The 143,358-nt window shown below is 38.1% G+C and overlaps 2 protein-coding genes across 3 annotated transcripts; both read right to left on the bottom strand.

The window, feature by feature from the left end:
• Window positions 1-48,572: 48,572 nt before the first annotated feature.
• On the bottom strand, window positions 48,573-100,913 carry LOC149815411 (CDP-diacylglycerol--inositol 3-phosphatidyltransferase 1-like). Of its 2 annotated transcripts, XM_089988818.1 has the most exons (11): window positions 100,685-100,913; window positions 99,005-99,149; window positions 97,311-97,395; window positions 97,168-97,217; window positions 96,571-96,610; window positions 96,396-96,440; window positions 96,233-96,301; window positions 50,782-50,896; window positions 50,623-50,679; window positions 50,381-50,479; window positions 48,573-48,856 (listed from the first exon to the last, which is right to left on the bottom strand). In XM_089988818.1, exons 1-11 carry the CDS (start codon window positions 100,895-100,897, stop codon window positions 48,797-48,799), a joined length of 978 nt encoding a protein of 325 aa, XP_089844944.1. In that variant the 5' UTR covers window positions 100,898-100,913; the 3' UTR covers window positions 48,573-48,796. The 2 variants fall into 2 exon arrangements, with proteins under 2 accessions (XP_089844944.1, XP_089844945.1); XM_089988819.1 differs by lacking the exons at window positions 97,168-97,217; window positions 97,311-97,395 and having other exon boundaries at window positions 100,685-100,907.
• Window positions 88,485-89,909, bottom strand: LOC149815412 (uncharacterized). Its single transcript, XM_089988985.1, has 3 exons — window positions 89,493-89,909; window positions 89,065-89,390; window positions 88,485-88,988 (listed from the first exon to the last, which is right to left on the bottom strand). Exons 1-3 carry the CDS (start codon window positions 89,840-89,842, stop codon window positions 88,876-88,878), a joined length of 789 nt encoding a protein of 262 aa, XP_089845111.1. The 5' UTR covers window positions 89,843-89,909; the 3' UTR covers window positions 88,485-88,875.
• Window positions 100,914-143,358: the final 42,445 nt, after the last annotated feature.

Here is a 143,358-nt window from a genome sequence, read left to right as displayed (position 1 = left end):
TGAAGTACATTGAAGCAATATGCAATGGTGCAGAACCTTGTTTCGACATTGTATGTCATTTCTTGGCCTCTGTTATTGTGGATTAAATGTATGTCTATTGGTTCCACATTACAGTTTTTTTTTGCAGCTTGATATACCTGGATTTCGCAAAGAACTCTGCGAAAAACTGACAGTCTTTCTAATTACGGAAGAGAAAATAACGCAGCTGCCATGAGGATCTAAAAGGCAACGATCAGCGGTACAAACCATGCTAGAGTAATTTCATGTTCATCTATTTCAAGTAGATTTTAGATACGGTACCACCAACTTGTGTGTAATCAATCCTATTTCGACCGAATATTACAAGTCGTTGTTGACCGCATGAATCGCAATCCTATTTCGTGGTTTGCATTTAAAGTGTCTCAGCAAAAGAGCAATTTCTGAGCATCAAACATATCTTACCTCTTTTAACCTTTATCATGAGCGCATATCTTACAGCAAACATGATTTATGCATGCTCTCAAAAAACATGTATATGTTTGCCCTAAAATAATAATACTCAACAACGATAAGGAACGTTTGTTATTCAAAAATTGCAATATTCTTCATCGTCATTGAATGCAAATCGCAAGAAAAATATGTGATTTATACGGTCAGCATGCACAAGTAATGAAATCTTTTAATTGATAAAAGATTTGCGCTCAACTCGCATGATTGACAATCGCAAAATTAGATTGCGATGTATGCAATCAACAAAGGCTTGTAATGTTCAAAATGATAATAATTAACATCGATAAGAAATGCTTGATGTTTACACATCGCTTTATTGCTCACACTTTCTGAATGAAAATCGCAAAAAAAATCGCGATGAATGCGGTCAACAAGAGCCATTAATGTCGCTTTTGTAATTAGAAATAGTACACAGCGATAAGACACGTTTGCTGTTCAAAAATCGTGGTCTACCGTCATTTTGACTACTACTACCATGAAATCTTGTGTAATAATTTGAAAAAAAATTGACCGTGAAACGACGTTTCCTTTAATTATGAGTTTGCGGACATCTGAAATAAGTCTAGACGAATACCTCAATTGCGATGAAGCCGGTTATACACTCGATTCACGAACAAATCGTTTATGCAGGAATTGTCGGTTTGTCGGTTCCTTATTCAGGAAGCAAAGTGGAACACATCTTTAACCTGTGTGATGTGTCATTCATATATAAATGAAATGTCCTATCACCCTTCGTCAGGTTTCAAATAATTACGATAGTTTTCAAAAACAGTGAGCATATCTCAAATAAAATACACTCCGCATTAATGAAATTAAACAATGTCATTTCATATAACTGAATACAAAACTAATCAATGTGATTGGACATAGTAGTTCAATTCACGGTAGCACGTATCGTGTGGGTTTGATTATAGAAATCTTTTTTGGTCTTAAATAAATCCATAACTTCGTCCACCCTCGTCCCAACAAATCGCCTTAGGTCTAGATTAGTGATTTACACCTCGACAATGGGTCGGCCCGCGTAACTCTCCCAACTAAACCCATCCCAGATAACGACACATTGTTTAGACTGGTTTGCCATTTGTGATTTTAATTCAATGAGATTGAGCAATAGAACGATTTCTAAGCATCAAGCATCTCTTCTAGCTATGCACTATTTTCATTCACGATGGGCGCACATAACATTGCCTTGTCTGCAACATAAATTGGGCATATATATTACAATTTTAATTCTCGTAAGTTCAGCAATACAGCAATTTCTGAGGAACAAACATTTCTTATCGATAATTATTTAGTCATTTGTTAAGGGCGAACATTACATGCCTTTGTTGACCACATAAAGCGGAAATCTATTTCCGTGATTTTCATTCACGGAGTTTGAGTTATACAAAGATTTCAGAAGAGCAAAAAACTCTTATCGTTGTGCAGTATTTTTAATTACTGAAGAGCAGCATTACTAGCCTTGGTTCACCGCATACAACACAAAACTATTTTTCGTTCTGATTTTATTTTCATAGATGAAGCAGTACAACGATTTACAAGTGTGTTTAGTAAAGTTCAAATTTTATTTCAACCGAGATAGATTTATAAAATTTGTAGTCTTACAAAATTTGCCTACGGAAATTGGAGTAGACAGTCTCCAAAATCTGTTAGAAATCTATTTACATCCTTTTAAACTTTTCTGGATCGTGTCGTTCATTTCCTTTGTAAATAGTCTTGTTGGCTGATTATTTATGTTTGCCGACTTTTTAAACTCAATCAAATTTCGGCATAGTTCGTTGCGTAATTCTGGTATATCTTCCTGCAACAAAATATGTAATGTGAAACTAATATATAAAAGGATTCCCCAATAACAGCGGATACAAAGTTCATACAGTGTCGAAACAAGGTTATTCTCCATTGTATATTGCTTCAATATGCTTCATTACGAATATGCCATAATCGACCCCATTACTTTGTAAAGGAGCATTGTTAGCACAAAGCAACATCCACTCGGTAATGTCGACACCCAAAACGTCGTTTAGGAATCCCGCCTATGGTAAATGGAGAATATAGTAAAATCCGGTGCACTGCAAAAAAATATGATACACCTATAGACAGAAGCTTACCAAATGCATAGCGTCACGTTCTACACCACTGTGATAGTCCAATGAGTTATAGCACCATAGTTGTTTTTCTCGTAAATTCATCTCGTATAAGACCCAATGTTCAGGATTTTGCCAGAGTGTAGGAAGTAAAATCTGTGAATCGATACAATATTTTATAAATCAATAGACATATCGTGATGGGAATGTTAGGACTAAACCTTGGAGAAGAGGTTTGTTCACTTACCTTTTCAAATTTCTAAAAGTCTACGCAGTGATCATCGGTATTCCAACATGGTAGTGCATCTAGGAATCCATTGTTGTATGGCTTTCGCCGAACATACATCTGTTGAACGAAATAATAAGGTTTAACCACCAAGAAATGTGAGTAAGTCATAAAAGCAAATAAAATAATAGCATAACAGATATACCATGAAATAAGGGGTGATGATGTGTATGGTATTGCTTATTGTGTTGCTTTCAATATAATTGACGAAATCACACATTGTCTGGTTGCAAAAATTTACAAACTTGTTAACATACAAACCGATGACCTAGAAAATGATAGTGGTTACATATGTACAAAATTACTGATAGTGTTTCCTTTTGCAAATTCATCTTGCATCTGATTGATGTTTTGTTCGAACTTTTTAGAGCGTTGTCGCCCACCCTTTTTTGTAGATGTTGTATTGAGTGCAACATGAGCATAGTATTCAGAATTAGACATTGTAATTGTTTTCTACAGTAAACAACACAAATCGAATATACGACATAAAAAGGCAAATATTGCTTAAACCGGTCACGAGGTTCAAAAAATATACGCCTTAAGCGCTAGTGCTGGTCCTATAGACGTGGTTGTCTTCTTCGTCGCCGCGCATTGTCTATTTGTCACCTTCTTCTTCGGCACCATGCTTGGTCGTATTGCTCCCTTCGTCTACTATGAAGATATCGATGACCTCTTTGCATCGCAGATACGAAATCGATGTGTCAGACAAATATAAAGGAAACGTCCTTTCACATACAGCCCTTTTTCAAAAATCACGCGCAAATTAATTGATTACATTTTAAATAAATAAAAAAATGTCATGTCGACTGCATATTATAACAATAGTTGGATGGGAGATTGACCTGACCCGACCGAACCCATTGTCCAGGTATGTATAATCTTTGATGATTATTGTATTCATTATCATCTGTGGATACATCGATATATTCATTACACATATGTTCCTTATCGCTTTTTTAACAAATACAGTGATTTGTGAACGTCAATTTTTCTTAACGATGACGTCAGTTTTGAAGGGTGAATATTACAAGTCGTTGTTGGCTGTCAACCTATTGCGCGATTTGAATTTGCTGATGATCATCAATAGCGATTTCTGAGCATCAAACTTTCCTTATCGTTGTTGACTGTTATCATTTACGACGTCAGAACTTGTTCAACCATTGTTCACCGCATACATCACAAATCTTTTTTGCGATTTTCTATCAGGACGGAGAGAAATACAGCGATTGCTGAACAAAAATGATCTATTATATCGATGTTGACCTTAATCATTTCCTAACATCGATTACGGAACCTTGTTGACCGCATAAATCGCATATGTGTTCTGCGATTTTCATTCAAAAATGATGAGTTATATTGCGATTTGTGAACAATATTACTCCTTGTCAGGCGATATTTTCTTTCAAGGAGGGAGAGAAATACAACGATCGTTAAACATTAGTCATTGGTAGATTGATCGGCCTTCTTTCGTTCCCAGTTACTAGCAAAGGCCAATGAGTAAACTGAAAGTGTTGCTTCTGCTGCTGCTGATGATGACGATAATGTTGATGATGTTTGTTTCGAAGAACATCATTATATGGTCGTCGGTTGATGTTGATGATGATCATGTTAATATATTGTATCTAAGCCAAACCGTCGGTCCTTATGTATTGTAACTTAATACTCTTGGTAACTGAGTGTGTTTCAAAGGGCCAATATTACAAGCCTTTCTTCACCGCATGAATCGCAAAACTATTATGTGATTTGCAGTTACGGTAGATCAGTACATGACCGATTTTGGAGTGAAAAACAAGCAATTGTTTACCGTATAAATCATCGATTAGTTTTGCGATTTTCATTCAATGACGACGAGTAATATAGCGATTTCTAAACCACAAATGTTACTTATCGCTGTTGAATATTATCATTTAAGACGGGAGACCGTGTACAACGTATGTTGACAATATACGTCACATTCAAGGAGGTTGAGCTATAACAATCATTTTTAGCCCCATTAATCCCGTATGAGTTTTGCGATTTTTATTCATTGGCGACGAGAAAAACTACGATTTCTAAACAACAAACGTTTCATTTCCTACATGGACAGTATATTGATGACCGCATAAATCGCATATTTGTTTTGCGATTTTCATTCAATAATGATGAGTTAGATTGCGATTTGTGAACAACAAACAATTCTTTTTGTTGTTTACTATTATCATTTAAGACTGACAAACTTGTTCAGTCGTTGTTGACCGCATACATCGACAATCTCATGTGTCATTTTCTTTCAAGGAGGGAACACAATACAGCGATCGCTGAATATCAAAAAATTCTTATAGTTGACGCCTTTAATCGCTTACGTACAACGACCATTAAAAGCCTTTGTTGTCCAGATGAATCGCAAACCTCATTTTGCGATTTTCAATCAAGGAGATTAGTCAATGCCATGATTTCTGAACAGCAAACATCTATTTTCGATTAAAGTTTATTTATTTACGAGATCAATAGACGAAACATGTTTGTTACATATAATAAAAAAGAATTAAATAATAAAAGAATGTCACGTTACGACAATTACTTATAGAATTACAACAAATAATTATCGTGATAAAAAAGAATAACTAGGATTTATTCCGTGGCACTTGACGAATCAGCTGAAATATGATAGAGAACTCGTCTCTTTCTTTTTCTTGGTGGACTGTCTATCCTCGATGGCCTCTTTGTTGCGTCCATCTGATTAAAAAAACTGGTCATCATCTCTACCAGTGAGTTCAATTGTCTCCCCATATTGCTTACATCCGTCCTTAATTTCTTATTCTCCCTCTCCATCAATTCGAACCTTGCGGTGGAGACAATGTTCTCTTTTGTATGATGTGCTTGCTCTTCATCGTGATTTGTTACTGAGGGAATCGTTGTTGTAGCCGGAGGGGGACGACGGACGGGGTGTAGATGCTGGGATGCAACATAAAAGGGGGCAGTTGGGAGGCATGGGTTCCCAATTTTCTCAATCTCTAGATTTCATCGCATAGTTTCCCAATACCTTTGGAAATATAAAAGATCAAATTGTCGTCCTTTATAATCATACGCTACGGCACAGACACTACCTCTGTTCCAAATTAATAATTCGTCCCTGTAGCGTTCGTGCCAATTCAAGTTCCTGCCCCCACCACTATTCATCTTCCTTCTCACTTCTAAAGGCTTATTTGGGATAGACTGCCCCAAGCCAGATTGTAGGAGAACTCGACTACCATGCTACATCTCGGCTTCATAATTGCAAAACAGTCACATATCACGGTCAGACAATCTGGCAGCCTCGACAACAACGTCTTGGTCATCGTCCTCCTCATCTCCATACGGTCTCCACAAAACCTGTACATTGGCAATTCTTTTTAATAACGAGTGAAAAATATATTACAATTTACTTCAGAATGCTATGGCGACAACAACAATATGTACTAAGGAAGACAAAATCTTGCAGCGATGATTACTTAAGAATGTTAAACATTTCAACGATTTATAATACTGAATGATAAATGCTGAACTGAATGTAAACAGTTTTAGAACGTTTACCTCATTTAGTTGCAGCCCATCTAAAATAGACTTAGCATTATGAATTATGACGTTCATTCTAGCCCAACGATCGATCTTTGGAAAACTATAAATTGCAGGGACACAATATTAACGCAATGGGATAATATGTTCCCACGCCCAAGCCTAACAAAAACAATATATTAGTAACATTACAACCTTCAATGAGCTTAGTCTACAAGTACTAAGTATGTAATAAACAAATACCTGAACAAATGGCCAAAATCTCCCAACTGTTTTTGTACCCTTACTCGCACGGTATAATTGATTGTATAAGTGTGCGAGCATAGCGGCACCCCATGCATAGTTGTCGACTGCGTCTAAGTCTTCTAGGTACTGCAACCACATGTAACTTATTCTCGAACCAGAACAATCGGAAAATAAAGTAAGACCAAAAAAATAAAGAAGGAAGCTGCGTAACTCTTGGTCAGCTATTTCAGATACATAAGTAGCGGAGCGGCCTTCCCATTTATTACGAAAAGATGAGACTTTCATTGATGTGGAATTGATTCCACCAGAAATACATTGACTTCATTCGTCCATCGACATTCCTAGAAGGGCCGTGCATTTTTTCCCTGCGTTATAGTTTGAATCCCGTAATAGGACAGCACTGCCAAAGCAATTAAGGTCAGTTATCCGCGCCACATCTTCTAGGGTCATGGTGATCTCAAAAGAATCAAACTGAAATGTGTTCATCTTATCATTCCACTTATTTACCAGGTGGGTCATGGTCTTCCAACAAGTTTTAAAATATTTCTAGTCTAAAAGGCCACCGAAGTGCATATTTCGTAATCGGTCCTTTTGATATGCACTCAGTTGACTATACCATGACAGAACTACAGGCCACTGACACCGACCTCCGAGCTTTTCACCTGGTGCTTTACTTCTCTTCTGACTTCCCTGTAACATACAATAACATATTATTCGTACCAATTATAAATTAGTACCATTTGTACGTATAAATAATATTCTACTAATCGCTATAAATAATATTGGTTGCACACCCACTATCACAGTAATCGCTATACATATTAATATCTAACACATTAATCGTTATACAAAAATCGCTAAACATAGTATTAAATCTTCACAGACAGGACAAATTTATTTACCTTGTCGCACTTTTCTCTTGTTCAACTAATCCCTCCAACCTAGGCCTTTCTGGTTAGTCCATTGCCTCCCACTGCTTTTCCACTTCTACCGTCCCTAGCTCCATCACCGGTATCATCTGATTTTCAATTTGTTCCTTTTCTTCCTCCTCCTCCTCCTTCTCCTTCATTTTTCTTTCCATCTTTTCCTCGTCCTCCTTCTCCTTCTGCCACCTTTCTTTCTCTTCCTCATGTTGTTTCCTTCTTTCCTCCACTTCCTCGTCCCGCTTCTTCCTTTCTCTTTTATTTTCTTTCTCCTTCTTCTCCTTCTTTTCTCTTTCCTTCTTTTCCTCATCCTCCTTCTCTTTCCTTTGGCTTTCTTTCTCTTCCTCAAACTCCTTCTCCTTCCTTTGCATTTCCTTTTCTTTCTCAAACTCCTTCTCCCTCCTTTGCCTTTCTTTTTCTTCCTCATCCTGAAGCTTATTATGTTTCTTTTCTTCCTTCTTCTTATTCAATTGCCTTCGCCTCTCCTCTGCCTCCTTCAGTAGCTTTACCCTCTTTCGCATAGCTATATGCTTCTTCAACAACTTTCGTGCTTCTGTCTTAGCATCTTCCTGCATATTCTTCAATTGCCTTTCCCTCTCCTCCTCATTCTTTTTTTGCCTTTTCCTCTCCTTTGCCTTTTCTTTTCATTCTCCTCCTTATTTCTTTGCTTTGCTTTCTCTTGGTTATCCTTCTTCTGCATCTTTAGTTCTTCAGCATTCTTTCTTTGGTCCGCAGTCTCAATATCTGATGGATAATCCTCCGCATAATACAATTCCAATGCTTTTTCCCTGTCTTTCTCATTCTCAATCTTAAGTATATTTTGGTACCTTTCAAAAAACTGAGATAGATGGGACTGGCGGATCACTCTCTAATACACAACCCATAAAACGATGGGGTATTTCTTCTCTGATGAGCCGCAGACATTGCTAACCTGCAAAACACATTAATAATACAAATTACCCCATTTGTTAAACGATCATCATGATTACAAATCGTCACAATATTTGGCTTTATAAGTACACATCATTGTAAGATTTAGCAAACTTATATACAAATCGAGGTATCTTAATAAATACACATCGCTATTGCTTTGAATGTATAAATCATCGCAGATTTAAACTTACAAATCATTGTATAAATCGCAACCTTCAGATTGCATAATGAAAGCTTACACGAAACTCCCTGAAACTATAGGAGTTTGGGTAGTCCAACTGTAGAGTAAGAAACACTCAGAACGTATACGTAACAAATGGTGGCAACGATGTTGCGACTGTGCATAAGACGGAAACGGATGCTCTGACGGTAGCAGAAGAAAGGAAAGGATGCTCCGGCGGCAATAGAAGAAGGCAACGAATGATTCGGCGACAACAAATGAAGGCAACGGATGATCTGGCGACAACAAATGAAGGCAAAGTATGCTCTGGTAGACTTTTCTGCTTAGGGCAAAATTGGATTGTTTTGAACTATTTAAATCCTACAACATAAAGCTTGCTACATACGCAAACTTTTCTGAAAATTTTGGCGCGATCACGATGGAGGGAAGTTTTGTCATTTTCACAAACCGCCGATTAAGTTTTCTAAATGGAGGGCATTTATGTTCGTTCCAGGAAGAGGAAGAGAATGGTGGTAAAGGGTACTTAAGTCTTTGCGATGGCACCAAATTACGATGCTATGTGATGCAGACACACATGGGGATACTAGCTGGGCTGGATCCTATACGTGGCGCTCATTGGGACCCCCCAAACATGAGATGTAGCTAACTGCTCTGTTCGGGGGTAACATATAACCTGCTCTGTACAATTATGCATGCCTGATGGTAACAACACGCCTTAATTGTTATATATATATATATATATATATATATATATATATATATATATATATATATATATATATATATATATATGGGTTTGTTTTGTCATCACATCTAAACCACCGTCACAATTATCATAATATTTTTAAAAACAATAACCCTAAAAGAACGGCTCACCGGGGCCCTGCCTTCATGGTTAGGGCGACTATGGTTTGTTACCTGACATGGGATAGTCATGGTTTGAAACAGGCATGTCCCTTGCCACAAGGTCGAAGCTGGGCATATTTTCCAGTGGGCAGCGAGGATTCTCAAGGGATTTTGCCAACGGGAGGTCTGCCAATGTGCGGTCATTGGTGGTGGGTTTTCCCTTGGCCTAGCCAGAAAAAAAAATCCAAAAAAATTTATGATGAAAAATATCGCCTATTGTAGACTATCACAATTTTATCATGATAATTTACTCTTTAAAATTCTGTATTTTTTTATAATTCCTTGTGTCTTTTATTTTTCCTACATTTTTAGTTTCTATACATGTTGATCAAAGGCGGAGCCAAGTTGTGGGGAGGAGGGCACGTGCACACCCTGACCCACAAAAGTCCCCAAGGGGGTATGGGACAGGGTGGGCCCTCATTCCTAATGGCCCGACCCAAAGGGGGGCACTGGCCACAACCCTTTTGGCTCCCCCACTCCCTCTCTCGCCCTTCAGCCCTCCCTACGACCTCACAAGCATAGGGGTCCCCACTCTCTCTGGCCCTCCGGCCCTCCCCGCAACCCCCACAACCACCACAGGTCCATTGCCCACGCCCCCTTCCCCCCACCCTCACTCTCTCTGACCCTCGATCCCTGTGACCCCACAGCCACACTCTCTCTCTATTTCCCTCCCTTGATCCCACCTCCCTCTCTCTACCTGGAGGCACTGAGGCAGCTTTCGTCTATTTGGTGCAATGTGCACAGTGCCCTACGTTCAATATGGCGGACGACATGATTTCTTCTTTTCTTTTTTGAATGACATTTTTTAAGATTAGGATTTTGGGTGATTTTTTTTAATTAGTATATAATTAGTGTTTTATTATGGTCTTTTCCAATTAGCATATGAAATTATGATTGTTGTTTGTTAGGATTAAAAATTAGCTTTTTAATTTACTTTTTCTTAAATAGTTGCATTTCAATAACTAGGGTTTAGGGTTTTTTGTATTTGTTTTCAATTAACATTTAAGTTCTTAATGAAATAGATATTAATTAGTTATTTCTATGTTGTTTTTAATCAATATTATACATGATCCACATGCTTGTTTTTAGCTAAAAATTTGAAGGTTTTGTTGTTTTTTTGTTTTAATTAGCTTATGTATGAAAACTATGAATGATGTTTGCAAGGATTGAGGTTTTCATTTATTCTTTTTACAATAACATGAATATTTAATTAAGTTTTAGATTTTTTTTAATAGCATTTAGATTTTTATTTTGTTTATAAATAAGATAAATATTTCAAGGAATTTAATTTTTCAAAAAAAAAAAATTTAATGCAGCACAAGATTTTTTTTTCCTCTTTGAGATGATCCTGATACTGAGATTTAATTATGACATCGATCAAAACTGGGATTTAAGTTTTGCCTGAACAAGACCGGTGATCCTATATAAGCCCATTTTTGGAGCGCTAAGCTTGGCTTTGTTATACTGGTTCATTCAATGAAATAGACTTTTGGCTAAACCTTATTTGGACAGACCAAAAGGACATGTTTAGACCAGCTATTGTTGATGTCATCTCAATTTAGGTCAAGCAATGTCTGGACCAAGGAGGGGTTGTCCATATGGCCTATGACTCATTGACAGCGAGATATCCTTTTATACCCCAAGTTCAAATCCTTTCGTGGGCACCTACTTTTGGAATTAAGGTGAAGCAAGGCGGCTCTCTAAGGGTAGAGGTGTGTGTGCCATGTTTTTTTTAAAAGCAAGCTGAGGTTAGGCGGACCCGGACCAGTTATTATTCAAAGTACCATTCGGTTTTGAACCTGCAAAGTTCCACTACAAGGAGATGTGCACTGACAGCTCCTACCAACATAGTGGAGCCCTCGTTAGTGGTGTGCCATGTTTTTATACCATTGGAGAAGTGACCATAGATATGGTAGGCATAGTCCAGTTTGACCAAGTCTCTTATTCTAAGGGCGGTTTCTCCATTCTTCATGAAAAAAGGACTGGGAGATTCAGCATCTACAATTGCCCGAGACTATAAGCATTTGAAAACCATGGCACTAGAATACGGCCAGCAAACTATATTATTTAAAAAATTAAGTGTCATTAGTCACACTTCATTGTTTGTGATTCTCACTGCCATCATTAGTTATTATAACTAATCCATTGTTGACAAGACTAGGCATTATTGTATAATTTAATTATGAAAATGTCATGTAAACATGGGGTTATAACCAGTTAACATCCACTTAAACTTTTATTTAGTTTGTTTGCTGACTTCTTCTTTACTATACTTTATATTCTAAGTACCTATAAGCCCTTGCTTTGTTATCATGTAAATCATTAACTAGATGAATTCCAGTTCTTGTTTTAAGTCACACTCCATAAACAGGCAAGCAGTAACAAAATAAATAATCCAAAGAAATCACATACGCAACCATCAATTTCATAGTCAATCACTACAAGAATTATGTGGATTAGCGACGAACGTTATCTGATGCTAATCCATCGCAAATTCATCACTGAACTGTTTAGCGATGGATAGCGTCTGTCGCAATTTCTTGGTCGTTAATTAGCAACAGAACTGATATGTCGCTACTTTTGTCGCTAATTCACGATGAATTAACGAATGTCATGATTTGTCGTTAATCCATCGCTAAATAAGCACTGATTTGGTTTTGTGACAGATACATATTCATCGTTAATCAGTCACTAAAATTTAACGATGAACATGTATCTGTCTCTAAAATTTGTCGCCCATTTAGCGATGGATTACATTCCGTTGCAAAACATCGACTGATTCAGTTTTTTAGACAGATAAATATTCGTCTCTAATCAGTCGCCAAATTAGCGATGGGTATTATTCATCGCCAAATACCGTCGCCAATTTGTGACTAAATTTTTTTAAAAATTCATCGTTGAATATTAGGAATGGATAATATCCGTCACTAATTCATCGTAAAATTTTAAAAATAAATAAATAAAACAATTTTATTTGAAATATAAATATCAAAAAAAATTGTTATACAATTTATATAACCTGTATATAAAAAACAAAGTACACATAAAAAATACATATACAAAGTAGGTAAAACAAATTTAACACAAGTTATAAGTGAAACAAATTTAACAACCCAGTATAATCCTTGCCAAGTTCTAATTAGTTACAAGTGAACTTATACAAAGAGTTTTGTTTGAAACAACAAGTACGTGAAACAAATTCAACAGATGAAGCTAATCCTCACCAAGATTTGGAGCATCATCCTCTTCATTGTCTCGATCTGCCCCTTCATCCATGACTCCATTAGCTCCTCTACGCTGATCATCTTCAATATTCTACAAGAGAACCGAAATGTTAGTATTGATAAACAAAATATAATGAAATAACTTATATGCAATGCACCTAATCTAAGGCAATTAAAGTAACATGGTTGAATGACACAAAGACTAGCAATAAAGTGAAGGACATTAACAGAATTCAGAGGTTGTCAAAAAAAAAATTATAGTGATTCAATCATGCATATATATGTTCTAAGGTTGTCAAAAGAAAATTTATAGTGATTCAATCATGCATATACGTGTTATAAGGCTGTAAAAATTTTCATAGTGATTCAATCATGCATATATGTGTTCTAAGGTTGTCAAAAAAAATTATAGCGATTCAATCATGCATATATGTGTTCTAAGGCTGCCAAAAAAAATTATATTGATTCAATCATTTATATATTTGTTCTAAGGCTAACAAAAAAATTTCATAGTGATTCAATCATGTAAATATATTTTCTACGGTTGTCAAAAAAATGTCATAGTGATTCAAGCATGCATATGTGTTTTTTAAGGTTTTCAAATAAATTTCATAGTGATTCAATCATGCATATATGTGTTATAAGGTTGTCAATAAAAGTTCATAGTAACTCGATCATGCATATATGTGTCGTAAGGTTGTCAAAAAAATTACATAGTGATTCAATCATGTATATATGTGTTCTAAGGTTGTCAAAAAAAAATAATAGTGATTCAATCATGCATATATGTGTTCTAAGGGTGTCATAAAATTTTTATAGTAATTCAATCAAGTATATATGTGTTCAAAAGGTGTCAAAAAAATTATAGTGATTCAATCATGCATGTGTTATAAGGTTATCAAAAAAATTTTATAGTGATTCAATCAAGTATATATATGTTCTAAGGTTGTCACATAAAATCCATAATGATTCAATCATGCATATATGTGTTATAAGGCTATCATAAAAATTGTATAGTGATTCAATCATGCATATATTGTTCTAAAGGTGTCAAAAAAATTTATAATGATTCAATCATGCATATATGTGTTCTAAGGTTGTCAAAAAAATTTATAGTGATTCAATCATACATATATGTGTTCTAATGTTGTCAAAAAACTTTCATAGTGATTCAATCATGCATATGTGTTATAAGGCAGTCAAATAAAATTCATAGTGATTCAATCATGCATATATATGGTCTATGGTTGTCAAAAAGATTTTACAGTGATTCAATCATGCATATATGTGTTTTAAGGTTATCAAAAAAAATTTATAGTGATTCAATCATGCATATATATGTTTTAATGCTGTCAAAAATTTTTTGTAGTGATTCAACCATGCATATATGTGATGAAATCATGTTTATATTTGTTCTAAGGTTGTCAAAAAAAATTCATAGTGATGAAATCATGTTTATATTTGTTCTAAGTTTGTCAAAAAACTTTCATAGTGATTCAATCATGCATATATGTGTTCTAAAGGTGTCAAAAAAATTTATAGTGATTCAATCATGCATATATGTGTTCTAAGGTTATCAAATAAGATTTAGAGTAATTCAATCATACATATATGTGGTCTAAGGTTGTCAAAAAAAAATTATAGTGATTCAATCATGCATATATGTGTTCTAAGGTTGTCAAAAAACTTTTATAGTGATTCAATCATGCATATATGTGTTATAAGGAAGTGAAATAAAATCTATAGTGATTTAATCGTGCATATATGTGTCCTAAGGCTGTTATAAAAATTGTATACGTACCTGACAGGCATCGGAGCTCATGTTGAAGGCAGACAAAGTTTTCTTGTCCTAAAAAACGTTGCACAACTCATTATGGATAAGGTTGAGAATGGCTTCATGTAAAAAGTCATGCATTGTGTCTTGAAGAATCTGGCAGACATCATCCCAAGAAATAGCAGGGTCAATCGAACGCTGGGAGTTTATGTTGGTGGGAGAACTCTGAGAGCCCTAGCTGCAGAAGGCAATGACTGGTGTGGTGTTCATATTACTCTCAAACCCGAACACATGAACTTTTTTGGGTTCACCGGTTGCAGTCACTCATGTTGCAGGATCAAAAACAGATGCTGGGTGGAGTCATCGACATATCGCTCTACCATCTGCTGCTCGTATGATTCCTACAAAGTAATGATTACAGTATGAATTAATAATTAAGAATTACAATATTTATGATAATGTAATTCATGGTAACTTGTATATTATAATGTATATTAATACAATAAATACATATCATTGTCGTTCTTGCCTTCTCTGATATGAACTCTCTCGTGCTCTTACGTTTATGTGTTTCAATAAACACATCTTTGTAAGGCATAGGGCCTCTTTTTTTGGCTTCTTGCAAGGTTAAATAATAAAAAAATCAATTACAAAGTATGCATAATTACTTATAAATCTGACTATATATATATATACATATATATATATATATATATATATTAATGAGTTACCATTTTCTTCTGATGGCTCCCAAAAGTCCTAGAATCACCTGTGTGTAGATGGGCATCGGGCATCGTCGCTCAGTTTTGTGTAGCCTTTGTTGAGCGGTTTTGAAATTCATGGCTCGCCTACTTGTCGCACATTGCATCTCAATAATCTGACCTGATAGTAGAAGGGTCATGACCCTTTCACTGCAGTGGATCATCTATCCCATTAGCTGCTTTTATTCTTGCAGTCTTCATATTGTGAAGTATGTCGGCAAATTGACTGGCAGCCACCTTCTGCCACACTAGCCTCGCATTTTGCTCCTCCTTCGCAGTCGTGAAGTGATTCGAAGCCTACAAATAATTTCATAAAGTTAGTACACATGATTATAACAAAAAAATAAATATGAAACGCATTAGCTATGATAAATGATTATATATCATGAATGAGAACCATAATTTGTCCAACACCTCCTTCGGGTACTCTTTTCATTGAGCGAGCGGTCTTGGAAGATGTTGAACTAGTGACTTTCTAATTCCTCGAATCACTTTTTATGGTTCGAACCTCGCATTGCATATGAATTGGTATACATTAACAATCGACTATCGATATACACTATTTATAAGATAAGTATTGGACAAGTGACAATGAAATACTTACGGTCGACTATCGATATATACTATTTGAATGAGTCATTGTGTGTCAGACTGAGAAGACTCTACATTTTGGCGTTGTCTCATGATGTGTATGAGTAGCTGGTGTAAGTAGGTCTTGTACAGGTGAAACGTCATCTATAGAACAATGAGTTAAAAATTCACATAATGCGCATTTAAACTAATCAAGTATACAATTATTTAAATGATATACCTATCGAAGCATTATGTGAAGACGAAGGCTGAGACTGACTATCACTCAACTGGGATCCTATAAAGATGATTAACAAGTAACAATTTTTATATCAACATATAAGCAAAAACATAATAAATACCTATATTTAAATATAACACAAAGACATCTATCTAATGTTGTCTCACGACCTCTACTTGGTCCTCGACCACTGAGTGCTCGACTACTGTGACCTCCATGAACCATATTCTAACAAATTAAAATGTTATTTGGATCAGTTACATAACTCTTGATCTTAGCATGGACATGACATATGTATGAAATGTAAAGATTTAAAAGTCCTACAGGAATCAGTTTTATAACTAAGCATGAACTGTGCATGTATATGCTAAGTATGCATGAAATGTAACATGATATGCAAGATATAATGTTAAAATAGATGGTGCATATGAGAAAGTGATATGGTATATATTACAAGATGTATTTCACTAGCTCAAGTATGCTTCCTCATTACTTGTTTGACTTTCATATTTTTCTTCTTTCTCCTCCTCCTCTTCGTCCTCTTCTTCTTCATTGGGCGGTCATCCACTTAGTATATAATTTGGATTACATTCTTTCATACATGTGTCATCGGACAATAGAGATGCGACATGCAGACCATGTGTGACATCGTGACCATAAGAGAAGTCATACATATCATCTGATTGATAGTAATCACCCTCTTCAACAATCTTGTCTTTCTGTAACTGATCATACTCGGGGTATAGTTTAGACTTTACCTTGCAAACCGCCCACCATTCATTTCTATCTGACTTTCTTGTATTCAGATATGAAGTAGAGTAAACTTGTTAAGCTTGTGATGCTAATATGAATGGTTCATATGTTCCAAACATTGATTTATGATTCACTTCCATAATGTCTGAGGCTTTGTCGACTCTTGTTACTGTGGGATCAAACCAATGACACTTAAATAAAGTTACCATGTTATTTATGCATAAGTCAACTCCATTATTTCTTCAAAAATACCGTAGTAGTCAAGTTCATCTTCACTGTAACTGCTACCCTTGACACACACGCCACTATTCATCGTTGACTTGTTTACACCGTAGTCTTTTGTATAGAATCGATAATCATTTATGATGTACCCGTTGTAACATTGCATAACTTTGGTTGAACCATTTTGTAAATTAATATTCCTTGGTCGTTAACATCATCATGACGAACCTACAAGCATAAAGAATGACTATAAACATGACCAATTAAGTAACATATTGTTGTTTACATGGAAAGAATGTATGTCACCGTCCTTACTAACTATTTCAACCATGCATCAAACTTATTTTCATATTCTTTTTGTACTTCTGAATCAGTGAGATGTAGAAGTTCTCTTTGCAACTCTAGATCAAATTATTTGCACTTAACAAATAATTATATTATCGAACCATGTACGTAAAGAACTTAGTGTAACATATTATTTATACTTACTCGATGTAGGGGTCGATCTCTAAGAAATTAAAAAGGATATAGATGTGTGTTGCGTCTTGCTCTCGATCTTCCAAGAGTCTTGACCGACAACTGTCAAAGGCATTTCCAAGTGGTTTAAATATTGATAGTTTGTCAGCCATAATAACTTATTCTCCATCATCATTATGATGGTGAGAAAGTGTAACATGTTGGAATGTGAGATTCAAAGTACATAGATGAGAAAATTGAAATCTCTTCTAAAGTGTACTCACAAATTGAACCATCCACTCTTGCTGTATTTTGAACCTTTTTTTTAGGTCAAACATGCATCTGTCAACAATATATATCTCATAATACAATAAATTCCCAATAACATTAGAGAAAAAAATATAAAAAAAATATACCTTTCAAATGAGTACATTCAACGATATTGCACAGGACCAGAAACCCTAAGTTCATATGGAAAGTGTATGATCATATGTTCCATAACGTCGAAAAATGCTGAAAAAAATATCTTCTCTAGATGACAAATAGTAGTGATGACAGAATCTTCAAAATTCTTTACCTTAGTACTACAACTTATGATGCACACAATGTTCTAAAAAATTGACTCAACTCAGATAATACCCCCCATACAGGTTTGTCTAACATATCATAGAATGCTAGAAGAATCAACCATTGCATGATGACATGACAATCATGGCTCTTCAACCCATATAATTGTCCTTCGTCTATCTTCACAGCCCGAGTAATGTTAGAGACGTATCCATCTGAAAATCTCAACCACTGACATATCTACTTTACTTAATCTGGTCCAAGCACGTACCTTGCCTTTGGTTTCAGTATTTTGTCATTGTACTCTTGGAGTTTCAATTCTAGTCTTTTATATATTACTTTTAAATCCATACGGGCCTTCGAATTATCCTTCGTTTTCTCTTTATCATTCATTACCGTATTGAACACATTATCAAACACATTTTTTTTCATATGCATCACATCCAAATTATGTCGTATCAATAAGGTCTGCCAATATGGTAGTTTCAAAAATATAAATTTTTTTGTCCAATTATGATCCTTCATAAATCCAAGGAAGAGTGTTGCACTATGGATATCTGTTAGTCTATATGAAAAGTATCGCAATTGTCTTAAAATCTCTATGCCAGACAACCGTGTAAATGGACCTTCTATTTCAGTTGTATATGCTCAAAACTCATTTCTTTGACATCAAAACGGATGGTCACTAGATAAAAATTGACGATGACAATCAAACCAACATGGCTTCCTTCCATGCATCAATCTAAAAGATTTTGTATCCTCCATGCAGTACGGACATGCCAACCTCCCATGTGTGCTCCAACCAGATAACATATCATATGCAGGGAAGTTACTAATTGTCCATAGAACAACATCCTTCATATTGAAGTTTTATTTTTTGTGGGCATCGTACGTGAGAACACTGTCATTCTACAGTATTTTCAGTTCATCAATCAATGGCCTTAAATATACATCAAAATTTTGGCCCTGAGACGTCGGACCAGGGATCAATAAAGACAAAAATAGATTTTGATGCTTCATACACAAGCTTGGAGAAAGGTTGTATGAAGTGACAAATACCAGCCAACACGAGTATGGGGTTGATCTACCCCCAAATGGATTAAATCCATCTATACATAAACTGAGCCTAACATTTCTCACTTCCATTGCATGTCTGATGAGTATGATCAAAGTGCTTTCAAGCTTTCGCATTAACAGGATGTGTGATCTTGTCTTCATCATATTGAACTTTATTTGCATGTCATCTCGTGTGTTTAGCTATCCTCGAAGACATATACAATCATTGCATTCTAGGGGTGAGAGGAAAGTAGCGGAGTGACTTGTATGACATTTCTTTTAACCTCGTGCTAGCATTGCCCCTTGTCTTTGGCTTGAACCGAGGATGCCCACATGACGGACATGATTTGTTATTTTCTTGATCTTTAAAATACAACATGCAGTGATTTGGACAAGCATCTATCTTTTGATGCCCCATACCTAGAGCGTTGACCATAACCTTCGTACGATAAAAAATTTGTGTCAATTTCTCATCTTTGGGCAACATACTCTTCACAATAGAGCACAGACGGTCAAAACATGATTGGTTCAAATTATACTCTGACTTCAAATTCAGTAGTTGAAGAACTGCAGACATGATAGTGTGACTCTCGCAACCATTCCACAGCGGTTCATCAGCATCTCTAAGTAAGTCATAAAATATACTAGTTGCATCATTTGTTGCTTCTTCCTCTACCCCAGTTGGTACATCACTAAAACCCATAGCAGAACCCAGTTTTGGTCCTGCGGCATCAAATATCAAATCCACATATGGATTATCGTGCACCACATCCACCCATGCATCAAAATTGTTCCAAAATTCTTCATCATGAAGCATTCAATTCTGATAACCACTAACAAAACCCTTTTTATATAGGTGATGTTTAACACCATGAGGTTCTATAAATCGATTGTTCTTACATATCGTGCAGGAGTACCTGATTCAACCGGTGGGATCCAGTGTACTAACACTTGCTATTGCAAATTCAATAAAACTGTCAACACCATCCATATATTCAAGCGACACCTCATTATCAACTATCGTATAGTATATACATTTACGGTTTGCAGTCATTTTGTCCTATAATATTATGGATATTATCTTAACTAGTTAAAAGAGAATCATAATAATGCCATAATGAAGAAAATATCTAATTTATCATGCATTGATGATGGATGTAATGATTTGATATATATCACACACACACACGTATATATATATATATATATATATATATATATATATATATATATATATATATATATATATATATATATATATATATATATATGATGTCATTCACCTCCAAGAAAACTACTGTCAAACAAAAGTAGTTTTCCACACATTCAGATGAAATTACAAAGTAGGTTTCATTTTTCCAAGTTAATGGGAATGAAATAATTGATTTCTCCTTGTTGGTTTGCTATAATTTGCATATTGTAGGTCATAAAGTCTTCATTTTGCTTGTGTTGAGTTGGTTAACACTTTGTTGTGGTTTACAAATCTGTTAAAAATTCTTGTTTGGTGATTGTTGGTGAGCAAACTTTTTGTTTCAGTTAATGTGTAAATTTTCTTTCCCTCTCTACCACCAACATACTTAATATAAAATGCAATTTCATGAACTATTATGCGTGCATTAATAATTCAATATTTTTGTGTGTAACACCATCATATCATATTTACACACATCACAAGGATATTTATAAAGATGAAATCACATTCACAAACACGATATATTCATTTTAAGCATGTTTTCATGATATAATTTCACATAGAATGCATAATCAAATTGAAAATAACTTCATGCAAGCATGGATAGTTATGTCAAACATTGCAATACATTTAATCATTCATATCACAATAATGTCAAACATGTACCTGCAACAAACACACTCCAATATCCTGCTAACTATAACCATGACTAGCATGGAATCCAAACTACAAAAATAAGAGCACTTTTATTCTCATACATTCAAATCATGCTCAGCATGATCTTCAAACTCTAGCAAAACCGTCCTAGATATCCACAACTAAGTGAGTGTGTGAGCAGAAAAGTGTTGCATCCAAGAAAGTAAATAACATGTGATGTGCTTGCATTACTCACTCACCACGGGTATTTACCCGATTTGCATGCTTTTGCATTTGCATATTTCTTATTTCTTTTTGCATGGCATTTTAAGCTGCATGCGATGCTTAGCATTAAGCATCGTGCAATTAGCTCAGTTATACACCTATAAAGTACAAATATATAAAACAATATAATATATTTTTACGTTGTGCCCGTGGTGCGAATTCAGTGTACGTACAAACTAACTTTGAGAATCTATCATACAACCCAGTGATCCAACATAATTTGAATTCAAAGTAGGATTTCATTTTTGGATTCCATTTGGAATTCAAATCTGAACTTCATCCAATTACAATTCAATCTCGAAGTGAATTAAAATTTGAATTTAAATTCAAAATTTACATTCGGATATTATGCCAAATCCGATATTCGGATTCAATTTTGAACTAAAACTTAAATATTAAAATTTAGGTTTGATGTTAACTAAAATTTAAACTTTAAAATCAAATTGGAATTTTAAATTCAAGTTCAAAGTTAAAATGTAAATGCACGGTCAACTTACTTTTATTAAAGTATTAAATATCATAAATAAAGTATTTAAATGCTATATAGATTTAAATATAATTAAGAAATAAAAAAATGCAATTGCATTAAAATTTTAAATTTCTCAATTTCATCCAAAAATTACATTCTTTTAATATTAAAAATATATATAATTTATTCTTTTCATAAGTAATTAAAATTTTAGATGCTCTATTGATTTGTTTTTTTTGGTCTATTAAAATTTTTTTTGGTCTATTAAAATTTCAGATGCTCTATTGATCTCTATTAAAAAAAAATTGGTCTATTAAAATTTCAGAAGCTCTATTAAAAATTTGCAAGAAATGCAGCTCACACAGGGACTTTGTTTTCCCTAGATGTGCACTAATGCAAGCTAGAAGAACAAGGAGATACCCTTCGGCGTTATGCGGTCATGCAGAGGTGGTGGGGATGTGGATGTTCGATGTCGGCGGTGGTGGCACAGGGTGCAGCTAATTGCTAACAGGCAAAATCCGGGGCTCAGCTAGGTCCACGGGCAACAGCAGCTCGAAGATGGCTTCCGACAAAAGATTTACCAACGATGATAGATACCCGAACAAGGTAGTAACACGGGTGGCGACGGGAGACCCAGGCGGCGGCGACAAGTCACGACACCACTTTCGGTCAACGCTCGGACGAAAAGGGGAAAGCGGTGACAGACCAGAGAGGAGAGAAGAAGAAAGAAGGGGAAGAAGAAAAAAGAAGGTGAGGAAGGGATGGGGTCCGTCGGTGATGACCTGATTCTATCCGATCATTGATCGAGAAAAGGAATTTGGTGACTGCGTGTGAGGGGGGGGGAAGGAAATAGGGGAGGAGGCGGTGGTGGTCACGGCGGCGGTGCGGCTCCGACCAATTTGGAGGTAATGAGAGTGAGAGATAGGGAGGGAGAATTTCGTACCCTAGATGGGCCATTTTATATCGAAAAGTAGTGACAGCTTAGCGACCAAAAAATTCTATTTTAAAATCCATCACTAATGAGCAACGAAGTAGCGACAAAAAAATTTTGTCACTCATCCATCGTGAAGTTGCGATGGAATGTTTTCATCGCTAATCTCTCATTAATTAGCGACAGAATTTAAGACAGAATTTTCCCATCGCTAATTTTGCAACTAATTTCAATTTTAGGGACAACTAAATTTCTCTAGCTAATCTGTCGTAAATTTGTGATGAATTAATTTTGTCACAAATTGTCATCGCTAATTAACATTTTTCTTGTAGTGAATGGTTTGCAACAAATCTATTGAACTCTCATGTTGGAACAGAGTGCATGCTATGATCAGTCTCATAGAAGCCAAGAACATAAAAGATGAGATAGACCAATATCACACCCAACCCAAGAAGGATAACACCCATATGTTTCATGAAATCATGACTTGAACTTCTTCTGTGACCACTCTCCTCCTCCCACACATTCTCTTCCTTTCTTACCACATCATCTTCCTCTAGGCCCGCATTCTCTTTGTACCAGTCACCTTGATCACTCTCTCCAACCTGTCTCAAAGGATGATCTTCTCCAACATCTTTTCGATAATCCTCGTCATTGACTCCATTGATGCAGGAATGAGTGCATGAACAGGAGGGTGAAGTATCATAGCAATCATCATCTTGGGGGTTTCGCGACTTAACCCAGTCATTGAAATTGGATTCCAGAGTAGAGAGCCTAGTGTCCATGTGGTTCAGCTTCTTCACTGACTGTGATTCATACTTCTCTGCGAAGAGGAGGGCTCTTAGAAAGTTGATGCACCTTCGAAGGGAGTGCGATAACTCGCGGAGATCGCCAAGTTGTTTGGGGTGTTCATGAGGAGGTAGGGCCATGATGTTGCCTACATCTGATTCCAACCCTTGCAGGCGATGCTCGGCTGGGATCCGAGATTTTGTTGCCATTGTTGCTTTTGTTCTTCTTGTGTTTCCTAACTTCTTTTCTCAACCGCAATGTGTGGGTTATTCTCTCACTGTGCCTGTGTTGAAATCTATATTATATTATATATTCCCCGATAACTGATTCTGACACCCCATAAACTTAGGAAACTCTCTCTCTCTCTCTCTCTCTCTCTCTCTCTCTCTCTCTCTCTCTCTCTCTCTCTCTCTCTCTCTCTCTCTCGTGCGCACGCACGCGCGCCTTGGGTAAAGATCGGCCAACTGCAGGATCCTTTGTCTTTGTTCATGGCTTTCAAGATCGGCTCTATTTGGGTGCTGACTATCCCCTCGCCATCTGCACCTATGTCGTTCACAGGGAAGCATTTCTGACTCAACCATCTCGGTCGCATTAGTCCCGGTGGACCGCTCGCCCTCAATGCCCGACTCAGGTTCTACACCTCATTATCGGTTCCCCATCAATCTAGTGTTGTCGCCGTCTTAGAGGGTTCCTCTTTTGGTGATGATTGCAACTCTAGGATGTCGGTTGCATGCTCTGTGGTTGCTGTGGGTAGTATGATTTCTTCTAACCGGCTCAAGTACTATATCTCAACTTTTTCCTTTTCTGCTTCCTGAGGTACTTTTAAGGCAAAAGCTAAGGCAGACGGTCCCTTCGCGTTAGCTATACCTAGACTCTGGCATTCTATCCTTTGGTGGTTGTGTTGGCTCCTCGATATCCGAGACCAGCGGCAACCATTGGCTAGGCTGGTTCCCTTGACCGACGTCACTGGGTCCTCATGCTTGCATAAGGTTTTCTAAGGTTCTCTGTCAGCCCTTTGCTCACCTATCGTGGCCTTGGTGTCCGGGGCCACTCTGGTCCAAGGTGGTTGCTCATCTCGAGTGTATTCACAAAAGTCGACATTTATCATTTCATCTGCCTATGGGTCTGCATGCGGCAATCATACACCTCAGTTTAGGAGCTCGCAACCCTCCTTAAATGTCGTCTCCTCTTCTCTTGGATCTTTTTCTGAAGTTCTCATTCATCCTGGGGGGTCGCTCCTTTGCGCTTCGGAGTCCAGGATTGGCATGCATGGCGGTTCATATAGCACGTATCTCGGTCCTTCCTCCCCCCATACCTCTCCACCACGAGAAGACGAGCTGGCTCTAGGGTGGGCTGGTGGGAGTTCTAAGCCATCTTTGCCTCATTTTCGCCCATGCAGTCTATCGTGGGATTCGTAGAGGCTCGAGAAGCGGGCATCGCTGCATCTAATCCCTATGGTGGACCCCATACTCGAGGTTGATTGGCCTAGGGGGTGTAAACACCCCAAATTTTCACTCACCTCCCCGACATCTCCACCAAACATCATCATTCAACCTTTGAAATCGCCGGAGGGCAAAATGGTCATTTTCTAAGCCTGGACCTTGCAAAAGTCCAAATTTCATCTGGAACTCTCAAAATTTCTCTATCTTTAGCTCAGATGTTCAAATTTTTTTTTCTGACAGAAAACAGGAATCTCCAAGTCTTGGTTCAAGATTCTATTGCATAAGACATGACATTGCATATCATTGCATGAGCATTTCATATCACTGCACTGCACAGCATGTCATTTCGAGGTCCAGAACTCTCGATTTCAAAAATTTTCAATCCAGATTAGAATTTCAACTCTTTTCAAAATTGATTTCAAAACCCTGGGTCTTCAAAATTATCAGTTCTTCCCATTTTACCCCCAGGGCTCTGAATTTTAAAATATTTCCTCAGGAAAATGATCTGGATAGTTTTAATATGGATTTCAGCCACCTTATCTCAGATTTTGCCCTTTTGACAATTTCAAATATCTTCCTTTTACAAAATTGCCCTACAGGGGCCAACTCTTTCCAAAAATTCCTGTTTTACCAATTAGCCCAGATTTTATGAAAATTCCAAAAAGAGGTTGTTGTCTTGTTCTTATTTCAATAAAGAAGCAATGTGGGACCCACACTGAGGTGGTGTCACATAGACTTTTCTTTTGAAAAACCTAAACTTTGAAAAACCCAAAAAAATAGGAACCTTGTCCCCTAGATTGGTGCCACTTGTCCTTTCTCTCTCCTCCCATTTACCTGCTATGTGTCAACATAGGGTTCACCTAGAGTTGGTGCCACATGTCACCTTCTCTCTTTTGCCACCCTTTGACACGTGTCAGTGTGGGACCACCTTAAGATGCCGCCACATGTCATTAGTCATCCTCTTTATTTTATGCCACGTGTCAATGTCTACCATCTTCACCCTGTGCCAAGTGTCATTCCAAGGTCACCATGAGATGCCACGTGTCATGTGTTGTCCTGTTCAGAAAAAGTAGAACTTGTCTCCCCTGAGGTGGCACCATTTGAATTATGTCTCCTGCAGGTGACATATGTCACTCTCTCCTTTCCTCAGGAAAAGCAAGCGACACGTGTCAATCTCTGCTCCTTTCAGAAAAAGCAGAGGACACATGTCTCCCTCCTATTTTTCTCAGAAAAGTAGATGACACATGTCATCTCCAACTTCCTTTAGAAAAAGTAGAAGACACATGTCACTCCCTGCTTTTCTCAGAAAATGCAAGTGACACATGTCACCCTCTGCTCTTCTCAGAAAAAGCAAGGGACATGTGTCTCTCTCTGCTTTCTTTAGAAAAAGTAGAGGACACATGTCATTTTCTGCCTCCTTCAGAGAAAGCTAGAATTCAAATGTTCAAACTCCAGTCTGAGGTGGCGCAAATCCTGAACTTCACCTTTTCTATTTTGTGTGAGATGGTGCCACGTGTCCCTTTTCCTCCCTCTTGCCACATGTCATTGTAGGAGCCACCCTGAGGTGGTGCCACATGGCAGTCTCTCCTTTCCTCTAGAAAAAGCAGAAATTTAAATTTCAAACTCTCTCTGAGGTGGCACCATCTGAATCCTCTGCCTTTCCTTCTGACACATGTCAATGAAGATGCTCTGAGATGGCGCCACATGTCAGTCTCTCCTTTCATCAGAAAAAGTAGAATTCAAACCCCTCTGAGGTGGCGTCTTCTGCTTCCTCTGCTCCTACCTTCTGACACATGGCAATGTGGATGCTCTGAGATGGCGCCACATGGAAGTCTCTCCTCCTTCCAGAATAAAGCAGAATTTGAATTTTCAAACTCCAAGACAACACCCTCTGAGATGGCGCCACATGAAAGGCTCAGATTAAGCTTCTTTGAATTTCAAAATTTTCCAAAAATCTCTATAAATACAAGGCCCCATGCCCAGCCTAGGGGAGCTTCTTTTGGATTTAGCATTTTCACTCTGAGAGCCCTGTTTGAGAATTGAACTTCAGAATTCCATTTTCATTCTTTCTTGGTTTCCTCTGGATTCACGCCCCTCTGGAGCCCATTATCAAGGTAGCCACTCATTTTGGGAGTTCCAAAACCGCTGGAGAACACAAGGTAAGCCTCCATTCCTATTGATTTCACTATGATAATTCTTTTGGTTTGATTCGTGTTGTCGTTTGAAGAAAGAGCTCATCTGAGGGATGGATTGAGCTATTCTCATAAAATGACATATATAAAAATACATAATTATACTTCCTTGATGATTTTTAACATGCATGTAGTTAGCTAGATTTAATTTGCATTTTATTTCATTCATTTAGTACATTTCATGAATTAATTAGGATTAATTTAGCATTTATTTCAATTCTGCTTATTTTCAGTAGGTCTCTGTTTTTGTCAGTCAGTCCACACGTCATTTCATGCATTTATTTTTTATTAAAAATCTCACAAAAAATCATGAAATGCGCCCTTAGGTGTCCCTAAAACTTTGCCAAAAATTCGGAGGCATTTGAATTTGTTTACTGTGGTAAACATTCAAAATGGCAAGTCGGGTTTTGTTACCCGGGATGCGTTTTGAAAATCATTTGCCGACTTGTAAAATCGAGATATCCCTCATGGGAGATCCGATTTTCGATCCGAAAAATGTTCTGAACTCGAACAAATGTCTAGTTTTTAATATGATTTTGTCCGATTTTTATGATTTTTTTTAATATCTGACAAAAATCCGAGAGTTTGGGACACGTGTCAGAGCCTAATTTGGGCCTCTGAGATCTTGGATCGACTTAGGGCTATGGTTTATCTTTGTGTGTTGCTACAAATCCAAAACTATAAAAAGTGAAAATTGTGTCTGAGATGTTCTCTGTTTGCATCTAAAAGCCTGTGATTTTTAAAACAGTGTTGATACCTGCTTCGGATTTTTTTTGTCAGTCCTCTGTTTTGCTACATTTGTCTGTTCTGTTAGTTTAGGCAAGAATACTTATATTTTTCTCTGTGTTTCTGTTGATCAAATACCGAAGTCATAAACATTAAAGTTGTTCATGTAAGTGTCGTGCATACCTCTGATTAATTTAATAAATTTACATGGCTGTTTTATATTTGTTTGGCATTTTACATCAGATTAGGGTGATTTTTACCTCTATCAAAACTAAATCCCTGTTATTGAACTCACCATAGCTCAAATCCCGAGGATGTAAAAACAAAAAATGTTCCATTTCGGGTCTTTTAGCAGTCTGCAAAATATCAGAAGTTTTCATGGTGTAAATCTTGCATTATCATGTTAAGCATTGCATTTGGTTCGGATCCATAGGCAAAATCCACCATTTTAGGACTTTCTTTGAATTGTAGCATTTAAATCATATCATTTCGTGATTTTTAGCATTCTAGGCTGTTTATCAGAGTAAGTAGATGCTTCATACCGAATTTGGTGCAATTTGGAATCCATTTGAGGTTCGGATTAGCCACAATACCAAAACAGGGTCCCGCAGGACCCGGATCCAAGTGAAAAACAAGCGAAATTCGTTATTTTGATTAAATTGCAAAATGCCAAATTCTGATTTTACAGTCCTAATGTGTTTAGCAGCATGTCATACTGTATTTCATCATCATTGAATTCAATTTGAATTTCGAAATCCCAATTTTACTAAGTTTTCCTTCAAAAAACCCTGATTTTAAAGGTGTAACTTTAATTTTAGGGGTATTTTGGTCATTTTGACCCCAATTCCGAATTTCAAACTGTTTTCCACTGAATTCCCTGCATTTACATCATTTCAAATATCAAGGAAGCATGATCATAGGGTTTATATCCAATTAAATCCAATAATTTCATAATATTATTGGAAAATTTTGGAAAAACCCACATATTTGAGCTAACCTTATTTCAAGTTTGGCAGGGACATTCAAAAGAAGGAGCTGAAGTCTGCAAAATTTTTTTATTTCCTTTATTTAGTGATGTAATAATGTAAATTTTGGAATAAGAGAGTTAATTTCCTGCTTAGACTAGGATGCATATCATATAGTTTGAATTTATGCAATATCCTGCTTATATGATTCATGCATTTTATTTCAAAAGCACTATGGATGTTCACGAATGGCACGTGCACCAACTCTTAGGGAGTTGATGAACTCGGTGGAATCCATATTTACGGCCCTAGTCGGAATATGGACGAGACCCAGATCCATCATCTTTCTACTAGTCACATTGAGCCTACACTCTTAGGCTATCTTAAAAATGCACATCATATTTCCAATGTTTTCAAAATCTTGTGCATTAAATCAATTAAACTCGGAACATATTCATGGCCACAGTCAGAATATGTGAAGGATTTACTTTGACTTAATACACATTTTTCCAACAAATTTCCCTAGAAAACCTTTCAAAGTGCATTCTTTCATTCATATCATTTGCATCATGAAATCATTGGTTTTCTTATGATTTTCTTAAGAAAATTTCATTCTCAAGAAATCGATTTCTCAAGAAACTCTAAGAATCTTTCAAAATCGGTTTTCCCAAGTCAATTTCCCCATAGTTTTCCCTGGAAAATGTTATTTTCTTAAGAGCTTCAAAAGAGTTTTCCAATCTTTTTCCAAGATCAAAATCGATTTCCAAGTATTTCAAGGGTAAAATTCCCAGGATTTCAATTTCCCAAGTTTTGAATTTCCTTCTCCAATGAGCTTTCCTATGAATTTCCATCATTTTCCTAAGAAAACTCTCAAAGTCCAAGTTTTCCTAAGAAGTATTTCCCTTTTCAAAGGTTCACCTTTTCCTCAAGAATCACTTCCATTTTCCCAGGATTTTCAACTATTCCTGATTTCCTCACATCTTTATAAGCTTTCTCATGTTTTCAAAAACCCTTTTTATCTGAGTTTCCTAAGAAATTGACCCTTTTCCTGAGAGATTCTTTCCAACTCCAAATATCTTCCAAGCATACATCATGTTTTCCCAAGCTGCATCTTCCAAAATCTCATAGCACATGCCTGAATTCTCTGTGCATTTAGGATAAAACATAACTTTGATGATTTAACTAAGTCAAGCACGATTTTGGTCCTTGGTTCGATTACCCCTGTTAAAGGCGGCAGGAACGGTCGAACCTCGTACCGACAGGTCGAGCCCCATCCCATGGATTTTCCCGCAATTTTCAAAAACGGAGGCGAGTATTTCAAAAGCAATTTTCAAATCCGGTCAAGTTTGAATCGCGAAAGCGTTTCTCCCTCTTTCTCTTCCGCAAGGAAGGGAAGACGGGAGAAAAATTTCGCGACGATAACAGGTTTTGATGCCCCTCTTTGCTACTAAGCCGGCTTGTGGCCGAGCTTAGTGGCAAAGAAAAACACACCAAATTTGGGCTATAAAAAAATGCCCCCAGTTAGAAGGATCTGACTGGGTGTGAGGAAATTAGCCCGAGGAAGATGGTAGATATGAAGCGAAGAATAAAGATGAAAGATTTGCTCTGTGAGAGCGAAGTTCAGGTTTATGCCCTTGACTTGGATGGGACAAAAATACCTCGCATGGAACGAAGCTCAGGTTTGACCCTTAACCTGATTGGGGAATGGAATATCTCATCGAAATGAGACTCAGGTTTGTACCCTTAACCTGATCGGGCGGAAAATGAAGTACCTCTTTGAATGAGGCTCAGTTTTGTACCCTTATCCTGATCGGGCGGAAAATGGAAAACCTCTTTGATTGAGGCTCAGGTTTATACCCTTATCCTGATCGGGCGGAAAATGGAATACCTCTTTGATTGAGGCTCAGGTTTGTACCCTTATCCTGATCGGGCGGAAAATGAAATACCTCTTTGATTGAGGCTCAGGTTTGTACCCTTATCCTGATCGGGCGGAAAATGAAATACCTCTTTGAATGAGGCTCAGGTTTGTACCCTTATCCTGATTGGGCGGAAAATGAAATACCTCTTTGATTGAGGCTCAGGTTTATACCCTTATCCTGATTGGGTGTAAAATGGAATACCTCATCAAAGGAGGCTCAGGTTTGTACCCTTATCCTGATCGGGCGGAAAATGAATGGAATCCTCGAAGGAAGAGACCATGATGGAACCTTTGGATTTTGCACAGTAAATCCGACAGGGTTTTTTGCAAAAGGAAGGAAAATGGGGTCCCTAAAGCTTGAAAAGTGATTGATCTTGGGCGTCTCATTGTTGAGACTAAAATCAGCTTTTGAAATTGCCTTTTGCAGGAAATGATTGGTGGTTCGACCTCGAACCGAAATGGGACTGTCTATGGTGGGACAGTGGGGACACAGGGAAGTGTGCAAATCTGAGAGTTCATGTTCTCAAAGAAGGGAAGGAATCAAGTCCTTCAGAGGGATTTAAAATTGGTGTCAGGATGTGTAAAAGACGGACATCAAGCTCTTACTTCACGTCAGAATAGCTAGAAAATATTGTCAAAATATTGAGAATTCTGTTGTTGATTCAAAGTTTTTGAAAATGTTGCACATTGTTGCAAAATATTCCCTCTTTTCTACCCAAAGCATTACCTCCAAACAAGGTTCACTTCGTAGAATCGAGATTGGAAACCCAAATTACTTGCAATTGACCTTCTTCAAGGAAGTTATCAATTTCCTTGATATGAGCGGGAAAGAGAATTTGATATTATGAAAGCAATTGATGAAAGAGTATTGATAATAGAATTCCACAAGATTAAAGAGGATTCTTGATAAATCTGGCAGCTTGATATCCTGAGAGCTTCTCTCTTGATAATCTTTTTGCACTCTTTTGGCTCTCTGGGTTTTTGCTACACTCTCCTTCATTTTGGAGATATTTTGACTTTTTTTTCTCTCTTTCTTTTTCCTCTCTTGCTCTCTTTTGGAAGGGTACGTCACAAACTCCTTCATCTTGGAGATGTTTCGATCCTTCTTGGACGATGGGTTTGGAGATCTTTGGATGATAGCTGAAATTAAATATCTTTTAGGGATTGTCGAGAGGTTCATCACATCTGCCTTCATCTCGACAGTGCTTTGGACTTTCCCTGGAAGGACCCGTCACAAACTCCGTCATCTTGGAGATGTTTCGAATCTTCTTTGGCCCCAGGGGTCTACTCGCCTAATTCGCCTTCATCTTGACGACAGGTGAGAGATCCCTTTTGCGGATATTTAATTGCAGCTTAGGTGATTCTGAGGAGACAGGGTTTGGGTAAATGCTTTCTTTTCTAGCACTAAGGATATTTCCACTGCCTCGTCTTTACAAGAATAGCCTTTAAAGATGCGCCATTGACTGCGATCAATATCGATCACCTACGACTTTTCAATAACATTGAATCTTCTTTTTTTTTTTGCCATATCGAGGATTTATCCTTCATCCTTTTGGTTAGCCAATAGAAAGAATTTAAAGTTTGAATCTCTTTTCGCAGAAGCTTCACTCTTTTGGAAGTAATGCTGAAGGTAAACTGAAATAAAGATTTGTGCAATAAAGATTCTGAAATCAACAATTGATTGACAAATTGACAAAATTTTCTTGAAATCCTTGATGAAAGAGAGCACATGAGGTCCAGCTTAACGCATCCGTGACGAAAATTCTCCTCTCTTTTCCTCAAAGGAGGTGACTATCAGTTCACTGGGAACAATATCAGTTCAATTAAGAGCGACCATCGGTTTGCTGGAAACAATATCAGTTCAATTAAGAACGCCCATCGGTTTGCTGGGAACAATATCAATTCAATTAAGAACAACCATCGGTGGGAATAATATCAGTTCAATTAAGAACGACTATCAGTTCGCTTGGAATACTATCAATTCAATGAAGAACGACTATCAGTTTGCTTGGAATACTATCAGTTCAATGAAGAACGACTATCAGTTCACTTGAAACACTATCAGTTCGATGAAGAACGACTATCAGTTCACTTGGAACACTATCAGTTCGATGAAGAACGACTATCAGTTCACTTGGAACACTATCAGTTCGATGAAGAACGACTATCAGTTCGCTTGGAATACTATCAATTCAATGAAGAACGACTATCAGTTCACTGGGAACAATATCAGTTCAATGAAGAACGACTATCAGTTCACTTGGAACACTATCAGCTCAATGAAGAACGACTATCAGTTCACTTGAACACTATCAGTTCAATGAAGAACGACTATCAGTTCACTTGGAACACTATCAGTTCAATGAAGAACGACTATCAGTTCACTTGGAACAATATCAGTTCAGTGAAGAACGACTATCAGTTCGTTAGGAATAATATCAGTTCAATGAAGAACGACTATCAGTTCACTTGGAACACTATCAGTTCAATGAAGAACGACTATCAGTTCACTGGGAACAATATCAGTTCAATGAAGAACGACTATCAGTTCACATAGGAACACTATCAGTTCAATGAAGAACAAGGACCATTATAGAGAGTTGGATTGCTTCTATGAATGGTTTCAGGTTTATCCCTTTATCCTGAACGGGGAATGAAAATTGGATGACCTGACGATCGAAATTGAGAGTTTTGGTGATTTTAAAATTGGGAATTGGGTGACCCGGAGGTCGAAATTGAAGAATTGGATGACCCGAGGGTTGAAATTGAAGAATTGTGGAAAATGATTCAGGTTTATCCCTTAACCTGAAGGGGAAATGGAATTGGGTGCATAGTCAATGCAAATGCAATGCACATGCACATGAAATGCAAATGAAGTGCAAATGAGTGCATATATATGCAAAATGAGAGAATGGTTTATCCTGCCTGCATACAGGATGTTTTGAGGTAAAGATAAATTTTCCAAAAAAATGCCCCAGTGTAACTAGGGAGAAAATTTTGAATAAAAGACGGATAATTGATGAATAAGGCGACAAGCTTCTTGACTGATAGATGTCCTCAAGATATTCTTCACAAGAGAGACATTATGAAAAGGAAGAGGAAGTAAATAAGACGACACCAAGCTATTGAAAAAAATTTGATGACTTTATTGATGCTTTAAAATCAAGGAAAGAGAATGGGATTACATTATTCTTTTGAAAAAGCAAGATGGGAAATGGGAAATTGTTGGCATTGTCATCTTCTTGAATGATTGTAGAAAAAATCTTTGTCAGGATGACTAGTCTTCCTTTTCATCTTCAACGAGGAGCTTCTTGTCAATGCAGTCTTGAACAATGTTCTTAAGGACGAAGCAGTTTTCTGTATCATGCCCTACTGCTCGATGAAACTTGCAAAACTGTTCTTTGAATCTGCCCATAATTGCTGGAGGATCAGCAGCTTTAGGCAACCAGACAAGGTCTTTCTCAAGCATATACTCGAGGATACTCTCGAGTGTCTGATCCAGAGGGGTGAATTCTCGATCAGTTCTCCAGTCCTTGCGCTTTGATTTTTCCTGATCTTTCTTTTGATGTTGAGGGCTGGATTGGAGAGGTTTATCACTGTTGATGTCCTTTCCTCTTTGCTTTTTGATTCTCTCCAAACTGTGATCATTCTTGTTGCCTTTGCTATTATTGAAAGATTTAGCCGCAAAAGTGTGAGCCTTCTTCTTTTGTTCACCTTGAGGGTTGTTCTTGGAAAATGTGAAGCCTTCATAGACTCCATTCTCCACACTCAACTCGAGCCATTCTGCTTGTTCAATGAGTTCAACGAAAGATTTGGATGGTGAGGTAGAAATTAATCCTCTCAGAGGTTGCGAAAAATTATTGAGGATCAATGATAAAGCATGTCTTTCTGATATAGGATCCCTCATTTTGTTGCAGGTCTCTCTCCATCTGCGAATGAAGTCTCTTGCCTTTTCATTTTCATTCTGCTTTAGATTGCAGAGATGGCTCAATGTTGGGAGCGCTTCAGTATTGAACAAGAATCGTTCAACGAACAAATTCACGACTTTGTCGAACTCTTTCAGTTCTATAGGATTGACATGTTCCGCGTACCATTTGGCCGCGACTCCTTCCAGGCTGCGGGGAAAGCATAAGAACAATGCTCTGTTGTCTCTCTTGAACCTAGAGCATTCAGCGAAGAACATGGCGAGATGGGCTTTTGGGTCGCCAGAACCATCGAACTTGATGAATTTTCGGGGAAGATTCTCCAGATCATCATCCCCTTCTAAACCGTCGTAGAAGTCCTCGCTGGTGAAGACTTTCTTGCCCTTGTCGCGGGCTTGCAGATCGTTGACCACTCTGGCCATTTCCCTGAATTGTGCTTGCAGGGGCTCTTCTGCAACCTGACTTTTTGATTTGTGACTCCTCCTTTGGCCACGATTCTGAAATGCTGGAGGCACCTCATATTCTTCATCGGTATCATCTTCGTCTGAAATATCTTGAACATTCTCCTCAGAGGACTTGGTTGACCTCTTGGCCACACAATCTCTAATTCTCTGACTGAATGGATTTTTGTCTGAGCTGGTGCCAGCCTGCTCACTCATCATCATCTTCTGAAACATTGCGTACATCTGAGGGTCGATACCATCATCTTCTGGCTGCTCTTGGTCTTTGTCTGACCTTGGCGAATTCATCTCTCCTTCTGATGTTGATGAGTAACTGATACGCTGAATTGGTGCGGTCTTCTTCCCTGACCTTGTCTGAACCATCAAATGTTGCGAAGGCTCTCTGCAGGATAAGGTCTTGATTAGACTCTGAGGAAATTTTTGGATTGGGAAGAAAATTATATGGTGGACAATTGGAAGAATATCGCATTACTAGGGATGGAGTCGTCGTTGGAGTCACGACAATTATGTTGTCATTCTTTGTAAGAGAAATGAACAACGGAAAATGTGCCTTGTTACCTAGGCGAGGTCGTCAACCACGAGGAAAACACCATTTTTGAAGGAAAGAGATATCTTTTGGAAAAACAATCCACAAACGGATTTAGAGTAAGGAGAAGGCAAGTGAGTAAACAGTTTTCACCACAATAATCAAGGTATGCATGAGGAAAATAAGATGAAGAATTTTGCAAATAGATAAAAGGATTGAAATCCAATGAGAGAAAACATATGATTTTGGAAAATCGCAGGCAGGATAAAAATGCAGCTGGAAATTCGAGATCCAGTAGAACGGAAGAAGGAAAAATCACCTGGAGTTTTGAAAGAAATTGAATATTTGGGAAAAACCATCCAGGGTTTTAAAAAATAAAGGAAAAGATGAGAATATGGATATTTGGAAAGATATTTTTGGAAAAAATATGAGAGAAATAAAAGTAGCATACAAACTCACATCCTGCATAAACATTTATGCACATTCAGCACTCCCTAAGAAGCTGACTCTAGATGCATTGTTTTGAAAACAACTGTAGGACCTTAATCCTAACTCTAAGTTCAGATCATCTTTGTCCAATCCAGTTATGCCGATATACCCGAATCGAGATCCGAGGTACGTGGCATAGAATTTCCACTCCGGTTCTAAGGTAAGGTTTTCCAACATCCTTGAGCGCCTACCGATATACTTCGGACTGTGGCCCGCGGTACGTAGTAGGGGGGTGTTAACCCAAATAGGTGGCCCAGTTGTGAGGCTCTGTCCCGAACTACGGTTCTGGAAGAGAGCCCAGCAACGTGAAGACTGGGTAATGATAGGTAATGGGGGTTTGAAAAAATGATCACATGCAAGAAATAGAGGGCTCTAAGTCCTAGAGAGATAGACTTTTGAAAATCTTTTGAAGAAGCATACATTGTTTGCATTCAGATCCTAAATTGAGGAGAGTTATATTTAAACCTAAGTCTATGTGAGCATGAAAATTTCTCCTCAATATGGTCCTACCAAACCATGCCTAGTCTACATGCAGTCAATGTCAGCTAGGTCAGAATCTAGGCTCCTAGGCTCACATGATATTGAAAGTAAAAGAGCTGACATTTTATTAACATAATTTTGATAATTAAACTAAGTCAAGCATAATTTAGGTCAGACAAGGACAGGTCCCATCACGGTCGCCAAACCTGTTATCGTCGCGAAATTTTTCCCCCCTCTTTCTCTTCTGCAAGGAAGGGAAGACGGGGGGAAAATTTTGCGACGATAACAGGGGGGCTTTAGTGGTCATCCAGGTGCCACAGTTTTCTCTCTGTCCCTCTGTAAAGGTTGCATCATCATTTCTGTCTGCACTGATCAATGGTGGTTCTGAACTTGGGCCTTTTCCATAGCCAACAGTTCAGGTATTGGATGCTTCAGTTTCTGCGTGGGTCTATTAGCAACATCTTATTGGAGTCTCGGTTCGGCCCCGATTCATCTTTATGGTCGTTGATGGCTTCTCTGCCTTGGTATCGTCTCTTAAAGATCGATGCAACGTCTCTCCGCTATGCCTGATTTCCAACAGTCTCATTCATCCCCCTCCATTCATTGTGGCTTGCTGGAATCTGTCTTTCTCTATTGTTACCTCATTCACCAGGGAGTACGACTTTGATGGCCAAGGGGGCTCTCCCATCTCGCCCTCTTCTTCGATCATCGCTCTGCCTTCTCCGCGCAGTCTTCTCTCATCCTCAATGGGTTTGTTTGTGGCCGAAGCAGCTCGACAGCTCGATCTATCGCTACCTCACTCGCAGATCCAAAGCATCTATACTCTTATGCATGAGTCCTTCGCTGCTATCGCAAATGATTTGTCGATTGTGGTCGATGTTGATTCGCATATATAAACGTCAACGTGCCTTCTCCTTCGATCGGGGGCTATTCACCTCCTTGGCGGGGTGGTCTCTTTATCAGGGGACGCAGTCGGCCCTCGCATTCTTCCTCCTGCCAATTTGGGGTATCTCCTAGGCGGTCAGTGCAGAACCATACTCCTCAAGGTTTTTCGGATTTCTAGTTATGAAGATTCTATGCTGGAATATTCGGAGCTTGAATTGCCCCTCTAAGCGTCTATTCCTTGCGAGCTAGATCTGTCAAGAATAGCCTGATCTCATCGCTCTATGTGAGACAAAGATGTCAGACGTCTCGTACTCAGTCATTTTTGAAATCTGGCATGGTGCGAATTTTTTTTTCAAGCTCGCGCTCCATTATGCGGGAGGTCTCCTCATTCTCGTGAAGCCTTCTATAGGCTTACACCAACTGGACGAAGGTGCATTTTCCATCTCCATTACCCTTCCCCTTTCGATCAAGCATGTGTCGGTCGTGGTCACCATGGTGTACGGTCTCCACCGACAGATCCGTCGAGAGGAGTTTTGGTCGGACCTGAATAGGGTCACTGAATCTTTCGGGGAGCAGCATCTTATCATGGAAGATTTCAATTGCCTAATGTCGTCAAAGGACTCAAGCATTCTGGTTTCCTACTCGACTTTCATGATTGGCTTCATAAACTTTATTCAGATGCATTGATTGTACCTTGTCTCCCATATCGATGAAGCTTTCTCTTGGACCAATTGGCGATCTTGCCCATGCTACTGTCTGCTCGATCGAGTGCTCGTATCCTTGGATCTGTTGGCCTCTTTTAATGATATCTCATGTTGTCTCCTTCTCCCATCCATCTCAGATCATAGTCAGGTTGTTATCCGATAGGGGCATGACTTCTCCGGCTACAGAACCTTCAGATTTGAGCAATGGTGGCTTAAAGAGGCGGGTTTCGAGTTGATCGTCCTCAAGTCTTGGAGTAGAGCTTGCTATGCGACCCAGGCAGCATCTCGGTGCCTGGTTAAACTATTTTGCTTATCTTGCGACATCAAATCTTGGCTTATTTCCAATAACATAAGCAAATTCCAAAATCTGGGAGAATGGGAGTGTGAATTGTCTTCTATCTATCAGTCTCTCTTGGCTGTGACCTCCCTTTCTACACCCAATATTGAAAGCTTCAATGCTAGTTCAGTTGAGCTAACTCTGCTATTGCAATCTTAGCAACTGAAAGATGAGATTCGCTAGAAGCAGCGGTCTCAGGTGATATGGCTTAAGGCAGGTGATTGGAACACCAGGTTCTTTCATTCCTTTGTCTCTCATAGGCATAGGAGACAAGCCATTTAATCTATGTTCATCGAAGGTGTTTCCTACTCGGACGACTAGGTCCTCTCAGCTGTTACCAATTATTTCACTAACCTGTATTCCTGCAGCCACTCGGCAGGTGGTTCCATGGGTCCTACATTAGTCTTGTCCATGGATCGGGCTCTCTCCAAGTCGATGCAGGTGTCTTTCACTGAAGACGAAATCTTCTCGGTTGTGCGGGAGTCGGCTGGTTGAAAAGCTTCTGAATTTGATGGGTATCCTGTGAATTTCTTTCGCATATTCTAGCACTGCGTTAAGAGTGGCATTCTTAGTGTCTTTGATGAGTTCCATTGCAACGGTCGATTGTCAATTCACTCTCACCTGGCCATTGTTTCTCTTATTCCTAAGGACGCAGTCGTATCGGACATCTCGCAGTTCTGTCCCATATCCGTGTTAGGGGGATTATACTGCATTATCGTCAAGGTCATGGCAAATAGGATGTGTTCAGTCGCTTCTCAGCTTTTTTCGGATGCACAGTTTGCCTTCATCCCTCATAGACGAATCCAACATTCTTTCATTCTGGCTACAGAAGTATTGCATTCTCTCAAGATCAGCGGGCGACCTTTCTTTACTCTTAAGCTTGACTTTCATAAAGCCTATAACTCGGTTCATTGGTCTTTCCTTTTCCACATGCTGGCGAATTTTGGCTTTGGTAGGCGCTTCTCTAGTTGGGTGCGTGAACTGGTTACCAATGCCCAGTCCCAAATTCAGATCAATGGGGTTTGTGGCCAGCAGTTCAAACTTGGTCGTGGTCTTCGGCAAGGATGCCACATGTCTCCTTTACTCTTTAACATTGTTTTTAAAGGCCTTGTGGTTTTGTTTAAGAGGGTAGTGGAGTGTGGTCTAATTGATTCCCTTGGTATCCGGGAGTTTTTGAGTCATATCCTTACCTACGTCGATGACATGCTTATTTTCGGCAGGGCCTCCATCCAACAAATGTTAAGATTCAAGCATATCCTTCTTTTTTTCCTATCGATGTCAGGTTTATCTATGAACAATGATAAGTGTTGTATGTCAATGGTCAATGCCCCTACGTCTATGCTGGCCATAGGGTCAGCGGATCTTCGGATGCGCTGTCTCAGAAAACTCCTTTTCTTACCTGGGTCTGCCGCTCCAGATCATGCGTATCCCAACAGCAGTCTGAAACGCAACTCTTCAAAGGGTTCAGAACAAAATATCAGTCTGGCAAGCTTCCTACCTTTCCATCGTTGGTAAACTTACTCTTATCAAGCACGTTTTAAATGCTATGCCAGAATTCTTTATGTTTATATTTCTGATGCCTATAGGGGTCAGTAAGAAGCTTTCTCGGGTGTTGGCAAACTTTCTGTGGTCTGGGCGAAGTACCAACACCAAGCGCCACCTGGTGGGGTGGGAAACCCTAAGGCTTCCTTTGTATAGGCGGGTCTGGGGGTCTCGGATCCCAGGTTGAGAAGTATGATGTTCATCGTGAAGCAAAGCTGGCTTGTGCAGCAACCAGGGTCCTCGTGTGCAAGTGTTCTTCTCGCTAAATACAGGGTTGTTGAATCATTGTTTTGTGGACACCGCATGATTCGGCAAACCGTGTAGCAGTTGCATCGTTCATGGATCAAAGCTTGGTCTGTTGTTCTTTCAAATGATGGCCAACAATCCCAGTTCTTTGGTTGCGCATTTGCGCCTAACGGCTCTTTTCGCACAAAAGCCTGGTACCTCTCTCTCCTTCCTTCGGGGGTGGGCTGGTTCCCTACGCGCCTTATCTGAGGCAAGGGACCGACTCCTCGCTCACTCTTCCTGGCATGGCTTATCTTACATGAACGGGTGTAGACAGACAGCTTCCTCAAATCCATTGGCTTCCATCTTTCGAGTAAATGTGTGTTTTGTGAGGCGGTCGAAGAATCTGCGTTTAACCTTTTTGGGGAGTGCCCTGTTTTTTAAAACATCTTTAAGGTTACCTGGAATAAGTCGGTTGTTAGTGTGCGACAGGAGTCGTTCGCTATCAACTTGTTGTGTGGCCCTCGGCCAGTTCACAGTTACAATAAATTGTGGATTATTTGGCAAACGTGGTTACTCTCGTCCTGGTGGGTTGTTTGGATGACACGCAACAATGCCATTTTTCGGCAGCTTCCGGCAATTTTCAATAAATTAGTGAACTGTATTTTGACAGACGTGTATGCCATTCTGCGACTTAGCCTCCCAGATCTTTAGCGCAATCTGCTACCCTAGCCCCCACCTGATCCAGGTTGAATCTCATCGGTTTACTGTGTCTTTTGTTTTAATTTTTTTTATTTTTTGGGCTTCTAGGCATGTCTGGGGCCTTTTTGTGTTTTTGACGGGTTTAATGTTGGTTGAACTTTTTTCGTAATGTTGATGGTTATAGTTTGGCTCTCTCTCTCTCTCTCTCTCTCTCTCTCTCTCTCTTTAGGATGTTTCGAGGATGACATTCCCTTAAAAACAGAAGGAAAGGAAGGTCGGTATACATTTGAATTGGTTTTATCATTTGATGATGGTTATGCAAGAACCAGGGGAAAAGGAAAGAGATCATTTTCCCTTTCTAAGGAATTTTTTATCGAAATTTTGAGATTCTGAGTTTTCCTTTTGACGATTGACTCAGGACCGAGCCGCTAAGAGTGATCTCTAATTTTTACTATAGCTTCACGGGATGCCCCTATTTTTTTATTCCTCTCTCTCTCTCTATCTCAATTGAGCGAGCCATAATCCTTCGTTTGTCTGCATTTATAGGTAATTTTTGTGAATATATATATATATATATATATATATATATATATATATATATATATATATATATATATATATATATAACCTAAAGAATATATAAAATATAATCTTTATTAGGGATGGCAATGAACCAAGAAAAAACGGCCCCGCCTCACCTCGTTTGGACCAGGGATGAAGGACATGAAACGGGTATGAAAGCGGAGATGGAGGTTAAAATCAAAACCCGTGTGAGGATGAAAGCGGGGTGGACTTACACTTTTTCTCCCCCCAAAAATAGCAGTGGACCGAGGGAAAACGGGGCAGCTCTGCCTCACACCTTTTGAACCAGGGATGAAGGTTAAAATTAAAATCCATGTGGGGATGGAGGTCAGGATTTTGAGACGAGGTGAAGATGGAGACCTTGTCCCTCTCCCTGCCACCGTCCACGCCATCCCTACTCTTTACCTGGCAAATTAATGGAAAATGTATCATTTTTTATAGTATAGCCAAATTTTCTTCATTCGTTCTTGATCCTAGTTCCATGTTCAAGATAGTTTTTTCCTTGCTGATTTCTATCATTTTCTATTTATTTTTTCCTTTTGCCTGGTGGACAGCTCCCGTTATATTTTACTTTATAAATTTTATTGATAAATTTGAAATTTTTTATTTTTGTCAATTCCAGCCACCAGAAATTAAAAAAAGACAACTTGCGCCATTATTTTAATTTTTATGCTTTACATGAAATTAAAAATCAATCATGATTTGTGAGGTTGGGATGCATTTTAATTGGTTGCTTGCTTATTGTATCCTCCCTTTCTTTTTTAATTCCTGTGAAACTAAATTTAAGTTTAGCTTTGTGGAAGCATTTTCTTATCTATTTATATATTTTATTGGTTTTATGTTTTTTTTCAAGTACAAATCAAAATTAGGTTCAATAAATTACAGGCAGACTCCTTTACATGTTAAAATTAGAGGTGTCAATAGGTCCGGTTTACCAGGACCAAACCCTATATAGGGTCCGGGTATGGTGACAAATAAGAAGACCCGAGTTCAGACCCCAAAGGTCTGATTAATACATAGACCCTGGTATAGTTTGTGAATTTTTATACCAAACTCGGGCCCGACCCAAGTTCCGATTAAGACCCATAATTTTTTAATGTAAAAATGATAAAAAATATTATTTTACCAAGTATGGTTAGGGTCTGGTTCATGTTGTGCTTATCATGTCCAAGAATGATCTCTCTTATAGTAGAATGGATTAGACCTGAGTCTAGACCCGATACCATACACGAAAATCTGGTCCAAGTCACCTGGTCCGAACCAAACCCAACCCAACTCGTTAACACCCCTAGTTAAAATGTACTCAAAGAAATATCCTCACGTGAAATTGTTTTCTTACCGTATCTTACAATATTTAAAACAGAAGCTGGGGATTATTCAAAAAGCCCTTGTTCTTTCATAACGCTTTATAAAATGACTACACTACAATATACGTGAAATACAAAACTTTATAAACCCTACCAGTATACAATTATACCATTAGGTTTTGAACCTGCAACCTTCCAACACAAGGTGACATGCACTAGCTGCTCCTACCAGACCAGCGGAGTCCCCGTTGCTGGAATATTGTCTTTTTCCAAATGAAAACTGCGCCTTTTCTCTTGAAACAAAAGTGGCTTAAAAGTACCAACCGGCTTGTCTGGTAGGGGGCAGCTAGTGCACGTAACCTTGCATTGGGATGTTGCAAGTTCAAATCCCAATGTAACTGTTGTATAACTGGTAGGGGTCTGCCTAATCCCAACTTACCTTTCAAAAAAAAAAAAGTGAGCTTAAAAGCTTTTCCGGTTCGTGTTCAAGATTGACTCCAAATGCAATTAAGCCACAACCCTGTTTCTTTCATAGGCGTGTTTATAAGTAATTTTGCTGATATTTTTCAATTTGTATCGTGTCTAGTGTATATTTTTCCTATGTTAAGTTCTTTTTGGTTACTTGGTAAATAAGAAAGTATTTCCTACATTCTCAGTTGGAAAGTTACATGACCATTCTCGGTTTTTCTCTCTCTTCATTGGGAAAAGGCGTTGAGAAAGGCATAATGGAAATTTGGATCCAGACAACGACAAAAGTATCATTGGTAAATGAGAGTATCAAATATATGGAAATTTGAACTGGGTTGTACTCTAGCCAGGCTCATTGAGTCTGACCTTGGTCCAACTTTGACATTCCTAAATCCTATACCAAGTTCGATTAGACCCTGACTTATCCAGCTTCAAGTTTCAATTAAAACTTTTGTTGTTTTTCTTGAATGGAGAATGCTGGGGGGAGGTCCCTGACTCCCCTCGATCCCTTTGCATTAAAAGATGGAAAATATTATATCAATCTTCCAAAAGAAAGCACATCAATGCATATCCTAAAAAAAATAAAAGACCCTCAATAAGAATGCCTCTCAATAACAAAGAACACAAGCACAAAATTTCATTCTTATCTATAATCTTGGATCTACAATTAATAAATCCAAGTCCCAAGATTGGTCTTGACAAGTGATTGCATATTATAGGCCGTTGATTTTTCAAGCCTCATAAAAGGTTGCCTACATGTCATAATGAGATGATCAAAGAGGCGATTGTCACTAAGCTAATGTGGGTCACATCTTTAATGTTAGTTTCATAAAGAACATGCAAAAAAAAAGAAAGTTATATATATATATATATATATATATATATATATATATATATATATATATATATATATATATATATACAAAAGTTTGGAAGTCTTTTAAGAAAGAAGTGGCTTCTAATCATTGGTTTTGTACCTTCATTAGTAGCCAATATTAACCCTATATATATATATATATATATATATATATATAGGGGTAGTGTTTGCTACCGGCACGTGGTAAAGAACCCCTAGTGTAAATATATAATATTTTTTATTTTTTCAGTTTTTTTGTACATCCAACCCTTCAAAAGTGATATTCATATTAAGTTTAGATACGGACCTTTTAGATCATGTTTTTCTAATGTATATGTCAGATTTTATATGTGAATTGAAAAGCCAAAGGCCTACAATGTAGCAAATTTTCAAACATCAAAAAAGCACATTTTTACATCGATAAACTATGAAAGGGTTGATCCTTACTGCTTTTACTATGTTGAATACATCCATGGGGTCAGATTTGGTCAAAACAACCTTCTATGAGTTTCAAGTAGGGGGTTACTTACCTACGAGGGTACAGCAAATGTTGTTATATATATAGTTTTATATATATGGGGTACCTTCGTGGGTAACAAACCCCTCGTTAGAAGTCATAGTCACAGGTTGTGTTAACCAAATTTAACCTCACGGATGTGCTCAGCATGCTCAAAATAGTAAGGATCCACTCTTGGATCCAATTTTTCCAACCTAAAATAAGATTTTATAAGGGTTAAAATTTTGGTAAATTGTTGGCTATTGATTTTTCAATCCCTACAAAATCTTACATAAATGTTGGAATAACATTATTGTAGTATATTGATTTATACTAAGCAAAACTATTGGAGGGTCAGATGTGCAAAGACATTAAAAAGTTAAAAATATTACAGTGAAGTCCCTTACCCATAAGGGTAGCAAATGTTAACACACATATATATATATATATAAGTGTGTGATGGAAACATGTTTAAGTGAAGTATGCTAAATGAAACCATGGTTTTTTTGGCGTTCTGGTTCTTTTCTTCTCAATTCCAACCACATAGATGTATTTCGCTTAGTCTACTTACTAGGAATCGACACCCTGATTCATGATTTTTAGATGAAAAAAATATTTAGAGCCTTGAATATTTATAAAGATTTTGGGTCATCGGTTTTTTAACCTTATAAAACCTACTCATGTATCATAATCTAACACTCCAAGAGCTGATCCATATAAAATAAAACGGGTAGATCACATTTGTATGGTCAAAATTTAAAAATAAAATGAGAAAAGCACAAAAACTCACCCCGTGCTCTCTCTCTCTCTCTCTCTCTCTCTCTCTCTCTCTCTCTCTCTCTCTCTCTATATATATATATATATATATATATATATATATATATATATATATATATATATATATATATATATATATATATATATATAAACACAACAAAATATTAGAACTAGAGTGTGAACTGAGATTTTTGTGGTTTTTTTTTATTTGACCATACCAATGTGATCTACGTGCTTTGTTTTATGAGGATGGGCTCTTGGATCATCCAATTGTGATGCATAAGCATAACTTTTTTAACACTTAAAAATCAATGGCTCATTAGTTTTATAAATTAAATACTTTTAAGGCTTTGAAATAATATTAAATACTGGCAATGATGTAGATGATACTCACTTTTGGCACCATTCCTTGTTTTGGCCGAGACTAAAGAAATATGCCAAACAGGTCAATTCACTACTCAAAATATGTCAAAAATGGCCACTTGATTTTTTTTATGGTTTTAGCCTTTTGTTGCCTACAAAAGTAGATGCTTTGGTCGAACCACTTCTCTAAGTTGGCGCCTGAAAAAATCAGGTGCCATGTAAGTTGTCACCTAAAAAAAATCAGGCACCATATAAGTTGTCACCTAAAAAATCAGACTCCTAAATTTTCAAGCGACAAAGGGCAAAAGTATCATGTACACAGTAAAATGGTCATTTTTGTTATATTTTCTAGCTTGTGGTTAGTAATGGTATTTCTAATAAAAGCGAGGGCAATCTATATAATTGCCCGTATTAAATATTTTTATCTATTGATTCATAGGTTTGTCTTTCGATTTTATTACAAATGTCGATCTATGAAACACTTATACCCCAAGCATGCTTATTTTCTGATCAAGAGTATTGTAGTAGCTAACTTATGTTGTTAAGCTTGTATGAAGTTTCCTACATTTGTAATATAAATAGCAAAGTATGCATAAATTACTGCACAAATTATTCATTATTTCAATGCTTGTGATAGCTAAAGTAAGCTTATTAAGGTGTTACTTTTTTAATATTTTATACTTTTGTTGAATGTATTTGTGTGTTATTATTATCTTAGCTAAGTGATCTAAGGATATTCTAATAGAGAAATATAGTTATTGATAATGATCTTTATTCATAAAACGTTTTCTTCTTACCACTTATCAAATTATCAATATTCCATATGATTTCATGTATCGCTTCTTAAACCATTATCAATACCGCCTTCTATTGGCTTCCTGAAATCTTCTACAATCATGAAATTACCACTTCTTGTTTCTGATCCCTACACGAGAGAGGATCTGGTGCAATATGATTGCACAAAATTTGTGCATTAAGCACCCGATCGCCATCCATTAGGTTTTGGGCCTCACACGGTCACACCTGGCAGACCCTGTCCCCAAGATGGAGGGTGATCAGGTGTTTAATGCACAAATATTTGTACAATCATATTGCACCTGATCTTTTCACCCCCTACCCTACTCATTTTTTATTTCTCTTTGGTTAATAATGGGATTAACCAAGCGCATACAACCAAACTTCCAAACTTTATATATATATATATATATATATATATATATATATATATATATATATATATATATATATATATATATATATATATATATATATATATATATATATATATATATATATATATATATATAAAGGTTAGATTCATAGGTGCTGTATCAATGAGTTGAAACTCATAGGTGCAAGTTGTTTTGACTCGACCTTGCAATAGTCAATTTGTTAGATTGTGTTAGATCAACACTTGGATTTTTTTTCTGATAAAAAATTACCTTTTTAAGTCATAAAAATTTAGTGCATTTACGACCGTAGATCATATATGTAAGGTTAGATTCACTCAAAAAACTATGAGTAATAAGATATTAGGCATTTCAACTCATTGATACCATGTAATCCACACCAAACTTGAAACCACCAAAAATAAAGACCAAACTTGAGCTGAGTTGAAGTTTTGAAAGAATGCTAAAGGTCAAAATGAAACAGGTGGTAACTCTCACATCTTTACTCGTTTGTTTATCCATCTCTCTTTTCTCCCACCATAAACGGAAGTGCGACAAATAAAGAAAGAAGGAAAAGAAAAAAAAGATTTGGAAAAAACAACCTGCTATCGAAGGTGAAAAAATTGAAATGGTTGGGAGATGCATTCATTGACCTTTTTAAACTAAATCCAAAAATCGATAAGTTTGCTTGTCCACATCACTTGAATGGCTAAAATTTCAAAAGAACAGAAAAACATATAGAAAAAACTTGATTTTTTACTGCATGTATCCTGATGAAGTCATCTTTGAACTATTTTTTTCTTAGATTTGGATTGAGTAGTGATATATAGTGATATATAGTGATATATGGCCTATATTGTTACAACGCAACGCTTGTACCTCAGCCATCTAATATGTATACATGAACCGAACCGAGTTGAACATTTCCTACTCATGTTTGGCTCATTGCTTTAAACCAAGCATATTTTATAAAACCAAACCAAATCAAAAGTGGCTTGGTTCATTTGCCATTTACATAGCCTACAAAAGCATGAGCAGTTCGAAAAACCATATTTTCAAAATCATCTGCAGCAACATCAGCATGAAAACCATACAATGATAATAAGTTTAAGACTAAACTCATGTCAGGTGACAACCATTTGGGGAGGAATTTTGAGCCTCTCAAGTGGGAATCAAATCAGACCATGGGTCAGACTCTGACATTATCAAATAGTCATCCTAGTAAGCAGACAAACTTAAGCCAAGCAGCATGGACTCAATCAGGCTCCTAAATCAACCCCTGCCCTTCTAATCACAGATGATGAATTCGGAATGACATTGCCCAATGCAATCCTTGGCTGGTAAAGCCACATAGTCATCACCCAACATTGCTTAACCGCAGCACTGTCACACCCATCAAATTTTTCTCCTTCCCCCATGTTAAGATGAGATCAAGCAAACAACAATATCAAGATGGAGAGTGCTAATCATGGGCGAATCTACACGGTCAATTCCAATAAATGTCCCTGATGGAGAACATAATTATATCTATCTAAAAACAAAGGCAGCGATTTTCAGCATTAAATCACGTTCAAACTCAACTATCAAAAATATGATACAAAAGAAAGCACAGGTAACAAAAGCATAGCAGATATTCCACAATAACAAAACCACTGTTACTTTTTACTTTTTTCTTGGTAATTTTACAGAGAATGCCTGAGTGTTTTCCATATTGAATCAGATGAGACAACGCTCCCCGTCAAGAAGCCAAACTTCAGGGTCTTTCTCGTCTGTTCAAATCGTAGACAACACAAACATCTGATGCAGTCTTCATCTGAAAGTGTCAGAAAAGTTGTTACCTTCCTAGGATTCACAAACCTCAGGAATTCAAGCATAGTTTGAGAATGGCTCAACAGAAGGATGCATAGGACAGATCAGTTAGTTGAGCCACTTGTAACATCAAACCAACCAGGTGACACTAACTTAATATATAGCTGGTACCAGGCTTTTTGACCTACTTATACAAACAACCTATAACAGCCCAATCAGAGGAGCAGACTAGGATCATAACATGGAGTTTGGGCAAAACCGTTTAGGTACTAAAATTGCTGGTATACACACACATACATGGTCACCAAGTCACAATATTTTGATAATACTCTGTTTTTGAAGGTTTGGACAAAAACAAAGAAAAGTGGAAAATATCACACTTCTAATGGTAATGTTGAAAATATTGTAACGATAATATGATGCCTTCTAAGAAATTCAGTTTTTACTTTTAAATTTTTTTTCCTTTATCAATCATAACTATTACTTATTGAAAAAATGTCTGAGATCTTCCAGAGACAAACCACTCATTTGTAAATTCTCCAGAGAAAATCCCTTACCAGGAGATTGCAAGACCAGTATCAGTGACTATGATATGTGTGTGTTATGGTCAACACCATGCTTAGGTGCCATTGGACGAAAGCAGATTCACTGATCGGGGCCGAACACTTATAAGGTGTCTGGCCCAAGGTTGCCAAACTAGGAAGCAGAAGCGGGAAACGATATGGGAAGCGAAAGCGAGAAGCGAGGCATTTTAAAATTTATACGAAGCGGGAAGCGAAGTTTCAATTTAAAAGTGAAATATGAATAAAAATGAAACAATATGGAATCAAACAAGAAACAAATAAAAACTAAAATAAAATTGATCATTCTTATATTTCATGATTTTTCTATAAAAGAGTTAAATTTTTGTTAAAATCTAACAATGATGGTTACCAATTTAAAGAAAGTACATGGAAAGTGAGTGAAAGCGTGAGAGAAAATACATGAAAAAGATGAAGAAAAAAAATGTGAGAAAAGTACATAGTATGCATAGACCATATGTATGAGAAGCATAGAAAAAGCGTGGGGGAATCGAGCTGCTCATGAAGTTTCGGAAGCGAGGAGTATCGCGCTTCCGAAGCGAGTATTGCGCTTCCGAAGCGAGTATTGCGCTTCCGAAGCGAGTATCGCGCTTCCGAAGCGAGTATCGCGCTTCCGAAGCGAGTTTCCGGGAAGCGAGCTTCACACCTACCTAAGAAGCTTCCGGTAACTCGGGTCTGGCCCCAACCACTGTCTGCCACGTAGTGGCTGCCGCTCCCTACGCCTCCCCAGTATTCGGCCCAATCAGACAACCATGCCTCCATTGGACTGAGTGGAGTTGGCCTAGACCATTAGGCTGATCCAACTTTACCAAAAGCATACTACAGTATAACCCAACCTAGTTTCAGGACCCCATCATGCCAGCATGGTCCACAGTCGGTTTTTCAAGAGTATAGAATCTACAGATGAATACAATAGCACTCCACATCAACAAACAGACTGAAATTACCTGTATTACATTTACTATTTGCTTGATAGCCCATCCAGGCAAAGCTACAAGAATCGGAAAAGAAAATAATGATTTCTGCTTCACAGCATTCACAAGAACCTGATAGAAACAAGGAAAAACTGTGTAAGTAATCGACATACTTGAGGACATATGGTTCACGTGAAATAAGAAAAGAACTTTGTAAGTAATTGATATGCTTGAGGACATATGGTTCATGTGAAGATACCAGCTTGAACACTTACATCAATCACATTTTCTGATTGGCTACCAGACAGAAGGAAGAGGATGATATAAAGAATCTGCAATTTTGTAAAATGTTGTTTCTATTTAGTGGTTAGACAGTTGAAACATTCAGGACAAGTAAATGAATGAGACAGATGACAACCAAAAGAGTCCCTTGCCTCACATCCCACACAACAATACCCCATGAATAACCGCTTTCCATAGTAGGTTCTAAGCAGCCAACTGGTGCTGTCCTTTACATCTTTGTGGCTACTCTTGCTTGAGAGGAAAGTACTGCCAGCATGGAATGAAAATAGAAGCACATGAGGAAACAGAGTAAAATGAAGGGTCACCCACTGTACATCTCTTCAAGATTAAACTTCACCAAACAGGAAACTTCACACAAGACTGCAGGAAAGCTACTGGTGCCAGGTTATTATGGATATTAAAAAGTGCAGAAGGCCAAGTCAAGGTTCAGGCTGTCATGATTGTGAAAGTATCTTCAACAAGATACTATAATCAAGACCCAATATTCTTGATGAAAGACAAGTGCACACATGCACAATAAGAACACTAAGAACACTTGTGCACAAAGGCACAAACCAATCAATCTCACGAATGCACTAAAAGAAAGAATATAATTTTTATTGAACACTTGGGCTTTGACCCAAAGCCCTAAGAAATTACAAGGGGAGAACCCCTATTTATAAGTTACCAAAAGGAGCCTTGGAGGGGCTCCACTCATAGACGTTGGAGGGGGCCAACGTCTATTTGAGTGGGCCCCCCAAGTTACCTTTTTGTACAATATAAAAAACAAAAAATAAAAATAAAAACAAAGAAAAGAAAAATACAATCACATTCTCGAAAGAGAATGTGCGTAAAATGGAGGAAATGACTAAACTACTCCTATGACTAAAATATATATTTTATATATATATAAATGGATAGATATATATACATATATATCTTATATTATATGTATTATCCTTTATATATATAAAATATATAAGGTTACAAGATTTCGGTAATATAATTTAACACCCCCTTCAAACTTAGGGCAAGATGACCGAGAGTTTGCCAAGAAGAAAGTTGAAATGCGGAGCACACAATGCTTTGGTGAAGAAGTTTGTCAACTGATATTCTGAAGTTACATATGGAAGATCAATTACCCCTTTCAGATATGCTTCATGAACATAGTGACAGTCCATCTCAATGTGTTTAGTACGCTCATTGAATGTGATTTTTTGACAATATAAATTGCACTCTTGTTATCACTGCAAAGTTTGGTCGGCTCTTCTACATTAATCCCCATATCTTTTAATAGCTGATGAATCTATATAATTTTCATAGTAATCGTTGTCATGGCTCGATATTCAGCTTCGGTAGAGGATAACGACACTTTTTTTTGTTCTTACATCTCCATGAGATCAGCGAGTCTCCTAAAAACACACAAAAACCAGTGGTGGTGTGATGGTTATTTGGGTCACTTCCCCGGTCAGAGTCAGTATAGGCAATTAATTTTAATTCAGAATAATAGGATAAGAATACTCACTTATTTAATGTACCCTTTATGTATCTGATGATCCGTAATATGACACTCATATGAACAGATGTTGGTGCATGCTGAAACTGGCTTGCAGTATGAACTGCATGAGAAATATTTGGTCTAGTAATACTCAGATACATCAGTGATCCCACAAGTTGCCTGTAGGGAGTGGGATCAGAAAGAGGAATGCCATCATCAATTTTCATTATGACTCCTACTATAACAAGAGTTTTATAAACTTTATCATCAGGAATACTTGACCTGTCAAGAATCTCAGAGGCAAGCTTGGTTTGAGATAAAAAATACCCTTTATGAGAGTATGCTACTTCAATACCCAAAAAATAGGTTAGAAATCCCAAATCAGACATTTTGAATCTATCTTTTAAGATTGATTTTATACTTTTAACTCATTTAGTATCACTTCCGATTATTAACATATCATCCACATAAAAAAGCAGAATAACTATCCCTGCATTGATTTTTCTAATAAACAAAGCACTGTCAGTGAAACAGGATGAGAAACAATTTTCTAACATTATAACATTAAATCTATCATACCAAGCCTTGAGGGCTTGCTTTAAACCATACAGTGTTTTTCGAAGACGAAGCACTTTTCCTTTGGGAGTCTCTATTCCAGACGGGGCATCTATATATACTTCTTCATTCAGATCACCATTTAAAAAGACATTTTTGACATCCATTTGATAGATGTTCCATCTGACAATGACCATTTGGATCACAGGGGCAAATGTTTCTTCATAGTTAAACCTGTATTCTTGACTATATCCCTTCGTAACTAGTCGAGCTTATATCTCTCAAGAGATCCGTCGCTCTTAGTTTTTACCTTAAATATCCATCTACACCCTATTATTTTCTTACCCTTGGGAAGATCTTGAAATTCTCAAGTTTTCGCCCTATTGAGAGCTATAAGCTCACATTCCATCGCTTTTAACCATTCATCATTTTTTTTTGCTTCTTCAAAGTTTCTGAGCTCTACATAAGAGTGAATGGTGCTAAGACAAGCTCTATGTTTAGGTATAAAGGAATCATATGAGATGAACCTAGAAAGCACCTTTCTATTTCTCTCAATTCTTCGTAGGTTTTCTTCATTTATTGAAGTGGGGTCACTAGGTTCACTATATTTTTCAATTGCACTTCTAAAACTGTTCATGTGTCTATGAGTATATGTTATAAGATCTCTCGATGCCCCTTCATCACTATGTTGGGAAATAGGTAGATGGGAGAAAATATTTTTTTCATCTTCTTTATCATTAGCATCATTATGAGTGAGTTCATCATCACTATCATCATTTTGTGCTAACAACTCAAATAAAAAAGAGTAATCCATGTTTTCTTTATAAGGTTCACTCCTCTCAAAACCGTTAACATTTTCCAGAAAACTCACATTTCTAAAAACATATAACTTATCATTCTTGATATCATAACACTGAAACCCTTTTTCGGTTTTAGAATATCCAAGAAAGACGCATTCAATAGCTTTCGGGGAAAGTTTGTCGTTCTTGTCAGTAAGAACAAAACATTTGCAACCGAAAATTCTCAACCGACTATAGCCGGGTTTTTGGTATACAACATTTCAAAATGCGAGATATTGTTCGAATTTTTAGAAGGTAGACGATTTATCAGATAGACAGATGCTAAGGAAGCTTCGGCCCAAAAACCTTTTGGGATGTTTTGAGAAATAAGTAGAGTTCGAGTTGTCTCTATTATGTGTTTATGCTTTCTTTCGGCTAATTCATTTTGTTGAGAAGTTTTTGGACAGGATCTTTGTGTTAAAATATGATGTATATTTATATATATATATCTATATATATATAGATTACGACACATATACATATATATAATATATATATATGTCTACGTGTCTATCTATATATATATAAAAATATATATATTTATTTTGTAAAACCCGACAGGGGTATTTCTGTCATTTCACCTGTACACGCATATCATTGATATGCTTTTTCTTTTCTTTCTTTTTCCTTTACTCTTTTTCCTTTTTTATTTTTTACTTTTTCTTTTTAATCATTTGAGAGGGGTCCACATAGAGTCGTTGGACCCCTCCAACGGTCATAAATATGACCGTTGGAGGGGCTCCAACGACTCTATGGGAGCCCCTCCTTGGGTCCCTTGCTGTGTATAAATAAGGGGCACAGCCCCATGTATTTCCTAAGCTTCTTGTGAAGCATTCTATGAAGTGAAGAATATTTTTTACCTCTTTTTTGTGCTTGACCACTTTTGTGGTTTATTTTGTCCCTTTGTGGTCTCTTGTGTATGTGCGTGCTTCCGTGCTTTCGCTTGAAGACTTTGCCCATTTTCATTTGGCACTTCATTTCATGGTATCAGAGCCTTGGTTAAGAAGGCTTCATCGGATTCTACCTTGACAAGTAATACCTCTCCTCTCTCTTGTCTTATTAGTTTGTTTTTCTAAAGGGCCAACAAAGATGCAAAAATCGATCTCTCATTCAAATTGGATGGGACCAATTACCGCATGTGGGCCGCCGCTATGGAGAATAATCTCAAAGGTAAAAAGCTTTGGGGTTACGTATGTGGAACCATTCCGAAACCACAATTGAAGTTAACTAAATTTGAAGGAAATGAGGAAAAAGCTTTGAATGAAGAAGAAAAGGAAAAGGCTATTCTTGATTATTCTTCTAAAATGGAAGATTGGGAAAGTGAACATGCTAAAATTTTAGCATGGTTCATGAATAATGTTGAGTTGAAGATTTGTGCAAACCTTGCAAAATTCAAAAAGGCTAATGAAGCATGGTTTTTTATGAAAGGCATGTACACCCAAAGGGACCTTGCTAGGCATTTTTTTCTACAAGAAAAGGTAAGAGCTACCAAGCAAGGTGATATGAGCATTAGGGACTACTATAGTACCCTATCCCCTTTGTGGGATGAAATTGTCCTTCTCGAACCACAATGGGAAGGAAGTGCTATTGCTATGAGACAAGAGCAAATGGAAAAAGAGAGTTTTTTTCAATTTATTCATGGGCTTCGTCCCGAATTTGAACAACTTAGAGGATCTCTACTTCATAGGGCCTCTACCCCTCTAAGTGATATTTTGGTCGATTTATGTCAAGAAGAAACCCGGTTGGCCTTGAAAAGAGATGTTGATGAAGTGCATGCCGTATCTAGACCCGGCAACAATGTAAGAACATATAAACCACCACATTTTTGGAAGAATAATGGTGGTGGAGGAAGAAAAATTATTTGTCATAATTGTAATGAACCGGGCCATATTCGTCCCGATTGCCCTAGATTCAAGAAGAAGGTGGCTTCCGTGGGGGAAACTCCTCCAATCATCAATGAAGATTCAAAGAAGGATGGTGACATAAAGGAGTCCATTGCTCATCTAACCGAAACTCTTCAACAATTTATAAAGATGAGCGCCTCTAAATCATCATCCTCACCTTCCACTTCCGGTGCCGCCATCTCCTCTTTTCCAGGTATGACCTCTTGGATTCTTGACTCGGGTGCCTCTTTCCATATGACTCCAAATGCATCACTTTTATCAAAACCAAGTCTCAATAAATTTAAATCATATGTATCCACCGCCGATGGAACATCTTTAAATGTTGAAGGTATTGGAAACCTTGAGAAAACTTATGACCAAAACAAAGAATTTTTTGTTCCCAAAATCCGAATTATTCCAAAACTTAATCTGAATCTTTTTTTCGTCTCTCAAATTACCGATTTTGAATGTAATGTCTCGTTTTCACCAACCCATTGCTATGTGCAGGATCTCCGGTCCGGGAAGCGGATTGGGCAAGGCCATAGAAGAGGGGACCTTTACTATATGGATTTTTTGTCTTTGCCATCCAAATCATTTTGTAATCACGTTCAATCCAAATATATTGAGACTTGGCATAAGAGACTTGGACACCCTAGTATTTCCAAGTTGTACCTTTTCCATTTTTGGAAAAATTTTGTAATACAAATACATTTACATGCAATGATTGTATTCTTGGGAAAATTCACTCTCTTCCATATTCTCATAGCAATTTTGTGTCAAAAAGGCCTTTTGAACTTGTGCATTCTGATGTATGGGGACCGGCACCCGTTATGTCCAAGGAGGGGCTTCTCTTACTATGTTTCTTTTATTGATGATTTTACTAGATACTCATGGGTTTACATTATCGAGAATAAATCCGATGTCTTCATTAATTTTAAAGAGTTTCACGCTCTTGTTCAAAATCAATTCCAACACAATATAGCCATTTTTAGGTCCGACTCAGGAGGAGAATACATGTCTAAAGATTTTCAAAATTATTTTAAAACAAATGGAATTTTGCACCAACGATCTTGTCCTAAAACTCCGCAACAAAATGGTCTTGCGGAAAGGAAACATAGAGATTTAATCGAAACCACAAGAACTCTTCTTGTGTCTAAAAATGTTCCTAAAAGCTTTTGGGCCGAAGCTCTTCTTACCGCAACATATCTTGTGAATCGTATGCCCTCTTCTTCTTTAAAAAATGTTTCTCCCTTTGAAAAACTTTTTAAAATTACTCCTGATTTTAATAGACTAAGAATCTTTGGATGCAAATGTTTTGTACTTAGTCTAGGACAAGATAAGCTTTCACCTAAAGCTATTGAATGTGTGTTCATTGGCTATGGTGAGAATCAAAAAGGCTATAGATGCTATGATATTCGAAACAATAAATTATGTGTCGAGAAATGTAAACTTTATTGAAGATCAAAATGGTTTCGATATCCACACATCTAAGGAAGACATCGATTATTCTTTTCTATTCGACTTAGCTCCTAGGATTGAGTCTCCTGAGGCAATCACTTGTGATACAAGTTGTGATGGAATTCTACATTATAATGATATACCACAACATGAGAATACTTCCCAAAATGAAAACCTTAATGATATAAATGTATATACCCGGCGGATAGGAAATGAACATAAACCTGCTATTGACAGATACTCTCAAGACTTCTCTTTAGAAGAATCTATTGATAACAATCCACCTAGGAGATCTTCTCGTACTAGTAGGCCACCACAAAAATTTGTGTCTTATGAATCTTTTTCGCCGAATTATAGGGCATGTCTCATGTTAATACATTTGTATCATGAACCTACCTCATTCAAGGAAGCTAAAGATCACCCACATTGGATTGAAGCTATGAAAATCGAATTAGAGGCTCTTAACAAGGCCCAAACCTGGAGCATTATTCCTCAACCTTTAGGAAAAAAAGCAATTGGGTGTAGATGGGTATATAAGGTCAAAACCAAATGTGATGGGTCTCTTGAAAGATACAAAGCTCGTTTGGTTGCAAAAGGCTACGCCCAAGAATATTGGATTGATTATGAAAAAACCTTTGCTCCTGTAGCCAGAATGACTAGTGTACGAATCCTAATTGCTTTAGCATCCATCAAACAATGCCCAATATATCAACTTGATGTTAAAAATGCGTTTTTAAATGGAACTCTGTGTGAAGAAGTTCTTATGGACCCTCCGCCGAGTCTTGAAATTGGGAAAGGTAATATTCTAAAATTAAACAAAGCTCTCTATGGTTTAAAACAAACACCAAAAGCTTGGTATGATCTTTTTAGCAAAGTAGTTCTTGATAATGGTTTCTCCTCATGTTACACAGATACTGCTTTGTTTGTTAAATCTTCTAATGAATACATAACAATTTTGTTATTATATGTTGATGACATGATTATCACAGGTAATGATAAGAAAGGTATTGATCTTATTAAAAATATTCTTAAGAAAAATTTTGATATGTCTGATCTGGGTTTTCTAAGGTATTTCTTAGGAATTGAAGTTGCATACTCCCCCAAGGGGTATGTCCTGTCTCAAATGAAGCTTGCCTCTGACATTATTGCTAAGTCTGGGTTGACAGATGACAAAAGGGTGGAGACTCCAGAAGTGATCAATGCCAAGATGAGAGTCAATGATGGCACTCCTTTAGCAGACCCCACGCCTTATCGTCAATTAATTGGATCCTTAACATATTTATCTATCACCAGGCCTGACATTTCACATGCAGTTCATAGTGCAAGCCAATTTCAGACTGCTCCTACCACTACTCACATGGCAGCAGTAATGAGGATTATCAGATACTTAAAAAATTCCATAACTAAGGGAGTATTCTTCTCCTCTTCTTCACTTCTTACTTTACTTGCGTATACTGACTCTGATTGGGGGGGGGTAACCCCGATGATCGTATTTCTACCACAAGTTATTGTGTGTTTCTTGGGGAGTCGCTTATCTCCTGGAGGTGTAAGAAGCAGCGTAAAGTTTCTCTCTCGTCTACCGAAGCAGAATATCGTGCGATGGCCACTACCACAACTGAGATTATATGGTTAAGAAGCTTACTTAAAGATATGGGTGTCTCATTCTCTATTCCTTCAAAGCTGTGTTGTGACAACAAGAGCTCCATCTATATTGCTAGTAATCACACTTTTCATGAACGAACGAAGCATATTGAGATGGACTGTCATTATGTTCGAGATGAGTTCCTACGCGGCATCATTCAACTCCCATATGTTCCTACCGAATATCAGTTAGCGGACTTCTTCACCAAAGCCTTGCCTTCGCCTCGCTTCTACTTCCTCCTTAGCAAACTCTCATTGATTTCACCATGTGTTTGAGGGGGGTGTTAAAATATGATGTATATATATATAGATTACGACACATATACATATATATGATATATATGTCTACGTGTCTATCTATATATATAAATATATATATATATATATATTTATTTTGTAAAACCCGACAGGGGTATTTCTGTCATTTCACCTGTACACGCATATCATTGATATGCTTTTTCTTTTCTTTCTTTTTCCTTTACTCTTTTTCCTTTTTTATTTTTTACTTTTTCTTTTTAATCATTTGAGAGGGGTCCACATAGAGTCGTTGGACCCCTCCAACGGTCATAAATATGACCGTTGGAGGGGCTCCAACGACTCTATGGGAGCCCCTCCTTGGGTCCCTTACTGTGTATAAATAAGGGGCACAGCCCCATGTATTTCCTAATATTCTTGTGAAGCATTCTATGAAGTGAAGAATATTTTTTACCTCTTTTTTGTGTTTGACCACTTTTGTGGTTTATTTTGCCCCTTTGTGGCCTCTTGTGTATGTGCGTGCTTTCGCTTGAAGACTTTGCGCATTTTCATTTGGCACTTCATTTCACTTTGGTGGAGAATACCATGACTTTCAAGATAATTTTTTAATTTACTTGAAAGATATTCTCCACCAGAGTCGGTCCTAAAAATTTTTATATTTCCATTAAACTGATTTTTAACCATCATATGATAGGTTTTAAAAGTCAAAAAAACTTCATGTTTGTGCTTAAGAAAAAATATTCAACAATATCTCGTGTAGTCGTCAACAAAAAAAACATACAACAACAACAAACTACGCCTTCATCCCAAAACAATTGGGGTCAGCGATATGAACCAAAAAAAGAAATTCATTTTGGGTCTTCCACATGAATCCTTTTCCTCCAATCATTTCTATCCAATGCCATGTCCTCGGTGAGGTTCAAAGCATTCATATCCTTTTCTATCATCTCCATCCAAGTCTTCCTAGGCCTACCCCGACCTCTTTTAACTAATATATTTTCCCATTTCTCAAACCTTCTAACTGGAGCATCATTAGGCCTTCGCCGAATATGTCCAAACCACCGTAAACGATTCTCTCGCATCTTATTTTCAATGGGTGCAACACCTACCTTCTTACGTATCTCCTCGTTCCGAATCTTATCTTTTATTGTATTTCCACACATCCATCTAAGCATCCGCATCTCAGCTACACTCATTTTTTGAATATGATGTCTCTTGGCAGCCCAACATTCCGTACCATATAGTAAAGCGGGCCTAATAGTCATCCTATAAAACTTTCCCTTCAACCGCAATGGCATTCTACGATCGCACAGCACTCCAGTTGCACTTTTCCATTTCATCCACCCAACCTTTATCCTATGATTTACATCTCCATCAATTTCTCCATACTTTTGAATGATGGATCCCAAATATTTGAAATAATCATTCACCAGTATTTCTTGCTCACCAAGCTTCACTACACTCCCATCACTACTTCGTTGCTTACTAAACCGACATTCCATATATTCAGTCTTACTCTTACTCAACTTAAAACCTCTAGCTTCCAATGTATGTCTCCATAATTCTAACTTAGCATTAACCCCAGCTCTAGACTCATCAATCAAAAGAATATCATCAGCAAACAACATACACCACGGTACATTTTCTTGAATTGATCTCGTAAGCTCATCCATCACTATCGCAAATAGAAAAGGGCTTAAAGCAGATCCTTGATGTAACCCAACCGTTATCGGAAAATTGGTTGTCACCCCTCCACAAGTGCATTCTACGATCGCACAGCACTCCAGTTGCACTTTTCCATTTCATCCACCCAACCTTTATCCTATGATTTACATCTCCATCAATTTCTCCATACTTTTGAATGATGGATCCCAAATATTTGAAATAATCATTCACCGGTATTTCTTGCTCACCAAGCTTCACTACACTCCCATCACTACTTCGTTGCTTACTAAACCGACATTCCATATATTCAGTCTTACTCTTACTCAACTTAAAACCTCTAGCTTCCAATGTATGTCTCCATAATTCTAACTTAGCATTAACCCCAGCTCTAGACTCATCAATCAAAAGGCAAACAACATACACCACGGTACATTTTCTTGAATTGATCTCGTAAGCTCATCCATCACTATCGCAAATAGAAAAGGGCTTAAAGCAGATCCTTGATGTAACCCAACCGTTATCGGAAAATTGGTTGTCACCCCTCCACAAGTGCATTCTACGATCGCACAGCACTCCAGTTGCACTTTTCCATTTCATCCACCCAACCTTTATCCTATGATTTACATCTCCATCAATTTCTCCATACTTTTGAATGATGGATCCCAAATATTTGAAATAATCATTCACCGGTATTTCTTGTTCACCAAGCTTCACTACACTCCCATCACTACTTCGTTGCTTACTAAACCGACATTTCATATATTCAGTCTTACTCTTACTCAACTTAAAACCTCTAGCTTCCAATGTCTGTCTCCATAATTCTAACTTAGCATTAACCTCAGCTCTAGACTCATCAATCAAAACAATATCATCAGCAAACAACATACACCACGGTACATTTTCTTGAATTGATCTCGTAAGCTCATCCATCACTATCGCAAATAGAAAAGGGCTTAAAGCAAATCCTTGATGTAACCCAACCGTTATCGGAAAATTGGTTGTCACCCCTCCACAAGTGCGGACATTGGTTACTACTCTATACATATCTTTAATTATACTAATGTACTTGAGAGAAACACCTTTCTTCATCATTGTCCACCAGAGAACGTCCCTAGGTACTCTATCGTATGCCTTCTCTAAATCAATAAAAACCATATGCAAATCTTTGTTCCTCTCTCTATATCTTTCAATAAGTTGTCTAAGAAGATGTATAGCTTCCATAGTCAACAAAAAAAACATAATATGCAAAAAACCCTTTTGATAAAACCGGTGTCGGTCGCCATACATCTGAATGTACAATTTCAAAAGGTCTTGTTGTAAACATAGATCGTTAACCAAAAGGTAATTTTTTCATTTTCCCAAAAGTACAATCGTTACAAGTGAAATCACTTTTACATAGATTTTTAACAAAAGGTAAATGAGAAATTTTTACAACATTTTGATGTCCAAGTCTCTTGTGTCATACATTAATATCCTTTTGTTGGACAACATTACAAAATGGGTTCTTTGGAATTTGAAGAGAATCGACATAATAAAGATCGTCTTTCCTAGAGCCTTCGCCAATCAACCTCCCGGATTGACGATCCTATATCCAACATTTGTTAGATGAAAATTTTATATCACACCCATGATCCGAAAGTTGAAAAACCGGAAGCAAATTTAAGTTTAATTTGAGTATAAATCTAACTTTTGGAATAAAGAACCCTTGTTTTTCAAAATTTTCAATTCCTTTTACTTCAAGAGATATTCCATCCGCAGTTGAAACAAAGGATAGAGAAAGATTGCTTGAATAGTTTAAAAAAGAACTAATACTTGGGGCCATGTGAAATGAAGCACCTGAATCTAAAAGTCACGCGGTCTTAGCGGAAGGAGAAGAGGTTGACATAGCGGCTCCAAAAATAGCCCCCTTGAGAAGAGGTTGAAGCGCATTCATAATTTGTTGTAGTGAGAGAGCTCCATTAGAAGATGACGAGCACTCTTCCTTTTGAGGTTGGGATGTGGTAGCTAGGGGCGGCAAAATCTGACACGACCCGCCAACCCGCTTCTTAGCCGGGTTCGGGTTTGGCTTAAACGGGTTCGTGTCGTAAACGGGTCGACCCGCCTATCCCGTTTATTATACAGGTCAGGTTCGTGTTAGGGGTATGCCAACCCGCCAACCCAGCTGACCCGTTTAATAAACGAGTTAGGTGGGCGAGTCAACCCGTTTACCCGACCCGCCAACCTGTTTACCCGACCTGTTTATTAAACGGGTTAACCGTGTCGTGTCGGGTTACCCGTTTAATAAATGGGTCGGGTTCGTGTTTGCCACAGCCGACCCGTTTGATAAACAGGTCAGGTTCGTGTTGAGGTATGTTGACCCGCCAACCCGACACGATTGCCACCCCTAGTAGTAGCCATAGCTAGCAACTTCTTCCACTTTGGGCAAATAGGCTTGATGTGCCCGGTTCCTTGCAAAAGTGGCATACAAGCTTGCTATAATCCCTCTTTCCACCTTGACTACTTGAACTTTGGTTTTGATTCTTGAAGTGGGGAAGCTTGTAGGTCCTTAAGTTGCTCCCCGGTCTTGAGACGGCATTAACACCTTTATTTTCTTCATTATTAGAGGATGTTGCTAGAACACTCGGGTTATTCTTGCTTATACTCATACGAGTCTCTTCCCCACTTAGTTTAGTAATTACATCTTCAAGAGAGGGGGAAGTGAAGGCGGATAGAAGAAAAGACCAAATTTGTTCGAATTCGGGCTTAAGCCCATTCAAGAAATTTAAAAAAATGATCTTTCTCTAATTGTTTATGCCTAAGCTCAATAGTTTTTCCGCTCCATTTGAGTTCAAGCATGGGAAGTTCATTCCAAATGGAAGACAACTTCGCGAAATACTCTCTAATAGTCATTTCATTTTGTTGAAGGGTCAAGGCCCTTTTTTCAAGGTAATATTTGTGGGACAAATCCCTTGAAGTGTAAAACTTTTCAAGGTATTCTCACGCTTGAGAAGCTTTCTTGAACTTTATAATGTTGACATTAATTCTTGTCTCAACGGATGAGAAAATCCATGAGAGGATCTTAAAGTTCATCATCTCTCATTCTTCATGCTTCTTACTATAATCTTCAAGTGCCTTGGCTTTTTCTTCTCCTTCAAGGATCTTTATTTCTCATCTCTCCATCAAAGTGATTTTAGGCTCCGGTTCTGAAATCGAGCCTTGGACATAACCCCAAAGCCCTTTTCCTTTAATATGAGTCTCCATGTTTCCAACCCAAACGTGATAATTGGAGTCATTAAGTTTGAAACTGAAAGAGAAATGAGTCTTTTTCACCCATTAGAGAGCAAAAACAAGGAAAAAAGTAAGGTACCATAATAGAGTTTTAGATTTTTGTTGATAGAAGAGGCTTCTAAAATATTGGATGAATAAGTGATGCATTGGGGGTGTCGGCTTCCTCGTTCCTTGACGATGAGTGTTCTTGCTGATGGCAGTGAAGGCACGACCTCCTTGACACAACCTTCAGCCTCACGTATCCCTGATGGTGGCTATGCAAAGGCACGACCCACACGGTCGCGTGCTGAATAGAAAAGAATAATAATGCCTACCACTATGGTGAGGCTTGATTTTTATTTCAATGTCAAGAACAATGTGCTGAATGTAAACGGAGAAAAGACAAACAATGAACAGTAATAGAAAAAGGAAAAACAATTGGAAAAAAAAAGGAACAATGATGAGCAAAAAGAAAGGCGGCGGCTATTCTTCAAAAGTCTGTCCTCCTGCACGCAACCCTAGATGAGGCTTTTAAAAGCCCCGTCCGGATCCGGGTCACGGGTCATGCGGTATGGGTCTGGGTCCATCCTACCCTGCATCATTCTCCCCTGGTGGGAAAGAAGTCGGCTTTGACGACTTGTTGTCTCCACAGTAAGCATATAGATCAGACACATTAAATGTAGGAGAAAGGTGCCAAGTTTCAGGCAGCCCAAGGAGGGAAGATCGGTCAGATAGGCCCGCTAGCCGGGGCAACCCGGTCTCCTTGGTGAGAAGGAGAACTATCCTATGACCCTTAAAGACAAATGTGTATGTATTCCTACGGCCATCATGGATGGTCTTACGGTCAAACTGTCAGGGACGTCCCAATAGGATGTGACACGCACTCATAGGTGCCACATCACACCACACTTCGTCACGGTAATGCTCTCTCATGGAGAACCGAACTAGACAACGCAGCATGATGGGCACCTCGTTGCCTTTCTTGAACCATGCCATTTTATAAGGTTGGGACAATTTTTTTGTTTTTAGGTTCAAGGTGGATACTACACTCACGGACACCATATTCTCGCACGCCCCGGTATCAATGATAACATCACACGCACGCCGCTCACAGTTGCACCGGGTTCTAAAAATATTATTTCGCAACCATTTTGTTGAGGCCGACTCTCGGGGTGTGGTCAACACATGACGGATGGTTAACAAATTTTCGATGCTGCCATCGAACTCTACGACTTTCACCTCGTCATTCCCTTCAACAAGCGACTCACCCTCGCTCTCACTATCGGAGACAGACTCAAGAATGCCCTCTGCTAGATTAGTGTTCTTATTCATGGTAGGACACTTGGACGTAATATGTCCAAACTCTTGACACCTAAAACAACGAACGGTGGACTCACCAGGCTTACCTTTGGATCGGGTGTGGTATGCGGGTCCAGACTGATCGGGTTTGTTAAGGTCGACTCCAGTGGTGGGCTTTGAGTCTTCTTTCCGAGGGGAGCTCGCTTCCCTAGTTGGGAAACTCGACTTGGGTTGATTAGACTGATCACTACAGGATGTCCTATGTTCCTGCCTCCTTTTCAGTTTCTCCTCCACATTCATGGCATAACTACTTGTCTGATCTAATGACGCGACTATATAATATAACTGAAGTCGTCAGCAATAGCAGGACGGAGACCATAAATATACCTCGTGACCTGTTGGTGAGCGGTCTCCTCGATCTGCACTCGTAGGGAAAGACGATGAAACTCAGCAGTGTACTCTGCCACGGTACTGGTGCCTTGACGCAGGGTCAGGTACTCCTTGTAGGCCCTCTCTGTAATGAAGTGCCAAATGAAAAGGGGCAAAGTCTTCAAGCGAAAGCACGGAAGCACGCACATACACAAGAGGCCACAAAGGGGCAAAATAAACCACAAAAGTGGTCAAGCACAAAAAGAGGTAAAAAATATTCTTCACTTCATAGAATGCTTCACAAGAAGCTTGAGAAATACATGGGGTTGTGCCCCTTATTTATACACAGCAAGGGACCCAAGGAGGGGCTCCCATAGAGTCGTTGTAGCCCCTCCAACGGTCATATTTATGACCGTTGGAGGGGTCCAACGACTCTATGTGGACCCCTCTCAAATGTTAAAAAAAAGAAAAAGTAAAAAATAAAAAAGGAAAAAGAATAAAGGAAAAAGGAAAAAAAGAAAGAAAAGAAAAAGCATATCAAGGATATGCGTGTACAGGTGAAATGACAGAAATACCCCTGAGGGGTTTTACAAAATAAATATATATATTTATATATATAGATAGACACGTAGACATATATATATCATATATATGTATATGTGTCGTAATCTATATATATAGATATATATATATATATATAAATATACATCCTATTTTAACACCCCCCCTCAAACACATGGTGAAATCACCGAGAGTTTGCTCAGGAGGAAGTAGAAGCAAGGCGAAGGCAAGGCTTTGGTGAAGAAATCCGCCAACTGATATTCGGTAGGAACATATGGGAGTTGAATGGTGCCGCGTAGGAACTCATCTCGAACATAATGACAGTCCATCTCAATATGCTTCGTTCGTTCATGAAAAGTGTGATTACTAGCAATATAGATGGAGCTCTTGTTGTCACAACACAGCTTTGAAGGAGTAGAGAATGAGACACCCATATCTTTAAGTAAGCTTCTTAACCATATAATCTCAGTTGTGGTAGTGGCCATCGCACGATATTCTGCTTCGGTAGACGAGAGAGAAACTTTACGCTGCTTCTTACACCTCCAGGAGATAAGCGACTCCCCAAGAAACACACAATAACCTGTGGTAGAAATACGATCATCGGGGTTACCCCCCCCCCCCCAATCAGAGTCAGTATACCCAAGTAAAGTAAGAGGTGAAGAAGAGGAGAAGAATACTCCCTTAGTTATGGAATTTTTTAAGCATCTGATAATCCTCGTTACTGCTGGCATGTGAGTAGTGGTAGGAGCAGTCTGAAATTGGCTTGCACTATGAACTGCATGTGAAATGTCAGGCCTGGTGATAGATAAATATGTTAAGGATCCAATTAATTGACGATAAGGCGTGGAGTCTGCTAAAGGAGTGCCATCATTGGCTCTCATCTTGGCATTGATCACTTCTGGAGTCTCCACCCTTTTGTCATCTGTCAACCCAGACTTAGCAATAATGTCAGAGGCAAGCTTCATTTGAGACAGGACATACCACTTGGGGGAGTATGCAACTTCAATTCCTAAGAAATACCTTAGAAAACCCAGATCAGACATATCAAAATTTTTCTTAAGAATATTTTTAATAAGATCAATACCTTTCTTATCATTACCTGTGATAATCATGTCATCAACATATAATAACAAAATTGTTATGTATTCATTAGAAGATTTAACAAACAAAGCAGTATCTGTGTAACATGAGGAGAAACCATTATCAAGAACTACTTTGCTAAAAAGATCATACCAAGCTTTTGGTGCTTGTTTTAAACCATAGAGAGCTTTGTTTAATTTTAGAATATTACCTTTCCCAATTTCAAGACCCGGCGGAGGGTCCATAAGGACTCCTTCACACAGAGTTCCATTTAAAAACGCATTTTTAACATCAAGTTGATATATTGGCCATTGTTTGATGGATGCTAAAGCAATTAGGGTTCGTACACTAGTCATTCTAGCTACAGGAGCAAAGGTTTTTTCATAATCAATCCCATATTCTTGAGCGTGGCCTTTTGCAACCAAACGAGCTTTGTATCGTTCAAGAGACCCATCACATTTGGTTTTGACCTTATATACCCATCTACACCCAATTGTTTTTTTTCCTAAAGGTTGAGGAATAATGCTCCAGGTTTGGGCCTTGGTAAGAGCCTCTAATTCGATTTTCATAGCTTCAATCCAATGTGGGTGATCTTTAGCTTCCTTGAACGAGGTAGGTTCATGATACGAATGTATTAACATGAGACAGGCCTTATAATTCGGCGAAAAAGATTCATAAGACACAAATTTTTGTGGTGGCCTACTAGTACGAGAAGATCTCCTAGGTGGATTGTTATCAATAGATTCTTCTAAAGAGAAGTCTTGAGAGTATCTGTCAATGGCAGGTTGATGTTCATTTCCTATCCGCCGGGTATATACATTTACATCATTAAGGTTTTCATTTTGGGAAGTATTTTCATGTTGTGGTATATCATTATAATGTAAAATTCCATCACAACTAGTATCACAAGTGATTGCCTCAGGAGACTCAATCCTAGGAGCTAAGTCGAATAGAAAAGAATAATCGATGTCTTCCTTAGATGTGTGGATATCGAAACCATTTTTATCTTCAATAAAGTTCACATTTCTCGACACATATAATTTATTATTTCGAATATCATAGCATCTATAGCCTTTTTTATTCTCACCATAGCCAATGAACACACATTCAATAGCTTTAGGTGACCGCTTATCTTGTCCTAGACTAAGTACAAAACATTTGCATCCAAAGATTCTTAGTCTATTAAAATCAGGAGTGATTTTAAAAAGTTTTTCAAAGGGCGAAACATTTTTTAAAGAAGATGAGGGCATACGATTTACAATATATGTTGCAGTAAGAAGAGCTTCGGCCCAAAAGTTTTTAGGAACATTTTTAGACACAAGAAGAATTCTTGTGGTTTCGATTAAATCTCTATGTTTCCTTTCCGCAAGACCATTTTGTTGCGGAGTTTTAGGACAAGATCGTTGGTGCAAAATTCCATTTGTTTTAAAATAATTTTGAAAATCTTTAGACATGTATTCTCCTCCTGAGTCGGACCTAAAAATGGCTATATTGTGTTGGAATTGATTTTGAACAAGAGCATGAAACTCTTTAAAATTAATGAAGACATCGGATTTATTTTTGATAATGTAAACTCATGTGTATCTAGTAAATCATCAATAAAAGAAGCATAGTAAGAGAAGCCCCCCTTGGACATAACGGGTGCCGGTCCCCATACATCGGAATGCACAAGTTCAAAAGGCCTTTTTGACACAAAATTGCTATGAGAATATGGAAGAGAGTGAATTTTCCCAAGAATACAATCATTGCATGTAAATGTATTTGTATTACAAAATTTTTCCAAAAACGGAAAAAGGTGTATACTTGGAAATACTAGGGTGTCCAAGTCTCTTATGCCAAGTCTCAATATATTTGGATTGAACGTGATTACAAAATGATTTTGATGGCAAAGACAAAAAATCCATATAGTAAAGGTCCCCTCTTCTATGGCCTTGCCCAATCCGCTTCCCGGACCGGAGATCCTGCACATAGCAATGGGTTGGTGAAAACGAGACATTACATTCAAAATCGGTAATTTGAGAGACGGAAAAAAGATTCAAATTAAGTTTTGGAATAATTCGGATTTTGGGAACAAAAAATTCTTTGTTTTGGTCATAAGTTTTCTCAAGGTTTCCAATACCTTCAACATTTAAAGATGTTCCATCGGCGGTGGATACATATGATTTAAATTTATTGAGACTTGGTTTTGATAAAAGTGATGCATTTGGAGTCATATGGAAAGAGGCACCCGAGTCAAGAATCCAAGAGGTCATACCTGGAAAAGAGGAGATGGCGGCACCGGAAGTGGAAGGTGAGGAGGATGATGTAGAGGCGCTCATCTTTATAAATTGTTGAAGAGTTTCGGTTAGATGAGCAATGGACTCCTTTATGTCACCATCCTTCTTTGAATCTTCATTGATGTTTGGAGGAGTTTCTCCCACGGAAGTCACCTTCTTCTTGAATCTAGGGCAATCGGGACGAATATGGCCCGGTTCATTACAATTATGACAAATGATTTTTCTTCCTCCACCACCATTATTCTTCCAAAAATGTGGTGGTTTATATGTTCTTACATTGTTGCCGGGTCTAGACACGGCATGCACTTCATCAACATCTCTTTTCAAGGCCAACCGGGTTTCTTCTTGACATAAATCAGCCAAAATATCACTTAGAGGGGTAGAGGCCCTATAAAGTAGAGATCCTCTAAGTTGTTCAAATTCGGGATGAAGCCCATGAATAAATTGAAAAAAACTCTCTTTTTCCATTTGCTCTTGTCTCATAGCAATAGCACTTCCTTTCCATTGTGGTTCGAGAAGGACAAGTTCATCCCACAAAGAGGATAGGGCACTATAGTAGTCCCTAATGCTCATATCACCTTGCTTGGTAGCCCTTACCTTTTCTTGTAGAAAAAAATGCCTAGCAAGGTCTCTTTGGGTGTACATGCCTTTCATAAAAAACCATGCTTCATTAGCCTTTTTGAATTTTGCAAGGTTTGCACAAATCTTCAATTCGACATTATTCATGAACCATGCTAAAATTTTAGCATGTTCACTTTCCCAATCTTCCATTTTAGAAGAAAAATCAAGAATAGCTTTTTCCTTTTCTTCTTCATTCAAAGCTTTTTCCTCATTTCCTTCAAGTTTAGCTAACTTCAATTGTGGTTCCGGAATGGTTCCACATACATAACCCCAAAGCTTTTTACCTTTGAGATTATTCTCCATAGCGGCGGCCCACATGCGGTAATTGGTCCCATCCAATTTGAATGATAGATCGATTTTTGCATCTTTGTTGGCTATTTAGAAAAACAAATAAATAAGACAAGAGAGAGGAGAGGTATTACTTGTCAAGGTAGAATCCGATGAAGCCTTCTTAACCAAGGCTCTGATACCATGTAATGAAGTGCCAAATGAAAAGGGGCAAAGTCTTCAAGCGAAAGCACGGAAGCACGCACATACACAAGAGGCCACAAAGGGGCAAAATAAACCACAAAAGTGGTCAAGCACAAAAAGAGGTAAAAAATATTCTTCACTTCATAGAATGCTTCACAAGAAGCTTGAGAAATACATGGGGCTGTGCCCCTTATTTATACACAGCAAGGGACCCAAGGAGGGGCTCCCATAGAGTCGTTGGAGCCCCTCCAACAGTCATATTTATGATCGTTGGAGGGGTCCAACGACTCTATGTGGACCCCTCTCAAATGTTAAAAAAAAGAAAAAGTAAAAAATAAAAAAGGAAAAAGAATAAAGGAAAAAGAAAGAAAAGAAAAAGCATATCAAGGATATGCGTGTACAGGTGAAATGACAGAAATACCCTTGAGGGGTTTTACAAAATAAATATATATATATATATTTATATATATAGATAGACACGTAAACATATATATATCATATATATGTATATGTGTCGTAATCTATATATATAGATATATATATATAAATATACATCATATTTTAACACTCTCAACGTGATCAGACGACACGAACTTAGACTGCATCAACCTCTGCATCTCCTCTCATGATTGCACGCGCTCTAGTCCCTTCCGTTCTCGCGACTTCTGCAACTCAACCCACCACGTTTGTGCTAGGCCTCTCAACCGAGTGGAGGCTAGGGAGACACGACGGTGCTCAGCTACATCATGGTAGTCAAAGAAGAACTGGACGGCATAAGACCAGTCGAAGAACTGATCCGCGTCAAACCGACCTCGAACTCTGGAAGCTCCAACTTCACCCCATACGTGGAGGGGTTCTCTCTGCTAACGGGCCTCCACCATCCCTGCGGGGTACTCAGTTCCAAAAAGTATCATCGTCCCACACTGCTTCATCATCGCGGTTTTGCTCGCTTGGTTGCTGGTGTTGTTGTACTCCGACGACGTGTGGTCGACGCTCAGGTCGCGTCGATTCCTGCTAGATCTGCCTCGGTCTGGCTAGCCCGTGGGCAGGAGCCAGCTGTGGCCGGCGTTGGGGCACTGGGATGACAGGAGGTCCAAGGTAAGGTGGATGGGTCTCGGGTTCTAGGTGGGTAAGAATGGCATAATATGGGTTTGGGTTAGGATACTGGAGTTGGGTCGGATACGATATTGGATTTTGGATCAGAGTTGGGTTGGTTTTTGTTGGTATATTGTTGGGTTGATTCGCCTGATGGGATGTGGATCGGGTCTATTCCTAAACTACTCGTCGGACCCAGATGTGGATAGGTTGGATCGGGGATCGAGTTGTGGGGATAAGAGGCTTGGTTTGAACTAGATCCGCGATCCATACGACTGTGGGTCTGGTTTCGACCCGGCTCAAATCCAAACTGGAGCTTTGTCCGGGTCCGATACAGGTCTGGGTCGGCATTGGATCTATTTTGGGGCTCAAAAATAATGGGTTGGACCTGGTTCGGGGCAGTCCGCGAACCGGACCCAACTGGGTAGGTCAGGTGAAGGGGTTCGAGACCCAAACCCGCTCCCTGAGACCCAACGGATGGTCCCAGCGAACCGGATCTGTGTCCTGTTGAGGTGAATAGTGGACTGGACCCTCTTGGGTTTGACCCAATCCAAAGAGGCCCACCTGCTCCCGCTCGCGGATGTGCTGCCACGGGGCCTCCCCGCGCGGGATCAGGAGGGCAAAGAGGATCCTTATCGGGTCAAGTTGACAAACCCAGGCCTGGAATAGGACACAGGGTGATGTTGGGGTCCTGCAGACCCGGCCCGGTCTGCGGCTGGACCCAGCATGACGCTGGGGCCCTGCAGGCCTGGCCCAACCTGCGACACAGCCCCTAGGCCTGCGGCAGGACCCGGCATGACGCTGGGGTCCTGCAGGCCCAGCCCAGCCTCCGGTGCAACCCCTATGACTCTAGGCCAGGGCAGTACTGCACCCGCGACGTGGGGTTGCCCTTGTTAAAATATTATGTCTCTTTTAACTGTAAACTGAAATACCCATCAGGGGTATTTCAGTCATTTTACTCAATAGGTGTCAGCCACCCTAATGGGCTAACATTTTTACTTTTTCTTTTTTATTTACTTTTGCCTTTTACACCTTTTTCTTTTTATACTTTTTTTCTTTTTAACTGTTGTGAAAGGGACAACTCCATATAGCTGTTGGAGCTGCCCCAACAGTCATAAATGTGACCGTTGGGTGCAGCTCCAACAGTCATATTGAGTTGCACCCGGTGGCTTCTTTTTGCATTATAAATAGGCCTTAGTGGCCCTTGTAAACTCATCCTTTTTTTTAGTGCATATGCAATAACAATGCTTTTGTAAAGACCCTCTTGGGAACTTATGAATTGAAGTTCATTTTGTTTCATGCTTTTGTGCATGTGTATCCATGCCTTCGTGCACTTGTGATTGTTCTCCTTTGTGCCTTTGTGCACTCTTTGTATTTCTTGTATTGTGGTGTTACACACAATCTCTTTTTGTAGAGATTTTCACATGGTATCAGAGCAAGGTTGTTTGGAGAAAGAAATTGGTGTGATTCTTCTCAATATCAAGTGCCTCGGAAAACGTGCCTTCAACTTTTTGGTGATTAGAGTGAAGACTCTTCTTCATTCAATATTTTAGAAGATTACTACAACAAGAAAGATTTAAAATCTTATTGTGGTACGTATTCTTTTCTTTCTTCTTTCTTCTCTAATGGGTGAGAAAGACTCCAATTTTTCTCTTGGTTTCAAGTTAAATGACTCAAATTATCACGTGTGGGCCGGAAATATGGAAGCTCACATCAAAGGGAAAGGGCTTTGGGGTTACATTCAAGGCTCGATTCCGGAACTAGAGCCTAAAATTACTTTGGTTAAAGAAGGAGAAATCAAAATCCTTGACGGAGATGAAAGAACTAATGCTCTTGAAGAATATAGTAGGAAACATGAGGAATGGGAAATGAAAAATTTCAAGATCTTGTCTTGGATTTTCTCTTCCGTTGAGGCAAGGATTAATGTCAACATTATAAAGTTTAAAAAGGCTTCTCAAATGTGGGAGTATCTTGAGAAGATGTATACTTCTAGGGACTTGTCCCATAAGTATTATCTTCAAAAGAGAGTGTTAACTCTTGTTCAAGGTGATATGTCTATAAGAGAGTATTTTGCGGAACTCTCTTCAATTTGGGATGAGCTTGCCATGCTTGAACCCAAGTGGAGTGGAGAAGCCATAGAGCTTCGTCATAAGCAATTAGAAGAAGACCGATTCTTCAATTTTTTGAATGGGCTAAGGCCCGAGTTTGAGCAAATAAGATCTTCTTGTGAAAATGTCTATGAATAGACAATACGCATACAAGCATAAATACTATACAAAAGAAGTGTAAGAAGACACTCCCACAACACTTGAACAAAATACGCAAAAAGCGTAATAATAGCAAACATGCAATAATGCATGTATTTCATAAAAGATGCAAATGCTTGAGACTCTCAAGCTTAGGAAAAACAAAGGGGGAACACCCCTATTTATACAAGAAGGAGAAGGCGCAAAGGGGCTCCCAAAGGAGTCGTTGGGGAACCCCAACGACTCTATTGGGGGTCCCCCAATGCACCCTTTATGAAAAAGCAAAAAGAATAAAAAATAAAAAAGAAATACAGAAAAATAAAGATGAAAAATTACAACATATTCCAAATGGAATATGCGCAAGAAAGGAAATAACAAGAATACCCTTTTCGGGTAAAATAAAGTAAAATATATAAATATATATTTATATATATAGAGATACATATACATATAATATATATATATGGCTTTGAATATATTAGGTTCAATAATGAACCAATGCACATGCACGTGAAGTGCGAATATACCCACTAAAGGGGAAAACACAAGCACATAATATGCTAACACATAAACCCACAAAGGGGCAAAAATGCCTATAAGGCATAAGTTAATATTATTGAAGAGAGGAAGGGTGTAACACCCATTACATAGAGCAAAAGCTCCTCCAAAGGAGTCAAGAATACAAGGGGGAAAAGCCCCTATTTATAAGCCAAGAGAGGAGCCACATAGGGGGCTCCCAAAGGAGTCGTTGGGAGCCCCCAACGGTCACATTTGTGATCGTTGGGGGCTCCCCAACGACTCTTTGGGGAGCCTCCCTAGGTGGCGCAAACCACAAAAAATGAAAAATAAAAAAAGGAAAAAGAAAAGTGAAATTACAAACACATTCCAAGTGGAATATGCATAAAAAAAGGTGAAATGACTAAACTACCCCTATGCCTAATAATAGAGAAATATATATTTTATATATATAATTAGGAAGATACGTATGCATATATACCATATATGAATATGTATCATCCTTTATATATATAAAATATATATGAGATTACAAAGGTTGAATGATACATTTTAACACCCCCCCTCAAACTTTGCGTGGGGAACGAAAAGATTGAAAAATACAAGAGAAAGAATCGCAAGGCTTCAAGAGTCTTCAGTAAGAATGCCATGGAAATAGCAAATGTCTTCCTCCAAAAGTCTTTCTTGGTGAGCACCTTTCATGATCTATCCAAGGTACTCCTTTCTATCTTCAAGATCCTGGAGAACAAACCAAGAAAAGATCCAAGTAAAAGATATCTTTGCACTTTAATCAAGTGAAATATTCCACATAAGATGAATCAATCAAAAAAATTATATCATATGATTCATCAAAAGTAATGGTGCAAAAAGATATTCTATACATACAAGATTTTGATAGAACAAGATAATTACTTATGTATGCAATATGATTTTAGAAAACCAATTTTCATAATCATATACCATGTTTAAAAAGTGCATAATGCATTCATGAGGTCCAATATTGGACAAACCTAACCTCATAATGAGGAATAACACAATGGTCCACTAAGGGACACCACAAGAAGCCTACGAAGAGGCATAAGTTATATAAACTTCATTGAATGAGGGCCTAAAAGGCCAAAATGAGCATATGCATATACTATCATGAAATGAATCAACACTTAAAAGAAACATTAATGAACATGCTCCAAACACATAGAAAGACAAGGGTTATTGATTTTAGCAATTCCTTTGAAAGCGATTTCAAGAGATTAATGCTTCAAGAGCATAAAAAGAGTGTATGAAGCACAAGATTTCAAAAAGATTTAAAATTCATTTAAGAGGCAAAATAATGAGTGTTATTTGAGTAGAGAACCTCACACTTTTAGGAAAATCTCACTCAAATGACAAAAAAACTCATTTTGCATATCAAAAAGTGGTCAAAAAACCATAAGCACTTAATATATAGATTAAATGCCAAAATATTGATTTGATTTTAAAATATGCATATCAAAGATATGATTCACTTGTATCTAAAAGAAAGCAAAAAATTAATGTAATTTCATAACTTTCAACAATAGTTCATCCACTACAAGCAACTACCTCATTAGTCTTCCAAAACCCATAAATCAAGTGTATAAGCTACTAGATCAAGAATATAAATATAATGTCATTAAAGGCCAAATGACACACACAAAGGTGTGCAAAAGAACCTCTTGTCTACATGTAATAATACTTGAAATGAGTGCATCAACGATAAGAACAAGAGAATACATGCCAACATGGACCAAAAGCATCTTTTGTCTTCGTAAAAATACATTCAAGATCAAATATGTTCAACTACTAGAACAAGAGTATCAAGCCAACCATAGGCTAAAAACACAATACATCTTTTGTCTACATAAAATGGCACTTGAATTGAGTGAAAGAAGCCAACCATGGGCATACATCTCAGCGACTAGAATAAGGACACAAATGCCAACATGGACTAAAGATCACACACCATGGTGTGAATCAACGTTCCTTGTCTACATATAATAACACTCAAGACAAATGTGTTCAGCTACTAGACCAAGAGAACAAAGCCAACAAAGGGCTACCAACACACAATGGTGTAATAATATGTTTTGTCTACATATGATGACACTTAGATAAGAGGTATAAGAGGAGAAGACTTTTGAGGCAATAAAACTTGTAATGACAAACATATAAATAAAACCTTGGACAATATTTTGAAAATAAATATGTGCACATACGCACAACAAGAACACTTGGAACACTTGTGCACAAAAGCATGTAAAAGTATCTTTAACAAGATACTATAATCGATGGAACGATATAAATGTAAGAACATACACATACCAAGAACACTTGGAACACTTGTGCACAAAAGCACAAAACACGAAATCACAAATGTGCAAATGCACTCATAAGATTCATAAGCAATAAGGTTGGGCAATAATCTTCAACACCCTTGAATTAAATATACCTTAAAACATTTAAGGTTCCAAGACACCATATATTCATCACATTTATATATAAATAAGAGCATCCATAAGATCAATGGTCAAAAGAAAACGAGTGACACACTCATAATTAGAGATCATATCGCAAATCATTCTAGAGTCCCAAGGTGCCCATAACTCACCTCAACAACCATCTTTAATATGGTAATTAGAGAATCTAAAATGACATAACACAAGGTGCCCTTAGCTCACCTCAACAATCATCTCTAATATAACAATAAGGCCATACAAAAAGGATTGATGCATCATATAACTTGTGATGGATAAAAATAAATGTCATAATGAACACTTAGGGAAATCATTTTTCAAATATGTGATTTTACAAAGAGGGTCGATTCAAAGGTCCAACATAATTAATCACAATAATATGTCTTCTAATAATTTTGCATAAATACGAAATTATGTTCAATCATGATCATTATCAAAAGACTTAATAAACACAACATGAAATATTTAAGCAATGTCATGTGTGAGGACGGATTTGGAATAATCCAAGAATCAAATCAAGCCTTTATAAATTGCAATTATATGCATACCAAGATGTAGAATAGCAATAATCTTAAATGAGCAAATTTAGGACAACATGTAACAAGATATTGCGGAAGCACTTATAATGATAAAAGAAACAATCTCACAAATCCACTAAAAGACAAAACAAGCCCTAAAAAACGCAATATATATCATCTCTTTATTGAAAAGAGAGTACCATGTGAAAATGTCTATGAATAGACAATACGCATACAAGCATGAATACTTTATAAAAGAAGTGTGCGAAGACACTCTCACAACACTTGAACAAAATACGCAAAAAGCATAATAATAGCAAACATGCAATAATGCATGTATTTTACAAAAAGAGCAAATGCTTGACTCAAGCTTTCACAAAGATGGTAATATTTTAAAAAATCTCATAAAAAACCAATATTAAAAAGAAGCTTATAACAACCATGAAATCTTCTCAAAGAGTATATACTCATAAGAAGATTCACAATGATCAAAAGGCCTCTCAAAGAGAGATCCAACAAACAAAATTCTCAAATGAAGGTGCATACGAAAGGAAGATGGAAAACTTTATTAAAGTGGAGAAAATCCCAAAGAGAATACTAGGATTGCGTTATGGCATAAATCTATAAACAAAAATTCATAATATTATATGACTTAATAGATTATAACCAATGGCATGAATATGTTTTAAATAAACACAACATGAAATATTTAAAACATATGTAATAAGTATGCAACATTAATGAAGACCATAAATCTTATAATAAACCATATTCTTGAAATTGAATTGAAGAATGAAAAGAGAATAACCATATTTTATGAGATCATTTTTAAAACTTAATTCAACCGATATTATAAAAATGCCTTCTTAATCAAACATTGCTCGTATGAAAAAAAGCTCATTAGGTAGGAAAATAAAACATCATTTTTCAAAGACACATGTTATTATGAAAAAACCTCATATAGGACATTTTAGAGGGTAAACACATACCTTTAATATGAAATAATTATGATGAGAGTATGTGAGCAATGCTACATCTCTCACAAACATTTTACTTCTAACATAACTTTCTTTAAAAAACTTATTTTTCAAGAAAAGACATACGAAAGAGAATAATATAAAAAGTTCAATGGAATTGTTAAGAATCCAAACTCATAATGACATGGAGAAAAAAACATATCTAATTCTTTATAATGCTTAATACTTAAAGAAATATAATGCATACTAAATATTTTTAAGAAGCAAAAGAGAGAAACACATATGCAAAAACATATCTAATTCTTCATAATGCATAATACTTAAAGAAATATAATGCATACCAAATAATTTTAAGAAGCAAAAGAGAGAAACGAGAACTTCACCATTCTTCTTTAAAATTTTCTTGAATAGCACGCTTCCCAATGCAACAAAGAGCAACTCGATCCCAACCTTGCTCTGATACTATGTAAGGAAACGGCTTTGAATATATTAGGTTCAATAATGAACCAATGCACATGCACATGCACATGAAGTGCGAATATACCCACTAAAGGGGGAAACACAAGCACATAATGTGCTAACACATAAACCCACAAAGGGGCAAAATGCCTATAAGGCATAAGTTAATATTATTGAAGAGAGGAAGGGTGTAACACCCATTACATAGAGCAAAAGCTCCTCCAAAGGAGTCAAGAATACAAGGGGGAAAAGCCACTGTTTATAAGCCAAGAGAGGAGCCACATAGGGGGCTCCCAGAGGAGTCGTTGGGAGCCCCCAACGGTCACATTTGTGACCGTTGGGGGCTCCCCAACGACTCTTTGGGGAGCCTCCCTAGGTGGCACAAACCACAAAAAAGGAAAAAGAAAAGTGAAATTACAAACACATTTCAAGTGGAATATGCGTAAAAAAAGGTGAAATGACTAAACTACCCCTATGCCTAATAATAGAGAAATATATATTTTATATATATAATTAGGAAGATACATATGCATATATACCATATATGAATATGTATCATCCTTTATATATATAAAATATATATGAGATTACAAAGGTTGAATGATACAGTTTAACAATATATGTATATGTATCTCTATGTATATAAGTATATATATTTATACTTACAACAAAGATTTTTGGGAGGTACATTTTAACACCCCCCCTCAAACTTACGGTGCGATAACCGCAAGTTTGCCAAGAAGGAAATGAAATCTGGGCTAACATAGAGCTTTTGTGAAGAAGTCTGCAAGTTGATATTCAGACGTCACGTATGGTAGATCAATAACCTTCTTCAAGTATTCTTCTCTGACATAATGGCAATCCATCTTTATATGCTTTGTTCGCTCGTGAAAGGTGTGATTCTTGGCAATATAAATTGCACTTTTGTTGTCACAGGACAGCTTTGTTGGTTCTCTGATAAACACTCTTATATCTTCCAAAAGGCGTCGAATCCATACAATTTCCATGGTGGTAGATGTCATGGCTCTATATTCGGCTTCAGTGGATGACAGAGAGACCTTCTGTTGCTTTTTACATCGCCATGAGATCAAGGACTCACCTAAGAAAACACAGAAACCAGTGGTGGAGTGACGGTTACTAGGGTCACCTCCCCAATCTGAGTCAGTATAAGCAAGTAATTTTAAGGTCCCCTTCAAATATCTGATGATGTGAAGGACAACACTCATATGAACGGTTGTAGGAGCATGCTGGAACTGACTGGCAATGTGTATAGCATGTGACAAATCAGGTCGATTAATGCTAAGGTACATTAAAGAACCTACCAACTGCCTATAAGGAGTAGGATCGGTTAGAGGAACACCGTCATCAACCTTCATTTTTTATCCTACAACTTCAGGAGTTTCGTATACTTTGTCATCAGAAATTCCTGATCTGTCAATAATCTCACAAGCAAGTTTAGACTAAGATAGGAAGGAACCACGTTGTGAATAAGCAACCTCAATTCCAAGAAAATATGTCAGAAAACCCAAGTCCGACATCTCAAATTTTGAAGTCAAGACGGACTTAATACCCTTGACTCCTTGAACATCATCACATGTGATTAGCATGTCATCAACATAGAGCAAAAGTATCACAATCCCTGCATTAGATTTTCTAGTAAATAAAGCAGTGTCAGTATAACATGAGGAAAAACCATTTTCCAGCATAACACTGGTAAACCTGTCATATCAGGCTTTGGGGGCCTATTTCAAACCATAAAGGCTTTCGAAGATGAAGAACTTTATTTTTAGGAACCTTCATGCCTGGTGGGGCTTCCATATATACTTCTTCGTTAAGCTCACCATTTAAAAAAGCATTTTTCACATCCATTTGAAAAATGTTCCAATTTTTAATGGATGCAATAGTAATAAGACATCTAACTGTAACCATTCGAGCTACAAGAGCAAAAGTTTCTTCATAATCAATTTCATATTCTTGTCCATACCCTTTTGCGACTAGGCAAGCCTTATACCTTTCTAAAGATCCGTCACACTTAGTTTTAACCTTAAAAACCCATCGACAACCTATAGTTTTCTTTCCTATAGGTAGAGTTTGGAAATCCCAAGTTTCAGCCTTTTTAAGGGCATTAAGTTCATTTTACATGGCTTCATGCCATTCTATACATTTTTTAGCTTCTTCAAAATTCCTTGGTTCAAAATAAGAATGAATGGCACTAAGACAAGCCCTATATCGGGGTGAGAAGGAATCAAAAGAGACAAAACGAGTTGGAGATCTCCTATTCCTTTCAGATCTTCGGTGATCTAGAGTAGGAACAAGTTGACTATATTGGTCAATAGCACTTCTAAAGGTGTCTTGGTTTCTACGAGAGTAGGTTATTAGATCACTTGAAATTCTACTTTCTTGTTCATTATGTGAGTTATGTTCACCCACATCACCATCATTTTCTTCATCATGATTTGATGATACATCATCATCACTAGATATATCATCATTACTAGACAATAAGTCAAATAGGAAGGAATAATCAAAATTTTCTTGTTGAGAAACATTTTTTTCAAAATCACTTTCATTTTCTAAAAAAGTTACATTTCTAGAAACATATAACTTATCATCTCGAAGATCATAACAACGAAACCCCTTTTGAGTTTCGGAATATCCAAGAAAGGTGCAAGGGATAGCCTTGGGAGAAAGCTTGTCATTCTTATCCGTAAGTATAAAACACTTACACCCAAAAGCTCGTAACCTATTATAATCAGGTTCAAGCTTATATAATATCTCAAAAGGGGATATTTTTCTTAATATCCTAGATGGTAAGCGATTTATCAGATAAACAGAGGCAAGAGCTGCTTCTGCCCAAAAAATTTTAGGAATATTTTGGAAAATAAGAAGGGTCCTAGTGGTCTCAATGATGTGCCTATGTTTTCTTTCGGCCAACCCATTCTGTTGAGGAGTTTTGGGACAAGACCTTTGGTGAACAATTTTGTGATCCTCAAGGTATACTTTAAATTGATTGGAGAGATATTCTCCTCCATAATCATTTCTAAATATCGTTATGTTGCTGTTGAATTGATTCTTGATCATTGAATGAAAAGTTTTAAAACATGAAAAAACTTCATGTTTGAATTTAAGAAAATAGATCCACGAATATCTGGAAAAATCATCCACAAAAATGACATAATAAGAAAAGCCTCCTTTTGAAGCAACAGATGCGGGTCCCCAAACATCCGAATGAACAATTTCGAAAGTTTTAGAAGAGAACATAATTCTTTGCCCAAAAGGTAAACTTTGCATTTTTCCGAGAATACAATCATTACAAGAAAAAGAACTTTTACATAGGTTTTTTGCAAAATGTAAATAAGACAACTTGGTGATATCAGGATGACCAAGTCTTTTGTGCCACACATTTATATCTTTGTTTCGGGCAACATTACAAAAAAAAATTGGAACTTGAAGAGATTCCATATAGTATAAGTCTCATTTTCTAAAGCCTTCCCCAATCAATTTCCCGGACCGGCGATCCTGTATTAAACATTTATCACAAGAGAATTTAATATCGCAACCATGGTCCGAGAGTTGAGAAACAAAGAGAAGGTTTAAGTTTAGTTTAGGTATAAATCTAATTTTTGGAATAAAAAAATCTTGAGTTTCAAAATTACTTATTCCTTTAATTTCAAGAGAAGTTCCATCCGCAGTGGAAACAAAAGATGGAGAAACATTTTTTGAATAATCGGAAAGCGAAAACATGTTTGGGGACATATGAAAATATGCACCGGAGTCCAAACGTCAAGAGACTTTACCTAGAGAAGAAGTGGTAGACACAACAGCACCTAAGGTAGCTCCCTTGAGGAGGGGTTGAAGGGATTCCACTATTTAATTTAAAGAGAGTGACCCACTTGATGATGCCTCCTCCTTTTGTGGTGCACCGGTGGTAGCCATTGCGAGAAGCTTTTTCCATTTCGGACATATGGGTTTAATATGCCCCGGTTCTTTACAGAAATGACAAATAATTTTACTATAGTCCCTTTTTCCTCTTTGTCCACCATTTTCACCTTGACTTTGTGGTTTAAAATGAGGAGGATGATAGGTTCTTACATTGTTTCTGGGTCTTGATACGGCATTGGCCTCATTGTTTTCTTTATAATTACAATGAACCACAAGAACATTTGATCCTTGTTTACATAAACTCATACGAGTCTCCTCACCACTTAATTTGGTGAGTACATCTTCAAGAGAGGGAGGAGTAAATGAGGATAGAAGAGATGACCTTATTTGCTCAAATTCGGGCCTTAGCCCATTCAAAAAATTGAAGAACCGATCTTCTTCAAGTTGCTTGTGACGGAGTTCGACTGTTTCTCCACTCCATTTTGGTTCAAGCATTGCAAGCTCATCCCAAATGGAGGAAAGATCGGCATAATACTCCCTAATAGTCATTTCACCTTGAGAAAGGGAGAGCGCCTTCTTTTGAAGATAATACTTGTGGGATAGATCCCTTGATGTATACATTTTCTCAAGATAATGCCAAGCTTCGGATGCCTTTTTGAACTTAATAATGTTGGCATTAATCTTAGTTTCAACGGATGAAAAGAACCAAGAAAGAACCTTGAAATTCTTCATTTCCCACTCATCGTGCTTCTTAGAATAATCTTCAAGAGCTTTGACCCTTTCTTCTCCTTAAAGAATCTTGATTTCACTTCCGTTTACTTCCGTTATTTTGGGTTCCGGTTCCGGAATTGTGCCTTGCACATGACCCCATAGCCCCTTCCCTTTTATGTGAGCCTCCATGTTTCTGGCCCAAACATGATAGTTGGACCCATTTAATTTGAAACCAAGAGTAAAATGAGACTCTTTTTCGCCCATTATGAAGTAAAGAGGAAGGGAGAAAGGGCGTACCAACACAATATTTCAAATTCTAGCTTGCGCAAGATCCTTCTAAAATATTTGAGAAGCAAGATGCACCACTTCAACCTCCAAAAAATCGAAGGCACGCTTTTCGAGGTGCTCGAAAAGAGATGAATCTCACAATCTTCGATCGCCAACCGAGCTCTGATACCATGTGAAAATGTCTATAAATAGACAATACGCATACAAGCATAAATACTTTACAAAAGAAGTGTACGAAAACACTCTCATAACACTTGAACAAAATACGCAAAAAACGTAATAATAGCAAACTGCATTTCATAAAAGATGCAAATGCTTGAGACTCTCAAGCTTAGGAAAAACAAAGAGGGAACACCCCTATTTATACAAGAGAAGGTGCAAAGGGGCTCCCAAAGGAGTCGTTGGGGAGCCCCCAACGGTCACATTTGTGACCGTTGGGGGGCCCCCAACGACTCTATTGGGGGACCCCCAATGCACCTTTTATGAAAAAGCAAAAAGAATAAAAAATAAAAAAGAAATACAGAAAAATAAAGATGAAAAATTACAACATATTCCAAATGGAATATCGCAAAAAAGGAAATTACAAGAATACCCTTTTCGGGTAAAATAAAGTAAAATATATAAATATATATATTTATATATAGAGAGATACATATACATATAATATATATATATATGTATATATATCTTTATGTATATAAGTATATATATTTATACTTACAACAAAGATTTGTAGGAGGTACATTTTAACACTTCTCTCCTATCCTCTTTTACATCTCCCTCTCTTGAAGATGTCTTAACTAAATTAAGTGGAGAGGAAACCCATATGGGCATTAGCAAGCAAAATCCTAGTGTGCTTGCAATGTCCATAAATCAAGAAGAATGTGATGGTGTTAATGCCGTTTCTAGACCCGGTAACAATTTAAGAACATATAGACTTCCTCATTTTAAGAATCAAAATCAAGGTAATCAAGGAGGAAGAAGAGATTATAGCAAAATCTCGTGTCACTTTTGCAAAGAACCGGGTCATATCAAACCGGTTTGCCCAAAATGGAAGAAACTTCTAGCAATGGCAACTACATCTCAACCATCCAAAGAGGAATCTTCAAAAGAAGCTCTATCTCTCAATCAAATTGTGGAGGCTCTTCAACCTCTTTTAAAGGGAGCTATTTCCGGTGCCGCCGTATCCACCTCTTCTCCTCCAGGTAAAACTTATTGGCTCTTAGATTCGGGTGCATCCTTTCATATGACCCCAAACATTTTATCTCTTTCCGAGTATTTTAAAAATGTGTCACCTTCTTTTGTTTCGACCGCGGATGGTACTTCTCTCGAAATTAAGGGAATTAGAAATTTTAAAACCCAAAACTTCTTTATTCCAAAAATTAGACTTATACCAAAATTAAATTTAAACTTGCTTTCTGTTTCTCAACTCACGGACCTTGGGTGTAACATTCAATTCTCATCTAATAAATGTTTAATACAGGATCACTGGTCCGGGAGATTGATTGGGGAAGGCTCTAGGAAAGGAGACTTGTACTATGTGGACTTTCTTCAAATTCCTAAAAACACTTTTTGTAATATGGCCCAACATAAAGACATAAATGTTTGGCACAAGATACTTGGTCATCCCAACATTACCAAGTTATCCTATCTACATTTTGTTAAAGATCTTTGTAAAAATACTTTCTCTTGTAATGATTGTATTCTTGGAAAAATGAGAAGTATATCTTTTGAACCAAGAACTATGTTAAGTACTAAACCTTTTGAAATTATTCACTCAGATGTTTGGGGACCGGCACCTGTCATATCCAAAGGTGGTTTTGCTTACTATGTGATTTTTGTGGATGATTTCTCATGATATTGTTGGATATATTTTCTCAAACATAAGCATGAAGTTTTTTCATGTTTTAAAACATATCATATGATGATAAAAAATCAATTTAATAGTAATTTAAAGATATTTAGGACCGATTCCGGAGGTGAATATCTCTTTGAGTTTAAGAAATATCTTGAGGATTGTAGCATTGTCCATCAAAGATCGTGTCCTAAGACCCCACAACAAAATGGTTTGGCCGAAAGAAAGCATAGGCATATCATTGAAACCACTAGAACCCTTCTCATTTCCCAAAATATTCCTAAAAATTTTTTAGCCGAAGCGGCTCTTGCTTCCGTCTATCTTATCAACCGACTTCCATCCAAAAATTTAGATAAAATTTTTTCCTTTGAGATTCTATATGAAAAAAAACCCGATTATAATAGGTTGAGAGTTTTTTGTTGTAAGTGCTTTGTTCTTACCGATAAAAATGATAAACTCTCACCAAAAGCCATTCATTGTGCTTTCCTTGGCTATTCGAAAACTCAAAAAAGATTTCGATGTTATGACTCTAAGAATGATAAATTATATGTTTCAAGGAATGTAACTTTTTTGGAAAATGATAGTGGTTTTGAAAAAAATAAATCTCATTTAGAAAATGGCGATTACTCCTTTCTTTTTGACCTTTTATCTAAGGATGATGATATCTCTAGTGATGATGAATCAACATATAATAATGAAAATGAAATGGTTGTGATCAACAATAACTCTAACCCTTCTACCCCTCAAGAAGAAAATGTATCTAGAGAACCCATCACTTATTCTCATAGAGATAGAAGCACCTTTAGGAGTGCTAATGAACTATATAGTGAACCTAGTGAGACTATTTCCACTCATGATTTTCATCCTAGGAGAACTGAAAGAACTAGAAGGACTCCCTCTAGATTCGTATCTTTTGATTCTTTCTCTTCTAAATATCGAGCTTGTTTGAGTGTCATTCACTCTTATTTTGAACCAAAAAATTTTGGAGAAGCCAAACAATGTACTGAATGGAGAGAAGCCATGGAGAGTGAACTCAAAGCTCTTAAGAAAGCTAACACTTGGGAATTTCAATCTCTTCCCAATGGCAAGAGAACTATAGGATGTTGATGGGTGTTCAAGGTCAAGACTAAGAGTGATGGTTCTCTTGAAAGGTATAAGGCTCGTCTTGTAGCTAAAAGGTACAGTCAAGAATATGGGATTGACTATGAAGAGACATTTGTTCCAGTAGCTCGTATGGTTACTGTCAGATGTCTTATCACCATTGCTTCAATTCGAAAATGGAATATTTACCAAATGGATGTCAAAAATGCATTTTTAAATGGAGATCTTAATGAATAAGCTTACATGGATGCTCCACCTGGTATGGAAATCCTTAAAAATAAAGTTTTTTGTCTTCGTAAAGCTCTTTATGGACTGAAACAAACACCCAAGGCTTGACACGATAGGTTTAACAATGTAATGACTGAAAATGGTTTCACTTCATGCTATACTGACACTGCATTGTTTGTTAAGAAATCTGATGCAGGGATTGTTATATTATTGTTATATGTTGATGATATGTTAATAACAGGTGATGATATCAAAGGAATCAAGAGCATTAAATCTATTTTGACTTCAAGATTTGAAATGTCAGACTTAGGATTTCTGACATATTTTTTGGGAATTGAGGTTGTCTATTCTCAGAGAGGCTATTTTTTGTCTCAAACTAAACTTGCTTGTGAGATTCTTGATAGATCAGGAATCACAGATGACAAGGTCTGCGAAACTCCTGAAATAGTAGGTTCAAAGATGAAGATTGATGATGGGAGTCTCCTAAAAGATCCCACACCTTACCGACAACTGGTTGGATCCCTAACGTATGTCAGCATTACCAGGCTTGATATTTCTCATGCAGTACATGTTGCTAGTCAATTTCAACATGCACCTACTACAGTCCATATGAGTGTCATCTTTCGCATCATCAGATACATAAAGGGTACAGTAAACAAGGAAGTATTTCTATCTTCTACGTCTGAATTAAGTTTAATTGCTTATACTGACTCTGATTGGGGAGGTGACACAAATAACCGTCACTCCACCACTGGTTTCTGTATTTTTTTAGGTGAATCATTAATCTCTTGGAGATGCAAGAAGCAGCAAAAAGTATCGCTTTCATCCACCGAAGCTGAGTATAGAGCCATGGCATCTACTACCATGGAGATTGTTTGGATTCGCAACTTGTTGGAAGATATGAATATTCAAGTTCAAGGGCCCACAAAATTATGTTGTGATAATAAAAGTGCAATCTACATTGCCAAAAATCACACATTTCATGAGCGCATGAAGCATATCGAGATGGACTGCCACTATGTTCGTGAAGAATATTTAAGAAAAACCATTAACCTTCCTTATGTTACATCAGAATATCAACTGGCAGACTTCTTCACCAAGGCGTTGTGTTCTCCAAGATTTAACTTCCTTCTTGGCAAACTTTCAGTCGTGACACCCTAAGTTTGAGGAGGAGTGTTAAAATATTATGTCTCTTTTAACTGTAAACTGAAATACCCATCAGGGGTATTTCAGTCCTTTTACTCAATAGGTGTCAGCCACCCTAATGGGCTAACATTTTTACTTTTTCTTTTTTTATTTACTTTTGCCTTTTACACCTTTTTCTTTTTACACTTTTTTTCTTTTTGACTATTGTGAAAGGGACAGCTCCATATAGTTGTTGGAGCTGCCCCAACAGTCACAAATGTGACCGTTGGGTGCAGCTCCAACAATCATATTGAGCTGCACCCTGTGGCTTCTTTTTGCATTATAAATAGGCCTTAGTGGCCCTTGTAAACTCATCCTTTTTTGTGAGTGCATATGCAATAACAATGCCTTTGTAAAGCCCCTCTTGGGAACTTATGAATTGAAGTTCATTTTGTTCCATGCTTTTGTGTATGTGTATCCGTGCCTTAGTGCACTTGTGAGTGTTTTCCTTTGTGCCTTTGTGGACTCTTTGTATTTCTTGTATTGTGGTGTTACACAGAATCTCTTTTTGTAGAGATTTTCACAGCCCTGCCCTATTTTCCTGGTTCAGATGGAGGGTACCAACCAGAGTTGCCAGTCGAGGAAGCGGGAGCGGGAAGCGATACGGGAAGCGGAAGCGGGAAGCGAGGCACTTTCAAAAATTTAGGAAGCGGGAAGCGGGGGACCACTTAGGAGCGAACCGGGAAGCGTCTCGGAAGCGACATAGGAAGCGTCTCGGAAGCGACATAGGAAGCGAACCGGAAGCGACCTAAGAAGCTATAAATTTCTAAATTGTAAATTATAAGCTACAATGTTCTAAACTCTAAGTCTAACCTTAAAATTAACATAATCCACTACTTCACTTCATCATGCAAGATTCAAAATAAAAGTATACCAAAAAAATATTATAAGACCATGACAAAAAAGTAACATAAAAGTTTTTAAGTTGGACAACTCCAACTACATCATAAAAAAAAAATAATAATTCAAGACTTCATTAATCTGTCATCTTTCTCTTCCCCTTCAAGTCAGCAATAGATCGCGAACTTTCTGCATCATCACGTGCATCTTGTCCTCCACGACCATGTCTTCTGCTCCTTCCTTCATTTCCTATAATGAATACGTTAAAAAGTTAAAATGTTCAAAAACCATAATTTAAAATATAAAAAACGCAATATCAACATACCTTGCCTAGGTCTCCGGCTAAAGAAACGATCAATCCGACCATGAGGAACTGATGGTCGCTCTTGTATATCTGCAGTTCTACTAGCTCTGATGGATTGATTTGTATCCTCTTGAACTTCATTTGTACGTATAATTATTGGAGGTAATGGAGCTCTTGGTTGTGCATCTTTATGTTTGGATTTGGAAATAGTGCTTGATTGTTGTGCACTATCATCCAAATCTCTCCATCGCATATCCTCTAATCTCAACGTATTTTCTTCTACAATAGGAAGTTCTGGATTGATATCCCATTTTCGACTAGGCCCTTCTTTATAGCGATTGTTGCACCTTTTATAACAAGAATATAAAATATGAATGTTAATAAACAATCAATGATAAAAAAATAGAAAAAAAATACCAAAACAAAAGTACAACACAGTTTAATTATACCTGTCAATCAATCGAAGATTGGAATGAATATACACTAAGGTATCAGCACGATCTTCATTGAGCCTATTTCTTTTAACATTGTGAATGTAACTATAGGTGCTCCACACTCTTTCTGCAGAAGATGTGCTAATAGGTTGAGATAAAACCTTAATGGCTAATGCTCTCAACTCCGGTGTATCACCACCATAAAAACGCCACCAATTAAGCACTGACATTGTAGGATTCAGTGCATCTATTCGTGCTGCATTTCGGCTAAATCTTCCACTTCTTGATGCAAAAGCCACAAGTTGTGACCTATAAAGTGTAGATAACTCTTCATTTCCAGAAGATATGACTTCAAGCGCAAGCATTGCACCGTCTAAGATATCATTATCCTTTTCTGCAAAAAAAAATGTTTAGTAACTATAACAAGAGAAATGCAAATGAAATAATAAAATAATTAAATCATTTAACTTTAAACTTTATTAAATAGATAGAATTAATTTTTTACAAGGAGAAACTCGTTTGACCCCTCCTGCTGCTGGGATTTTGAGATACTCCGACTCGTAATATTTTGGAGTAAGCATGTGGGCTAGACTATGGAGAGGCACATTCATTCTGTCCCATCTATTTGAGACAATCTTATGAATCTTTTCATATAAATCTGGTTGTCCTTTTAGATTGTCTTTGATTTCCCCCAACATGTTGTCCATGCCTTCATACACTTCACCAATTATAGGGCCTTCCTGATCACAAAATTTAATCATCTTATAGATGGGTTTTGTAATCAATAATGCTAAACGTACAAAATCCCAAAATTCTTCATCAAGAACAGTTGTTTCTGTTGTAACAGCCCTTTTTTTCATAATTTCATCCGTGCATGATTGCTTCCAATCACTCCATCTATCTGAAATTACTGTGAGCCTTAAGCTCTCCCTCACATCAAGCAAGCGTTTCAAAGTAGTATAATGTGAAGCAAACCTTGTTTTTGCAATCTTTATTAATTCTAATTTTTCATTGCTTCTAAAGATTGCTAGTGCTTTTGAATGATTTGTGATATACTTCACAATTTCTTTACTCTGCAAATATGTTTCTCCCAACCAATGAAACTCATGTGCCAAATCCTTGAAGATCAAATTAAGTGTGTGCACAACACAAGGTGACCAAAAAATATACTTGTACGTTTGTTTTAATTCTTCACCTGCTAACTTGCAATTTGCTGCATTGTCTGTAATCACTTGCACTACATTAGAAGGCCCCACAAGTTTAAATCCCGTTTTCAAAAACTCGGCAATGTTTGCAGCTGACTGTTGCACATTAGAAAAATCGCTTGCATATAAGAACATCGAGCCAAAACAGTTTGAGGCAAGTATATTTATCAAGTGTTTGTTCTTGATATTTGTCCAACCGTCTGAGACAATGGAAACTCCAAACTCCTCAAACTTTTCTCGAAATTCATTTAACTCCCTGTGAACACACTCTTTCTCACTGTCAAGCAACGTTGTTCGCGCTTTTTCATATGATGGGGGTTTATATCCGGGCACTTTACTAACTGCAGATATCATCTCTTCCCAATATGGTGATCGAAGCACATTGAAAGGTATGCCATTTGCACACAAAAATCTGATAATTTTGTGATCTACATCATCTCTTTCTACCTTTTTAAAGGTATCACGAATATCAACTGTTTTTCGGCTTCCACTAGATGATGTAGTAATACTAATAGGCTTCTTTGGAGTATCAATTCTTGATCTCCTCAACTCAAATGCACTTGATGAAACCTCCACTCGACGAACTTGCCTCTTAATTTTTTTTGCCAATTCTGCATTTTTTGCAACTTCAGGGCAAAAGGCAATCCCAACACTTTGTCCCTTTGGAGATCCCATGAGATGTGCAAAAACTCGATTATATGACCCATGATAAATATTTTTGCAGTGCCTGCACATAAAAACTTGGGTTCCACCTTGCTTTCCTTGCCCACTCTTCTTTTGTTTCAATACATGGCGCCATAACACTGTTGTTTTATGCATGCTAGGTGGTTCATCATCTTGGTCATCTTCAGAATAATAGTCATCCAAGTCATATTCTTCTTCATCTTCCTCATCAAAACAATTTTCGTTTCGGTCCTCAAACTGATATGGACAAGCAGAAGACCTCTTCTTGCCCTTCCCAACACCACTAGATGATTCATGCTCCAAATTGTACAAAGAATCGTCATTGTCATCAGAATTATCGTGATCATAGCTTGAGATGGTCATTAATGAAGCAAAGAACATGCAAATATATCTGCATCATAAAAGTATCAGAATCAACCTAAAACACTTAAAAAAAGCTATTATTAACAGTAAATAATGGAGAGTGAAGAACACAAAGCATGGGGATGTAAACAAAAGACTAAGCTAAAAAAGGGGGGGAAATTACGTGCAATCTGACTATCACTGAACTAAATACTCAAACAGGCACTTCAAGTTCTAATAAGAAACAAGCAACATAAATAACTGAGAATATAGAGAGCGAGAATAGTTTGATTGAACTGCTAAATCAGATCAAGAACATATAAATCCAGTTTTCTTTCAGGACTCCACTAAAGTTCAATACCCGACTCATTGGGAAATTCTCCAAGTACCCATCAACTTAATTTTGCACAAATGGAGAACATTAAAGTGCTACCAGCCTTGGCAAACATTGATCTCTGAGACAATAGACTTAGAACTGAGGTTCTAAATCATTACAGTTATCTTCTTCATGATAATGTTCATTTACTATTTGTACCAGGCACCAGCTCACATCCTCCAGCAGCTCTCAGCCTCTCACTGTACATCGGACTGAAGAAATAGCTTTTAAAATGTGGGAACAGCACACTCAAATGCTCTCCAATAAAACAATAATATTGCATATTATACCCGTTATACACCAATTAGTAAAAAAATTATTCATCAGTGTAGAATAGTTAAGATCATTAAAACCATCAACAATATCATGTTATCTCTAATGATACATCCACCCCATCCGGTGCACTGATTTTCTTTGCCAACTGATGAAGTATAAAATGAACTTCCACATACATTATCACCATCATATCATAAACAACTGAAGAGTTAAATAAGAAGCTACAGCACATAATGGCCAATGCAAATTAACAATCCAGCTATATCAGAAAAGTTTTGTGACGAATGCATACCATCTGTTTAGATAAGAAGTTAATATTACATTGCTTACGCTATCAATACTTCAATAGACTAGTATCATGGAGACAATAAAAAACAACCCACTGCTTCATGCAGAATGAATAAAAAAAATGGCTGCGATAATGAATCAGAAACTAAAAAAACTACAAACAAACCCTTGATCTACAGTAAAAAAAAAACCCTTGATAGTTATGAGAAATAGACGAGTCAAAAACCACAGTGGTTGTCAACATCGTCTGAAAAAAGGGAGAAAGGGGGGAGGACATAGGGCCACCCTCTGTCCCTATCGCCCACTGTGAGGAAAAGAGGGGGCGGAAGATAGAGGGTGTTCCTCTGTCTCCACCCGGCACCAGCACCAGCACCAGCACCATGAAGAAGAAGTGCGAGACATGGGGGGTGCCCTTGCCTCAGCCACCAGCAGCCATGAGAGAGTCACGGACAGATATACACCCCGAAAAAAAAAACCCTGCGATAGATCTACACCGAGAAAGAAAAAAGAAACCCTTGAATTTGATCACTTTCCCCAAAACTACCCTATTGGATCCCACTGGTGGAGGGGAGCTCGCACGACAGAGAGATAGAGAGAGTGACAGAGCGTGAGAGAGGGGGATAGCGTACCTGAAGGTGAACATCTTCATCTTCGGAAGTCGGTGGAGGCCACCGGAATTTTTTGAGGTCGCCGGAACTCGGAGCTCGCCGAAAACTCGAGAGAGAGAGAGAGAGAGAGAGAGAGAGGAGTCGAAACGCGTGAAAAAACAAAACCCTAAGCCCCTTTTGATTTTATTTTTTCACGGGTTTTATAAAATACCCATTTTAACCTCGGTAAAAAATATAAATTCATGTGTAAAAAAAAAAAATTAAGGGCAAACTCGACCTTTCCATAATAGCGTCCCCCTTTAAAGGGGTACGCGTACCTCTTTAAAGGGGTACGCGTACCCCTTTAAAGGGGGACGCGTACCTCTTTAAAAGGGTACGCGTACCCCTTTAAAAGGGTACGCGTACCCCTTTAAAGAGGTACGCATACCCCTTTAAAGAGGTACGCGTACCCCTTTAAAGGGGGACGCGCTTCCTCAATTGAACCTGTGCTTCCCCTCGCGTTTCGGAAGCGCTGCGTTTCGCGCTTCCGAAACGCGTCCCGGGGAAGCGCGCTTCCCCTATTCTATAGGCGTTTCCGGTAACTCTGGTACCAACCGCGTGTGACACCGCTGTTGTCGAACCTGGGAGTGGGGGGGGGGATGTTGGTTGCGGGACAGCGACACAGCCGACATGAAAGGGCGTCGGCTGGACTGCTTCCGCACCTGCTACGACCTCCAACTCAGCCCCCATCATTTGCCTTAAGGTCGCGCATGGCTCCACCGGTGATTCAAGGGCGGTGACTCGTCCTTTGACCCCATCAAGTGGTCGTGATATGCTTGCCACGTCCCGGCTGATACGCAACACGTTTTCTTGCATCTTCGTCATTATTTTCATCATTCGCAGCATTGGATCTGTGTTGTCGGCATCCTCCTGCTCGATTTCCGTCGTCGGATCGCCCCTCACCTCTGAAACCATCCTGCTGACGAAAAAAGAGGCGCTGGCTTTGATACCACTTTGATGCAGTGGGGGTGTCGGCTTCCTCATTCCTTGACGAAGAGTGTTCTTGCTGATGGCAGTGAAGGCACGACCTCCTTAACACAACCTTCAGCCTCACGTATCCCTGATGGTGGCTATGCAAAGGCACGACCCAGACCGTCGCGTGCTGAATAGAAAAGAATAATAATGCCTACCACTATGGTGAGGCTTGATTTTTATTTCAATATCAATGTCAAGAACAATGTGCTGAATGTAAACGGAGAAAAGACAAACAATGAACAGTAATAGAAAAAGGGAAAATGACTGGGAAAAAAAAGGAACAATGCTGAGCAAAAAGAAAGGTTGCGGCTATTCTTCAAAAGTTTGTCCTCCTGCACGCAACCCTAGATGAGGCTTTTAAAAGACCCATATGGATCCGGGTCACGGGTCATGCGGTATGGGTTTGGGTCCATCCTGCCCTGCATCAATAAGAGAATCCACGCCAAAGGCTAAAAATTTTGAGGGCACATTTTTCGAGGCACCGATAAAATGTGAGAATCCACACAATCTTCTTTCTTCAACCTTACTTTGATACCATGTGAAGGTATCTTGAACAAGATACTGTAATCAAGACCCAATATTCTTGATGAAAGACAAGTGCACACATGCACAATAAGAACACTAAGAATAGGGGCGGCAAAATCTGACACGACCCGCCAACCCGCTTCTTAGCCGGGTTCGGGTTTGGCTTAAACGGGTTCGTGTCGTAAACGGGTCGACCCGCCTAACCCGTTTATTAAACGGGTCGGGTTCGTGTTAGGGTATGCCAACCCGACTGACCCGTTTAATAAACGGGTTAGGCGGGCAGGTCAACCTGTTTACCCGACCCGTCAACCCGTTTACACGTTTACCCGAACCCGCCCGCCAACCCGTTTACCCGAACCTGCCTGCCAACCCGTTTACCTGAACCCGACCCACCAACCCGTTTACATGTTTACCCGAACCCGCCCGCCAACCCGCCCGCTAACCCGCCAACCCGTTTACCCGATCCGTTTATTAAACGGGTTAACTGTGTCATGTCGGGTTACCCGTTTAATAAATGGGTCGGGTTCGTGTTTGTCGCAGCCGACCCGTTTAATAAACGAGCCGGGTTCGTATTGAGATATGCTGACCCGCCGGCCCGACCCGATTGCCACCCCTAACTAAGAACACTTGTGCACAAAGGCACAGACCAATCAATCTCACGAATGCACTAAAAGAAAGAATATAATCTTTATTGAACACTTGGGCTTTGACCCAAAGCCATATGAAATTACAAGGGGAGAACCCCTATTTATAAGTCACCAAAAGGAGCCTTGGAGGGGCTCCACTCATAGACGTTTGAGCCCCTTCAACGGTCACAAATGTGACCATTGGAGGGGGCCAACATCTATTTGAGTGGGCCCCCTAAGGTACCTTTTGGTACAATATAAAAAACAAAAAAGAAAAATAAAAAGAAAGAAAAGAAAAATACAATCACATTCTCGAAAGAGAATGTGCGTAAAATGGAGGAAATGACTAAACTACCCCTATGACTAAAATATATATTTTATACATATAAATGGATAGATACATATACATATATATCTTATATGTATATGTATCATCCTTTATATATATAAAATATATAAGGTTACAAGATTGCGGTAAAATAATTTAACAATGATTAGCATTTTAGTTGCAATTAAAACAAAAATCAGCATCGACCACTTTTTTTTAGGAACGACGATAAACAAGAAAATATGTGAAAAAATAAATCATTTCCACGTTAGGTAACCCTCCAGAACAGCCAAATAAAAACTTAGGACCGATATAACGAACAGAAAAGCTTCAATATGAGGAACCAAGGTCATCAAGAGTTGTCTTGAGTTAAGAAGCAACTCAGTTGCATAACAAACTTGCTTGATTCATTCTTCAAATAAAATAATTAACATCAACTTATAACCAATCAACAAACATTGGTATTTCCTTTAAACTAGATACCTGTACATCTGTAGCCAATGGCTTGCAATATCTAAAGCAAGCAGCAACAACAAGAAACCAAAGCATGATCTGCAAAACAAATATTTTACTTCTTGCATTACTCCTTTCAAAATAAAGAAAAGGGCCAAGGCAAAAATCAAGGCAAAAATAAGAAAAGGAGTACCTGTAAAACTGAGAAAGGACTACCAGCAGGCAAGCAGTGCTTACTCTGAGGAGGATTGCACAAAATCAGTTCATAGAAGTACACAGGGTTGCTTATCAATCAGTTCACACCAACATCTAGTAGCAGGGAGATTGATTTGAAAGGAAATATTTACAAACAGTGAACAGAGGAGCACCTGTCAGTAACCATGTCAAGGACTGCTCCAAAAGTCGACACTGTATAAGAAAATAAAATGAGTAAGAAAAATGTAGTAGAAATATATAAGAAAAGAGCAGGTAACAAGGGCTGAAAAAACCACTTGAAGTTTAGATTTCTTTGTCTTTCTAAATTAAAAAAACAAAAGGGGAAAAAACATTGTTGCTTGGTTTCCTCCATTAGATTACCAACAATTTGTTTAAACTGGAAAATAAGCATTCAAAACAAAGTAGATAGACTATAATCTTTGACTTTGACAGAAAAATAAATAATTAATAAGTAATAAACTCCATAAGCATTTGATACATTATACTAATTTTCATGAATTAAGGATGACTGGCAGATACCAATGAATGTCAATGCAAAGAGGTCAAATAGTCATTTACTTCAGAATCAAGAACAAACAATGGACCATAAGCATTTGATACATTGTAGTCATTTTCATGAATTATGGATGACTGGGAGATACCAATGAATGTCAATGCAAGAGGTCAAATAGTCATTTACTTCAGAATCAAGAACACGCAATGGATGATTTGGAGATACCAAAAAATGATTTACCCCATGAATCTCTTACCTTGATTAAACATGCGGGCAAACCGGCCATCTAACTCATCACATACAAAGCTGGGGGAGGGAAAAGAGAGCAAGAGTTATGAGCCAAGCTCATAGATTTAGATATTAAGTAACTTGAACTGCTATATGATGTGAAATGATCACCTTATGAAATAAAGAATAGCGAAAATCTTCTTGTCAGAAAAGCAATGGCCAAATGCAATACAATTTGCAATAATCCTTATGTAACCTGCATTGATTTTAAGTTGTTAACACTCCAAAGAATTTAAATATTTGGAAAATAAAAATGGAACTCCATGATGGTTCCGATAAATCCATGGAAAAGATCAAATCATCAGTATAAACAAACAACAACTACGCCTTCATCCCAAAATAATTGGGGTCGGCAATATGAACCAAAAAAGAAAATCATTATGGGTCTTCCACATGAATCCTTCTCCTCCAATCATTTCTATCCAATGCCATGTCCTTGGTGAGGTTCAAAGCATTCATATCCTTTCCTATCACCTCCATCCATGTCTTCCTAGGCCTACCCCGACCTCTTTTAACTAATATATTTTCCTATTTCTCCATCCTTCTAACTGGAGCATCATTAGGCCTTCGCCGAATATGTCCAAACCACCGTAAACGGTTCTCTCTCATCTTATTTTCAATGGGTGCAACGCCTACCTTCTTACGTATCTCCTCGTTCTGAATCTTATCTTTTATTGTATTTCCACACATCCATCTCAGCATACGCATCTCAACTACACTCATTTTTTGAATATGATGTCTCTTGGCAGCCCAACATTCTGTACCATATAGTAAAGCAGGCCTAATAGTCGTCCTATAAAACTTTCCCTTCAACCGCAATGGCATTCTACGATCGCACAACACTCCAGTTGCACTTTTCCATTTCATCCACCCAACATTTATCCTATGATTTACATCTCCATCAATTTCTCCATACTTTTGAATGATAGATCCCAAATATTTGAAACAATCATCCAACGGTATTTCTTGCTCACCAAGCTTCACTACACTCTCATCATTACTTCGTTGCTTACTAAACCGACATTCCATGTATTCTGTCTTACTCTTACTCAACTTAAAACCTCTTGCTTCCAATGTTTGTCTCCATAATTCTAACTTAGCATTAACCCCAGCTCTAGACTCATCAATCAATACAATATCATCAGCAAACAACATACACCACGGCACATTTTCTTGAATTGATCTCGTAAGCTTATCCATCACTATAGCAAATAGGAAAGGGCTTAAAGCAGATAGATCCTTGATGTAACCCAACCGTTATAGGAAAATTGGTTGTCACCCCTCCACAAGTGCGGACATTGGTTACTACTCCTTCATACATATCTTTAATTATTTTAATGTACTTGAGAGAAACACCTTTCTTCATCATTGTCCACCAGAGAACGTCCCTAGGTACTCTATCGTATGCCTTCTCTAAATCAATAAAAACCATATGCAAATCTTTATTCCTCTCTCTATTTCTCTCGATAAGTTGTCTAAGAAGATGTATAGCTTTCATAGTTGATCTTCCAGGCATAAAACCAAATTGATTCTTCGATATCATGACAACCTTCCTCAACCTAGACTCAATCACCCTCTCCCAAAGTTTCATAGTATGACTCATGAGTTTTATACCACGATAGTTTGTGCAATCTTGTATATCACCCTTATTTTTATATAGAGGCACCAAAGTACTCTTCCTCAAATCATCAGTATAAGACAGAAAAATTATCAAAAATAATTTAATCAATTTAAACAAATAGCCAATAAGAAGAACAATCACCAGCAAATTACATGATAGATAAACAAAGGAGTCAAGAAATTACCAATGATGTTGGGGATATAAAGATACACAGGCCATCCTCTCTTTCTGGGCTTATCAGCCATTCCACACCCCAGAGCAACCTTGCAATCCAAAAACGTATCTGGTCTCGCACAATGTGCACCTGGCCTCTCCTGCTGCGCTTCCAACTTCAGTGACATGAAATGTGATCAATAACATTATAGTTTTTCCATGATTTTTTAATGTGTATTCATTCATCTAACCAATGAAAAATCACAAGTAACAGAAGATGCACAATGCAGGAGGGACCTACAAGTAGTTCACTGAAACAGCTTCAGACACAAGCATAGTCTAACAATATCATCGGATGTGTCACAAAGACAATGGCGTGTTAGGTAGGATTAATTTGAATTACAGGCTGGTACACCATGGTACATAAGGTCACTGATTGAATGTAAGGAACTGCAGAAGTCAGCAATATACGTAGGGTAATACCGAACATATCCAAGATGATAGAATCATCAACACAACCATATAATATACCTGAGGATATATCACGACAAATATGGTCAAACCCTAGTCACCACCAATATCATTGACATTCTAAGGGCCCGTTGTTTCATAGAATACGACCCATTTTCATATGAAAATTGCATCGTTTTCCCATCATGGGTGAAGCAAACACCCAGAACGCCCATGACGTGGGCCCCACATTTCCATAGGAAAAGGCTGATTTCCTCCGAAAACCAGTTCATAACCTTCCCATGGGGGATTCCGCAAAATTTCTTGCAGTGCTTCCCTCTGAAATTCAAAAACCATTACAGACGTTACGAGAAGCCAAGAACATCTGCTCACTCAGCTCACTTCTACCATTGCACCTACTCAGATTCTTCTACCTATTCATAAGGGCGAGAGCGTTAATCCTGAGCGCCATCTTTTACATTTTCCCAATCTACTGGACATCACTAAATAAACTAAGAAAGAGACTCATTCCTTACTTGATGGCATGCCTGCACGCACCAACTTACCCCACAAAATTGGGATAAGCTGGGATCCGGCGTGGACTGAGTCCCCCACTTATCCTATATGTCTGGATAATTGGATGCACCAAGACACACATTAATGATTGTTTCAATGCACTCATTTATCAATAAATGCAAGATAAATTTGTAATATGCAATGTAGTCCAAGGTGTAATTTTCCCAATTCATCCTACTTTTCAAGATAATGTATGCCCGCACGCCCCTTATCGGACCCCGTAAAATGCCAGCTTTTCCGACTTCGACAGAAAAGTGGGTATACCGAAGCACCTCCAGAATGCTCTGATGCCCCAATTTTTCCGGAAAAGCCGGGATCAGCCGGGAGATTGCAGTAATGAAGTACAATGCAAGCTCCTAACTTACCGCACATTTCTGGATAAATGAATCAATCTAAGCGCCCTCTAAGAGAAGCCATCGAAAAGAGAGACAAGATACGATAATGCACCGTGGGCGTACCCCAACTTATCCCGCATTTCCGGATAAGCGGCTGTAAGGAAACATTTCCCAAAATAAACCTTCAGAAGTCGTCCAATTTTTTCAGCACACACGAACAAAGAGAGAGAGAGAGAGAGAGAGATTGTTCATGCTCTATACCAACTGAAAACCTAATAGAAATCCACAAACATTTGCAAAAGAAAAGAAAAGAAAGATAAGAACGGGATCAAAACCGTAGATTGGTTTACCGGCAAGGTTCGGAAGGCGCCGGCGCGTCGATCTCGCCGGAATCGGTCCCCGGATGTGGATATTCCGGCGAAAACCGGTGTGGATTTCACGGATCTCCGGTAGATCTCGGGGTGGAGGGAAGGATGAGGAGGAGGGACGCTGTGGATCCGTTGGCCTAATGCGTGGAGGAGTGCGGAAGCGGGGCGGGCCGCAATGGAATCGGAGAAGAGCATCGGCGAGGTTTACGGCGAAGGGAGGGGCGACCAATTGACAGCATGAAGTGGGCAAGAATGGGTCGGCCCGGTTTTCAATATGGGTCCGGGCCAACGTCCCCACTCGCACTGGGAAACCCGACCCGATTTTTAGATTTCCTAGTGTGGTCACGAATCGAATTTCACTGGCAACGTCAGCAAAAGCTAAAAGGGAAGTGAAATTTCTCATTTAAGGGCCAAACTTTTGGGCTTAATTTTGGAAATTTCAGCCACATGTTCCTGAATTTCCTGAAAACTCAGGAATAGAGACTTCAGAGTAATTTCAAGCATCTTGGAAAACGTGATTCTTTTGACTTTTTATATAACCTTTTCGAAATTAAAAAATATAACTATTTATCTTCATAAAAAGGGTAGGGTTGGTATGTTGGTAGTTTGAGAGTATTATTGCCACTTGTTTCAATTTTAAGTGAGATTTAAGTTAATGGCCAATGGTAAAAATAGCTCTTTATATGACGGTTTTCAGGAAAAAATAAAAGTCGGTATCAAGAAATTCAGATATGTGAAACTCTTTTTCTATATTAGAGGTATTCTGCAAAGAAATTTCGTGTGGATATTTTACAAAATCTAGTTTTTCTCAGCAAAATATTGATGTAGGATGTGTTTTTTTTTTATTGGTCACCGCCTTTAAGTCAAAGGCAAATTTCAATCCTCAGACATGCGCATTTACAAAATCACCCTTTTTTGTTTGCATTGGCAAGTTGGGTTTAGGCAGAGTTTGACTAGCTCAGTACTTAAAGTTCACAAATTTCTTAAAATTTCAAAATAAATAAAACAGGAATGTTGTCAATTGTTTTGATATGCTACTTTGATTAAATACCTTATTTTGGTATTTTAATTAGTAAATTCACTATCGATAACATTTCGACATTTGTTCAGGCAATTAGATATTTAATTACAAAATTTATGAGGTCTTTTACAAGGTATTTGAATCTCTGTATGATTGGGATTGATCCAAATGAGTCTGGGTATGGGTTAGACCTATATTCAGGTTTATACCATACATAAAAGAGATTTCAATCCATTTAGACCGAAATACCCCTTGAAGTAGAAAGTATCTTGGATCCATTTAGAGACTTAAATGGATCTCACTAAGCAAAGTGAGTTTCAAATCTATTTGAAAACTTAAATGGATCTCACTAAGTAAAAATGTATTTTGTAACACCTGAGAATTTTGTTTTAACTTTTAAAATGTAAGTTAAATTCAAGCTAAAATTAGGTTAAATTCAAGCAAAATTCAAGAGTTTAAATTGAACTAAAACTCTAGTTAGGTCCGTTATAAGTCATAGATCTCGTAGAAGATCAGATTTGGTGATTTTGGTTATGAGTTGATTTAAAAAATATAATTTTTAAAATTGATCGGCCGTTATCTTGGGTTTTTTAACCGGGTTAAGGTTCAAAATTTAGATTCTTATTTGGATATGGGTTTTATTAATTGAATATGGATATAGATCTGATATGATTTACTTTTATTGGATTGGATTAGACGTAACTCGTGATACTTGGATTCAATCTCATCGGATTGGACCCTTAGGGTAGAACGCTTCGAAAAATGTCATTATTTTTTTGACAAAAAATTTCAGTTGATTGGTAGCTCACCTATTAAATCGGAGTTGACATTGACGTTCCTCATTTCAAGAGCATCAAAATCGATTGTCTATACATCCAAATTGATGTTGATTTGAATATTTTATCATCGATCGAAGTTCATGCTTAATTGTAGGTCAAAAATTAATGTTTTTCAGAGTTGACTAAATTTTCTTACTGATTTGTGCACGTATAATTAAATCTAAGACCACCACAATAATCTACACTTTGAAGGCTATCAAATCGATTATTTAAATGTTGAATTCTATCAAGTCTTTGATCTGTAGGCCTCCTGAAAGGTTACTATGTCACTGGAGCTCAAACCACGGTAAGAAGACTCCATCTTTCTTCTCTATTTTAATTAATTTTGAAATCTAATAAATTAAAACTCATAACTTAGTTACTTATTTTATTAATAAAAAAATAATACATATTAACCTCTTATAATAGAGATAAGACTCTTGTCTAAACTCATATATAAATAGAGGTCTTCATGAAGATGATTAACAAGGTTAGTTCTCTCTCCCTCTCCCTCTCCCTCTCCCTCTCTCTCTCCCTATTGAAATGCATCTCTTCCTTCTAACCCTAAAGGTAGTTCAAACCTCTATTAGAGGCCTGCAACTACTTTAGAGAAGATCTAAAGTAGCCTGGAGTAAGCAACGGAGGAAAAAGCACTGGTGTCGTTGTGAGAAGTGCATTTTTGGAATCTCTACTTTGATAGTGTTCGGTTTCGGGATGCATTAGCATACCCTATTTTTTATTCAGAGCTTAGATCTACATGTAATTTAAACCTATAATATCTATGGCTATTAGATTTACATAAAAAAAAATTAAAAACCCAAAATGGTGATTTGGGAAGATCGGTTTTGAAAAAATGATTTAAAAAAGACTAGATTCAAAACTCTAAAAAGCAAAGATCATGTGAATAGATAGATCTATATTTTATTTGATTGTTCAGCATGAATAATGAATATAGAAACATATTTTTGAGTATTTTTTTATAGAGCTTGATGCTATAAATATGTCTTTTGCATAGATCTTGGTTAAAAATACTTAAAAGCATTTTAAAGAAGTTTTTTGCCAAAAATGTTTTAGGATTTTGATGTTTTATGATAAAGAAAGTTAATTTAATCACATATGGTAGATTAAGACATGTACAATATGATTAAATAATATTTATTGCATAAATAATCTATGATTTCATATTATTTTTATTTCTCTTATTAATATTAAATATATGAAATTGTATTTGAGATATTTTATGAAGGTTTTGTGATTTTTGAATTAAGTTTATTATTGTTTTAGCAAGATTAGAATAAATATGATCAAAGATGTGTTGTGTAATGTTGTAAAGGTGTTTAGAGCATCAAAAATCATGATTGTATGAGTTTCATCATGATTCTTGTTCATGCTTAATAGATCTTACATGAATTTGGATCTTAGTTATTCTATCATCATTTTTTGTTTCGACATGTCTCCGAAAAAAAAAATCTCTATGAAAATGAGGTCAATAAATATAAATAAAAATACTAGAGTATTCTACACATCTAGAGCTTGAATTTAGAATGTTGTTTCAGTCTTTTTGGTTCAGTTTTAAGGTCAAAATGTCCATTGCAATAGAGCACAAATTTTTTGTCCTGTCAGCTGGACTGTTCCGACCAAAAGATTTTGAAAGCTCTAAAACTCTAATCAAAACTGAACAAAATAAATTATGAAAAAATTGGGTGAAATATAACATGTATAACAAGATTTTGTAAAAATAATTTTGTAAACAGACTTTTTGTAAATCTTAAAAAAATCCTCAAGCCAAAATAAATTTCTATGGTTGACAGAATCTGTCTGATATTTTTTCTGAACTGGGTTTAGTCCCAGAATTTTTTTTATTTTATCATAAAGAATTTTGCAATTTTGTTTCTTGGACCGTGTTCCTAAGTTGATGAAGCAATCCAAGTAAAATTTTGAGAGTTAAATTCGGTCATTGTAATTTTTGTTGAGTTTTCTAAAATCATGTTAGTAGGGATCCGAACTGCACAGTATGACATGCATTGATGTTGGGTTGTATTTTATTTTATGTAGCATATTCATTGATGTTTAAATGGGATATTGGACTGATATACATGTTAATTGAATGTATTTTATTATTGATTATATTGGGTAGGCTTAAATATTAATTATTAGCCTACCTTGACTGTGTAAATGCATATTGATTACATTATTGTAGTGGTTTTTATGGTAGAGACTAATCGAAAGCATGCATTGAGTGCTATGAATATTGTTGCATATGAACCCTACATATGGTTGCATATTTGCATTGGCACTATTAACAAGGAAGTTAGTTAAGAAATCAACATAAAATTATTTTTCTTGTGGCTTATAGAGAGAGTAAGCTTGGTACTGACGATTTTGTGGAATATTGGCTTAGCACGAAAGGTTGTTTTTGTCCCCCATCTACAAGACCCGTAACCAGGAAAAGTACCACAATTTGTCTATGGTGTGGTAGGTAAGACTCATGAGAAAAATCTGATATATCGGGTTGCATGAGTTGAAAACTTTATATATAAAATTATATTTCATCTCCGGAGTAGTCAAAGTTGGGGCATCACACAGGTTAATAAAATATAATTGCTTCAAAACACAAACCTGGGACATACCTCTATTTGGGAGAATTTTTTTTGTACCTACAAACAAATATTGATAAGTGAAACAAGATTATGAATTGCATATAGATAGAACATTGCATGCATCATTTAAGAAAGAAAATAATAAGTGAAGATAAGTTATTCATACATGAAGGACTCACAACACTGAAATTGTAAGTTCATGTATATTGTATATATTCATGCATTTGGTAAATGTTCATGCATATGCATAATTTATTGTATTGATGCAAATCTTAGCATAAATGAATATGCATTAAATTGTCTTGGTAGCATGATTTTATGTTTATTGTCGGCTAAGATATGTGTCACATGATTGATATATGAGGTATTATTTGAATGTATTATGATATCATGCATTTATTGCAAGTATGTTATTTCTTACCAAACCTTCATGAGTCTGACTCATTTTATGGAGTTTCAGGTAAATTATGATGTGTAACTGCGGAGCAGATGCAAAATGCTTAGTCAGCATCGAGAGTCAGTCTTTTTCTTTTTCGAGGATAGTTTTGAAAAAATAATTATTGTTATCAAAATACTCTGATATTATTGAGATTGGATTAAATATTGATGTCCACATTTTAATTCAGTTATAATAATTGATTATATTGTAACTCGCTCAGAATGTTTAACCCAAAGAAGAAAGTTGTATCCGCTATTTAAAAAAAAAGTTTTCTCTAAAATTTTAGGGTTAAATTTTTGGGATATTACATATTTTGGATATATTTGGAGACCCAAATAAATCCCTTTAAGAAAACAAGATATTTGATCCACTCAAAAACTCAATTGGATCCCACTAAGCAAATAAGGTTTTTGGGTCTAGTTGAGACCCAAATGGATCTTATTAAAATAAAATAAATTTTTTTGGATCTGGATCCATTTAGGATTCCAGATGAAACTTACTTAAGAAAGCAAGATTTAGAATTGTTTATAGATCTCACTAGTATTATGAGATTTGTTTGGATCCACCTAAGGCCCAAATGGATCTCACTTTAGATCAATAGGATTTGGGTCCAATTTGGACACAAATGGGTTATATATATTATGATTTGGATTTGGGTTCAATGAGATCCAAGAGTGTCTCACCAAAACCCAAATCCAAACCACTTGATTCCTCTATTAAAACAAAAAGGAAAAACCAAATATGTACGTGGCTTTTCAAATTTCAAAACACCCAAAACTTTTTTTTTTCATCTTTTCCCCCCAAAATCCCCCCCCCCTCCCTAAAAGCTTAATAAATACTCACTCTCCTCCCCCTTCTTAACTCATTCACGCACCCCCTCACTTTATGCCACTCTTCCTCTCCTCTTTACACACACCCTCTATCTCTCTCTTGCAGTTCAGGTGGCCACCCTCACACACCAATGAGCAGAAGTCACCTAAGAACCATCAATCCTCCATTACCACCATTGCACCACCATCTGCCAACCTCCTTCACCATCATGCAGTCATTGCCACCATCATCTCCATTTTACTACCAACTAAAGCAACCACCACCATCCACCAATGCCATCATCTTCCGGTACTACCCACTGAACACCCCAACTACCATCTTCCCACCGACCACCTTCCACCCTCTGTTGTTGTCCAGCAAACAACAACAACAGTCAACTATGCCCTTTACCTAACCCTCTGTTTGTCGACAAACCGCCCGCCTATCACCACCACACACCACTTGCCACTTTTCTCTCTTGCCCACGGTGACCACTGCCACCACCCTTCCCGATTATTGCCCACCATCATCACTAGGGAAGGCAGTGGACCGGGGTAAAGCGAGGCCCCGCCCCACCTCACCCCGTTTCGACCTGGGATGAAGGGTATGAAATGGGGATGGAGGTTGGGACGAAGGTTAAAATCCATCCCCGTTCGGGGATGCAGGCGGGATGGACGTACACTTTTCCCCGCCCCGTCCCTACCACTTTCCCCCGCAATAGCCCCACCCCGGCTCATCCTTGTTTGAACCGGGGATGGAGGACATGAAATGGGGATGAAGGCAAGGGTGGAGGTTAAAATTCATCCCCATGCAGGGATGGAGATTCTAATCTTGAGGCGGGGCGGGGGTGGAGACCTTGTCCCCCACCCCACCCCGCCCCAACCCACTGCCATCTCTAATCATCACTACCATCCACCACCACTCTCATTGCTCTTCTCTTAGCTCAATGATGTCCTTTTAAAGAAATTGTATTTTTGAAAAGGATTTTAAATGAAAGCAATGTGAAAACCAGACATCAAATAATAAAAATCGGTTCTCACTAGTGGTAGAGATTGGGTCAAACTCAGGGAACGAGAATACTTTGTATTCAAAAAAGCAACTAAACTACTCTTTATTACCAAAATGAAAACGTACGAGAAAAGTAAATCTAATTAACTATTACAACAAATGAATACCCTACGCAGAGGGCTTAAACTGGTTTTATTACAAACCCAAAAATTGAATTAAATTCCTAAATTCTAAAAGAAAGCAAAAAGTCTTATATGATTGTGCCTCTGTGTCACTTGTTCGCTTATGCTCCACTCCGTGCTATCCTGCACAATTCAAAAGAACACGAGCAACCCAAGATACTAATAGAAACTACACTAAGCAGAATATACTAATTAAATGCTAAAACAATGAAAAATAATGTGAAAAAAATGAAATGACAAATAAAACTATACTAAACCTATAATGCTAATGTATGCAAGCTAACTATAAACTATATAAACCTAATGACAATTCACTAAGTAATTTTAAGAACTAAATGTAATATCAAAAACTAACTAACAACATTTTCTTAACTAAGTAAAACTAACTACTAATTAGCTAAGTAATCTAATTACAAAGCAATTAACAATGCTAATTATTTCACTTAACTAACAACTAACACTATTGCTCAAAACAGTAAAAACCAGTGAAATTCAGTAATTAACAACTAGTAAAATTGCAGTGAAAATCAACAGTAACAAACAATAAAAATCAGTAACAATTAACAGTTAACAATCATATTGATCCAAACTACTAGAAATCACACCAGGAAAACTAAGTTATCTGCTGGAAATCGTATCAAGAAAACTCAGTTATCTATCCAGTTAACTCACAAGTACAACTCAGTTCCAGGCCAGAGTCCAACGGAATTTCAGATAGCAGGTATCAATCAACTAGATTCAAACTGCAAGCTGAAAACAGTAAACAATATTCACCAAAACACAGTAACAGGCCAGAGTTCAATGAAATTTCAGACAACAATGGAGATCCACACCATTCTGATCGAACGGAATTGATCCAAATACATGATCGACTGAATGGAATTTTGATCAGATCTTTCAAATGATGTTTGCCGCAACTTAATAACAGTCAACCTCTTAAAAACACAGCAATCAGAGTTAATAACACTCAGACAGAACCAAAACTTGCCAAAAATAGTAAGCAATGACGTTGATAAAAAAAATCACGGTGACCAATGACAGTGAATCAGAGGCCTCCGATAGCTGCTGGATATCAGACAAATTTTCAAACATCAAACGATTGATTAATAATCAGGTAATTCAAATATCAGACGATCAGATTTCATGGCAATGCTTCATATGCTATGATTCATATGATCACAATTCAGATTGCCGGATATCAGATCAACACGATTCAAATTGCCAGATATCAGTAAAAAAAAGCACGGTCAGAAGAACTTTCACCGAAAACAGAAGAAATTTCTATTGGTACCGTGAATCAGATTTGATCGATTCAGAAAATCGATCAATACTCATTCTGTAGCAGACACACGACCATCAAAAAGGGATTCTATCAGACACCGGATTCAATCGAAAATAAAGGAAAAAATCGATAAAAAACAAACTGATAACAATAGCAATCAGAGATCAGTTGATTGATTTATGGAGTTTAATCGATCAATCCAGATGAACTCTAACTTGAAACAAAAACAATGCATATGATTTAAGATTGAAAATGCAATCTGAAAATAAAACGATGCATATTTAACTAAAGCTTGAAATACAATTTTAAAATATCTGAATCAAAATACAGTAAAACAAAACATTTTTCATAATGAATCATGAATGCTAAAATGCAGAATCAAATGAAAATTAATCTACGATTTCATTTTATTTTGATTTTATCTCAAATTTAACTAATCTAATGAGAAATAGAAGGAAGAATGAGAGAAGAAAAAGAATAAGAAGGAGAAAAAGAAGAGGAAGAAAAGGAATTCTCACTCTTGATTTGGTTGAGAAGAGAGTTGGAATCCTCCTTCTTGCACCGCCATCGGATTGCACTCCACCAGAAAGAGGGAAGAGAAAAGAGGAGAGACAAAGGGAGAAGGAGAAGAAGAGGAGGTAGAGGAAGAGGTGGAGAGGAAGAGGAAGAAGAGAGGGGATTTGCAAGGGAGAAGACCAAATTTTTATTCACTTACGTGAGGTTTTAAAAAGGTTTGAATGAAAAATTTATGTAACTCCTAATATTTTTGAAATTTTCATTTTACTACTCTTTAAAAAAACTATTTACTAAACACCTCAAATTTCCTACATTTTGTAAAAACTTCTACTAAACGTATTCTAACTATATTAGTATTTATTGTTTCAAGAATTAAACCTACTACATTAATGACAAATACTAATATATACACTAAATTACAAAATAAAACTAATTTTCAAGCATTTTCTATTTTTTTAGCATTTTAGTACATTTACTCAAAACTAGCATAAATTTTGGTTTTTAATACATTTTTCTATGAAATCATGCATAGTTTAATATGAATTAAACCCTAAAATGTATGCATTAACAAATACCCCCATGCTTATGTTTTTGCTAGTCCTCGAGCAAACTAGAAAAATGCAAGAAATACCAACTATCAACTAACTCACTTTGGTAGGAATCACGGTTGCATTTAGCATATGCAACAAGCCCTTTCAACCCTGGGTTACCCTAGTGGACGAGTAAGGTCTCGTGAGGGTTTGCAGTGATGCTACTCATAAACATCTCTATCATGTATGCATAATATTACATATTTTCACTAGTAGGTAATTAAAGACTTTATTTTTATAAATATTTTCTGTTATTTGCAAAATCACAATATGATTAGAGTCTTTTATATACCACCACAGAAAAAAAAAATTCTTTTACTTTTCTAAATATCACAATTATTTATGTTTTATTCTTAGAAAATCCAAAAAAGGCCATTTTTTACTTATCCTTACTCGTATGTTTTCTGCACAGATCTTCTCAATCACACTTCTAAGCACTGAACTTTTTCTTTTTTAAGCTCTTTTCTTTTCTTGATTTTCAATTTTTCATGTTTTTTCTTTTTGCACACTTATTTTTTGTTTTATGGCTTGCGTATGGTCTGCTTTTATGCCCTGTGTAATTTCAATATCTATTATACTTTTCAATGTATATTAAAAGATATTAACTAAGACACAAAAGTGACTTCCTTCATTTACCTTTTCGACATGAGACTTAAACACTTCAACTTGTGTATGTTCTCTGCTACTAAGGATCACGAAGATTCTCACTCTCCTTTTCGAAATGGAATTCAAACACTTCAACTTACGTCTAAGTCCCATCTATTAAGGATTGTGAAATTATCTAAACAACCTAACACATGCTCTTTTTACTTTTGAGCTCATTTTTTTGCTTCTATTCATTTGCTTAGTTTTTCAAAAATAACACATTCGATGTTCATATTTGTGATTCAAAATAAACTTTAACATGTATTAATCATCATTTCTTTGAAATTTGCATAAACAACCACAATTTTTAGATCCATGTCAGAAAAAAAATCGTGGGGCTTAAAAATCCTCTAAAAACATTACATTTGAAATAACATTCATATAAGTCCAAACTCTTTCTTTAAAAGCCTACTTTTCATGAAAATTGTGTAAATATGTGCAAAATGTAGACAAAAATATTCAGGTGAGCTACTACACCCTCCCCCATGCTTGAATGGCATTGTCTCAGTGTCACTCCCCTATGCTTGAATGATACTAAGTAAATGCACATGAGATGCAAAAATGAATGAAAGAAAGCATACTCAACTTGAAATGAAATTTAAGATTTGAAAGCATGCCTACGCTGAACATGATTTATACATTATGCACATGGACTATATAAAAACAAACTAAATTGAAACTAAAAATGCTATTCTATGCATATTAAAAAAAAATCCTATGAATGATACAATATACACACATGTGTGAGCTCTATGCTTCTAAAAGATCGACATCCTCGATGTCGTGTCCTATCACAATATCTGAAATATAGGGCTTCAGATGCTGCCCATTCACTTTGAAAATGCTACCCGTGCGAGGGTCTAAAAGATCTATCGCTCCATGCAGAAACACCCTATGCACAATGAATGGACCATTCCATCTTGACTTCAACTTGCCTGGAAAAAACTGAAGATGTGAATGATTAAGCCATACTTTTTGACCAGGCTCGAACTGTTTCCTAACATTATGTTAATCATGAAACTGCATGGTTTGAAACTTGTAAATCTTGGCACTCTCATAGGCCTCATTACGCATCTCCTCTAGCTCACTCAACTGTAATGTCCTCTCTGCTCTAGCTTGGGTCATATCAAAATTGAACTTTTTGATAGCCTAATATGCTCTATGCTATAACACAACAGGGAGATGGCATGGTTTCCCCAAAACCAATAGATATAGCGACATACCAATCAGGGTCTTGAAAGCAGTCCTATAACCGCACAGGGCATCAACAAGGCACTTGGACCAGTCCTTGCGGTTTGATCGAACTGTATTTTCAAGAATCTGCTTGATCTCCCTGTTAGAGACCTCAACTTAGCCACTAGTCTGCGGGTGATAAGGTGTAGCAATCCGATGATGCATAGAATATTTTATAAGGAAGCTACTTTCACATTACGGATGTAAGTACCACCATCACAAATGATCGCTATAGGAACTCCAAGCCGACTAAAAATGTTGTGCTTGATTAATCGAAGCACCTCCTTATGATCATTGTTTCGGGTGGCCACAACCTTGACCCATTTTGAAACATAATCTACCACCACTAAAATATATACAAATCCAAACAATGGCGAGAAATGACCCATAAAATCAATGCCCCAAACACCAAAAATCTCAATAATTAGAATAGGAAGAAGAGACATCATGTCGCGCGTGGTGATGTGACCTGTCTGCTGACAGCACAAACACCTCCTACAGAACTCGTGAGCATCTCTATGAAGCGTTGGCCACCAAAATTCAGACTGGAGGACCTTTGCGGCGGTCTTCCGACTAGGAAAATGCCCCCCACAGGCTAATGAATGACAAAAAGACAAAATGGAGTCGTACTCCTCGGGCACACATCTCTGAATCATCTGATCCGGGTATAATCTAAACAATTCTCGGTCCACCCAGAAGTAATGCTTCACCTGCGTAAAAAAATCTCTCTCTCTCATTCTGGTTCCAATGCGCAGGATACTCTTCAGTCACCAAAAAGTTTATTATATCCGCGAACCAGGGTAGATGCCTGACATGAAATAACTGCTCATCCAGGAAAGAATCAGCAATCTGTCCATGATCAGTGGATGAGTCCACAGTCAGTCTGGACAAATGATCTGCTACGGGATTCTCACATCCACTCTTATCTCAAATCTCGAGATCAAATTCTTGTAGCAGAAGAATTCATCAAATGAGATGTGCTTTGGCATCCTTTTTACTCATCAAATATCGTAATCCTGCATGATCAGAGTAAATGATGACCTTGAAGCCTAACAAATACGAGTGAAACTTCTCCAGCGCGAAAACAATGGCTAGTAATTCCTTCTCAGAGGTAGTGTAATGCATCTGTGCATCAGATAGGGTCCTACTAGTATAATGAATCACATGAGATCATCACTTAATCTTTTGACCGAGAATCTCTGCAACTGCGTAATCTGACGCGTCACACAGAAACTCAAATGACACTGACTACTCAAGAGATCGAAGAATAGGAGCAGTGGTCAAATCCTCCTTTAGGGCTAAGAAAGCCTTCAGACAGGCATCATCAAACATAAACGGTTGGTCTTTCGACAATAGGTTACACAACGGTCGAGAAATCTAGCTAAAATCCTTAATGAACCATCTATAGAAACCTGCATACCTTAGAAATGAGTGGACCTGCCGCACAGAGGTTGGTGGAGCTAATCTAGCAATGGTCTCCACTTTGGCCTTATCGACCATAATCTTTTTCTCAGACACAATATGTCCAAGAACAATCTCTTGTCTCACCATGAAATGACTTTTTTCTCATTTAAGCACCAGATTTGTCTCTATAACGCTGAAGCACACGAGATAACTTTTGGAGATAATCATAAATGAAGAGCTATAGACCGAGAAATCGTCCATGAAGATCTCAAGGATGTCATCCATCATATGAGAGAAAATCGCCATCATACATCTCTGAAATATAGTTAGGCTATTGCAAAGCCCAAACGACATTCTTTTATATGCAAATATACCGTAATCACAGGTAAATGTCATCTTCTTCTGATCCTCGGGATGTACGGCCACCTAATATCCATCTAAAAAGCAATAGTACTGTTGGTCTGTGAGCCTCTCCAAAATCTGGTTGATGAACGACAATGAGAAGTGATCCTTCCTAGTTGCACTGTTCAACTTTCTGTAATCAATACATACTCGTCATCCTATAGTAGTCCTCATGGGAACACTTTCTCCTTTCTCATTCTTCTCCACAATGAGACAAGCCTTTTTGGGGACAAACCTGGGTACGGCTCACCCACTGACTGTCGAAGATGGGATAAATGATCTCAGCATCTAACCATTTGACTACTTCCTTCTTCACCACTTCTTTTATGTGGGGATTTAACCTCCTTTGTGCCTCGCTTGAGGGTTTAGCCCCCTCATCCAAAATGATCTTATGCATACAAAAAGGAGGGATCAATCTCCTTCAAATCTGCAACAGACCATCCAATAGCTGCCTTATGCTTATGCAAGACCTGTAACAATTGGCACTCCTGTGAATCGGTCAGGTCTGCAGAAAAATTGACTTGGAGAGTCTGATCTTTTCCTAGAAAGACATACTTGAGTGAGGCCGGAAAAGCCTTTAACTCCAATTCTGGGGGACTCACTATCGATGTTCTTGCGAGCTTCTTCGCTAACTCTAGAAGTGGCTCAAAGTGCCAAGTCTAACTCAATTGTTCTGTCTCACTATCTATCAATCCAAGGTGATTCTCTTTGAGTGATTCTTCATCCTCCTCTTGAGGTGGATCACTCAACAACCAATCATGCTCAACTTCTACAAGGTCCTGAATGAAATCAACCTTAAAAGAAGACACTTTGTTGGCAGGTCACATAGCTGTACGAAAAATGTTCAACCTCATCTTCCTATTTTTTAATGAAACATCCATCGCACCAGTGCGGCAGTTAATGCATGCATTGGTGGTAGCTAGAAGGGGCGACCAAGAATAATGGGGGTCTGCTTGACGCTATCAACTCCCTCCATATCTAAAATCATGAAGTCGATAGGGAAATAACAATCCTCCACCTTGACTAAAATATCTTCAAGTATCCCTTTTGGGACCTTGATCGATCTATCTGCAAGTTGAAGAGTCATAGGTGTAGGTTTCATCTCTTTCAATCCAAATGTATTATAGAAGAAACTCGACAAGATGTTGACACTTGCCCCAAGATCGAGTAGTGCACGCTCAACAGTAATGTTTCCTATAACACATGAGATGATCGGGGTCCTTGAGTTTTGATAAAGTTTGGTGCTGCAATACCGCATTCACCTGCTCAGTCAAATAAATCTTCTTCTGCGCATGGGACCTTAACTTTCTTTTCTGTGTACAAAGCTCTTTGAGGAACTTTGCATATGCAGGGACTTGTTGGATGACATCAAGTAAGGAAAGGTTTATATGGACATGCTTGAATATCTCAAGCATCTCTTGCATGTTCACTCCTGACTTACCTAGTGCTCTCGACCTCTCTAACGCCTCAAAAAAGAAGGCTTTAGGAATGTAGACTTTGGAAGGCTCAGATGGAAGAACCCTCTCATTTTTCTGAGGTAACTGAGTAGGGAATGGCTGCTTCTCACTTATCTACTCTCTTTCTTCTACAGCCTCCCTCGAATGGTACTACTTCCCTCTCCTAATGATCACTACACCTTGAGCCTGCTCTTGATATGTATCTGTTGTATGCAGGCTATGTATAGTCTCTTTACCCCTAGGGTTTACTATAGGTTGGCTAGGAAGTGTTCCCTCACTTCGCCTGCTAAGCGCCTCAACAAGTTGCCCCATTTGGGTCTCAAGTTTGGCAATGGACTAGGTATGTGTGCTCAAATTCGCCTTGATATCAGAAAAAGCTTGTAACATCTTGTCCGCAAAGAACTGACTAGGCGAAGGCTCATGAGAATGGGGTTGAGTATAAGCAGGTTGGGCTGGGGATAACCAGATAGCTGAAATCCAGACACATAACCGCCTTGTCTGGGTTGGCTCTGGGAAGAGTTAGGAGGTTGGGACTGTGAGTTGCGCCATAGAAAATTGAGATGGTTTCGCCAGCCCGTGTTATAGGTGTTGGCAAATGGGTTAGTTGCAGACCTAACAAAGTTTTAAGCCATCTAAGCTTGTTCTTGAACAAACTCAGGGTACTACGATGCAACTGGGCACTCAAGGACATGGTGTGCAGGGCTCGCACACAACGCGCACACCTGCATGGGAGGAGAGGGACCTAACAACAACTAATATAATTTTTGGGACAATTGGTCTACCTTGTTGCTCAACTCAAGGTTCATCCCTACCTCGAAAATGCTTGACTTCTTAGAGCTATCTTGTGCAGGTGCCGCCCTATCAAAATGAGAAGTCGTAGTATGGTGCATTGAATTCTCGCTCAATGTCTTAAAAAGCGACCATGCTTTATCTTCACTTTTGAGCATAAAAGTACCCCCACATGTAACATCAACCATTTGACGTTTCTTTTTAGTAAGACCATCAAGGAAATATTGCAGCAGTTGCCAACGAGGCACCAGGTGGTGAGGACACTTGCAGAGAAGATACTTAATCCTCTCCCAAGTCTCATAAAACATTTTCCCATCTATTTGTGAAAAGTTGGTCATGGCCTTTCAAAACTGATTCGTCTTACCAATTAGAAAATATTTCTTTAGAAACTCTCTTTACATATGTTCCCAAGTGGTAATTTAAACTGTAACTAACGCCTTCAACCAATGCTTAGCTTTATCCTTCAGAGAGAAGGGAAATAAGGTTAACCTCATAGCATCGTCTCCAAAAATGTTGATTCACATTGTCGAGCAAATCTCAAGGAACTCGTTGAGATGACGGTATTGGTCTTCATTACTAAGGTCATAAAATGAAGGTAGCATCTGAATCACACTGACCTTAATCTCAAAATGGTTTGCTCCTATATCAAGTCTCGTGATGCAGGAGACATGAGTATAGGTATTGGGCATGAAGTACTCCCTAACAGGACGAATCAAATGTTGATCCTCAGCCATGATTACAGATCTCTGGGCTCTCCTAATAAGGGACTCTGGGTTCTCAATCGGCTCTACCAGCTCGAGGTCAAGTGAGCGTCGCCCTTGCATATACCTTGAAGTAGACCGGTGTAGCACACGTCCTAATTTGAGGTTTTCTACTTAACTAACGCAATAGCGGCAAAACCACGCAAACCACAAAGCGAGTAATCAAAAATAAATACAAAAGGCAAGAAACAAACAAACACCACACACTTGCACTCAACAGAGAATTTGCGAAAAGCAAACTAAAAGCTGGTTTCTAATCATGCACAGTCACCTCCAAGTGTATCCTATGGGTGGGTTGTGCAAGAAATGTAAAATGGTCTCTACGTTGTGCAAACACGTGGTTCTAAAACTAAATGAAAAAAATAAACTAAACAATCCTAGATATTCAACAAAAAAGTAAACTACACAATCCTAAGTTGTAACGCCCCAAAATCATGGACTTGAAACCTTTTATGAAAAAAGGTTGAAAGCTTTGAAATCAATCATTTATCAGAGTTTAAAGCAGAAGTTCAGCGGAAGATCAGGATAAAAACAACAAGTCCCTAGACCTTGGATACATTACAACCAAAAGCAGATTCCCCCTTACAAACCGATTTGCAGTTCAAATATATATTTTATTGAAATTAAAAGAAGAACCACATTTTGGTAATACAGTTTTAAAAATGCAGAGTTATAATAAAAAAAGATGCTTTCAAAGAAACCTTATACCACATCCGTCAAAAGAGTTCCCAGGGGCGCAACGTCAGGAAAGGGCATTGCCTTAAGTGCATCGCGTCATCGTGCCATCGCAAGCTGTCTCAACCTGTTCACCACCTGCCCATGAAAATGGGTCAGTCTCACAACAGACTAGTAGGGGTGCAAAGGCTACAATAATTAAGATGAACGCTAGATTAAGCAGGAACAAGCAAGACTAGCAGATCTAACCAAAAGTGTTGTGGAGTAAGCAAAGCTTTAGTAAGGCAAACAACTACGTACAAGAGCAAGGAGGATTATAGTGCTGAACAAACCACTATAGCAATCCCACAGATATAATAGGCGAAGAGTAACTAACTCTATTCACCAGTCAAGCAAAGCAATTGCATAAGACAAGTATTCATAACAACATTCGTAATACATATACAAGTACCATAGGATGGCTCAGTCCATCGACAAACGATTACATTAATCGTGAGGCACAAGCTATTGCATCACAAGCAATTCATAAGCTACACTGGATAAGAAATCAACTAGTATGAGAAGCTAGTTATTACTAAGCAAAGAACTGTGTAAGCAGTTTAACCAACAAGGGTAACGCCTCGACAGACGTACCTAGCTCAAAGAATAGCATACCGAACTACCAAGCTAACAAGCAAGCAAGCAACGCACGTCACAACATGCATATCTCATGATCATTGTATAAGTTATATCTTGTCTCATTACTGAGCATGCCGTTGTGGGTACGCACAAGGCAAAACGTAAAAACAGCCGAGATCGATTCGGGGGTCCATTATGCTATGTATTTTATTATACCCCGAATGACTGAGTTCGCTTCCTAAGGGGACGGTCTGTGCCAAGAGAGTAAATCCCCAAAGGCAAACAAAGGCCTAATAGATGCGCATCCGTACTTCTGCAGAAGTGGCCCAAAGGATTTCCCCTAACCTCCGATGACTGGGGAAAGTCGAATCTTTGCCCGAGATTGCCATATATGACTGTCCATCGGAGTTTTGTACCATCCATCCTCTCTCTTGATGAACCGTCCTGAATGAGCACGACGGAGGGTTTCTTAACCGCCGTCTCATTCTCATGCTCTGGTCTTTCAACCCAATCGAGCATCTTGTCTGTGAAGGCGCATGATTATTATTTAGGTGAGTTATACGCGCCATTGCGCATTCGAGGCAAGCACACAATTCATATCTTACTCACCACAGTACGCATCGTAACTATTCAAATATACAATCACGATGAAAGGGGGTCAATCCCTAGTGAGGATAGAAACATCACCCTTGTGATCTCCAACACATGCCATTACATGTTCGAGGCAGACATAGACCTCTCATCCTACTCATCGTAGTACGCAACATACCTGTTCAAAAGTACAACCACGATGAGAGGGGTATGGATATCTCACATGAAATCCCAATGCTTCTACTTTATAGAAGCCTACAGTGAACTCATTCCAGTTCCAACTGATCGGGCTCGGGTCCTTTAGACAATTGCGAGCAACCCGCCTATTAGGCGAAAGCAACATAACAGGATTAACTTAATGTGTCAATACACGCTTAGAGGTTACTGTAGACCTCTCGTTCTGCTCTTCGTAGTCCAAACATATCGTACATGACTAAGGGTACAATTACTAGAGGAGGAACATGGATCCCTCGTAAGAGATCCAACAATACCTTCACGAAGGAAGGCGCTACAAACATGGTTGAACCAGAAAGCCTAGAAACTAGGTCTCGCATCAGAGGTGAGGTAACGCCGATCTAGTGATGGCGCAAGTACCTCACCAGGATCCCTGCCCCTACTCGTGCACAGGCTTCTAAACCAGGCTATCTGAGTCATATCGAATAGGTGAACTAAGGTTGTAACACAGCTATCCCGAATGCATCGATTTGGGAGATCTGGCCGCTATCACTTTACAAGCTATACATTCCTGAAAATAGGATCGAACCTAAGACCATCGTCTTTGGAGAACTGAGTGTGTGTCGTGTCTTGCAAGACCAGTGTAATGATATACACTATACATTCGAAGCTGCACTCAGGGAGTGCAAGTTGACAAGAGGCAAACTCATGCACATACTAATAAAAAGGCAAAACGAGGGACAAGACTCGGTGGGCGAGGCCGCACCGCGAGGGTAGAACGCTAAAGCTCCACATGAGGTATGGGATCATACCTCGATCATCGTAACGCACAAGCAGGCAACTACGTAAGCAACTCGTGAGGTATAAGATCCTATACTGACTACGCAGGTGTAAAGGATGACTCACGAGGCATGGGGTTACACCTCGATAGAACGATAAGCGTAAACAAGTAAAGAAGCATACAACAAAGATAAGATTACATGCATGCAGGGCAACGACAAGGTAAGGACAAACACAAGCAAAAGGCAAGTGCAAGAGCAAGTACGACAACACAGGAAAGTAAAGTACGGAGAGTAAAGCAGAAGCAAAGCCATGGTGCATAAAGCGTGGGGCAACAAGTAAATGCAGGAAGTAAAGTGCAAGAACGTAAAGGAGGACCAGGCATCCTGGAGAACAAGGCAAACATAAGCAAGTAAATGCCAAGGCGCAAAGTGCGGGGCAGCAGGAAAGTAAAGTGCGGAAAGTAAAGAGGATAAGGAGCACGAAACCGCGTCCTTGAATTAAAAGACATGAAATGTAAAGACAGAATGGAAAGCCTAGGCACATATAGCGCAGCGGCGACAAAAAGGAAAGTGCAGGAAAATAAAGAGGACAAGGATCGCGAAACTGCGTCCTTGAAGGTAAAGACATACGTATATATATTATATGTATACATATATAGTCCTCTTTTAGTTATCTTCCTTATTTTAGCATTTATCAGTTCATTGTCCTTTCATGCAAGAATCCCCTACCTTAAGGGGTTGCGGGTCCTCGTACACATGCAGCGTAGACAAGCAAGAGCTCGAGCCACAGAGGGCGAGCCAGATCCACCGTTCAACCTGGAGATCTCAGAACATTAGCATATGCCGAAGGTAAACAAGAAGCAACAAGGCAACCAGGCCTCTTGCCTGCAGGAGGCAGAGGCAGGAGCTCTGCATCCTGCAGACAAGGGTGCCAGAGGCAGGGGCCTCAGCCTTGCTTGGCAATAGCAGCAGAGGCAGGGAGCAGGAGCTCCCTGTCTGCTAGCACAAGGAAAGGCAGGGGAGGGTGCGGAAGCTCCTCGCCATGCCTGCCGCAACAAGGCAGCAAAAACAAGGCAAGGGGGCAAAGCCCCTTGCCAGAGATGCAGGGGTCAAGTCCTTGCTCGAAAATAAGAAAGCAGGGGGGCTTCGCCCCCTGCTGGCACAACGCAGGAGGCAGGGGGGGCTCGCCCCCTGCCAGGAACAACAAAGGGTGCAGGGGGATCCACCCCTGTAGGGGAAACAACAGAAGGCACGGGGGCCTAGCCCCCTGCCGGCAAACAAAAGAAGGCAGGGGGGGCGAAGCCCCCTGCCGAGAAGCAACACAAGAGCAGGGGGGCGAAGCCCCCTGCCGAAAAACAAAAGCAAAGATAGGGGGCCTCGCCCCCTACCGGCACAATGCAAGAGGCAGGGGGACAGAGCCCCCTGTCGAGGATCAACAGAATGGTGCAGGGGGGCTCAGCCCCCTGCAGGGGAAACAAACAGAAGGCAGGGCCCCTACGCCCCCTGCCGGCGAACCAAAGACAGGGGGCAAAGCCCCCTGCCGAGAGGCACCAAAAGAGCAGGGGGACTCAGTCCCCCTACCGACCCACTGCAAAAAGGCAAGGGGGAGGGGGGGGGGGGTAACCCCCTGCCGACAAGAGGCGACAGGGGGCTCAACCCCCCCGTCGACCAATCAGCCAAAAAGGCAGGGGGGGTTAACCCCCTGCCAAGCAAGAGGCGACAGGGGGCTCAGCCCCCCCCTGTCGACCACCAGCAGAAAGGAAGGAGTCACAGGGGGTGGAGCCCCCTGCCAAGAAGGGCCAACGATAGGGGCTCAGCCCCCTGTCGACCAAAAACAAAAGGGAGGCAGGGGGTTTAGCCCCTTGCCAACAAGAGGTGACGACAGGGGGCTCAGCCCCCCTGTCGATCAACCCAAAACAAAAGAGGAAGAGAGAGGGGTTATACCTCGAACGACCACGACAACGGGAGAAGTCGCTGGTCGTCGGGGACGCTGGCTGTGAGTCGCCGGTGACAGAAAGGGGGGACAGCGAAGGGGCGACCGACGCTGCCGGCTGCCGAAGACCACCCAGAGAAGAGATGCTGAGGGGAGACGAGTGGCGAATCGTCGACGCTCGACGACTGCAGGGAGGAACAGAGGTGCTCGGAGGCCACTGGGTCGCCGGAACTCAGAGGGGAGGCGAAGAGGTGGAGGCGGTGCCTTTTGGCGATAGAAGGGGGCAGTGGTGGTCGGCGGTGAGTCGCCGACGTCGGCTCGAAGAGGGGAAAATTTGTGGATCGTCGGGGAGGCCGAGGGGTGCTTGCATCGTCGGGAGGCCTGCCAGACCAAGAGAGGAGGCGGCCGGACGGAGCTGCTCGTCGGCGTCTCCGATCGCCGGCGACAGCTCGAGGGAGGCAGAGCATAGATCGAGCGAGGAGAGGGAAGGGGCAGCGATCGGGGACTCACCAGAGCTTGGAGGGGAGGCGGCCGGACGAAAATGCTCGCCGACATCTCCGATCGCCGGCGGCATGAGGAGGGCGGAGCAAATGAGAGAGAGAAGGGGCGAGGGTTTTGCCCCTCGCCCGAGACATTGTGTCCTTTTAAGGACACCGGCTTCTCGAGAAGCCGGGGCGCGGGTCGGCTCGAGCTCGGATCCAGCCCGGATCTGGGCCCGACACAGGGGGTCAGACCCTGACTCGCGTCCGACACGTGCCGGGCACGTGTCTGACACGAGTCAGACATAATTTTTTTTTCATGGTCTTTACATCCTACCTCCCTTAAAAGAATTTTGTCCTCGAAATTTCATAGGAAGGTGATCTGCCTAGATCGCAGCTTAAGGGAACTAGGTATATTAGGATGTACGCGCACAAACAAGCCCCCCAGACACGTAAGCTTCTGAAGGGATCAGGACAACACATAATGAGTCCCAAAGAAAGGTTCGAAATCAACAACTTGATCGAACAAAGCGTATGTGTGAAACCATTAATAGCTTGTCTTCGCAAGAGTTCATAGAGAGTCATAAATAGAAAGGGAGTTTAGCAGAAGGCTATAAGAATGCTTATTCGCTATCTTCAAGGATGAAGAAACACAATGAGTCATCAAAAAAAATGAGTCTAGTAGAAGACCAATAGGAAAGGTTAAATATTAACTTCTACTAGACGCGATAAGGGATGAAGAGACAAAACGAGACATTGCTCTATCTTACGTTCCTTGAACGGGGTCTCTAAGTCATCATCAAGACGTCGTGTGTCACACTCACAAATTCTAACAAATTCTGCGTCATGAATAAACACAATCTATACTCTCCCAAGGCCTAATGCGGCCAACTGCCACCTATCAAGACTCACTTAAGGCGACATATCTTCTCATAAAAGCCCACTCTTCCATAGAAGGTCGAAAACATGATCAAGATCTAAAAATCAATACAGATCTGATTCACACATCTGAGCTGGGAATAAAAATCATGCTAAAACAGGAAGCCAAATCTATAGATTCATAACTGGCTATACTAATCAATATCAGAAGATCAACAGAGCTCACCATAGCCTTTCATGAAAATCAAAGTCACACAAGTTCCCCGCCTGGGAAACGTACGACCTCACAAGGGATTACCGCTCTAGATGGTATACCTGGTCTTGGACAGTACACTTCCTCACAGTTCACCGTCTCCGCGGCTACCCGCTCTTGGACACTGTATATCCTCACAGAGATTCTACCACTCTAGCCGGGTTACCAGATCTTGGTCATACGAACCCTCACAGAAAACCCTTGGGAACCCAATCCTCAACAAATGCCATAAACAAAGAAAATCACTGCGATACACGAATGTGATCATCACAAAAATTTTCCTCTCGTAATATTCTCTCTCTTCCTTCTCTTTTCCTTTCTAACCTCTATTTTCCTCCTTTTTGAAGGGAGAAAAATAAAAGTGAGAAAAAGAAGAGAGAAGAGAAAAAGAAAGAAGTGAAGAGAAGAGGAATTCTTTTGCGGGTCTCACTTGACCTTAATTTTGAAATTTTTTGAAATAACTCGCCTCCGTTTTGAAATATTTGCGGGAAAACTGAGAGACGAGATCCGCTCGTCGGTATGAGGTTCGACCGTTCCTAGCGCCTTTACCAGGGGTAATCGAACCAAGGGTCGAATTTATGCCTTTTGCTTTGCTAAAAAATTATCTAAGAATTTATTCTAAGTCTAAATGCACAAAGAATCATGCTTGTGCAAATGCAAAGATGTATGCTTTTTTTGAAAATGTTTTGAAGAATTTTCAAGTGAATTTGATAAAGTGAAGAAAATGATTTCTAACTTAGAACTTAAGATTAAAGTTTTAAGTTTTTAGAATAATCAAGAGCTTGGGAAAATAAATCTGGGTTTTGGAAGATGATTTTGAAGTGTTGAGATAAAAGAAGAAGAAAGGAATTTTCAAAGTCATAAATGGACTTTGAATCAGAATAGAAATGAAAATGGAATTGAATCAGAAGGAAAGATGGAATTGAGAAATCTGAATAAAATTTAAAAATTGGAATTTCAAGATGAAATCTGAATCTAAGATCTGGATTCTGAATAGAGTTCAAAGTTGAATTTTGAATTTAGGATCTGAGATGGGAACTTGATTTGAAATCTGGAATGAAATGGAATTTGGAATTTAAAGTGGAATTTGGATTTGGAATTTTGAATGGAATTGGATTCAAGATTTGGAATCCAAGATGGTATTTGGATATGAAATCTGAGATCCAAGATAGGGTTGGACTCTGGATCCTAAGATGGAATTGGGATCTGTAATCTGAGATCCAAGGTGAATTGGGTTCTGGATCCTAACGAATGGATTTGGATCTAAAGTCTGGAATTCATGATGCAATTTGGATCTGAAGTCTAAGATCCAAAAGTAGAATTGTATTTAGAAAACTGGATCCAAGTTGATCTAACTTTGGATTTGGGTTTTGAAAGTCCAAATGGGACTTTTGAAGATGGATCTGGGTTTTGAACACCCAGATTGAATTTAAAATTCAAGAAGAGTCAAGATTCAAAATCAATCTCAAACTTGTGATTTTTGAATTTGAAGATAAGAAGATAAACTTGATTTTTGAATTTGAAGATGAATCAGAAACTTCAAAGTTAAATTGAACTTTGAAATTGAATTTTGAATGGAGTTGGAAATTTGAAGTTTTGAATATAAAATGATTTTGGAATTTCAAAGTCAAATTGGACTTTGAAATTGAATTTTTGAATCTTGAAATGAAATAGAATTGGATTTGAATAAGATTTGTTTTAAGAAACGAAGAAGAAGAATCACTTGGAATTTTGAAAAGGAAATTTCGAAAATATGATGCAATTCTATCCTATATGATGAATGAACTTGAATAAGTTGAAATTGGATTTGAAAATTATATTTCATTCTTCAAATGAATTTAAATAAGACTAATGATATAATACACTCCTGACTATGGTCATTGAATGTATTATATAATAGTCATATCTAAATTCAAATGAAGGATAAAATATCTTTTTGGTGCTTTTATAGAATGTAAAATGAAATTAACCCTCAATATACCCTGACTATGGCGATTGGTATATATTTTGAGTTAATTTTATGTTAAATTCTGATAAAAGAAGAAAATATTTAAGGAAAATATGATGGATTTTGAAAATGGATCCAGTGTGGATCCAGTGTTATTTTGTAAAAGATAAAAATGCTAAGTTTTGTTTACACCCCCCCGACTATGGCCATGGATGTAAATCATCAACTTAGAATTAATTTACCTCTTACGAAATAGTGCACGTGTCATTCGTGTTTTATCATTGTGAGATTTTGAAAAATAAAGGTCGAAATGTATGAAAACAAGTAATTCATGATATCTATAATGCTCATTCATTCTACCTAAAGCAGGAAATGTAAATTTTCATTCAAATCTAGCTATTACAACCTGTAGAATCAAATTTACAACCCCAAGTAATGATATCTTCCATATGTTTCTTGCAAAACACTGGATTAGCATGGAAGATGGAAGGAAAATGATATATGTCATATGAATTTCAGAGATAAAGATGGTAGGATATACATATCCCATAATGTTCATGATTTAAAATGTAAGATGACGAAAGATAATGTATATTTACATACATATATATATATACATACAAATATATATATATATATATATATATACACTTGTATATACAGGTACATATCATATATGTGGCATGGGTGATATTAACACAGGTGGTAGCATGTTCACCATGAGAGTGTCAAGTGAGTGGAAATGAAATGATAAGCTATGATAGCAAATAGCATAGAATGGGCGGTTTGTATTGGCATCTAATATTTAACACAAAATTAAAATGTACAAGGTGTATGTAGGGTAAAGTAGGGCATGATATAGGGATGATAATCCTGTGAAACATGATATTGTAGAAAATGTGCTATTGGGAATATGATAGGGCAGAGGGTTGCAACGTGAAACATGGCAATGCCTAAGTGAGAGATATGCTATGATCTGCACAACGCATATAATGGATGGTTGGTAAAAAAAAGGGTGACACACTGATGATGGCGCAGTGGTGTCGTTATGAATTATGTGTGCTCGTGACATACAAAAAGTGGATAAATATACAGGGTTTGATAAAAATATCACACAGCACATAAAATCGCAAATAGGGGATAAACTAAGTAAATGATACATACCTGATCGTGACAACCTGATAATGTTTGACTCCTGTAACGATCAGTAGAGACTTTGTCACACTTGTTGAACAAGCACAGAATGAGTCTGTATAAAATAAAGTATCTCAATATATCATAACTGCATAAATCTGAACAGGGGATGGAACTGATTGTAAGCATTATGCACATATTAACAGCAATGAAACTCAGGATTTAAGATAGTAGGCTAACGGCCACTCGCAGAACCTCATACAGCAGCAGCTCACACAGTTTGGCAACACAGATAGAGAGCGTTATTTTGACTTCCGTGTCGCCAGGGGACATTATCTGTATAAAATTTCAGCATACATAGCCCTGTAGTCATACCTTGCCAACATGTCTTAGGATCTTTGTTCAAGCAAGTAATTCTAGTCGGCCTGATTGCATCAGTAATTCAGGGTCCGGTACACCCGATGTGTCCACCATTCACCTCTAATGAGTAAACTAAAGGGGCAAGCATTTAATGCCTGAACCAAGCAGTGGCATCGACATATGTAATCATAAAAGCAGAAAACACAGAGGATCGATAAAAAATGTAACTAGGCAATTTAGGATCACCGGACAAACATTCATAGACCTTCGGAAGGTCAATCTGCTATCAAAATTCAATCTAAAAAAGGCTGAGTTTCTATAATGAGATTCAGGGCAAGAGGCTCAGAACTCCATTCCTGCACCAATACATCGACCATTCTTTTAACATGATCTGGAGGTGTTGACAGGTGACCAAACCAATGAGGATGCAGGATGAGGGTCCCCCCTCAGAATTGGCACATAAACCTTCTTCCGTAGTCATACAAGAGATGCTTACACAACGATTTTGGTCAGAGATGGCAACATCAGAGTGCCACTTTCAACAAGCATTGATTTTATCCTCTGCAACAAGCTTTTAAGATATACTTTAATACTTTGATTTGTCCAGCTCTTTTTGCCTGCAGCTTTATCTGAGAAAGGATACTCCAACTTCCTCCAATGCCTCAACAAACTCATCCATCGATCCAAATAGAAGCGGCATATAAAAACGCAACAAAGCCCAAGGCTCAGAAATATTGTTTTGCATTGGTGTTTCTGTGTGCAGGCATATGGACAACTCATACCCTGGTGCATATCACACCTTTTATGGAAATTCTTCATAATCCATAGTTACGAATTTCAGCCAAGACAGAAAACAAAGAAAATGGTAATCATAAAAGAATGATAGAACTAACCTGCAGTTCTTTTTTTTGACATAGTATAGCATAATGATGAAAAAAATGAATTGATTACCAACACTTAACAGTAACCCATCTGCAACTGCAACTAAAGCATGCTTTCCAAAAGACACAGAAAATTTCACTCATAAACCGAGATTAGATAGCTGCTAACAAAGACTGGAGCATGAGAAAGCCAAAATATCGTAACCATCACTGTAACACAGCTGCACTTATCATTTGGAAGCCATTGACTATTTAACTTGGGACCAATCTCAGTCTAGTCCAGCATATTTAAGTCATTGAACTGCAGGTGATGATGCGCACAAAGATATACATTAGCGAAATAGAAGAAAAACTAAATCGTGAGGAGAATAACTTCCTCAAAAATGCCAGAAATCAACATACCGTCATCGAAGGTCTTCATCAAAGTAATACTTAACAGAATGTTTGAAATTAGTAAGAAAAATGAAAGCATATGAGGGACCAAGATAACTATAAAAAAACCAAACGAACATTGCTGTAAATTTGATGACTATACTGTATATCTGATGCAGTGAATACAGAGTGATCAAAGATGATACAGTGAATGTCAATGATGATGCTATATACAAGATGAAATGGGGAATCGAATGTAAAACAAAAGGCGAGACGAACATGGAAAATCAGAAATGCCGATAGGTAATGGACAATTAAACAAAATATCAAATATAAGCGGGTACTCAAAACCGGCGTAAATTAGATGGGTTTAGAAACGATTTGTAAAAAAAAAAAAAAAGAAGAAAAGAAGAAAGAAAAAAAAATGTTGGAATCTATATTCCATTACTCTTGCACAAGGTGGATTGGGTTTTGCTATATGCAATCCAATGTCACCCACGGTGCATTAATGGAGGCAAAACGAAAGAGAAAGTAAGAAATTACAGGAAATTTTAGAAAAAATGACAGAAAGAGAAACACTCACCGTAACACTTGCAGGAATCTAGAGGCCGAAGAGGCGCCGGGAGATGAGTTTTGAAGATTGGTTGAATGATCTTTGGTGGGCTTGGCTGATGGCGGAGGTCGTTCTCTTGGCGGATGATGGATGTCTGATATGAAGGAGATGAGATGAATAGCCGACCCTGGCGGCCAGAAAGCTGATGAAGACTGAAATCCGCCCAAGTGTGAGAGGAAATGAACTGTTTTGAGTGGATCGCGAAGGAGGGTAAAGAGGATGCTGGGATGAAATGTGGCCGTGAAGGAGAAGAAGGTGGTGAGGCAGAAGATGGGTCGTATGCAAGAGAGAGAAGGCTGTGGAGGGGTGAAAACGATGCCTTAGGGTTTCCTCATCGTCCCCTTCTTAAGGAGAGGAGGGGATGATGGTTCGAGAAGGGTAGGTAGTTGAGGATGAAGGGCCAAGGTGACGGCCGCTGGTGATGGAAGGTGGAGAAGGAGATGGATCGAGCGAGATGGTGATCGGGCGGCAATGAAGGGGAGATACCAGAGTGAGGGAGGCGACTCTCTTTCCCTTTTTCTTCATTTACGAAGGGTTTTTCAAAAACCCTAAAAGAGGATTTTGCATAGGACCCCCTCTGATTTTTGAGTTTTTACAAAAAGGGGCTCTCAGGGCTTTTTAGCAAAAATTTGATTTTTAAAGTTTAAACTAATTCATTTTTTTCTCAAAATTTTTCCATTTTTTTGGTTTTTGGTGTTATTTTTCCATTTTTTGTATTTTTAAGTAGAAAACCTAAGATTTGTGAGAAAATAAGGATTAAAACTATTTTTTTTGTGTTTTTGCAAAAATATTTACAAAAGGGAATTTTTCTGAGAACTAAAAGCTATTTTGAGAAAATTTCTTCAAAAATGGGTTTTTGATCCGGATTTTGAGGAAATATGGATTTAAAGTACTGGATTCGGATCCAGAATTGATTTTGAATATATCAATATGGATTTTAATTCAGAAAATCTGAAGAATGATCAAAATTTAGCTTTGGTTTTCTCAGAAAATGAAACCAGGGGCAAAAAGGTCATTTTTATAAATTTTTGAAAAATTTGGGGTGTTCACAACGAATCAGCACAAATGACCGCTCACTGGGTCGATAGCCACTAATAATCGACAAGATCCACGCCGAATCACCTGGTATGGGAAAATGTACGACCTCACGAGGAATTACCGCCCTAGATGGTATACTTGGTCTTGGACCATACACTTCCTCACAGTTCACCGTCTTCGCGGCTACCCGGTCTTGGACAGTGCACGTCCTCACAGAAATCTACCACTCTAGTGGGTCACCTGATCTTCGTCATACACCCCCCCTCGCAGATAATCCATTGGAGATCAGATCCTCAACATGCGCCATACACAGTGATACATGCATCAAAACAATCGACTGATCAAAATAATTGACCGCACACAGGGTCAGAAGCCACCAAGATGGGCATAAGCATAAATACCAGCAATATGCATCGTATCACTTCACATGGCAAAACAAAACACAAAATCACACATTCTTCCAACAATTCTTATCACGTGGCATATCAATCGCATCACACAGAAGATTTAAACTACACAACTCATCAATGCCACAAGAAACATTATATCCTCAAATAGAACCTCAAAGCATGCGCTATCAAAGCATAAATTCTATACACAGAAAATACGCAAATAACGTATTATGAATCATCCTAACTTCAACTCACGTAACTCCTACGCAGTTCAATAAATTCACAGGATTCAAGTTGCATGTGCAAATAAGACAATTCAAATCTTTGCACCATCATATGCATCCACAATTCTTACCTCGAAGCACATCGCATTCGACCACTTCAGCGTGAAACACACGCACATATCTGCAAGACATCTTAGTCCAATACTCATGATATTCATCAATCATGCTAAAAAGAGATGATGTAATCACACAACCAATCATAATGCAAAACCTTGCAACACAGTTACGTAGGCGTGATGTATCATCAAAAACTAAATGTTTGTAGTCGTGAGGTGTCATACACCTAAATGATCTAAACTAATGATTTTGTAGGCGTATAAATCAACCACCTAAAAACTAATCAGTTGTAGGCGTGACACGTCATTCACCTAATAAGCATCACAATCATTAAGATCACAAGGACACCAAAGTCACACGAAAATCCATTGATAAGCCTTGACTTGACAAAAATGCATAACAAAACACACAAAAAAGCCTTAAACTAAGACTATCAAAGGTGTCTATTCGATGTTTTCTATGTGTTCTGTTGCTATTGCTGAGGAGGTTGGGGTGTACTACCCACTCGCTGGAGGTCATCCACCTTCTATATGCGACAATCACAGATAAAGTGGCCCACTCTGCCACAATAAAAGCAACCACCAGAGGCTCGGGGGCATGCCTGTCCGCGATGAACACGATCGCATCTCAGACACTTTGGGTTTAACGGTCGCTGAGGCTCATCTTCTTCGTTTAGTTTCAGTCTTTTAGCAGGTCGATGCTTGTCGTCAGCACTATCTTTGGCAGACTTCATATCGCAACGTTGTTTAAAGTGGCATTCTTCAGCAGAATGACCCACCTTACCGCAAAAATGTCAATCAACGGGGTTCCGAAGGCACATCGGATCAGACAAAACATGAGGGCTGACACTCCGCCCTAGGTTGGTGCTCATGCAAACCAACCTATCAACCTTATGATCCAGGTTCTGGACCATCTCTTGGAGCTGCTTAACTGCTCTGGTTAATGTGTCTATAGATTTGATCAGTTTATTAAACGTCATCTAAGCAAAACACATTCGTTAGTTAAAATAACTACAAAACAATTTAAGAGAAATAGATACTCACAGTGCGATGTAGATGGCGGATGATCAAGGATTACCACTTTTCCAGTTGCTCTGATACCAAAAGCTGTAACGCCCCAAAATCATGGACTTGAAATCTTTTATGAAAAAGGTTGAAAGCTTTGAAATCAATCATTTATCAGAGTTTAAAACAGAAGTTCAGCGGAAGATCAGGATAAAAACAACAAGTCCCTAGACCTTGGGCACATTACAACCAAAAGCAGATTCCCCCTTACAAACCGATTTGCAGTTCAAATATATATTTTATTGAAATTAAAAGAAGAACCACATTTTGGTAATACAGTTTTAGAAATGCAGAGTTATAATCAAAAGAGATGCTTTCAAAGAAACCTTATACCACATCCATCAAAAGAGTTCCCAGGGGCGCAACATCAGGAAAGGGCATTGCCTTGAGTGCATCGCGTCATCGTGCCATCGCAAGCTGTCTCAACCTGTTCACCACCTGCCCATGAAAATGGGTCAGTCTCACAACAGACTAGTAGGGGTGCAAATGACAAGAAAGAACAAAGGCTACAATAATTAAGATGAACGCTAGCTTAAGCAGGAACAAGCAAGACTAGCAGATCTAACCAAAAGTGTTGTGGAGTAAGCAAAGCTCTAGTAAGGCAAACAACTACGTACAAGAGCAAGTAGGATTATAGTGCTGAACAAACCACTATAGCAATCCCACAGATATAATAGGCGAAGAGTAACTAACTCTATTCACCAGTCAAGCAAAGCAATTGCATAAGACAGGTATTCATAACAACATTCGTAATACATATACAAGTACCATAGGATGGCTCAGTCCATCGACAAGCGATTACATTAATCGTGAGGCACAAGCTATTGCATCACAAGCAATTCATAAGCTACACTGGATAAACAATCAACTAGTATGAGAAGCTAGTTATTACTAAGCAAAGAACTGCGTAAGCAGTTTAACCAACAAGGGTAACGCCTCGACAGACGTAAAAATCAGTGAGACACTTAGTAAAATACATGTAAAATTCAGTGAAATTCAGTAATTCAATCAATGAATTTTAACATCCCCTATATGATACTATTACCAAACTGTAATAAACTTCAGATTTTCAACTTTAATCAAAATCCACTTAATAATCAACAAAACTCAAATCTGATATAGTGAATATCAGTAAAAAGATTCTGGTAATCAGATTTGAATTTTACTGATAGCAGTAAAAAATTGTCTGAGATTTCATATCAATTCAATTGTTCACATGCCGATGTACTCACGATTAGCTTAGATGAATCCCGATTCCTCTTTACATCATGAGTAAAACTCTAATCCGATATTTTCAATTACTTGTTCAAAAACAGAAAAACAATGTAAATCAGAGAAACAATGTAAAAACAGAAAAACTGATTAAAAAATCAGGGAATTCCGGCAGAGATTCAGTCGATTACTGGAAATACTTTGATCAGTAATCCTATATTTTCAATTTGAAGATCAAACACTGTAAATCAGGAATCACTTGGAGATATTTGATCCAAACAACTAATCGTTCACAATCAAACAATCCATCGTCGAAAAATTCATTCAAGCTGGATTTCATCTACCGGAACAACAGAAATTTTGATCAGAAATGTGAAGCACTTTTGATCGATCCAGATGATCGACCAACACTCAGTCTGTAGCAGGCACAATGACATCAAAAATCAGATTCTCAAACATTGGATTCAATAAAAAATAAGAGGAATTCAATAAAAAACAGACTGATCGCAGTAGTGATTGGAGATTAGGTGACTGATTTATGGAACTTAATCGATCAATACATTCAATCTAACTTGAATCTAAAACAGGAAAATCAAAAAGAAAAAGAAAAACATGCGATCTGTATTTTTTTCTTTTCGTTTCACACAGAAACAAAAACAGAACTCGATTAAAAAAATGAAGAAGAATAAGAAAAATGAGGAATCGGAAGAAGAATAAGAGAAAGAAGTAGTAGTAGAAGAAGAAGATGCAGATTAGGAGAAGAAGAAGAAGAAGAAGAAAAAGAAGAAATCGGAAGAAGAAGAGGAAGAAGAAGAATAAGTAGAAATCGGAAGAAGAAGAGGAAGAAGAGGAAGAAGAAAAAGAAGATCGGATGACTTACCGTGAACCTTAGAGGGGTTAGGAAAGAATCGGCCGGCCTCCTCCCGTACGCCGCCGCCGTTGCTGGAAATCTCTCCACCGGAAAACAGGGAAGAAGAGAGAAAGAGGGAGAAGGGGAAGAAAAGATCAGGAGAAGTGGAGAGGAAGGAGAAGAAGAAAGAGAGGGTTGTGGTTCAGGAAGGGGGAGACCAATGAAATTTTCGTTTCTTTGGGTTTTTAAAAACCATTCAAACCGGTTCATTTTGAAATGCAAACCGGTTTGTGTTTATTTTTTCAATTTTCAAAAATAAAAAACTATGTACCAGTTTATTATAAAGTTTTCAAAAATTTAAAAACAAAACTTATTTATGAAGAAACTATTCTAACTACTTATATTTATATTTAATTTTTTTCTTTTCTAAAAAAAACAAACACTTAAAATGAATATAAAATATTTTTCTCCAAATTTTTTATTTTTATTTTTAATAAAAACTAAAACCAAACTACTATGACTATAACAAAAACTAAAATATGCATAAAAATGTAAAATAAAACTATTTTTCATGCATTTTCTATTTTAACTCATTTTAGCACATTTACTTGAAAACTAACATAAAATTGGGTTTTTGAAACATTTTCTCATGAAATCATGCATATTTTTATATGAAATATCCCTAAAATATATGCATGATCAAATACCCCCATGCTTATGTTTTGCTAGTCCTCGAGCAAACCAGAAAAATGCACGAAATAAAAACTATCAACTAACTCACTTTCGTAGGAATCACGGTTGCATTTAGCTCATGCAACAAGCCCTTTCAACCCCTGGGTTACCCCAGTGGACGAGTAAGGTCTCGTGAGGGTTTGCAGTGATGCTACCCACAAACATCTCTGTCATGTATGCATAATATTACACATCCTCACAAGTAGTAGATAATCAAAGACTTTATTTTCACCAATATTTCCTGTTATTTCAAAATCACAATATAGTTAGATTTTTTTATATATACCACCACAAAAAAATAATTTCTTTCACTTTTCTAAATATCACAATTATCTATGTTTTATTCTTAGAAAATCCAATAAAAACATATTATTATTTACTTATCCTCACTCATATGTTTTCTACACAGGTTTTCTCAATCACACTTCTAAGCACTGAACTTTTCTTTCTTTTTCAGCTCTTTTCTCAATTTTTTTCATTTTCACACTTTTTCTTTTTGCGTATTTATTTTTCTCTTATAGCTTGCGTGTGGTCTGCTTTTATGCTTTGTGCAATGTCAATATCTTCTATACTTTTGCAATGCATACCAAAAGATATCAACTAAGACATAAAAGTGACTTCCTTCATTCACCCTTATAACATGAGAGTCAAACATTTCAACTTGTATCTGTTCTCAGTTACTTAGGATCACGAAGTTTTCCACTCTCCTTTTCGAAAATGGAATTAAAAGTTTCAACTTACATCTAAGTTCCATCTACTAAGGATTGTGGAATTATCCAAACAACCTAACGCATGCTTCTTCTCACTTTTTGAGCTCATTTTTACGCGTTTGTTCATTTGCTTAGTTTTTCAAAAATAAAACTGTGCATATTCATATTTATGATTCAAATTAAATTCTAACATGTATTTATCATCATTTCTTTGAAATCCACATAAACAACCATAATTTTTAGATCTATGTCAGAAATTTTTTTCGTGGGGCTTAAAAATCCTCTAAAAACATCAGATTTGAAATAACATTCGTATAAGTTCAAACTCTTTCTTTAAAAATCTACTTTTCATGAGAGATGTGTAAACATGTGCAAGAACGTAAACAGAAATATCAAGGTGTGCAAACTACACCCTCCCCCATGCTTGAATGACACTGTCCCAGTGGCACTCCCCCATTCTTATATGAAACTACGTGAATGCACATGAGAGAAAATAAATGAGGGAAAAAAGTAGAATGACCTGACATGAATTAAAAATGCACGTTCTATGAAGATAATGAATGCAATGTATACATGACAAAACATAAAACTCATAGAATGAAACAAAAAGAACATGAAAAACTCATGAAAAAGTAAAAACAAAATAAAATCTATAAATTCTAAGCAAATCTAATAATATACAAGATATGGGTTGCCTCCCATAAAGCGCTAAGTTTCACGTCCCCAGCCAGACGGATCCCTGGAAAAACCTTCATCGTCCATGAGATCAATGGACATGAAGTCAGACTCAACCGGGCTCTATGAAGAAAAGAGTGTCATCTGTGACACTACGCACTGTGTTTCCATCCCTTCTACCTCCAAATGTAGTATCATGACTCTCTCGACGTGAAGAACAGAGATTAGTCTCATCTGAGAGACTGGTCAAGAAATGAGAGTCTAGGACCGACCGACTATCAATGAATGCAACTTCAGACAAATGGTGAATATGATCTGGCTTGACTTGGTCAAGCACCTTCTGTATCTACACCTCTTGCTTACTAAAAACAATTGGTGATCCTAAAGGGTGAGAAAATGGGGCTTTATATGATGTATGTTGTGAGTAAGGCCCCTTCTGTTAAGGTATCATGGAGATCGACTCGTCAGTAGAAATGATATGGGGTTCATGAGTCGATTCCTGAGTGGAGTGACACACCTTCCCATACTGAAGGGATGTAACAGATTTGACTTGCTCATGATGTGAATCAGTGGGTTGCAAGTCAAATGACATGGAATCCTCTCCCTTGGATGTGACAACAGACTGACTATGAAGGTTCCCCTGACTTTGTCTACTCAATGTCTGAGCTAACTGTCCCATTTGAGTCTCTAGCTTGGCTATTGACTGCGTATGGGAACAAAGAGTGGCCTTGATATCAGAAAAGGCTTCTAACATCTTCTCTTAAAATGATGAACTTGGAATGGGCTCCTGAGGAGAAGGTAGACAATACTGGGGATGAACCTGTGGAAATATAGGATGCGAGTAACCTTGTGAAGGGTTACTAGGTCTATACTGTGTCTGGGAGAGCTGATGGGATAGGGGAATGGATTGGTTTCGCCAACCTGGGTTATATGATGATGTAAATGAATCATACATGGGTTTAGCGAAACCTTGGGCAGCATTCACCTGCTCCTGAACGAATTCAGGATATAATGGCGCTGCCGGACAATCTAAAACACAATGTGCAGGGCTAGCACATAGCTCGCACACTCTTTCTACTGGACTTCTCGAAGAATTGTGTAGGAATTGATCTAACTTCCTAGTCAACTGGTCAACCTTGGTACACAATTCTAACTCAGACCCTACTTCAGAAATCCCTATTTTCCTAGGACCACTAGACAGAGATGTAGTCCTATCGAGCCGTGAATACAAGGTATGATGCATCGTGTTTTCACTCAAAGTCTCGAATAGAGACCACGCCTCGTCCTCACTATTGAGCATAAAAGTGCCCCCACAAGACGAATCAACCATTTGATGATGCTTCTCAGTAAGCCCGTCATAGAAATACTGCACCAACTGCCAACGAGGCATCTGGTGATGGGGACACTTACGGAGAAGATCTTTCAATCTCTCCCAAGACTCGTGAAATTGTTCTCCCTCAATTTGAGAAAAACTGGTTATAGCTTTACGAAACTGGTTCGTCTTACCAATTGGGAAATATTTTTTTAAAAATTCTTTTTGCATTCCTTCCCAAGTAGTAATACGAACCGTCTCAAGAGATTTTAGCCAGTGCTTGGCTTTATCTTTGAGAGAGAACGGAAACAAAGTCAACCGCATAGCATCATCTCCAAAGTTATTGATTAGCACAGTCGAGCAAATCTCAAGGAATTCGTCGAGATGACGATATGGGTCCTCATTGCTAAGGCCATAAAACGAAGGTAACATTTGAATCACACTGGCCTTAATCTCAAAATGCCTTGCTCCTACATCAGGTCTCGTGATGCAGGAGGTGGGAGTATACGTATTTGGCATGAAGTACTCCCTCAAAGGACGGATCAATTGATGATCGTCAGCCATTGCGTACACCTTGGAGTAGACCGGTGTAGCACACGTCCTAACTTTGGGTTTTCTACCTAACTAACGTACTAAGCGGCCAAACCACGCAAACCACAAAGCGAGTGAACTAAAAACAACCAAAACTAAACAAACACCACGTAGTTACACATAACAGAGATTATGCAAAGAAATATGAAATCTATGTGTACGGTACCAATCGTACACAGTCACCTCTAAGGGGGTCCTAGTAGGTAGGCTGTGCAGAAAAGTAAGCTCGTCTCTAAGATATGCACATGCGTGGTTCTAAACCTAAATGCACACAAAAACTAGGCAATAAAGTGAATACAAATATTACGCCGTTCCCCGGCAACGGAGCCAAAAATTTGATGTCTTCTTTTAGATCATTGTAATTTTGAAAAGATTTTTATATGAAAAACATGTGAAAACCAGACATCAAATAATAAAAACCGGTTCTCACTAGTGGATGAGACCGGGTCGAACTCAGAGAACGGGAATATTTCGTATTCAAGTACACAAATCTAAACTATTCTTTATTGCCGAATTATTGAAATGTAAAATGTTCAGAAAAGGTAAAAACAACTAACTATTACAACAAATGAATACCCTTCGCAGAGGGCGTAAAGTGCAATATTTACAAACCCAATTAAATTCCTAATTCTAAAAAAATAAAAGGTAAAAAGAAGCTTTATTCTTCGTACTTCGTGTCACATAATCGCTTCCGCTCCAATCCTGTGCTATTCTGCATAATTCAAATGAACACGAGCAGTACACGAAAGAAAAACCAAAACTAACTAACTAAATGTTAATACTGAAATGACAATTCATTAAGAAATTTTAAGACTAATTGTAATATAAAAAAAACTAACAATATTTTCTTAACTAAGTAATACTAACTGCTAATTAACTAAGTAATCTAATTACAACTAATAGCTAACCTAATCACTATTATCAAAACACTTCGTAAAAATCAGTGAGACACTTAGTAAAATACATGTAAAATTCAGTGAAATTCAGTAATTCAATCAATGAATTTTAACATCCCCTATATGATACTATTACCAAACTGTAATAAACTTCAGATTTTCAACTTTAATCAAAATCCACTTAATAATCAACAAAACTCAAATCTGATATAGTGAATATCAGTAAAAAGATTCTGGTAATCAGATTTGAATTTTACTGATAGCAGTAAAAAATTGTCTGAGATTTCATATCAATTCAATTGTTCACATGCCGATGTACTCACGATTAGCTTAGATGAATCCCGATTCCTCTTTACATCATGACTAAAACTCTAATCCGATATTTTCAATTACTTGTTCAAAAACAGAAAAACAATGTAAATCAGAGAAACAATGTAAAAACAGAAAAACTGATTAAAAAATCAGGGAATTCCGGCAGAGATTCAGCCGATTACTGGAAATACTTTGATCAGTAATCCTATATTTTCAATTTGAAGATCAAACACTGTAAATCAGGAATCACTTGGAGATATTTGATCCAAACAACTAATCGTTCACAATCAAACAATCCATCGTCGGAAAATTCATTCAAGCTGGATTTCATCTACCGGAACAACAGAAATTTTGATCAGAAATGTGAAGCACTTTTGATCGATCCAGATGATCGACCAACACTCAGTCTGTAGCAGGCACAATGACATCAAAAATCAGATTCTCAAACATTGGATTCAATAAAAAATAAGAGGAATTCAATAAAAAACAGACTGATCGCAGTAGTGATTGGAGATTAGGTGACTGATTTATGGAACTTAATCGATCAATACATTCAATCTAACTTGAATCTAAAACAGGAAAATCAAAAAGAAAAAGAAAAACATGCGATCTGTATTTTTTTCTTTTCGTTTCACACAGAAACAAAAACAGAACTCAATTAAAAAAATGAAGAAGAATAAGAAAAATGAGGAATCGGAAGAAGAATAAGAGAAAGAAGTAGAAGAAGAAGAAGAAGATGCAGATTAGGAGAAGAAGAAGAAGAAGAAAAAGAAGAAATCGGAAGAAGAAGAGGAAGAAGAAGAAGTAGAAATCGAAAGAAGAAGAGGAAGAAGAAGAAGTAGAAATCGGAAGAAGAAGAGGAAGAAGAAGAAGAAGATCGGATGACTTACCGTGAACCTTAGAGGGGTTAGGAAAGAATCGGCCGGCCTCCTCCCGTACGCCGCCGCCGTTGCTGGAAATCTCTCCACCGGAAAACAGGGAAGAAGAGAGAAAGAGGGAGAAGGGGAAGAAAAGATCAGGAGAAGTGGAGAGGAAGGAGAAGAAGAGAGGGTTGTGGTTCAGGAAGGGGGAGACCAATGAAATTTTCGTTTCTTTGGGTTTTTAAAAACCATTCAAACCGGTTCATTTTGAAATGCAAACCGGTTAAACCGGTTTGTGTTTATTTTTTCAATTTTCAAAAATAAAAAACTATGTACCAGTTTATTATAAAGTTTTCAAAAATTTAAAAACAAAACTTATTTATGAAGAAACTATTCTAACTATTTATATTTATATTTAATTTTTTTCTTTTCTAAAAAAAACAAACACTTAAAATGCATATAAAACTATTTTTCTGCAAATTTTTTATTTTTTTATTTTTATTTTTAATAAAAACTAAAACCAAACTACTATGACTATAACAAAAACTAAAATATGCATAAAAATGCAAAATAAAACTATTTTTCATGCATTTTCTATTTTTAACTCATTTTAGCACATTTACTTGAAAACTAACATAAAATTGGGTTTTTGAAACATTTTCTCATGAAATCATGCATATTTTTATATGAAATATCTCTAAAATATATGCATGATCAAAACATCACTCTTGTGATCTCCAACACATGCCATTGCATGTTCGAGGCAGACATAGACCTCTCATCCTACTCATCGTAGTACGCAACGTACCTGTTCAAAAGTACAACCATGATGAGAGGGGTATGGATCTCTCGCAGGAAATCCCAATGCTTCTACTTTATAGAAGCCTACAGTGAACTCATTCCAGTTCCAACTGATCGGGCTCGGGTCCTTTAGACAATTGCGAGCAACCCGCCTATTAGGCGAAAGCAACATAACAGGATTAGCTTAATGTGTCAATACACGCTTAGAGGTTACTGTAGACCTCTCGTTCTGCTCTTCGTAGTCCAAACATATCATACATGACTAAGGGTACAATTACTAGAGGAGGTACATGGATCCCTCGTAAGAGATCCAACAATACCTTCACGAAGGAAGGCGCTACAAACATGGTTGAACCAGAAAGCCTAGAAACTAGGTCTCGCATCAGAGGTGAGGTAACGCCGATCTAGTGATGGCGCAAGTACCTCGCCAGGATCCCTGCCCCTACTCGTGCACAGGCTATCTGAGTCATATCGAATAGGTGAACTAAGGTTGTAACACACCTATTCCGAATGCATAGATTTGGGAGATCTGGCCGCTATCACTTTACAAGCTAAACATTCCTGAAAATAGGATCGCACCTAAGACCATCGTCTTTGGAGAACTGAGTGTGTGTCGTGTCTTGCAAGACAAGTGTAACGATATACACTATACATTCGAAGCTGCACTCAGGGAGTGCAAGCTGACAAGAGGCAAACTCATGCACATACTAATAAAAAGGCAAAACGAGGGACAAGACTCGGTGGGCGAGGCCGCACCGCGAGGGTAGAACGCTAAAGCTCCACACGAGGTATGGGATCATACCTCGATCATCGTAACGCACAAGCAGGCAACTACGTAAGCAACTCGTGAGGTATAAGATCCTATACTGACTACGCAAGTGTAAAGGATGACTCACGAGGCATGGGGTTACACCTCGATAGAACGATAAGCGTAAACAAGTAAAGAAGCATACAACAAAGATAAGATTACATGCATGCAGGGCAACAACAAGGTAAGGACAAACACAAGCAAAAGGCAAGTGCAAGAGCAAGTACCACAACACAGAAAAGTAAAGTACGAATAGTAAAGCAGAAGCAAAGCCAAGGCGCATAAAGCGCGGGGCAACAAGTAAATGCAGGAAGTAAAGTGCAAGAACGTAAAGGAGGACCAGGCATCCTGAAGAACAAGACAAACATAAGCAAGTAAATGCCAAGGCGCAAAGAGCGGGGCAGCAGGAAAGTAAAGTGCGGAAAAGTAAAGAGGACAAGGAGCGCGAAACCGCGTCCTTGAATTAAAAGACATGAAATGTAAAGACAGAATGGAAAGCCTAGGCACATATAGCGCGACGGCGACAAAAAGGAAAGTGCAGGAAAATAAAGAGGACAAGGATCGCGAAACCGCGTCCTTGAAGGTAAAGACATACGTATATATATTATACGTATACATATATAGTCCTCTTTTAGTTATCTTCCTTATTTCATCATTTATCAGTTCATTGTCCTTTCACGCAAGAATCCCCTACCTTAAGGGGTTGCGGGTCCTCGTACGCATGCAGCGTAGACAAGCAAGAGCTCGAGCCACAGAGGGTGAGCCGGATCCACCGTTCAACCTGGAGATCTCAGAACATTAGCATACGCCGAAGGTAAACAAGAAGCAACCAGGCCTCTTGCCTGCAGGAGGCAGAGGCAGGAGCTCTGCATCCTGCAGACAAGGGTGCCAGAGGCAGGGGCCTTAGCGTTGCTTGGCAACAGCAGCAGAGGCAGGGAGCAGGAGCTCCCTGTCTGCTAGCACAAGGAAAGGCAGGGGAGGGTGCAGAAGCTCCTCGCCATGCCTGCCGCAACAAGGCAGCAAGAACAAGGCAAGGGGGCAAAGCCCCTTGTCAGAGAACAGCAGAGATGCAGGGGTCAAGCCCCTGCTTGAAAACAAGAAAGCAGGGGGGCTTCGCCCCCTGCTGGCACAATGCAGGAAGCAGAGAGGCCTCGCCCCCTGCCGGGAACAACGGAGGGTGCAGGGGGCACCACCCCCTGTAGGGGAAACAACAGAAGGCACGGGGGCCTAGCCCCTTGTCGGCAAACAAAAGAAGGCAGGGGGGGCGAAGCCCCCTGCCGAGAAGCAACACAAGAGCAGAGGGGCGAAGCCCCCTACCGAAAAACAAAAGCAAAGACAGGGGGGCCTCGCCCCCTGCCGGCACAATGCAAGAGGCAGAGGGACAGAGCCCCCTGCCGAGGATCAACAGAATGGTGCAGGGGGGCTCCGCCCCCTGCAGGGGAAACAAGTGTATCCTATGGGTGGGTTGTGCAAGAAATGTAAAATGGTCTCTACGTTGTGCAAACACGTGGTTCTAAAACTAAATGAAAAAAATAAACTAAACAGTCCTAGATATTCAACAAAAAAGTAAACTACACAATCAATCCTAAGTAATAACTGGAAAGTAAACTAAACAATTCTAAAAATACGTGAACAAACAAATAGGTAATAAAGTGAATACTTGTATTACGCCGTTCTCCAGCAATGGCGTCAAAAATTTGATGTCCTTTTGAAGAAATTATATTTTTAAAAAGATTTTTAGGTGAAAGCAATGTTAAAACCAGACATCAAATAATAAAAACTGGTTCTCACTAGTGGTAGAGACCGGGTCGAACTTAGGGAACGAGAATACTTTGTATTCAAACAGGCAACTAAACTACTCTTTATTGCCAAAATAAAAATGTACGAGAAAAGTAAATATAATTACCTATTACAACAAATAAATACCCTACGCAGAGGGCTTAAACTGGTTTTATTACAAACCCAAAAATTGAATTAAATTCCTAAATTCTAAAAGAAAAGCAAAAAGTCTTCTATGCTTGTGCCTCTGTGTCACTTGTTCGCTTATGCTTCACTCCGTGCTATCCTACACAATTCAAAAGAACACGAGCAACCCAAGATACTAATAGAAACTACACTAAGCAGAATATACTAATTAAATGCTAAAACAATGAAAAATAATGTGAAATAAATGAAATGACAAATAAAACAATACTAAACCTATAATGCTAATGTATGCAAGCTAACTATAAACTATATAAACCTAATGACAATTCACTAAGTAATTTTAAGAACTAAATGTAATATCAAAAACAAACTAACAACATTTTTTTAACTAAGTAAAACTAACTACTAATTAGCTAAGTAATCTAATTACAAAGCAATTAACAATGCTAATTATTTCACTTAACTAACAACTAACTAATTGCCTAAC

This window comes from Nuphar pumila, chromosome 15 (genome assembly GCF_984573655.1).
Source record: "Nuphar pumila chromosome 15, dmNupPumi1.hap1.1, whole genome shotgun sequence".
Classification (NCBI taxonomy): domain Eukaryota; kingdom Viridiplantae; phylum Streptophyta; class Magnoliopsida; order Nymphaeales; family Nymphaeaceae; genus Nuphar; species Nuphar pumila.
Note: the sequence above shows the minus strand (reverse complement) of the source record. Positions and strands in the feature narration are given on the sequence as shown.

Excerpts from the sequence above, each read along its gene's own strand:
- LOC149815411 (XM_089988818.1), bottom strand. The coding sequence starts at position 100,897 with ATGCTCTTCTCCGATTCCATTGCGGCCCGCCCCGCTTCCGCACTCCTC. Across the intron at positions 96,611-97,167 it reads TGCCCGCATGTTTAATCAAG|TGTCGACTTTTGGAGCAGTC; the intron begins GTAAGAGATTCA and ends TTTCTTATACAG. Across the intron at positions 50,480-50,622 it reads AATCAGAAAATGTGATTGAT|GTTCTTGTGAATGCTGTGAA; the intron begins GTAAGTGTTCAA and ends TGTTTCTATCAG.
- LOC149815412 (XM_089988985.1), bottom strand. The coding sequence starts at position 89,842 with ATGCTTGCGCTTGAAGTCATATCTTCTGGAAATGAAGAGTTATCTACA. Across the intron at positions 89,391-89,492 it reads AATCTTCGATTGATTGACAG|GTGCAACAATCGCTATAAAG; the intron begins GTATAATTAAAC and ends TTGTTATAAAAG. Across the intron at positions 88,989-89,064 it reads TAGCCGGAGACCTAGGCAAG|GAAATGAAGGAAGGAGCAGA; the intron begins GTATGTTGATAT and ends TATTCATTATAG.